The 144,179-nt window shown below is 42.6% G+C and overlaps 4 protein-coding genes and 2 pseudogenes across 7 annotated transcripts; 2 read left to right on the forward strand and 4 right to left on the reverse strand.

Annotated features, from left to right (window-relative positions):
• Positions 1 to 314: 314 nt before the first annotated feature.
• Positions 315 to 21,818, forward strand: CLUL1 (clusterin like 1; the record flags this gene model as incomplete). The annotated part of the gene is given in 8 exon segments (XM_081097741.1): positions 315 to 420; positions 2,062 to 2,210; positions 7,041 to 7,208; positions 9,057 to 9,488; position 9,490; positions 14,069 to 14,206; positions 18,160 to 18,374; positions 21,630 to 21,818. Coding segments are annotated over 8 exon segments (1,398 nt in total).
• Positions 21,819 to 24,675: 2,857 nt separating this feature from the next.
• LOC308523862 (RNA polymerase II elongation factor ELL-like) lies at positions 24,676 to 26,509 on the reverse strand (annotated as a pseudogene). The gene has a single exon. The product of its transcript is annotated as an RNA polymerase II elongation factor ELL-like (transcript).
• Positions 26,510 to 30,192: 3,683 nt separating this feature from the next.
• TYMS (thymidylate synthetase) lies at positions 30,193 to 37,815 on the forward strand. Of its 2 annotated transcripts, none has more exons than XM_081097296.1 (7): positions 30,193 to 30,493; positions 32,195 to 32,268; positions 33,024 to 33,198; positions 34,362 to 34,463; positions 35,241 to 35,416; positions 35,908 to 35,979; positions 37,050 to 37,815. In XM_081097296.1, exons 1-7 carry the CDS (start codon positions 30,292 to 30,294, stop codon positions 37,185 to 37,187), a joined length of 939 nt encoding a protein of 312 aa, XP_080953422.1. In that variant the 5' UTR covers positions 30,193 to 30,291; the 3' UTR covers positions 37,188 to 37,815. The 2 variants fall into 2 exon arrangements, with proteins under 2 accessions (XP_080953422.1, XP_080953423.1); XM_081097297.1 differs by having other exon boundaries at positions 30,215 to 30,493; positions 35,912 to 35,979.
• Positions 37,816 to 38,015: 200 nt separating this feature from the next.
• Positions 38,016 to 61,901, reverse strand: ENOSF1 (enolase superfamily member 1; the record flags this gene model as incomplete). Its single annotated transcript, XM_081096554.1, is given in 14 exon segments — positions 38,016 to 38,692; positions 39,692 to 39,773; positions 41,697 to 41,741; positions 41,743 to 41,794; positions 42,054 to 42,175; positions 42,177 to 42,181; positions 42,954 to 42,995; positions 45,395 to 45,529; positions 48,942 to 49,029; positions 49,264 to 49,271; positions 51,559 to 51,593; positions 56,248 to 56,356; positions 58,140 to 58,653; positions 61,837 to 61,901. Coding segments are annotated over 14 exon segments (1,404 nt in total). The 3' UTR covers positions 38,016 to 38,590.
• A 5,102-nt stretch (positions 61,902 to 67,003) lies between these two features.
• On the reverse strand, positions 67,004 to 119,379 carry YES1 (YES proto-oncogene 1, Src family tyrosine kinase). Its single transcript, XM_081097298.1, has 12 exons — positions 119,208 to 119,379; positions 89,329 to 89,601; positions 85,556 to 85,655; positions 82,677 to 82,775; positions 81,328 to 81,431; positions 81,080 to 81,229; positions 79,287 to 79,442; positions 78,939 to 79,118; positions 73,839 to 73,915; positions 72,422 to 72,575; positions 70,416 to 70,547; positions 67,004 to 68,538 (listed from the first exon to the last, which is right to left on the reverse strand). Exons 2-12 carry the CDS (start codon positions 89,591 to 89,593, stop codon positions 68,330 to 68,332), a joined length of 1,626 nt encoding a protein of 541 aa, XP_080953424.1. The 5' UTR covers positions 89,594 to 89,601; positions 119,208 to 119,379; the 3' UTR covers positions 67,004 to 68,329.
• A 10,186-nt stretch (positions 119,380 to 129,565) lies between these two features.
• Positions 129,566 to 130,574, reverse strand: LOC308522940 (zinc finger and SCAN domain-containing protein 4-like; annotated as a pseudogene). The gene has a single exon. The product of its transcript is annotated as a zinc finger and SCAN domain-containing protein 4-like (transcript).
• Positions 130,575 to 144,179: the final 13,605 nt, after the last annotated feature.

Below are 144,179 nucleotides of genomic sequence, written 5' to 3' on the forward strand. Positions count from 1 at the left end.
AAATGGTATTTGGATTCTATGGGGCTGTGAGCCATACTATCCGTTACCTTACATTTCAAGCACTTCAGGTGATGACCTTATTTAACTGTCATAAAGAATGTAAACAAACTGGAGACCTGGGCTGTCTCTATTTTTTATAATTTATAGTTCAGGTTTCCTATGTCTCAGGCCTATGAATTGTCTAAAGTCATAAAGAAATATTGACAGAAAAATGCTTTGCATCACCATGTGTTTTCAATGGGTGCCAACAGAAACTAACCTAATGGCAGGCATTAGATGCAGGTTTATGTTTCCTTGGCAGTGACAGCGGGAACATGAAGCTGCCACTCCTGGTGTTTATTGTGTATCTGCCATGGCTGAAAGATTGTCACTGTGCACCTACTTGGAAGGACAAAGCTGCTGTCCATGGAAGCCCGAAGGGTATGTTTAGTTTCGTTGTCTGTGCCATGTCCTGTTTGCATGTCCGGCTACACTTACAGTGATTTACAGTGGAGAGATAATCGTATTCATGACGGCCCCTGGTTTCATGGTGAGATGTTCTCTGGGCACTCAAACCAAGTAGACGTGACGCCGAACATCTGGATAAAAATAGAAAATTCCAACTGAGCATCTGAGAACATTCCTACATCCAGATGTTTGCTATCACACAGATAAAACTTGCCAACTTTTTTACTGCATTTCTTGGTATCATCCAGATGTTTGGTGTCCTCGAAGCACGGTTTTAATGAACAGTGAAATTCCTTTCTAGCATTGGAAAAATTTAAACAATTAAAGTATTCTGTGCAGTTATCCTTGAGATAGTGAGAGAATGGGTTATAATGGCATTGAATCTGGTTGGTCTGTGTTCATTAACTTCTGACCTTTGCTTGATAATATATGTTTTGGGTACTTAACACTCAGAACAATTTGTGAGTTAAAACGTTGCTTTTTGGGGGAGATCTAAATTTGGAGGCAAGAATGAGGTCTTTAGGAAGCCACGTTGGCTATTGTGGAGAGAATTATAATGAACTTTATACTCACTAAGGGATTATTAAATTGAGTAAGAGATGTCCAGTAGGTTTTTTTTTTTTTTAATTTGATCTTTAAGGAAACTTTTTATTTTATTTTATTTATTTTTTACAGACAGGAAGGGAGAGGGATAGAGAGTTAGAAACATCAATGAGAGAGAAACATCGATCAGCTGCCTCCTGCACACCCCCTACTGGGGATGTGCCTGCAACCAAGGTACATGCCCTTGACTGGAATTGAACCTGGGACCCTTCAGTCCGCAGGCCGACGCTCTATCCACTGAGCCAAACTGGTCAGGGCTGTCCAGTAGGTTATTAAAGAATCTTGCATTGCCGAAACCGGTTTGGCTCAGTGGATAGAGCGTCGGCCTGCGGACTGAAAGGTCCCAGGTTCGATTCTGGTCAAGGGCATGTGCCTGGGTTGCGGGCATATCCCCAGTAGGAGATGTGCAGGAGGCAGCTGATCGATGTTTCTCTCTCATCGATGTTTCTGACTTTCTGTCTCTCTCCCTTCCTCTCTGTAAAAAATCAATAAAATATATTTTTTTAAAAAATCTTTGGAAAAAAAAAAAAGAATCTTGCAGTAAATGAAATACTTTCTAGGTCTGATGCCTCCTGGGAAGGTAATTGAAGCTGAGAGAAAGGGAAATTGTTCACTGGGTTTGAGGTTCCCAGTTGGGTATTTAACATAAATTGTGAAGAAAATTCAAGCTTTTCTATAATACAAACACACTGGAGCTTTAAGTGAAAGAAATCAAATGGGTAAATGAAAGAAGGCCCCGAGTAAAATGGCAAAACTGAGGTTAAATGAACTCTGAGTGGTCGGGAGCTCAGCAGTGAGGAACAGAAGGTGTTATCCATGTGGCAGCTGGGTCCACGTGGCAGCTGACAGCTAATTCATTATGATCTGCTTTCAGAGTCTGATGCTATAAAAGGACAATTAAATATCTATCTAGAAGACACAGAAAAAAATGGGTAAATTCATTGTATTTTGATACAGATACATTGTAATCTAATCAGATCTCAAAGAAAAAAGCAGCAACATATCTTTTAGGTTTTTCTGAGCCTGGCGATACAGATGTTGGTGAAGAGGTGAAGAAGGCTTTGATTGGTATGAAGCAGATGAAAATCATGATGGAAGGGAGAGAGGAGGAACATACTAATCTAATGACAACCCTGAAGAAATGCAGAGTGGAAAAACAGGTACAGTGATTGAAAATAACATCTGTTCTTAATATTGCATATATATAAATATTGCACTTACAAGGGCAATTGATGACTTATTTATTTTCCCTAACAATAGAGGTTTTTTTGGAGAGCAGCTTTTATTGAAGAAATTTTAAATGTCTTCAAAGAACATATTCCTTGTAGAATAGGCCTTTGCAGGGCTCCAGACCCAGGAATTGTGGGGACTCATCTCTGTTTAGGAATGCTGCTTTCTAAAAAATGCCTTATCCTTGGTTCCTTTTGAGTTAGAATATTGAGTCAGAAGTGTTCAGCGAGTTTTTGGCTAGATCAGTGGTCCGCCAAGTTTTTTGATCTCCTATCCCTATTCCTAAAATATTTGTTAGCATTCACTCCTAAACATTATGCATATTAATTTATTTATAAATTAAAAACATGAGTTACCACCACCTACTAGTAGTTCAAGGCACAAAATACACTTAGGATGAGGTTTGTGGTTAGCTGGGGGGGGGGGGGGGGAGTAAGTTTGTATTTCAAATAATCCAGATATTTTGAAATATTTTAGCCCACGTGCCAGGTTCAATTAGATCGTCAGATTCCTATCTGTCACCGATAAAGAGTGAAGAACGAAGAAGTGTCAGCTCTGCCATTTGCTTCTTGTCTTGCTGAGCTGAGATTATTCATAACCTGCTGGGTTTTTAGCCTCCTGTCCAGTTAGTGAGGGCTAGTTTAGTTAAGACAGACAATAAAAACCATCATGTAACTGAGTCTTCTGAAGCCCAACTCATTGCAATTGGCTGCAAGTGAACAGAGAGAGGGGACGCCAATGTCAGTGCTTCTGGGATGCGAGGACCCTCCTCCCCCAGGCTCCTCACAGGCCGAGGGCCTCGTGCACTGGTCTGACACAGCACACAACAGAGCACCAGGGTATGGAATAGTACATCAGCCTGACCATTTTTTAAAATTCAAATACCTTGACCTGAAAGCTGTGGTTCAAGCCATGTACCTTGCCAACAGAGCATACACATTATATTCAAATGTCCATGGAAGATGTTAAAAATTGTCCATGTGTTACAATTATGACGCTCAATACATTTCTAAATTATAGACATTGCGTGGCTCATAGTTTAATAGCATTAACCATTAACATAAAACTCAAAACAATTAAAACATTTTTTTAAAAATTGTTTTCCAGTATTACCCTTTAAATCAAAGAGGAGATCAAAACTTTAACAAACAGAACTTAGGGAACATTTTAAATGTTAACATTAAGAGGAAATTACTTTTTAAATGTGTTTTCATTAAATAATTTTAAAACTCTGGTAAAATACACAGAATATAAAATGTACCATCTTCATTCCTTTTAAGTGTACAGCTCAGTAGCGTTAAGTACATTCACGTGGCTGGGCAGCCAATCTCCAGAATTCTTTCCATCTCACAAAACTGAAACTCTGCACTCATTAAACAACTCCCAATTTTTCCTCCCCAGAGTCAATTTTTAAATTTAAAAAATACAAATAGAAGTTCTAGTATTTCCTCCCTGCACCTGTGAAGGTGGAGGCCACCGAGTCTCAGGTGGCTGCTGGGATTCTCGCCCCCTCCCGGCACGGAGGCCTCCGGGCCAGTGAGCTATGGGAGCGGGGCTGTGCGACAAAGCTGGGGTGGCCTGTCACCACTCCTCCACCCCACATCCTGCCGGTCCCCGGCAAGGAAAGGAGATTGCCTGACCAGCAACCGAAAGCCCTCCTTCCTTTTGGCAGCAAGCAGAAGATTTTTAGGAAATGAAAATAACTCCTTCCTGAGGAAAGTGTGGAAGCAAGCCCCTGAGCTTCACTCTTCCCTGGTGGGCTTGTGAGCCTGGCCACCGGGACTAATGACACCAAATGTCACTTACAGGCCACGCGTAAAACATCATCACATATGCCGGCCGGCGTGGCTCAGCGGCGATCTATGAACCAGGAGGTCACGGTTTGATTCCTGTTCAGGGCACAGGCTCGGGTTGCAGGCTCCGTCCACAGTGTGGGAGGCAGCGAATCCATGATTCTCTCTCATCATTGATGTTTCTATCTCTCTCTCCCTCTCCCTTCCTCTATGAAATCAATAGAAATGTATTTTTTAAAATAAAATGAAATAAAACATTATCACATATACTAGTAATCCTTCCAAAACCTGGGTAAAACATTACTTTCATTTACAAATGAGGAAAGTGTGGTTCGAGATGTTAACAGGTTAACCCAACACTGTCCTGAATGGCTGGGGAGAAAGTCGGCTGGTGCTTTGCCTGTGGGCCCCAGTGGCTTTGTTTTTCCCCCTTTGCCCAGCCTCCTGGCAAGCCCAGGGGGTAGTCCTATGAAGACAATGCTCCAGTTAGGGTGGGTCAAGTAAGCAGGGGTTGGTTTCAGTTCTGGCCCTAAAGAATCCTAGGACTCATAAAATTTTAATTTTTCTTTATTGTATAAAAATTCCTTGAATCATACTCTTTAAAAAATATATATATATATTGTATTGATTTTTTACAAAGAGGAAAGGAGAACGATAGAGAGTTAGAAACATCGATGAGTGAGAAACATCGACCAGCCGCCTCCTGCACACCCCCCACTGGGGATGTGCCCGCAGCCAAGGTACATACCCTTGACCAGAATCGAACCTGGGACCCTTCAGTCCACAGGCCGATGTTCTATCCACTGAGCCAAACTGATTAGGGCTGAATCACATTCTTAAGATCTGGACACTCAATTAAAAAAGTTAATCTTTTAAAAGAAAAACTTGTTTAACCTTAAATCTCCTAAAATTACTTTAAACCTAGAATAGGGGAGACTTTAGACAAACTATGAATTGGTATACATGGGGTTGGTGCCCCCCATATCCCAGTACTGAGCACCACCCATCCTCAGTTGACCCAGCATCATATCAATCCCCCTCCTCAGTCCCTTCCTATTAATATTCAGTGAGAACATCGGAAACTTACTAAACTGGAAAACACTATTGGCTTAGTTTGCCCCCACTCCAGGTTCAGATGGGACTTTAATAAGCTGTAAATTACAGGAATTGATATAGACTGTCAGTGGGTGAGACATTTAGGGGGGAAATGGAAGGGATGGGCAGGGCATTCCTAAAGCAGAGAGCTACCTCCTCCATGGCAACATTTCACTGCCAAAACTTGGGACGTGATTCGGTATTAGTTTTTGTTATGCACTTGGGGGGCCAGTGGAAGAAAACTAGGAAATACTACAAATAACTTGCTTAATGCCTTGCTTGCTTATCTCACTTAATACAAAACCTTAAATGGCAGATCCTATTTTTAATTCCTATTTGCCCAAGGGCAGTGACTGTAGTTTGGAATTGGAAATATTGGGATTTAGATTTATGATGACAACAAGCAGAATATTTAAAACTGGGCGGATAGAGCGTCGGCCTGCGGACTGAAAGGTCCCAGGTTCCATTCCGGTCAAGGGCATGTACCTTGGTTGCGGGCACATCCCCAGTAGGGAGTGTGCAGGAGGCGGCTGATCAATGTCTCTCCCTCTCATCGATGTTTCTAACTCTCTATCTCTCTCCCTTCCTCTCTGTAAAAAATCAATAAAATATATATTAAAAATAAATAAATAATAAATAAATAAATAAATAAATAAATAAATAAATAAAACTGGGACTTGAGAAAAGCTGGTGGTATCGCTGCCTGCCAAGGTGAGGCACCCTCCCGCGGGAAGATGTAGGGTTCTAGAGCTGCTCCGCAAGGGAGATAAGAAAGCCCTGTCTGGGTCACAAGGTACATTCAGCAGGCGGGGCCCTGCCGGTTCTAATGTGGGACACGGCAAATGCCCCTGGCTCAGCCTCGCAATCCTGCCATGGGGGCAGCTGAGCATGCAGGCCCAGCAACGGAGATGCCGAAGATCGTCGGCGCCCAGGTGTTTCTTTGGGCTTCATATGCCAGAAAAGGGTGAATTCTTGTTTTTTCACTAGTTGAAGACACACACTAAATTATTTTTAATAATAATTAGTGTGTAGCTGCCTCCTCGTGTAGTTTTCACTTAAGGGAGTGGCCCTTAGCTCTGCCGCTGTCTTCTAAAGGCTGGGTCCATTGCTCCCCATAGTTCCCCTGAACTACACCTCGGGCCTGGAGGCAGCCTGCCCTCAGAAGTCCGCGCTTGAAGGGAGGCCAGGGGACGGGCGTGGGGGGCAGGGGGAGGTGGGGCAGCCTGAGAGGAGCTCAGGGGACAGGGCTGAAGTTCTTACGGACTATGTCACTTCTGCTGGGCTCCTCACCACCCAGAGCGGGACTGGCCAAGTGCAGCAAGTCGCCACAAGGGGGCGTGCTCGGGATATGGACAAGAAGAATAAAGGTGCAAAGCGTACAGCATGAGAATTATGAATAGGAAGACTTGATTTGATACACAAGACCTGCACTTTCTTGCAGCGTTAAAAACTTACAAAAATTAAAGGCGGCATAACTGAAATAGATTAACGTGTCAGTTTTCTAAGCCTTAAAACTACCTTCTACAGCCCTCAAGAACTAGATATGAAGACAGACAAGTAAACATGCTACTGTTGTTCCCCAAATTAGGGACTGCATCTAGTGATGTCTGTCCCATAGCAAGCACTCAGTAAGTATCCAGTGAGTGAATAGATGAACAGATGGGTAAGCTCTTCACAGTCTTCAGTAGGAACCCATCAGTGCCCTAATTGAAGAGAAAGCTTTCTTTGGGGTAGATCCGTCGGCTGCTAGGGGCCTGAAGAAGGAATGAAGGAGTAGTCTAGAATTGGGGTATTTTTAAAGAGTGAAATCAACTAAAGTATACATAGAGTCATGAAATGCAAATAGGATGTTTGTTTCCACTTTTTCATTAGGAGGCCCTGAAACTTATGAACGAAGTTCAAGAACATCTGGAAGAGGAAGAAAGGCTGTGCCAGGAGTCTTTGACAGATTCCTGGGACGAATGCAAGTCTTGCTTGCAAAGTGACTGTGTGAGATTTTATACAACTCACCAACCTAGTTGGTCCTCTCTGGGAAATGTGGTAAGGGAATAAAAGAGTTTACGATTTTGAAGTTCGTAAGGTATCTTCTTCAACTTACTTTTAAAATTTTAATTTATATTAATACTTAGAATAGAGATGCCTGATATGATATTGGCCTTTTGCAATCTAGAATCTAAATTCATGTTTATGTATGATTCGCCTGGCCTGCACAATTTATAAGTTAGAACAGCCATTCAGTATTTGTCCCTCCCTTTAAAGACACTGTGTGAATGAAACCCTAACGCTGTCTGCCTTGTATGTATTATTTGTGAACACATTCCCACTAGATTGTAAGCTCTATAAAGGCAGGGACCATACTCCGTTTATCTTCATTAAAGCATTATAGATATCCAATAAATGTTGCTGAATTGCATTCTCAAAATAATAGTATTATAGTCTCTGATTTCAAGCTGCTTTAATTTTTTCCCCTGGAGGCCAAACATTTGAAGACGTTCTCTGCCTCCCGAATCTCTCCTTCAATGGGCTTACCCTCCATTGGAGCTTGCACATACATGTGCACACACACACAGACGAGTGCTCCCCTTGAGCCTACCCATGCATGTCTTATAGGACTGGCGTGTTTTCTTTTTTTGTCCCCTGTGGCTGTCTTCTGGGCAGAGGGAATCGCAGAGGGAGGTGACCTGAATATGATGAGCTCTGCCCCACAAAAGTCTCCTACTCTATTGGCCTGAATTCCCTTCCCCTTCACGAAGTGAGTTGAATATGAAATGGAGTGAAATTTCCCTCTGCATATTAGAGCATGCACTAATTAGAGTGTGCTCCTGGCTTGGCAGTGCCATACCCAATTATAGAGGGAACAACCCTGAGGATGATCATATGCCACATTCATTTGCCTCCACTGTTAATTGCATCTGCTCTGCTTTTATTGCCACTCTCGAATACACCAGAATATGGTGGAATAAGAACTGGCGGGAAGTCAGGAGGTTGGGAGACCGTTCCTATCTGTGCTGGTTGTGTGGTCTTATGAACATTTCTTGGCTCTTTAAAGCTTTGCTTTTATAAATGGATTCAGGTAAACAGAAGCTGGCAGAGGGAGAGGCAGATGATCCACCCAGATTACTTTTTGAGAAAGGCATGAGTCCTCTAAGAATTTCTGAAGAATTCTTTGAACCTCAGTGAGATGCTACAGCAGTGATGTTCGGTAGTTGATAAGTTCCGTAACACGCAACGTAGCAGCCATATCACTATCATATAAAGGCAATATGTTCTGGCACAAACTTAGCTGTCCTGTAGATGCAGCAGGACATGGTGTGAGTGCTGGAAGCTCTCCTCCCAAGGAACAGGGAGTTCTATAATTAGAGCGTCATTCCTTTCACTACAGCTACGAGGGCTTTGCTCACTGCAAACGAGTCACCATCCTAAGTAACCTGTTTAGTGGTACTAGGCATCTACACTTCAGTGTGAATGTTTTGATGAGATGAGAAAGAGGAGAACATAAAGACACTAATGATAGTCCACCGAAGGGGAAAGGGGAAGAACTAAGACACTAACATAGAGGTGAGACCAGAGCCTTCTTTGTGCCCTTGGGACCACGGCATGCCAACCACCGCCAGCCTGGGGCTTGCCAACAATCTTGAAAACTTGGCCTTGTTAGGCCTTTGATAGGCAAACGTAAACCAAAAGGAATTTCAGATCCTATTTCCACCGTCAAAGTCAAAGCTCGTACCAGAGTGTTAATGAATTACCTTCCATTGAATTACCTGTTCGTAGTTTGCCCAGATTTGTTCTTGCTTTAGAACTACTGTCAGTTTACTTTAAAATTTACAATAAAAAAATAGCCCAGAAAGAAAATAAAATTCTATTCCATTTCTGTCCCCAACCCCACAGATGGGACAGTTTTTTAGGAAGATATATCAATTCCTGTTTCCTCTCCATGAAGAGAAGGAAAAAGAGCTCCCTGTCGCTGAAAAGGTCCTGGAGGAAGAGGCACAAGTGACCCAAATAGAGCACATGTTCAGCCAACTGACCGTGGACGTGAGATGTCTCTTTAACAGGAGTTTTAACGTCTTCAAACAGATGGAGCGAGAATTTGACCAGGATTTTCGGTCATATTTCATGTCAGATACAGATGTAATTGAGCCTTACGTTTTCCCAGCTTTATTCAAAGAGCCAACCAAAAAAGCTGATCTCGTGCAGAGCTGGGATGATCTCGGCCTCTTCCAGCTGTTTTGTGATTTCAGTCTCTCCATTTACCGAAGTCTCAGTACCACCGTCGCTGAGACACTGAATGCCATGGAGGACTGGCCAAAACACCAAGGCAAGTATTAAAAGATTATTTTCACTTAGATGTTCATGCTAAAGTCAAGTTTTATTTAGCTGTGGGAATGCTAGACATTTCTAAGTCCTTGTACAATGTTTCTGAGAGTGGCAATTTCTGGAGAATCGAAGTTTCAGAGCCTTAGGGAAGCTTTGAAATCTGCCAAACACCATCCCTCTCCCATCCTCCTCCAGAGCTCTGTGGGGCTGTTCTGTCATTAAAACAAAGTTTCAAAGCTGAGAAAGAAAATGGTAGAGTGAGAACTTCGCGGGGGAAGAGGTTTCCTCCTTCATTAAGACTCATGTAGACGCTCAGCTCGATTCTGCTGGAACACCCAGGAGTTACTTAAAATCAGTCTCCTCAACTCCCAGTGTGGTAAGAAGCCTAGTGTCACAGAAAACCAGGTCATATTTAGTGCCCTCCATGGCCTCCTCTGCGTCACTACTGTAATTCCTTACATCATAACATGTATACACAAAACCCCAGAAAATGCTCACAGGCAAACCCAAACGTACAGAAATAGGAATTTCTGTAAAAGATAGGAATTGCCTTTACTGCCCTGGCTGATTGGCAAAGTGGTTAGAGCCTCAGCCCATGAACTGAGGGGGTCTCGGGTTTGATTCCTGGTCAAGGGTACATACCTCAGTTGCAGGTTCCCCAGCCCCAGTAGGGGCGCGTGGGGAAGGCAACCAATCCATGTGTGTGTGTCTCTCTCCCCCTCCTTCCTCCCTTCCAGTCTCTCTCGAGATCAATGGAAAAAAATATCCTTGGGTGAGGACTTAGGAAAAAAAAAAAGAATTGCTTTCTACCAATATTGCTCATGCCCACGTCTTAATAGTTCATGTTGGAAAAACAATTCTGCTTTATGTTTCAAGGCAGAAGGGAAAAACATCTTGGGGCTTCTATAGAGCGGCTGGGACGCAGCATCTCAGCAATGAGTGGCCGCGGGGGCCAACTGTGAGATCTGTGTCTCCTTGGACTTATTTCTTACCGACCACTAGGCCAAGTAAAAGGCTGCTCCCCTCTGGCAGGAAAAATAAACTATGACAATACGAATGGACCGGGAGGACATTATGTGAAGTGAAATAAGCCAAACACAGAAGGACAAATACTGTATGCCCTCGCTTATATGCGGAATCTAAACTAGTCAAACTCTTAGAAGCAAAGAGCAGAATGGTGGTAGCCAGGTGCAGGGTGGAAGGGGAAATGTTGGTCCAAGGGAATAAAGTTTCTGTTATATACCATGAGTAAGCCCTAGAGATCTATTGCATAGCATGCTGCCCATAGTTAACAATACTCTATTGGACACTTTGAAAAATTGCTAAGAGGGTAGCTCTTATATTAAGAGTTCTTGATAATAACAACAATAATAATGATAATAAATAAGAGAGCAGGAGAAATTATTTTTGAGTTGATGGTTAATTTTATGGCATAGATTGTGAGGATGATTGCATGTGTGTATACTTATTTCCAAACTCATCAGCTTGTACATGTTAATTATATACAGATTTTTGTATGTAGGAAAAAAGGGGCTCCTTCTAGCTGACTATTTTCCAATTATATCAGCCGTCACTGGCAACATTTGAATCAAATTCTCCAAGTTGCCCCGACATTGCATAGCAGGCCTCTATGGAGGAGGGGCTTCCCTCACACTGTCAGAAGCTGCAGCCAGGAAAAACGCATTACATCCTTCCCGTCCCATTGTTCCTTGAGAGAACAGCCATCGTTACTGGAATTGTCATCAGGTTCTATTTCAGGGTCTGGTGGACTTTTCTGGTAAGTCAGGTGTTTCATCTGGTATTCCATTCTGAGATTCCAAGTTCACCAAATATTCAGGACAACATAAGGCCAACACACTAAATATATCAATGCGGGGATGATATTGGATAAGTTTTGCCTGCATTTTTATATAGCTATCAATTGTCTTGGAATAACAGTCCAACGATAAAGAACATGTTCATTGAAACAAAATTATGCCCTCCTCCTACCCTAGCTTTCACTTTGTGTAGCAATCTTACACATGAGTTGCTACATTCAAATGTGCACAAGAGTCCTAGTAACTCAGACCGTTGAAATCTAAACAATTTCCTAACCACTGCAACTCCCTCCTCCACCACCAACTCAGAATGTGTGTTTCCACCAATCTGCAAGAGGGTCCTCCCCGTTCACACACTCTGGCACCAGCCCCTACTCTTAGCTGGCTCCTGGGCCCCCTTCTCCCTGCCCCTCAAACCACCTTCACCTCAGTGGTAACTTGAAGATCCAGGGTCCCCCATAAATGCAAAAATTAAAAACAAAAGCAAAATAGCCAGTGTTATACCTTTATACTCTTCCTTCTCCATAAACCCTACCCTAACCAGATGGTATGCAGCAAGCTCAACAAAGTAAACATTCTCTTCCCAGAACACATGAGGCTATTTATTAAAAATTAGAGGTTGCCGAAACCAGTTTGGCTCAGTGGATAGAGCGTCGGCCTGCGGACTGAAAGGTCCCAGGTTCGATTCCGGTCAAGGGCATGTACCTGGGTTGCGGGCACATCCCCAGTAGGAGATGTGCAGGAGGCAGCTGATCGATGTTTCTCTCTCATCGATGTTTCTAACTCTCTATCTCTCTCCCTTCCTCTCTGTAAAAAATCAATAAAAATGTATTTAAAAAAAAAAAGAAAATTAGAGGCCTGGTGCACAGCAATCATGCACTGGGTGGGTGGGGGTCCCCTCAGCCTGCCTGCACCCTCTCATAGTCTGGGACTCCTTGGGGGATGTCCAACTGCCGGCTTAGGCCCACTCGTGGGGAGCAGGCCTAAGCTGGCAGTTGAACATCCCCTGAGGAGTCCTTAGCGTTGCTGTGGAAGTGGGAGGGGCTCCCACCACCACCACCACCACCGCTGCACTCGCCAGCCATGAGCCTGGCTTCTGGCTGAGCAGCACTCTCCTTGTGGGAGCACACTGACCACCAGGGGGCAGCTCCTGCATTGAGCGTCTGCCCCCTGGTGGTCACTGTGCATCATAGAGAGCAGTCATTCTGCTCTTCAGTCAATTTGCATATTAGGGTTTTCTTATATAGGATAGGCAGGCAGGGGCTGGAGGATATTTACATGTGGTTTCCATCACTTTTCTGGACAGGTGGTAAGTGAAAAGTAAACCTATGGCCTCTAGAAAATCCATCTAATGAGAAGACATTTTGAACTTTGCTCCTTTTTTTAAAAATATATATATATTTTCCTTTTATTGATTTCAGAGAGGAAGAGAGAGGGAGAGGGAGAGGGAGAGGGAGAGGGAGAGGGAGAGGGAGAGGGAGAGGGAGAGGGAGAGGGAGAGGGAGAGGGAGAGGGAGAGGGAGAGAAACATAAATGATGAGAGAGAATCACTGATTGACTGCCTCTTGCACACCCACTACTGGGGATTGAGCCCACAACCCAGGCATGTGCCCTGACCGGGAATTGAATCTTGTCATCCTGTTTCATAGGTCAATGCTCAACTACTGAGCCATGCCAGCTAGGCAAGAAACAGACATTTAAAATACATATATTTTAATGTGCTGGATATATATATATATATATATATATATATATATATATATATATACACAATTGATTTCATAGAGGAAGGGAGAGGAAGAGATAGAAACATCAATAATGAGAATCACTGATCAGCTGCCTCCTGCATGCCTCACACTGGGGATCTAGCCTGCAACCCGGGATCATGCCCTGACCGGGAATCAAACAATGACCTCCTGGTTCACAGGTTGATGCTCAACCACTGAGCCATGCTGACTGGACAAGAAACAGACATTTTTAATATCTTCAAAACTACAACATATTTCACAATATGGCTTTAAAAAATTAAAATAATTATTAAAATTTTAAAATACAAATCTAAAGAAAAAAGTGGCTTACAATTCCCTATATTTAAAAAAATATATCTTTATTGATTTCAGAGAGGAAGGGAGAGGGGGAGAGAGAGAGACATAAACATCAATGATGAGAGAGAATCATTGATCAGCTGCCTCCAGTACGCCTCACACTGGGTATCGAGCCCACAACCCAGGCATATGCCCTGACCCAGAATAGAACCATGACCTCATGGTTCATAGGTCAATGCTCAACCACGGAGCCACTCGGGCCAGGCACAATCCCCTATTTAGTTAACCCCACTGACATCAGAAATAATAGTGATAAAAATAAGCTAAATTTAAAAGAATTCATATATACAAAGAAACAAAACCAATGAAAGCTGTCCTCTCCTACCCCATCAAGTCTCTCTCTGAACAACAGTTACCGTTAATAATTCCTCATGATTCCTTCCAGAAAATAAAATTCTTTCTGGGGGTGGAGCAAAGGGAGTGTACTCACAATGATGAGTAATAATAATTTGTAATGAGATTGCTGAATTAGAGGATATAGACAACTTTCAATAGATATCAAATTGTCTTAGCATGTGGTTGCACCAACATGCCCTCCTCTGATTAAGTACAGGAAGACGATTTTGAAAGCACCGGTAAGAAAAAGAAATGGCATTGTGATCCACCCCCTGAAAGCACAGACTGTAATGACACTGACGTGTAAATGCTGTGTTACCTGCAGACGCTGACCCTGGAGGCCTGAGTTCAAAGACAGTGCCTGTGCGGGACAGAGGATTGTGTGGAGAACTTGGCCAGAATTCATCAGGATGTTTCCACTGTCATGCAAGATGCCAAAAATGTCAGGATTATCTATGGGAAGGTAAATAATTATTATTTTCTCAGGGTTTCAACAGTATTCTGGTCAGATGTAAAAAAACAAACAAACAAAACATAAAAACTCACTTTTACAAGCATCGTGGATTTATTTGCTTCCCTTCAAGCACTTTTTTTAGCGAGCTCATCTCCAGGTGGAGGTGCTCAGTGTAGTTTATAAACTTCTATTATTAAAAAGTAGGTAAAAATCACTCTTTCCCTTTTTTAAAATTCCCTCCCTGTTCCTGTGCAAGTTTTTATGGTTGAAGACCAAACCAACACAACTGTGTGCAAAAGAGAACTAGGAACAAATTAGGACAACTCCTTCTTTCTTGCTGCAAAAAAAAAAAGAAAAAAAAGAAAAGAAAAGAAACCCCACCGATGAAGGCAATCTTCCCCTTAAGAAAGCAAAGTTTTAGCCAAGTGACTTCTCTTTTCTTTTGGAAAGTGGCACTAACTTTTCCCATTTGGCGGGTTAATTACTAATTGGTATTTTTTTAAAATTAAATCTTTATTGTTCAGATTATTACAGTTGTTCCTCTTTTTTCCCCCCATAGCACCCCTCCACCCAGTTCCCACCCCATCCTCTGCCCTTACCCGCCCCTCGCCACTGTCCTCATCCATAGGTGTACGATTTTTTTCCAGTCTCTTCCCGCACCCCCCACACCCCTTTCCCCCGAGAATAGTCAGTCCACTCCCTTTCTATGCCTCTGATTCTATTATATTCACCAGTTTATTCTGTTCATCAGATTGTTTATTCACTTGATTTTTAGATTCACTTGTTGATAGATATGTATTTGTTGTTCATAATTTTTATCTTTACCTTTTTCTTCTTCCTCTTCTTAAAGAATACCTTTCAGCATTTCATATAATACTGGTTTGGTGGTGATGAACTCCTTTAGCTTTTTCTTATCTGTGAAGCTCTTTATCTGACCTTCAATTCTGAATGATAGCTTTGCTGGGTAAAGTAATCTTGGTTGTAGGTTCTTGGCATTCATCACTTTGAATATTTCTGCAGTGGGAGAACTTCTGTGCTGGAGACACCCCTCTGGGGCTAGACTTGCTTCAATGGGGCTTTGGTGCTCACTGAATCTTCCCCCTGAGTGTGTCTTTTATGGTTCCACAGAGCTGCAAACTGGATGGTCCCACTCTGACCTCTGGGCTTCCTGGCTCCTGGATCTCTAGGGAGGTGCTAATCTAGCCTTTGCCTGAGGCTATCCAGCAAAAGTGTCCCTGCAGGGCTTGGGCGGGGCGGGTCCCACGGGATCAACAGGGCGGGGTTAGCAATTATGGCTGCTCTCAGTCTTGCCCTCAGAGGCTCTGCTTCTCAGTGTCCCAGTAATTGCTGCAAGCCCCACGGAGAGAAAGCTGCCCTAGGGTTCTGAGCGATGCCAGACAGTCCCGCTTCTCCCGTATGAGTCTGGGTCCCTAGAGACTCGCCCGGAGCTGGAGCTCAGAGTCTGAGACTCCCTCCCGATTGAAAACAACAACCATGCCCTCAGCTGCCAGCCCGCTCCGCATGCACTCCGCACCTTAGTATTTTACTTCAGCACTGCGCCTCCTCTGAGTCTTGGTATGTTTTACTCTTTCCTCCTAGTTATAGAACTTCCACTCAGCCAGCCTTCCTGTGGTTCTGGATGATGTCCGTTCCGTCTTTTAGTTGTATTTTTGAAGTGGTTGTTCGAGGCAGCAAACTCCGGTGTTTACCTATGCCGCCATCTTGGTTTCTCTCTCCACTTTGAATATTTCTTGCCACTCCCTTCTGGCCTGCATAGTTTCTATTGAGAAATCAGCTGACAGTCGTATGGATACTCCCTTGTAGGTAACTAACTGTTTTTCTCTTGCTGCTTTTAAGATTCTCTCTTTGTCTTTTGCTTTTGGCATTTTAATTATGATGTGTCTTGGCGTGGTCCTCTTTGGATTCCTCTTGTTTAGGGTTCTCTGCGCTTCCTGGACTTGTAAGTCTATTTCTTTCACCAGGTAGGGGAAGTTTTCTGTCATTATTTCTTCAAATAGGTTTTCAATACCTTGCTCTCTCTCTTCTTCTGGCACCCCCATAATTCAGATGTTGGTACGCTTGAAGTTGTCCCAGAGGCTCCTTGCACTATCTTCATATTTTTGGATTCTTTTTTCTTTTTGTTTTTCCAGTTGGGTGTTTTTTGCTTCTTCGTATTTCAAATCTTTGACTTGATTCTTGCGATCCTCCAGTCTGCGGTTTGATCTCTGTATAATATTCTTTATTTAAGTCAGTGTATGCTTAATTTCTGGTTGGTCCTTTTTCATATCCTCAAGGGTCTCACTAGATTTATTGAGGATCTCACTAAATTTATCGGCGGTTTCTAGAAAATTCTTGAAAAACCTTATAACCATGGTTTTGAACTCTATATCCAGTAGTTTGCTTTCCTCCATTTCTGTCACTTGTGACCTGTTTCTTTGTCTCCGCATTTTGGCTGCTTCCCTTGTGTTGACAGAGTAGCTTTGTGTGCTAGGTGTCCTATAGGGCCCAGTGGCTCAGCCTCCCTAATTACCTGAGGTGGACACTCTTGGTGCATCCCTTTGTGCACAGTCTTGTTGTAGTTAAGCCTTGATTGTTGTAGGTATCACTGGGAGGAATTGACCTCCAGGCCAATTGGCTGTGAGAATCAGCTGTATCTATTGTGGGAGAACTTCTGTGCTAGAGACACCCTTATGGGGCAAGACTTGCTTCAGTGGGGCTTTGGTGCTCACTGAGTCTTCCCCCTGAATGTGTCCCTTGTGGATCTGAGGAGTTGTAATCTGGATGGTCCCACTCTGGCCACTGGGTACACTGGCTCTTGGATCTCTAAGGAGGTGCTAATTTAGCCTCTTCCTGAAGCAACCCAGCAGGAGCTACAGAGAGATCTACAGATTCCTCTTCTTTGTTTGGGGTTTGGAGGTGCCTAGATGAGGCCCAGCTGTGAAGCAATGCAAGCTGCTGTGGGGCCCTGGGCCTTCTTTTGGATGATCTTGGTCTCTCTGACCCAGCTGCAGTTTGTTAGGTAATTTTAGATTGCAAAGGCCCAGGCCATTCATATGCAAAAGCCTCTGAGCACAGCTTGGGTGGGGTGGGGTGTCAGGGAACCAACAGGGTGGAGCAAACAGCTATGGCTGATCCTCAGTCCTGCCCTAAGAGGCCCCAGGGTCTCAGTGTCCCACAGTAATCGCTGCAAGCACCTCTGAGAGGAAGCCGCCCTCAAGTTCCGACTGATGCCAGACAGTCCAGTTTCTCCCCGTATGAATCTGGGTCCCCAGAGACTTGCCCGGAACTGGAGTTCAGAGCAGTCGGGAGCTTGAGACTCCCTCCCAATTGAAAAAGACAACTACAGATAATCTTTACACAATATTAACCCACTCATCAGCACACCTATATAAGCTCCTATAACACTGTTACTATTTGGATGGGCTGTTAGGCAATAATAACAAAGAACTGGAGGATCTTAGTGGCTTGTAAACACAAAGGTTTGCTAGTATTTCTCACTCTACAGCGTGTCAGTTACAGTTTGAGCGAGGTCCTGCTCCACATCTCCTCACTAGGATGACAGAGCCTCCACCGCCGGGAACATGGTAAATCCCAAACTGTCCTCAAAGGCTTCCTCCCAAAGTGAGACACATTTCTTTGAAGAAGGTTGTGCTCGACTTCAAAGTGGCAGGAAGTGTGTTCCCCCACGTGTCCTGATTAGAATATCAGTGAGCAGCTCTAATGGCTTTCGGAGACAGCACAGAAAGAAGGAAAAGGAAGAGTAACATCTGTTAAGCCTGCATTGTACACTGCGTGATCAGGCACTTTACATTATTCATTCCCGCCCATTTTACTTCGTTGAAAACTCACTCAAGGTCATAAGGCTGGAGATGGAAAGCTAACGGGCTAGGGTTAGACTCACATCACCTAACTCCAAATGTCATGGACCTTTTCCTTTACCGCATGACTTTCTTCTTTGTTAGACTGCCCTGATGTACCTGAACTGCACACAAAAGTAGATGAGGCCCTTAAGTTGGTCAACATATCCGATCAGCAGTACGTGCAGATTCTCCAGGTGACTCAACATCATCTGGAGGACACTGCATATCTGATGGAGAAGATGAGAGAGGAATTTGGCTGGGTGACTGAACTGGAAAACCAGACTCTAGGAACTGAGAACACCTTCAGTTCCAGAAAGGTAATGGAGGACCCAAGAACAGATATGGAGATTACATGTGCATATGTTGATTTTTCTGTTGATTTGTGTATTTGAAAAAAACCTGTAGGAGGCTATTCATGTTTCCATTGTGATTATAGTCAGGCTAACCTGATATAATGTAGTGCACGTGGTCTTTAGAAAACAGAAAACTCTAGAAAGAAAACCAATTTAAAACACAAAATACTCGGTAATCTAGAGATGGCCAATTCTGCTTAGAGCTGTGGTGCTATAACTGATACAGGTAACCTTGAAGAAACTTGGCCAACATGCCCTAGCCAGTTTGGCTCAGTGGATAGAGCATTGGCCCACAGACGGGAGGGTCCCAGGTTTGATTCCAGTCAAGGGCACATACCTTGGTTGCAGGTTCCCCAGCCCTGGTTGGGGTACGTGCAGGAGACAACCAATCGATGTGTCTCTCTCACATCGATGTTTCTCTCTATCTCTCCTTCTCCCTTCCACTCTCTCTAAAAATCAATGGAAAAATATCCTCTGGTGAGGATTAATAAATAAATAAATAAATAAATAAATAAATAAATAAATAAATCTTGGTCAATATGGCTCAGATTCAGCAAGTTGAGTCCAAAAGCTAACTCAGAAACTAGCCAGCTGAGTAAATTTGGGAAAATTCCTCAACTTCTCCAGGCCTCAGTTTTTCTACCTGAAAGATGGGACTAAAAATAGCTGCTTTAAAATGTACATCTGTAAAGCGATTAGTATAGGTCCCTTATACAAAGCAAGAGCTCTGTAAATTATAGCGCTTATTAGTTTTTTACATAATAAGCTGCTAAATCACCTTGAAAATTAAACATGTACACTAACCTTTACATAAAAACATATTGCCATGGATTTATACCATGTCTCTCACATTCAATCAGTAACTCCTTTTATATGATATACTAGAGGCCTGGTGCACAAAAATTTGTGCTCTCGGGGGGGAGGGGGGTCCCTCAGCCTGGCCTGTGCCCTCTCGCAGTCTGGGACCGCTCGGGAGATAACCACCTGCTGGCTTAGGCCTGCTCCCGGGTGGCAGAGGGCAGGCCTAATCCCTAGGTGCAGCCCCTGGTCGGGCTCAGAGCAGGGCCGATTGGGGAGTTGGGGCGCCGCCCCCTGTCACACACAGAGCAGGGCGGATCAGGGGGTTGGGGCGCCGCCACTGTCACACCCAGGGCAGGGCCGATGGGGAGGTTATGGCTCTACCCCGTCACAGTGCAGGGCCCGTGGGGGGGAGGGGGGGTTGGGGCGCCACACCCTGTCACACACAGAGCCGCAGGGTGATCAGGGGGTTGGGGAGCTCCCCCCTGTCACACACAGAGCAGGGTCAATCAGGGGGTTTGGGCACTGCCCCCTGTCACACTGATCCCGGTGCCGGGAGGCCTCGCGGCTCCGCTGATCCCGGTGCTGGAAGGCATATTACCCTTTTACTATATAGAATAGAGGCCTGGTGCATGGGTGGGGGCTGGCTGGTTTGCCCGGAAGGGTGTCCTGGATCAGGGTGGGGGTCCCCACTGGGGTGCCTGGCCAGCCTGGGTGAGGGGATGATGGCTGTTTGCAGCTGGTCACACACCCTTCAGGGTGGGGGTCCCCACTGGGGTGCCTGGCCAGTCTGGGTGAGGGGCTGAGGGGTGTTTTCAGGCTGGGACTGAAGCTCCCAACTGCTCCTTTTTTTCTTTTTTTTTTTTTATTCTGGGCCAGCTTTAGCTCTGGGTCCAGCTCTGAGGCCTCAGCTGCTGAAAGTAGGTATCTGGTTTGTTTAGGTTCTATAATCGAAACTCTGTATCAACTCCAGCTCTGAGATCCCAGCTCGCTGAAAGCTGGTTTCTGGGGTTTTGTTTAGCTTCTATATTTGTTACAATGTTTCTAAAACTGCAGGCTCAGAGGCCAGCAAGGCAGGCGGGGAACGTTGGTTTCCTCCTCTGTTACTGAAGCAAGCAAGCCTCATGTTAGTTTCAAGCTGCCTGGCTGTCGGCCGCCATCTTGGCTGGCAGTTAATTTGCATATCACCCTGATTAGCCAATGGGAAGGGTAGCGATCGTACGCTAATTACCATGTTTCTCTTTTATTAGATAGAATAACAGTGACTACATTTCTTTCCTGACTACCCTTGCCCTGCCACACACATTGCGTTAATAAACAAAGGAGGCAGGTTAGCAATTCCTGGTGAGGTTAGTATTAACAGGTTCTTAAAAAGACCTGGATACAAAAATCACTGGACAGAGCCATTGAAGGTGCAATATTTTGGGCAGCATGTAATGCTGGTGACCTGTCCCGATCTCTGGGGATCCAGCTACCAGCTCCGGCAGGTGCCGCTGCTAACTGCCAGCCGGCACCTTCTCCAAAGCGTTGTCCTTGGGGCTGTTTGTGGTCCAGAGCTCCCTGCAGGGTCAGGCTGCGGCTAGAGGTCACCTGAGGCCACACCCTCGACTGGCTTCTCCCTCTTCTCAATCTCGCTTGCCTCATCCCCTTAAAAGTTTCACCTCACCAGGCTGGTGTGGCTCCATGGCTGAGCATCGACCCTTGAACCAAAAGGTCACTGTTTCAATTCCCGGGCAGGGCACATGCCCAGGTTGCTTAATATTTTGCTTTAATTTATTTATAAGGGATTTTATTTGAAAAAAAAAATGTCAAAGAGTTCTCTTAAGATTATATCAAGTTGCATATCAGAAAAATTTAAAGTTTTAAAGTCAAAGTATATGCACTTGAGAATTCATTAAGACAGCCACTATCATGCATTTCAGATTACTGGTTCTTATAAAAACCACACGCACATGTATAAAACTTGGTGCATCATGTTAATGTTTGTGGCACAGTCAGTCGCACTCACCAAATGTTCCATTTGCTCACTCACATTTCCAGCTTCTCTTACAGTTAAGTGGTGCCAGGTGGCAAGTTCTGGCCAAGGAAATGTGAACAAAATGGCAAGTGTTATTTCTAGTCTGAGATAGAGTGAAGGGTCTCTTTCTCTACTGAGGCCACAAAGAAAGCCACGTGTTCCATATGCTACAGCTAGAAGATGACATACCTCTGTCAATGAGGGTCCTGAGTGTCTAGTACAGAGCCCATAATGGACATGTTGCATGAGTGAGAAATAATTTTTGTGGTATGAAATCGCTGGAATATTGGGGCAAATTTGTTACCTCAGCACAACCTATCTTATCCTGACCAATGTGGTATTAAATTAATCCTGACTGTGCACTGGGATTTAGTGATCTTTTACTGTTTAATCCTTCTTCTCAGGTAGTTCCAGGTGTTCACCAAGGAAACGTTTCCAAACAAGATGAAACGATGATAGACTTAAGCATTCTGCCTACCCCCAATGTCACATTCAAGATCCCTCTTGAAGAAAGTTCTGAGAGTCCTAACTTTGTTAGCTATGTGCTGGAAAAAGCTGTACAGCATCTTAAGGAACATTTTAAAACTTGGTAAGCAGAGCGTCTGATTAGGAATGCTTTGTTAACAGACATAGATGATTCATAAAAGGAAAAAAACAAAACTAGTTTTAAAATAACTGGAAAATATGCTCAACCTCATTAATAACAAAGACAAAGTAGCATTTTTTTGCCTATCAAATTTGCAGATTAGAAAAAAAATATACAAAGTTCCGATAGGAATGTGATGAAATGGGAATTCTTATATGTTATTGGTGGGAATATAAATTGTTTCTGCCTTTTTAAAAAGCTGCATGACTATGCATGTCAAAAACCGTAAGGTTTCTTTTTGAAACAATAATTGCACTTCTGGAATCAATCCTAAGGAATAATCTAAATTTGATTAAAAGTCCTCCCCCTCCCCCCTACAGCCCTGGCTAGGTGGCTCCGTTGGTTGAAGCATTGTCCTGTACACCGGAAGATTGCCAGTTCAATTCCTGGTCCAGACACATGGCTAGGTCGCAGGTTCTATCCCCAGTAGGTGTGGGAGGCAACTGATTGATGTTTCTCTCTCACACATCAATGTTTTTCTCTCTTCCCCCCGCCCCTCTCTAAAATCAATTTTTAAAAAAATTCTTGGGTGAGGACTAAAAAAAAAAGTGCCCCCTACCCCAAGATCTATATTTGCAAAATCATTTAAGACTAGAGACCCAGTGCATGAAATTCATGCATGGGTTTGGTCCCTAAGCCTGGCCAGAGATCAAAGCATGAGCATCTGGCGTGGAAGGGCAGGTTCCCAGCTGACCTCTGGGCCCTGGGTAGCACCTGGGCCTCTGGGTCCCCACACGCCTCCTCTGCCTGAATCATAGCGCCCGAGTCCCCATGTGGAGATATGGTGAGCGCGGCAGGATGCCACGGGCTGGGGTGCAGTGTGGGCCTCTGGGCCACCCAGTGGCGCTGCACAGAACAGGCAGGCAGTGCGCTCTCTCCCGGCCGGCCTCACAGACTGGCTACTGCATGAACCCACGGGGAGCCCAACCAGGCCCTGCAGACGGGCACTGGTCAGGTGTGCTAGGCTGAGGCAGAGACGAAGGGCGGTGAGACGTAAGGTTGGACTAGACGGTCTGGAATCCACACAGGTGAGTCTACGTCCTGTGGAATGATACAAGCATATCCTCTCCCCCAGGTTAAAAGGGCATCAGGTCTCTTCCAGGCTCCAGTAAGCAAGTCTCTCCATTTGACGAGGGCATTAGGTTTAGGTAGATCAGGGTTCCAATGTCTGTATATCGGGAAAACTCTAAGTCTTTATGACGATGGGACAAGGAGCTTCTCTGGGTCCATCGTGGTGACGCACGTAATGCTCTGGTACCCAAATTGTCTGCACTGCTCCTTCTAGAAAGATACAAAACACAACCTCTTCCCCACATCATTACTAGATCTGGTAAAACTCTTGTCTGGTTTGTGTATCCTTCTATCAGGCTGAGTCAACAGAGGCTATTGTACAGGAGGCCTGATGCTTTTTGGCTGCTGTACAATCCTCTGCATTGTATTTTTTTTAAAAAAATTAGCATATAACATTATTCTCCCCCTTTTTTGTTTTTATAGAAAAGGTTTATATTGATGGAATTGCCAGTTTTTCTTTTTTTTTTTTTAAATATATATTTTATTGATTTTTTTACAGAGAGGAAGGGAGAGAGATAGTCAGAAACATCGATGAGAGAGAAACATCGATCAGCTGCCTCCTGCACATCTCCTACGGTGGATGTGCCCGCAACCCAGGTACATGCCCTTGACCGGAACCGAACCCGGAACCCTTCAGTCCACAGGCCAACGCTCTATCCACTGAGCCAAACCAGTTTCGGCCAGTTTTTCTTTTTGTGTCAAGAGCTAACTTTGATGTGTTAAAACTAAGTAAAATGCATTTACTCAATCCAAAGCAGGCATTAAAAAGAAAAACCCCAAATGCTCTCTTGTTTCCATTTTAAGAGTAGGATTGGCGCTTTCCGCTATTACCTGAGTCCTCATCTATCACCCCAGGGAGAGCTTGCCAATCCTGCACTTTCCCGGGGTGGAAAGGCTGCAGTGGGGTTAAGGATAAAGCTCCTTGGGCCTACCTTCTCCCATGCCTCTACATTTACCTTTCCTTCCTCAGAAAGGCATGGACATACTTCTTGTATAAAACGTTCCGTCTGACTGGGAGTAACCTTAACTCCTCTGCTAGCAAGCATATGTGTTAAAAGATCAATACGAAGTCTTTTTTCTTCTAGACTCAGTATGGCACATCTTCTCAATCTAAGTTCTGTACTATCCACCTCTTTACCCTACTTATCCTCTATAGAGGGGTCTGCAGCACCCAGGTGGAGTCCTATCTGTCCTGAGTGTGGGGGTTCTTAATGGGGGGGCGCTTACCTAAGGGAATCCTGTTCCAGGGGTTCCCAAAGGTGTGGACGGAGTCGGCAAAGACTATCCAGCCTCTTCCTACGGTGGAGTCCTATCCGTCCCGAGTGTGGGGGGGCCTTACCTAGGAGTCCCTGTTCGGGCACCACCTGTTGGGGTCCAGCCCCAGCAGGTCCAGGGCTTCCCATAGGTGTGGACGGAGTCGGCGAAGAATGAATGACACAGAGGCAGCGCTCAGGTGATCATCATAGCCAGGTTCTCTCTAGCCAGGTTCTGTAGCTATGATCTCCAGCCAGGTTCTCTCTCTCTCTCTCCTCTCTCTCCTCTCTCTCTCTCTCTCTCTCTCTCTCTCTCTCTCTCTCTCTCCCCCTCTCTCTTTTTAACGTGTCTTCGTGTTTATTTTGTTAAATAAAAATTTCCCCTTTTTTCTTTAGCTCTCCCCACCCCCAAAGCCCCAGCTCCCTTGCCATCCAGAAGGGTCGATCCAGGGAGGGCAAGCTCCTGCCTTATGGCTGGGGCTAGGGCCAAGGCTGAGCTGCCGGTGGTCATACTCAGCAATGAGCCTCTGGATGTGGGCCAGCTTGCTGTGCAGGTACACACACCGGTGCTTCTCCTGGCTGTAGTTGGTCTTTTTGATTTTGCGATATTCCTGTAAAATCTGCCCACAAGTAGTCCTGTACTCTTCGGACCTGGGAGAGCTGCTGGAGCTGGGCGTCCAGCTGCGTGAACCGCTGTGTGACCTGCTCAATGCGGGTGTGCAGGTCTTGGTACTCACTGTACTCGGTGTTGAAGTCATTCTTATAGCTCTGGCACTGCTCTGAGGAGGAGATAGTGGCATATTTTAGCAAGTAGTCTGGTGTCTCGGAAGTTGACTTGGGGACACTTGAGCTGTTGCAGGTCCCATTTAAATCCAGGTTGACTGGCGGGGCTCCAAGGGAGCCAGACACAAGTTCTGGTGGCCTGGCTCGATGCCTGTCCCCAGCTGCCCTATTCTTGTCCTTGTGCTTGTTGGACTTCTTGTACTTGCCGCGAGACGAGCCACCATGGGGCCTGCTGGGCTGGGCACAGTCCTTCAGCAGGGGAAGGCTAAGGCAGGAAGTGGGGGCTGGGGTGGCCATTTCCCCATTATCACAGTCCCCGCCACTGTGGCCCAGGTCATTGCTGACATCAGCCAGAGGGTCATGTGCCCTCGGAGGATCCAGCCGTGGGGGTAGGCGGGCATCTGTGCCCGCCAGTGAGCCAAGGGTGGGCAGTAGGGCCTCTCAGCCATGGGGCACATTCAGCTTCCCATTGGCAGCAGGCTGAGCTCTCTGGGCGAAGTGTGATATCCTTGGTTTCTTGTTGGCCAGGGGGTCAATGAAACCAGGAGGCTGAGGACGTTTCTGGGGGGAGGGAGGGTGAGACTGAGCTCCCATGCTCTCTTGGGGGGCTGGCGGCAGCAGGGTCTCCAGGGAGGCCACCTGCACTCTGTGGCTGGCACAGCTTTCTGATAAGCACGCGCTTTAGCAGCTGCAGGTCCCCCTCTGAGTAGCCAGGCCAGTCCTTTTGCACATCCTTGTACACACAGTCCTTCAGTGTGCAAGTACCATCCTTGGTATTCATGTTGGCCACCTGTTGGAGGAGGCTGTCCAGTGTGTCCTTGTCTGCCTGCGCCAGGCCATCCTTCTGTAGCTGCAGCAACAGTTCAGCCTTCCGGTAGGGCCTCAGTGCCAGAAGATGTAGCACCCGGTCACGGAAAGGCCTCTGAGATACCCCAACGCCCCCGCTAACACCACTTTTCTTGATGACATTTGCCAAGTTGATGGGGGTCGCCCACTTCCGGGAGGGCACAGTGTCCGTCGCCCGTGGGGCTGGTTTCCTAAACTGAACCTTCTTGCCCAGGTAGCGGCCTCCGGGCTTGATGATGATGGCACCCTGAATCCGTGTCTCCTCCTCAGCTTGTGCCATGCTCTGCCGTGCCTTCTGGTAGGAGTCATCGGTGGCACACACTGTGATTTTGTCCTGGATGCTACCCAACCAGTCCAGGTTTATATCCCCATGGCTGGAGAAGTACTGCTGGATGCAGTCGAAACTGTCCTGGGGGCTGTCACAGCCGATGTTGGAGAGATAGAAGGAGAAGATCCAAGCCTCTGAGGGGTAGTCCGGCTGGGGGATGGAGATGTGCCCTTGGCTTCCTTGAAATCGAATTGATGGTCTCAGTGAAACAGAATCCTGGCTGGTGCGGTAGGTCTCAAAGGCTCTCAGGGCACTGTCGGTGAGCTTCACATGAAACATGGACACCTTGCTGCTGTCGCTCACCCACCCACACGACAGCCGGTAGCTCTGATCCTTCTTCAGTGTCGCCATCTTGCAACCATTCAGGTTCTCTCTTTATTCTCTTGTTACATCTGTATTTATATCAGTTGATTTTAATCCTATCCATTCTATTCCAAAGGTTAGGGCGTTTCTTATCTCCATTCCAAGGTTACTCTATTGTTCTATTAAGCTACAAGGAAGTAACTGAAGGAGATTATTCTAAATAAAAGATTATGTAGCTTAAGCGTGATTGTTCATAGTTAAAGTGATTAATTACCCGCCTGGCACTTCGTTAAGGGGTTTTATTCCCTCCCTAACTCCAGGGAAAAATCCTCACCTGGGGAAACAACCTTTCTTGGGGAGGTGGTCCTGTTTAAAACACATAGCGTTAAGAGGGGGAGCAAACATATGCCATATACGCCAGGTCCCTTGAAACATAAGCTGTGCAGATGTTTCTTCCCTGCAGTGACTGTGTCAAGCAGCAAGGGTGGACCGGCTTCCGGCATAGGATAATAAAATATTAAAAACAATCTGCATGTCTAGGAACAAGAGAATGGTTAAGTAGGATATGGCTAAATACCTTCTAAATTAGTGTCACTAATAAAACCATATATACGGTAATACTCTCCTTTGGTAATATGACCAAACTTAAAGAATAATTAAATTTTAATTCTCAGTTATTATTCACAAGGGACCTTGTTAGGTCACCACCAATGTATAATTAAGCTAGATATTACTGGATTTGTGCCTCTGTTGTTATGGAGCTGCCCTAACTGGTCAGTAAAGATGCAAATGAAGATGTACCTGTTCAGTTCCAACTGGACAGAGCAGGTATCAGCCCACTGGTTGAAATAGGATTCCAGAAACTCCTTTATAAAGGTTGGCTCAGATTTGCAGGAAAACAGTGCAGGAGGCTTGCCCGTGGAGTCTGTGGCTTTTCCTGGATATGCAATATGACTGAGAGGTCTCTCGACTCTAGTTAGGAATTTGGGCCCAATTACCCACAGGGAGTCCTTCTTGGCAGATATATTCCTTGTTGGGGGCAATACTACTAACAAGCAACAGAAGTTTAATGAGCACATACTGTGTGTATGTAGAGTACACAGAATAAATAGTTTCACATCAGAGGCAGAGTCCATTATAGAAGTTCATCAAACCAGGGGACCTGTGAAGATCCCTTCAAATACCACAGTGTTAGTAAAAATATCCATACATTTGGGTTTTCTGTTATTTTGCTATGTGTTAATTTTTTCAAAAGCAAAGAGTGTTTATTCTATTACTCATGCTGGACTTTTATTCCAAGGAAAAATACATTCAGTCTATATGTAATTTATTAATGTTTTGATTATTGCTTTAAAAAAAAAGGTAAGAAGATCTGATGCCTCCTCTACCCAGCAAGTAGACTCACCTCTTCAGCTGAGACCTGAAAATCCTGAAATACATAGGATAGCACAACAAATGCAATTGCAGGAACGTATGTCAGTTATATATTATGAAGTACTGTTAATTTTCTCAGGTTGAATGGCAGTTTAATAGTTACTCAGATTATTACAATAAAAATTCCTTTTCAAAATATCAATGGTACATATTCTATGGTACATTAATAGTTATTTAAATATATTTATATAGTAAACATGAAATCATCGAGGTGTCTGTGTTCCATTATTTGTACTAGTATTCATATCCCACTTTCTAATTAACAAGATTTGTTTAATTTGCTTTTGATTTTTATGTATTACAATTAACTTTTTGGAAAAAATCTATAATTCATGCTTTTGTTTAGAAAAGACCTATAGCTTCCACAGAGGCTTGTGTGTGTGTGAGTGTGGTAAAACATACGTAACAAAATTTAATATTTTAACCACTTTTAAGTGTACAGTTCAGTGGCATTAAGTATATTCACAGTGCTGTACAGCCATTACCACCATCCATCTCCACTTTTTCATCTTCCCAAACTGAAACTCTATACCCATTAAAGAATAACTCCCCAGCCCTTCTCCCTTCTCCCAGCCCTTGGCAACCACCAGTCAGGTTTTCTGACTGAGCATGTCTCTTCCCAAAAGAATGCCTACCCATCTGGAGACAGCCCACTGCCACTAACCTTATCCAAACAGTACAGCCCAACACAGGAAGGCCCTCATTCCCAAAGGGGATACGGTGACTTTTTACAACTATTATGTGGGTGGGGTGAGGAATGTGCCGGGGGAGGGGTACAATGAATCCCCATTGACCTAGGAAAGGGCAGCCTAGTATTGCGATGGGTTCAATAGATGGGAAACTGCTGTCCTGTCACCCAGTGCATTTCAGTGTACGGTGGTCTGTGAGCGCTGATACAATCCAACAGCAAAACATGGGCTTTCCAACACGAGGCTTGTGAACTGTTCCCTAAAAACACGTCCTTATTCTGTACTTAGGGATTTTTGCTTGTTTGTTTGTTTGCTTCTCTCTCCCCAATGAACCTAAATGACAGGTATTTTGCAAATTGCCTTTGGGATTTGGTTTCTGTTGAACAGGTTTTGTGCCACCTAAAGGCACGCATTGTTTTTTGCTGAACAGTTTAGTCAGAGCTGCAGTTGAAAGACATTTATTTCCTCCTCCCAGAATGTTTTCCTGTTACAAAAATGTTAACCTTGAGTTTGAGAGGTGCATGTTAGCAGGAAGAATCCAGAAACTTCTAAGACAGCATAGGGGTAACACTCTCTGCACTCCATCATGACTGAAAGAACTCCATCTTAGAGGCCTATGACTGCTTGCTTTCAATAACATTTTGTAGTTAAAATTAACCTGACCACATTGTTAAAGGACGTAGCATCTTTCTTAACATCATGTTCTGCAAAATAGTTTTTTTGTCAATTAAAGGATATCCGGAATGTTTATGCAAGCATTATTTACAGGCCCTCTGGGTGTAAATATTTTTACTGGCCGTAGAAAATACCTTGTGACTGCCCCGTGACGATCATGGGACAACTTGAATGGCAAGAAATAGTGTCTAATCTTTTTCAGACAGAGACCACATCTTACTCTTCATAACCCCAGACCTAGCAACCGATTACTGAGCATCTACTATGGGCTCAATAAACACTGACTCACAAGACTGCTTGTCGTGTGTACAGTACGTGTATTAGCACGCTTTAAACTCGTTATCAAATAGTTCCCACCCACCAGTGTTTGTATTATGAACATTTCAGTAAAACTGACATTTTTGGTATTAAAAACTTGAAAACGTCTGGTTGTCATTAATCACGTTGAACAGCTGCCTCCTGCCACTTGCCCAGCCAGGCTGCCTGCCCGCAGTGAGGATGTGGAGGAAACGGCATGGAAACACCTGTTAGCATGCCCCCTCGGTTGTAAGAAAACAGCTCAAACAACAGGGTTTTATTAGTTTGTAGATTTCACCGGTAGGTGGAGACTGTTCCGAGCTCCCCTTCATCAGTGCATGACCTGGTCGACCCCGGAACTTTCCCACTCGAGAGGCCTTTCTCAGCCAATGCACCCAGGATATAAGCTTTAGGATGCTTCCTAGGCCTAAGGGTCCTACCTTTCAAAACGGGCTAAATGCGACCGCTGCGGGAGGCTCGTGCGTTCCGACCCCGCCCGGCCCGCCTGCGGCTGTGCGCGCTCCGCGGACGCCAGGAGGCGGGAGACCGCCCGGCCCCCAGGCGGCTGTGCGCGCTGCGCGGACGCCAGGAGGCGGGAGACCGCGCGGCTCGGGGTTGGCCCGGACCTCAGCCACCAGGAAGAGGCGGAGTCGACCGCGCAGAGGCAGTGGGAAAAGAGGCGCCTGCAGGAGGTCTGGCCGCCTGACCCGCCGTCCCCGAACCCACAGCTGCGCCCTCACCATGCCCGCCGCCGGCTCCGAGCTGCCCCTGCCCCCGCCGCCGCCCGCCGCGCTGGAGCCGGGCGCCAAGCCGCGGCCGCATGGGGAGCTGCAGTACCTGGGGCAGATCGAGCACATTCTCAGCTCTGGCTTCCGCAAGGACGACCGCACCGGCACCGGCACCCTGTCGGTGTTCGGCATGCAGGCGCGCTACAGCCTGAGAGGTGACTGCGGGCGCCGGGGGGCGGGCGGGCGCCGGGGGCTCGGGGCTGCGGCCGGGAGGGCGCTCGGAGGGGCGGGCCCCGCGGGGCAGTGCGGACCCCAGTCCCGGGAGACGGAGAGGTGTCCTGAGTCCCCTTGGTCAGACGCGACACTGGGGCTTGGGTTCCAGGGCAGATGTGCGTGGGGTCGCAGGACGGGCGGGACGGAGCCGGGGAGTAAAGCCCCGGAGGCCTCTGGCTCCAAGGCCGGGTGCTTGACGCCTCGCCATGTGGTCTCCCCCAAAGTGGGCCGGACCCAGGAGTTTTGCCCCGAACCGAGTGGGAGAGGGTCTGCCCGAGTTTGGCCCGCGGCTGGGCCAGGCTTCGCACGGGGCGCCACTCCCCTTCCCGTACTGACCGTTGCGCTTCGCAAAGTTTTTCAAAATTGGAGCCAAAATGTTGTGGGCGGGGCAACGGCGGCGGGAAGAGAGTGAACGTATGGCTCCTGGCAGTGTTCCCATCCGCCCCGCGCACCAGCATTCTCTGCTCTTACTAGTGACCCTTGAAACGAACTCAATGGTCCGAGTAGAAGGTCCTATTCGTCTTTGACTTTGAAAGAGGATGGTTCCTGGGGAAAAGTGTCTCTTGTTGGCTTTCGGGAGACAAAGGGTGGGGGTGGGCGCAGGACACGTCTCCCCGACACTGGTGTGGAAGGTGGTTTTAAGGGGAGACCCGCTGTGGGCCATGCAAATCCACAGTGGTCACGTGTGAAACTCTGCACTCCACACCCGTCTGCAAACTGGAAAATTCCCGTCTGCAGTGGAAAATATCTGCCCTGCCGCGGACAGCTTTGAGAGTTTGGTTGAGCGGAGGGATCCTGCAGCTCCACGAGCAGTGGACCCCAGTGAGCCGCACACCTAGTTTCTGCTCCAGCTCTTCTTACACTTGGGGCAAGTTGCTTACTTCACCTCTCAGGTCTTCCACTTCCCCATGCACTTGAAATGGAGGAAATAATGATAACAGTAGGTGCTTGAAAAATGTCTCCTTGTTACATGAATATCAACTACACAACTGAATAGCGATAAGCTTTACATTTGTATTTTCCTATTTCTTGATGCAAACTTCGATATTCCCTCCTGGGGACTGTAGAGTGGAGATCATACAGGTGCCTTAAGGAGGGTTGGAGATGAAATAGGATCATGTATATAAAGTGTTTAAACATTACCATTTTGGGTACACTTAACACCTTGAGGTTGATTTGCTTTGCAAACCTCTAAAAAAACGGCTCTTAAGTATTGGCCAGAGTGATATCTACTTTCTGTGGGTCCTGAACAAGCTTTCCTCAGCAGGTTAATCATGGAATAGTCCTGGGAGCCTTCAGCTCTGTCCTGTTGTCTTCACTAACGGTGCGGATGGTTGCCCTTTCCCTGTCCCCGCAGCATCCCGGTCTGGCCCCTGCCCCGGCTGCCCCTGCCCTGGCTCACTGTGTGGAACTGCTGTGTCTGGTGGCTGCAGGGCTCAGGAGGGTGGTCTCCGTCTGAATTGTGTGACTTGCACTGCACCCTGGGAGCTCCACCCTGATCCCGGGCGCCCACTCGGCCAGGAGTCGCAGTTTTCAAGGTCACTCCCGGGCCTGATGTCCTGGGATAGTTTTCTTCCATAGAGAAAGTTGGATGGCATGTGCTCTTTTCCCATCTTGAAATTATAAGGCAAACTGTTTTTCAGATGAGTTTCCTCTGCTGACAACCAAGCGTGTGTTCTGGAAGGGTGTCCTGGAGGAGTTGCTGTGGTTCATCAAGGTAAAGGAGGGAAGTGAGAGGGTAGGCGCAGAGCCACGGTTGTGTGGCAACGTAGCCTTGCTTGTAACATTCTGGCACATCAGGCCCGAAGACACCACAGACCAGTGGAGGTCTGTCCTTGGCCTGGACGCACACTCGGGATCCAGGCTGGGATGACGAAGGCCAAATCTAGTAAGACAAAGTATCAGAGAAATAAACATAAGGCTTGTACTTGGCAAAAACCAACCAACCACACCTTAACTGTGCGAGTATAAGTTGGGGTACACAGAACTTGAGAGTGGCACGTTTAAGATAGGTGACAGATCCACTTGCTAGAAAAGCTAGTGCTGATTAGGCCAATCAGTAGAAATATTCTGTACACCAGATCGGAGGTGCTCCTGACAGATTGCAGGTGAGGCGTTACACTCATTCGGGGTATCACACTTTGACACAGAACACGTTTGGTGAAGAAACACAAAACTGCTAGATGGGGTAGGAATATAATTAAAGGACTTGGATGTGTTCAGTCTAGGAAATTTAGTTAAGGGGAACAGGAGAAAAAAAAAATTTGAGAGGGTGGTTCCAGAGGAGGATCAGACTGACCGGCAGGCCCTTCAAAGTTTGGGCTGGGACCAGCCTGCTTAAAGGTGGGACAGGCTGTGCAGGGACTGTAGAGGGCCTGTTGCCGGCGTGGTGGGGGCTCTTAAAGGATGAGTCCCGATGGCTCTGAAGGTTCCTGAGTGAATTCACCTGCTCGGCTCTCCCCTCTCTTCCAGGGATCCACCAATGCTAAAGAACTGTCGTCCAAGGGAGTGAGAATCTGGGACGCCAATGGGTCCCGTGACTTCCTGGACAGCCTGGGATTCTCCAGCAGAAAAGAAGGAGACTTAGGCCCTGTTTATGGCTTTCAGTGGAGGCATTTTGGGGCAGACTACAAAGATATGGATTCAGGTGAGGAGACAGTGCTGCCTCGGATCCCTGAGCGCCGTCGTAGCTCCATGTAGTTTCATATGAAGTGTTGGGGATAAGCCAGGGTCTGGGGGGCTGATGCGTAACTAACCTTGTGGGAGGCTGTTTCGGGTTCAGGAGCGGCAACCACACCTCATGAAGGTCAGATCGCACTCCCAGTGATTAGCATTATTGGGTGCTTGGCACTTCCTGTACCTTGTTTCCTTAGCACATAGTGGCACAGTTGGTCACTGTGTTGGGGGGTAAGGTAGGAAACTCATCTGGGGGGCTGACCTCCCAGAGCTGGCCTTGCAGAGGCTTTGGTTTCCCTTTCTTTTCATCACATCGCAATTGGCCCTGATGGGATAGCTCATATCCCGAGTCATCTCTCCTCTCCATCCTGCTGGGTGGAGAAAGAGGAAACATCTCACTCCTGGAGTCCACCTTCCTCTGTCACATGGTGGCACTACTTATCGAATCCAGCCCTGGTCCTTTGCCCCTCTGGCCCACTTATCTTTAGGTCAGAGGTTATAAAAGCAAATGTGTCCTTCAGTGTGTGTGTGTGTATGTGTACACAGGTGTGTGTGTGCAGGAAGTAACAGTTGGCTAGCTGGGCAGAGACCTGCAATCTGGAGAGCATGAGTCTCATCTAAAGGGGGCAGTGACAGCTCATCTCCCGCCAGTTAGAGATGTGGGCCTGATATTGTCAGAATTCTTCAATAAAAACCTAAAATCTGTATTTTATGTGCAATCTTGAGATCTTTTGAATGCTGGCAACTTCATTAAGTTTTAAAGTGCTGTGTAGACCTGGAATAGGCACATTCATAGAGATAGAATGGTGGTTGCCAGGGGCTAAGGAGAGCGGGGAGTAGAGTGTTGAAATTGGGGGTGAGGGGGAGGAAGTAACATGACCAACCAAATACTTAAAGGATTTTTACATAGAAAAGAAAATAGACTTTGTTATGGCTCCAGAGGATAGACCTAGGAGCCTAGACCAGGCCTTGACCTCAACATAACCTGAGGAATTTACCAAGTGCATTTGGATTTCTTGAAACCATGAGCCAAGGCGGGGCTGCGGAAGGACAGTCTGACAGATGACCTGTGAGGCCATCTACCAGATGATGTAATTAACATGTGCACATCTTCTCTTTTCAATAATTCTACAGATTATTCCCATCAAGGAGTAGACCAACTGCAAAAGGTGATTGACACCATCAAAACCAACCCTGACGACAGAAGAATCATCCTGTGTGCTTGGAATCCAAAAGGTTGAAAGCATCTCAGTCATCCTCTCCTGTCCTAACTGTATGGTTGGCATCAGGGGAAGCAATGTCGCCTTGTTGCAGGGGCCTCCAGCAGGAGGCAGGCCCTCGGAACCCCCCGAGCCCCATGGTCACTTGGGTGACCCTCGGCAAGTCACAGTTGGCCTCATTTTCACCTTCAGAGGATGGAATTGGATCCAGATCACCTTAATATGTATATTTATATTTATTCTTACTTAAAAGTAAGGTTTTAAATGGCCTATAAAAATACATGTAAGATTTTAACATTTTAAATTGGGGCAGAAGTTTCAGTTCCCTCCTACCTTGGTATTATTAATATTTATACCAACAGTATTATAAAATTAAACTTTACCAATGTGTAATAAAGACCCAGAGCAGAATATTTACATTTGTAATAGTGACGTGGAACACGGGAGGGTGTGTCTGAGACGCTGGTCTCCTGTGGTCCCTACAAATGAACTCATTCTTTCTGTGAAGGTAGCACAAGTAATTTCAGCTTGTATGGGAGAGCATTGCTTCTCCCCTTGTAAATGGACATCACAGAAGGCCTGTTAATGGACAGGTCTCTGTCGAGTTTGTGCCATCCCTGTGATTGGATGGTCTGCTTCTGCCATGGGGGGCAGGTGTGGGTCATGGGGGTCACATGACCTCCAACTTAGGAGTTGGCTTGTGTTTCGCTCCTGTTTTACTTTACCTATAGTCGTGTTCTTTAACCCTCCCTCCCCCCTTCCCCGCTTATATTCCTCTGTGCTGGCTCCTCAGATCTTCCTTCGATGGCCCTGCCTCCATGCCATGCCCTCTGCCAGTTCTACGTGGTGAACGGTGAGCTGTCCTGCCAGCTGTACCAGAGGTCAGCAGATATGGGGCTAGGTGTGCCCTTCAACATCGCCAGCTACGCCCTGCTCACCTACATGATCGCACACATCACCGGCCTGAAGGTGGGCTGCTCTTAGGAAGGAGCAATTGTTGCTGGCCTAAAGAGCTGAACTCTTAGGTTCTTTAACATGAAAAAAACTAATTGCACAGAATTCTCAATTAAATAAGAAATGAACTGACTCAACTGTGAACTTAAAACATATATAAATAGAAAATCAACTAGAGAAAAAACTTTTTTTAAAAGAAACCAACAAAAACCGAGGAAAAAAGCAAAATGAAAAATAGGTAGGAAAAAAAAAATGAACTGGCTCATTTTGTAACTCTCCCTAGAACTTTCCCATCCTTGTGGTCTGTATGAATAAGTTTATATAGGTTGTTTATAATATAAGGTAACTTTTCTAAATTAACTTTTCTTAAAAGCAACACTGGTTATCTTTATGTTCTGAAAAGCTCTGCGATATCTGCATAGTCTTCATAATGTGTTTTTAAGGGATGTGTTGAAGAGGGATTAAAACTAAACCACTTCCTGTTTTGCTTCCTCCCATGCACTCAGCCAGGTGACTTCGTGCACACGTTGGGAGATGCACACATCTACTTGAATCATATTGAGCCGCTGAAAATGCAGGTAAGGATTCCATCTGTTGCACTTTGAAGGTTGGTCCCTCCTCTTGCTAAAAGGTTGGTTTGTAGAACATCCCTATTATAATAGGCATTCTTCCCAGTGCTGTGACAGATAAGGTGACCGGTTCTGACTGCAGAGCTTGGATGGTGGGCAGGTGGGTGGAGACAAAGAAGACACACGCCTCAGCTACCACAGGTGTGACAGGGACTGTGAGGGACTAAGCCACATGCAGACCAGAGAATTTGGGACCTTCCCGGAGGTAGCATTTCAATATTTTCCCTTAAGTTTATCCTAAATACAGTACTTAGGTCTGAACTTTCAAAAAGAGGTTCAAGTCCATAAATTATAGCAGCCAAAAGATTATTGGAAAATGGCAATAAAAAATATGAGTGTCTGCATGAGCCCCAAGAATAAAAATGTCAACCCCCAAACCTTTAGGCCCTTCCAGATTAGATCCAGGTTTTGAAAGTTTCTTCTTGGAGGAAATGTGTCTGCGTTGACTTAGAGGGTGGCTTCAAGGCTTATCCAGATGCTTCTCTAGCTCCCTACTCCTGTCATGCTGGCCAGAATAAAGTGAGGTCATGACCTTTGTCACATCCTCATCGGCGCAGTTCACCTCAGGAATCCGGCTTGCATCCCTTTCTGTTTATTGTCAACAGATGTCATCTTTCCTTGCCCTTTCTGCCAGGGGTAGTTGGAATAGGAATTGTGGGGTTCAGGTAACCATTTTTGAGTGCCTACTATGAGTTACAGATACAACAGTAAGAGACTGTGTCCAGTCATTGATAAATTTACCAGGAGCAAGCAATCATAAGAACTTACACTTGGGGAGCCACCAGGCTCCTGACACCAAATGATTCCACAAAATACCCTCTGCTTTCCATGTATGTGACAGAAATAGTTATGTTCCAACAGGATTGCATAACCAGGGAAAAGGTATCCACAGTATCACTGAGCCCCTGTAAAGTAATACTTGCTGATAAAATACTGTGTGCTTATCTCATGAAGGGATGTGGGGAGCAGAATTAAAGCAGTAGTACAGATATAGCAAAATAATGGTCTGCTGTTTGTAGCTTCAGCGAGAACCAAGGCCTTTCCCAAAGCTCAAAATCCTTCGAAAAGTTGAGACAATCGATGACTTCAAGACTGAAGACTTTCAGATTGAGGGGTACAATCCTCATCCGACTATTAAAATGGAAATGGCTGTTTAAAGTGCTTTTAAAGGAGTTGTTTGAAGAATACTGCCTTTAGGGGTTGGAATGGATGCTTAGGTGAAAATTCTTTTTTGTTCTAAAGAAAGAAGTAGGTCAAAAATCAGTTGGTAACTGCCAGTTATTACTCATTAACTTAAGACTGTTACCACTGGCAAATATAGCTGTGCCGACTCTCTTAGTAATAAAAGGCCTTAACTGAATGAGGATGTATGAAAATGCTGAGATGATGAATAAAGTGAAGACAGTAAAAACGTATATACTTTAAAAATATGTACATGCATTTCACTTCCACATTTGTATGGTTAATGATTTCAAGAATTGTAAGTTATTCCTTCACATTTGAGCAAGCTGAATAATAACAGCAGTCATGGTAATGTGTGGTTGGTGTGGTTATGAATATTTAAAGTTGTTTATTTTATATATTGTTATAATAAAGGAGAGTTCTGCATTCAACTGGGTTTTCTTCTTTCTCTATTGCCATTCTGCACAGTTCCTGTCTAACTAAACATGCTATATTCTTGTTTGGATGCTACTGAGGTTAGAATATATTTTAGAAATGCTGACTAAACTATTAAATTTTTCTATGATTTATCTAATTCTAGCTGCATTTTGTCATTAAAATTATTTAGGATAGCCCTGTCTGGTATGGCTCGGTTGAGCGTCATCCTGTGCACCAAAGGTTGCCAGTTTCTGGTCAGGGCATATACCCAGGTTGTGGGTTCAATCCCCAGTTGGGGTCAGTGCAGGAGGCAACTGATAGATGTTTCTCTCTCAAGGTTTCTCCCTCTCCCTCTCGCTAAAAAATCAGTAACATTTTTTTTTCTTCCATTGTTTAGGATAAAGGTTTTTTTTAAAAAGGGTTATTTTAAAAAAGACTGCGAAATAGCCTTTCGCTCATAGTTCAGTACAGTGTAAATTCTGTAATGTGCTTAGAATGAGCTGGAAAAGAGATGCTAAACCACTCTGGGCTAATTAGTGGAATCTTTATCTTTGTTGCATCCCAGATACCCCACGGTGCTGCAGAACTATTTTTATTCTGCTAATGTATGAAATGTTAAATAGAATAAGGAATTGTTCCAACAAGTTATGCAACATGCTGCTTATTTTCAAAGTACAGTTTAATGTCTGGGTACCAGCACTTGATAGAAATCTTATAAGAACATCTTATACTTTGAGCTAGTTACATTTAAATTTGTTTAAGGCCTAAGTAGGAGAGTATGTTTACTTGCTAAAAGAATTAAGTAGTAATAATTACTGTGCTGATTCTTGAGGATAATATAACTTTCAGCTGAATTTGTTTTCACTGGTAGATGATTTTCTTTCCCTATTTTCATAAAACCAGACCCAAGAAATTTTAAGCCTTTTCACTTAAAAAAGAAGTGGGTGTGAGGGCCGAACCTTTAATTCCCTTGAGCCGTGAGGAGTTTCTTCCAGACTTCACCATCTGGGTATTGGTGTTTCTTTATAGATTCCTCCTTCATTTCTGTGGAATAGCCAGCTTCCTGTAAGAGACAAAAAAACAAACAAACAAAAAACAACAGTGTTAACAACCACTTTTGTTTTTAGCAAAAAAAACACATTTGTTTTATGTATTTCTGCTGCTCCTAAATATGCTTTTAAAGCTAAGCTAAAGGCAACTGAATTAGTACTTTTAAAATAAATGTTCTGGTTGTTTGAAATGGAGGAGAGGGCCACTTCTAGGATTAGTGCACAAATCAAGTTTCCTCTGATAGCTCCGCTTCTGAAAATGAGGCCTGCCCTGGACCCTGTTGAGGGTGAATGGCCCAGATCACACAACTGCACTCACACCTCGTCAGCTGACTAGCCTGCTAGTTGGGGCCAGTTTATTTGTTTTGTTTGCACAAGGAAAGCACATTTTAAGGTCTCAGCTGGCGAGGAAAAGGTGGCATTAGAGGGGCCTTGTTGGGCAGTTTCACCCCCAAACCCTGACCTGTAGGCCTTGGGAATTTGGTATTGACTAACTAAAAAGCCATTGGTTTCTAGATATGAAAATAAACTCTTAAGGAGTCAAAGCTTTGTGCACTAGGGTCTAGCTCAGTGGTCGGCAAACCGCGGCTCGCGAGCCATATGTGGCTCTTTGGCCCCTTGAGTGTGGCTCTTCCACAAAATACCACATGCGGGCATGCACGTACAGTGCGATTGAAACTTCGTGGCCCATGCGCAGAAGTCGGTTTTCGACCTGGGCGAGTCTTTTGAAGAAGTGGCGTTAGAAGAAGTGTGGGGGTACGTTCACTGAGGTCAACCCCTCAGATTGAGGACGTTTTTAGCAAAGGCCAGTTTAGGAGTACCGTAATTAAATTAATAACAAAGTACCTACCTATATAGTTTAAGTTTAAAAAATTTGGCTCTCTAAAGAAATTTCAGTTGTTGTACTGTTGATATTTGGCTCTGTTGACTAATGCGTTTGCCGACCACTGGTCTAGCTCAGGAGAACCAATGCAACTGTGACTGGCTTGGGAGGCCTTCCTGCCCAAGCTCACCTTAGGAGGCAGGTAGGAAGCATTCTTGATTGTCACAGGATACTTGAAATGTTCATGCAGGTGGTCAACATATTTGCACATCCTAGGAGGAAAGAATCAGGTGGAGTATTAATGCCTTAAGTTAGCTCATTCACTTGGTGGCAACTGTTAAAGCAGAACGGGTGACACCACAGTGAAGAAAGGGTGGACGTGGTCAAGGCTCGGCTGATAACCACGCTTCCCTCAACCTCTGTGCCTCAGGTTCTTATCTATAAAATAAAGCAATGTGGAGGCTTGGATGAAATGAACCAAAGTCTCTTAACTAAAGGTTTTGTGACCCCAAAAGGATTCAATTTAGACTCCATAAGGATCTGGAATTATTTGGGTGCCTTTCGCCAAAAGTTAGATGAATAGATTAAAATCACCAAACGGGGTCCCTTCCAGCTATACACACGATTTAGAAGAGCACAGGTTTTAGGATCAGACCAATCTGTTCAAACTTGGTATCAGCCACTTTGTAGTTTTGTTATATGGAGCAAATGGCCTAACTGCTGCCTAACTTTAGTCACCAGCTAATGAACAGCTGCTGTGAGGGACAGGCATGTGCCCTGTGCAGGGGATACACAAGGAATTGGCAAGAGAGGGCCTCGTGCTTTCAGTGGACACAAATACTAAGTCATTGACTATATACTGTTTGCTCCCTCTAACCTGTAAAGAACAGATGAACCAGCCCCATGGGAGAGACAGCTGGGCCTTGAAGACTGAACAGAGAACAATGTTCACACAGAGAAATCACAACGCAGAGGCGTTGAGGTGTGACAGCAGTGTCTGTCTGTGGCTTTCTGCCAGCACAGTGCCATCCCTGAGCGGTGAGGCCTGCTTTCAGGGGAGCGGCAGGAGGCACTTTCCGTCACTCCTGGGCCGTCACAGTGCACAGCGCTCAGGGCTGACCCTCTTTCTCATCCCTCAAGGCCTGCAAGGTTGGTTGGAACCCCCCTTGGTCCTGCCTTCAGGAACTGAAATGAGGGGCAAAAGCAGAATATCCTAGGAGTGTTTATTTTTTATGGTTTAAAATACTTTAGAGAGAGAAGAGATATTAGGGAACTCTATAAACTTCTTTTTCCCTAAGAATCCTGATTAAAAGTCAATACACAGAACACTGTCCAGCAGTTCCAGTGTATTTCCAGTACTGTATATGGAATGCTTTCGGGACAGTTATTAGAAGAAGGTAATGTAAAAACGTACAATATTAATACTTCCTAAATGTCCCTTAACAAAAGAAATACAAGTCTCTGGAAAAAACAAATACTGTAGACATATTAAAAGGCAGCATGTGCCTACTCAACACCCAGCTTAAGAAAGGATTCAGTACTTTATAACTGAAGCCCCTATATGCCCTTCCAGGTCCATTTCTCTCACAATCCTGAGTCTGGTATTTACCTTTCCCATGCATGTTTTTATGCTTTCACTATATTTTCTAGTGAGCTTTCTGCATACCACATTTACTTCCAGGAGGCACGAAAGCATAATGAATCTGCATGTGTGCAGGCGACTGGAAGGAGACTGTCTTAGTTTAAAGCTCACGTGGGTCATGTTGAGAAATCAGAGGGAACTACATGGCAATGGTGTGACCAGGTCAGGGAGGAGTCCAGTGCTAGGAAGAGGAGTTGGGCAGGGCAGAGAATACACCGATGATGGAAGTGGGGCTTTAGAAAGTCAGAAACAGGTGCTGGTTGAAGGAGTTCTGGTTTCCATCAGGTTGAAAAAATCACCTTCTCCCCTACCTCCGTGTACTTACAAAACAAGGTGATTCAGCTACCAAGAACCCACTCCACTAAGTGAAAAATAACTACTTACTATAGGGTCTTCCTTGTTGCTGTCCCATGTGAAGTGGGAGCAAAACCAACCTGGCCTTTGAGTCGCAGGATGTCCCCAAGGACAGGGTTCTTAGAGCCTCTGGTCACCAGAGCAGGAATAAAAGATCTGGGCTGAGGGACACAGTGGAAGTTAACGCCACATTACTCACCTGTTTGTGAGGCTTGCAGAGACTGATATGAAGTCAAATAGAATCATGCTGAACCAATTCACAGAGGCCAACTCCACCAGCATGGGGGCAAACAGGAACTAAAATGAAGGCAGATTTCTATGGAATGCCAGGCGTAGGGCAGAGAGAGGGAAGGGGTGAGAACCTGCAGTTGTTACTGCCGGCAAGGAGTTAAATCATCCATTAATGTTTAGGGATGAAATTCCAGGATGAAAATCATCAAAGATCCCCTGATTACGCCTAAGAGAAAAAAAAATTAAATGGAAAACTACAGAGGGAACCACAGGTGTCTGTGGGCAGGGAAAGGGAGGTTCGGTCTGCAGGCTGCCACACCCTTACTTTCAAATTTCTTGGCCATCAGCAACACTGAGAGGTTCTCATTGACACTTCCCAGCCTGCAGCTGTCAATCTGGAGAAACTGCAGGGCTTTCGCCTGTAGGAGCTGCTTAAACGTCACTCTGGTGGCACTGGGAACAGAATGTCAGGAAGATCGGCAGAAGCATCGGCCTTGGCCTTCGGGGTCTGCGAACCTGGCAACACGCCAATTCCAAGACCTTCCGGAAGCCTGGACTGTATTTATTCTGTTCTCACTTGGCATGAGTCAAGCCCTGATCGTCCAGGCGGGGGCCGTCCGATCGCCTCTTTACAAACCTGCAGGGGGAACTGTGTGAGTCATGGAAAACCACACCGCGCGCCGCCTCTTACGGAGTAACTGTCACAGCAAAGCGAAGCCGCAGATGCCACACGGCGACGGGGACGAGCAGATGGCACAGAGGACAAAACAGAGCGGTGGCGAAGCAGCCCTGCCCCTTTTGCGGGGGAACCAGAGTCTGTTCCCTCTCCCTGCGCTGCCCGTGGGCTGGCTGCCGCAGGTTTTGGCAGGCGGGCGTGCTCCGTTTGTAAGCACAGCGCGTGAACGCGGTCATGTTTACTCAAATTGGAAGCTGGCTTTCTTAGACCCACACAGTGTATTTTATGCCTTGGCAAGTAGCAAGTTTAAATGGCTGCCTTCTACATTTCCATTAGACACTTTGGAAAGAATAAAAGACCTTAGTCATATGAATTATAGAACAATCCAGAAACTTTTGACTATAGCTGACTCTTGACCCTAATGAAGTGCTGTAAGATGACCCAGTTTCTAAGATTATGAACATTTTCCAACTCAAAATACTAGGGATGTACCCGGACATCAGACGATGTCCTCCCTAGGCGGACCGACCCCGAGGAGACGTCACATACCTGCTCTCCCGTGGCAACGCCAATGCCTAATGGAATCAATGCCTATAAAATATAAGGCAGCCTACTGTTATTTTTCTAAGTTATCGAACTGAGAATTTAGTGTTTAAAAGTTTAGAGCTATCTAACTAATGTTTGACGATTCAGACCTGATTGCTGCGGAGTGGGATGAGGCGCTCAGGGGCAATGTGTGCACAGGGGAGGGGCTGTGTGTGTCTGCAGAGGAAGGACAGCGCTCGTCCACCTGCTGCCATTAGATCCTTTCCTGGCCATGGCTCTGCAGATGCTGGAGCCGGAGCCGGGGCAGAGGTGAGGAACTGGGAGGAGACAGCCACGCCACAGTGGCTCCTCAGAGACTTGAGGCGCTCAGCCTCTGACTCCTTCCTAGAGGCCACCACTCCTTTCTTCCCATCTTGTCTCCCTGATGAGCCCCCTTGGTGGTTACTCGAGAGCCCTGTCGCCTCCAGCTCAGTGGGTGCCCACAGATGCCACTCTACAGGTTGGGTCAGCTGGCGAGGTGCTGGAATCTTCTGGCGATGCTGCTCTTTCTGTCCCCCCTGAAGCTACTTCACACCCCACCACCTGGGCTCTAGGCCTGCCACTCCCCACTCCCTGCCCCAATGGCACTGCAGAGCCACGCTCCCCCTCCCCTCCCCCCCACCCAGGTGTCTTCATTTTCTCCCTGGCTTGGCCTTCCCATTGTTTAGGAAACTGAATCAATGAGGCCAATGGCTACACTTTCTGGGCTATGGGTAGGGAGGGCAGTGGTAGAGGAGGAAAGCCACTTGACTTATAGTCATTCTACCATCTTTAAAGCATATATATTTCTGACTCTGAAGAAGTACCAAATTTTATTTCCACCCTTAAATATTTCCTGAATCTGCCCTGTTCAAGCTGCCCTCTACCCCCATTCATGCAAAAGCCTCCCAGCCTCCACTTTTTTTCTGCCCACTCCTCACCCCTCCTGTACCCGTGTCACCCACCACCCTACATGTTGCTACCAGGCAAATCATCTTTATTCCCATTCTCTCATTCAAGAGCCTACAGTGCCTCACTGTGTTCAGCTGCATCTTCTGAGCAGGTGGACCCCACAACTTGGCCCTACGCGCCTGCCTTCCCCACAACCCCAACTCAGCACCCCCATCCATCGGGTCCCTCCACAGCCCCACTGTCCTGGCTCAGCTTCCCCTCCCCACCCCCCCGCCTTGGCTCCCCTGCCCCTTCTTCAGATGCCTCCTGAGAAGATGACCTCCAGACATAAACAAAACCTGGGAGGGTTGAAGCCCAGAAGAGCTTCCGAGGAGGCTTTCCAGGTGGCAGTGGTTCTGGTCCCTGATTGGACAAGTCGGCAGCCACTGGGACACGGCTATGCCACTGGAACCCCAAGGCAGAAAGTCCTGTTTACCCATGAGCCCTCACCAGACTCTCATTCTGAGGCAATTCCTGGGAAGATTTCCGCTGTGTTTAAATTAAAGGCGACGGTCACTCCACGGCTCCTGCTCGGTGTCCCTCACCTGCAGCGCAGCTTTCCTTACAGATCAGCTCTGCCGTAGCTCCAGGAGGGGCTCCTGCCGTTCAGCCCACACCCGGCTCCCTCCGTGACCTTCTTTCTATGCCCTCAGCACGCAGGGCCCGTCCCACGTCCCACCTGTCTGTTTCATGGATCTTAGTTTTTCTCCCCGGCCAGGCTGTGAAGTGGGAAAGTGGCGGGCGTTCCTCAAGCACAGGTTTTTGTAAGCATCTGATTCCTTACTCACCCAGCAGCCTATCGTTGAATATGGCTGCTCATGGAGCTTGCTCCTGTCAGAGGAATCCAAAAGCTAGAGCTCCCAGAAGTTACAGTTTTCCTTCTAAAGTTCACCAGCTGGTTGGTTTATATATCAGTGCTGTAAGCTGGGCTAATGGGAAACCCTCCCTGAGATGGGATGTTTCTCACCTGTTCTGATAAATCAGGGAGAGAGGCCAGCCCCCAGTTAGGGTGGATTTGAGGAAGAGGGGTCCTGGTTCGAAGGACACAGACAGGCAGCCTTCTCTTGGGGAGGCCTGACGTTGACAGAGCTAAGCAAGCCTTTTCTTCTGAGTCATCTGGAGGGATCTACATTTTTTTGTTTTGTTCTGGATGAACAAAATATTTTACTATCAGTCAGATTTCTCTATTTACAAAGCATGACAACCATGTCTATTTACATTAACAGGATGACTGGTAGCCTTTCAGCTTTTAGCCATTTTCTTTCTCTACAATAAACAGAAATAAAGGGCAGTAGATAAACTGAAGTGAACAAAAGCATGACAGGTCTGCAAGCCAGTGCCAGTAACAAGTTACAATTATTTCAGCTGCTTATCAGGAAAAGGAAAAGGAATTGTAGGATCTGTTGCAGCCACTCTGGAAAACCAAACAGAAATCCATGGCAGTGACAGGACACCAGCAGCTGCAGTTTCTCTACCTTGGAGATGGTGGCGTGGCCCAGAATGTCATCAGGAGAGGTGGGCTCCTCAATCCACAGAGGCTTGAACTCGGCCAGCTTTGCCATCCACTCCACTGCCTCGGGCACATCCCAGCGCTGGTTGGCATCCATCATCTGTAAGGGAGATCCTTCGTGGTGAGGTCTGCCAGTGCTGACCTTGCAGGGCTGTGGCTCCGGGGCAGCAAATGTCACTCGGTGCCACCTGCCAACAGAGCGAGGGAGCCTGACATTTCTTCTTTTGGAGGATCAGCAAGCAGCTGTAATAAAGGAAGCCAAAGAGCAGCCACAGAGACCAGGATTTTGGCTACAGATACTGCAAGTCCTCAAATAACATCACTACATTATAATGTTGAGATGCTGTAGGAATTTAACTCTTGTTTATATCAGTTAGACTACGGTAAAATTGATTCTGTGATAGATCGTTTCACTCAGAGTCACAGACCCTATCAACAACATTGAGGACTTACTGTATCTTCGAAGGAGATGTCCAGAAGGGCCCATGACAGGTGCTCACAGGCCCTGGAGCTCTGACCCAATCTGCATGTAGATGCCACCCGAAAACATTTGTGTTGCAGTGTTCATTGTTTGTAGGAACCGCTTTATCACATTCTGAATCATACGCAGCCAATACTAAGTTTGTTCAATGGTCATTTATAGGTGGCTGGCACGATAACAAATAATCCAAACTCCACCATTAATTTAGCACCTATGCCACTAGGCATTTTATGCATTTTGTCTAATTTAATGTTTATAATAACTCTATGAGGCAGTTCATATTAACCCATTTTACAGATAAGAAAACTGATATGCAGAGAAGTAATTTTCCCATGAATAAGTCAAGTAAATGGTGAGCTCAAGTCTAGGCCTCTCACTCCAAGGCCCTAGCTCTCTGTGTGCAGAGATCCTGCTTGGAAGCCAGGTGCTGGGTATGCAGAAACTAACAAAGGACTCTTCCATCCCCGACATTATCACGCTTTGAGAAGAGCACAGAAACAGCTATCTCTAGTACAGCAATTTTCAACCTTTTCACCTCTTGGCACACATAAACTAATTACTAAAGTACTGTGGCACATAAAAAATACAGTTTTTGTTGACCTGACCAAAAAAAAGGGTATAATTTTGATTTACAAATACACACACACACACCCGAAACAGTAATTATCTACCCTTTTTGCTCTAAAGTGACTTTAAAAAATCAGATGCTTATGTCCTTGCAGGTGTGGTCCCATCACCAAAAGGTTGCCAATTCAATTTCCAGTCACGGTACATGCCCAGGTTATGAGCTCGATCCCTGGTAGGGGGCGTGCAGGAAGCAGCCGATCAATGTTTCGCTCTCACTTCCATGTTTCTCCCCCTCTCTCTCTCTACAAAAAAAAGACAACAACAACAAAAAATCAGGTGCCTATACTTTGTATATAAGGATTTCTGGCACCAGGAATTAACCAATCAGATGCTACCTTATGTGACCTGGTGTGGGGGGCTGTTTCTCTCTTTTCCATGTCCCGCATGGAAAAGGAAACAGTCCATTTGCTGAGTGGAGGAGCTGGGGATTAAGAAATTAAAGAAAGACCAAGACGCAGAAATAGATTTTAAGCTGGGGCCAGGTGGGCGCCATCCTCTCTGATGGAGAGGCGGCAAAAGGCAGGCTGAGCCACACAGCAGGTTTATTTTAAAGGCCTAGATTTACATATCTAGTTCCGCCTCTGCCTGATTAACATGTCCAGCCTTATTGAGGAAGCATGTTCCCAGGCAGTGGCTCTGCCTATGCTCTGAGTTCAGCTGACAATAATTATAAGAAAATGCCTAGGTGCCTCCCAGGCGGCCCTCTACAACGTGGGGCAACTCTATATATGACCTATATATTTATGGTTCAAAACAGGGCACTTACACCCAACAGCTACTGTTCGGTTGGCTGTTGTCATATTTTTACTTGACAGTCCAAGGGAAGAGAGGTCAGTGCCCCTGACTAAATACTCAGGTATTGAAAGTTTTAACAATTCTTGCAGCACACAGGTTGAAAACTGTTGTGCCATGTGGTAAGAGTGCCCTCATGAAACATTATGAGACCCAGAAGACAGTACACACAGAATCAATCCTATATAATAAAAGGCTAATATGCAAATAGACTGAATGATGAAACCACTGGTGGCTATGATGCGCACTGACCATCAGGGGGCAGACGCTCAATGCAGGAGATGTCCCTGGTGGTCAGTGCGCTCCCACAGGGGGAGAGCTGCTCAGCCAGAAGCTGGGCTCATGGCTGGGAAGTGCAGTGGCGGTGGCGGCAGCACTAAAGATGTCTGACTGCCGGCTTAGGCCTGCTCAGGGCCTAAGCCGGCAGTCAGACATCCCCCGAGGGCTCCTGGACTGCAAGAGGGCACAGGCCGGGCTGAGGGACCCCCTGCCCTGAGTGTACGAATTTCATGCACTGGGCCTCTAGTTATTATAAATAATTTTGATGAGGATGACCTCATAAGACAAAAGTAGCATTAATTCATGTATAAATAATGGGACATCTGATCCTAGACCAAGGACTCCAAACTTCTATTTTAACTTAAGAAATAAGTCTCTAAAACTTCATAAAAACATCTTATTGTGACTTCTTTTTATAAAAGTACTAAAGGCCCAGTGCACAAATTCATGCACCTTGAAACGAACTGTGGGTTGCGAGGCTGTGGTGGACACAGGGGCAGGTCTCGGCCCATCCTCCACACCCCCACCAGGCACCTCCCATCATGGCCCCCATCCCCTGTCTGCCAGCAGCCCCATTCCCGCCGCCTCTCCCACACGCTGATGGTGCAAAGCAATTGGGGCCAGCACCCTCAGCGGGTGCAAGTGGCGGTTGCTGCCCCGATCACCCCTGAGGGCTTCTCCACCACTGACAGCACCAAGCGATCAGCACCAGTGCAGCAGTGGGTGCGAGCAGGGCCAGCGCCGGCAGCAGGTGTGAGTGACACGTGGGAGCAAAAAATGTTCAGTAACCACCAGAGGCTCACCCTGATGACAGCGACCAGCACCCCGCCTTTTATGACTTCCTTTTATAAAAATATTTTACACATAATAATAAATGTTTTTAAAACTACACAGTTAGGAATACTGGTCCTTTCATTTATCTCAGTAAAAGTTCCAGCATTTCTTCAACAATAGCTCCCTGAGACGCACTTATCTAATGAGCTAGGAGTTGGTTGGACTTGTTAAGACGAGAGATCAAATGTTTGACACACTGGGGCACCAATGGGAGACCTGTATCTCAGCTGCATTCATTTTAGCAAGAAACCTTAATCTTGATCGGAACTAGTTCTGCAGAATAAGAAAATTTTAAACTATCAGCCCCCTCCATTGTGTGGGTTTTTTTTTTAAAGGGTTCATCTACTATAACAAGACCACAAAGCTGTACTTCCTCTGGCATTCAGTTGTAAAGCTCCCAATGTTTTTTAATCTTTACTTGAAATGAATTGTAGTTTGGCCCTGGACAAAGGCTTCCCATAAGACGGCTTGTTTCTCAGTGGGAGGAGAGGATATTTACCAAAGTCTTCTCAGGTCCAGTCATGTTTCTGATGAGTCGGCATCTGCAGATGTCATCCTGGAGATCGGCACCAACTTCCACCTTAAACCTGTAAGATCAATTCGGTTTGATAGTTCACGTCCCCTGACTTAGGAAAGAGAGCTGGATTTCCTGCGGAAGTGACCGTCTCTGTCAATAATTCACAGATCACATTCTCTAGTAACTTCTTGCTCTTTCCTCATCAATCTTCAGACAAATCACTTGAAAAACACACACACACCTGTTTTTCCAAGTAAAGAACGGTATCTCTTTACTCACCATCACGTCAATGACCGTCAATTACCTGCTGACCTAAAGTGGGAAGGAACTTGAGAGAGCAGTTAGATCTTTACCAACACTAACTGGGTGTTTGCTACCCCATGAAAAAGAATTAAGAACGCAAAAGCCACAGACTTGAAGAGGAGAGGAGGGGCCTGGGAAGGAGTGCTGAGTAAGCCATCCTGTTAGCTCCCGAATGAAGAGTACTCGTGATAAAACACCCTTCTCTACATGGTCCTTTATAAGAGGGCTTCCTCCTCCATCAACTCAGTGAGAGGCGGACCCCGCAGTTCAGGGGCCTGAGATGTGGGGGTTGAAGTGATTTGGGCACATAATCACTTGCAGCAGCAGAGATCTCCTTGACATCACAGCTGGCCACATTAGGAGCTTCCTTCATCTGTTTGGACACTCATCTTGAGACCTGGGCCCCCACACTGTTCCCCATGACTCTGCTGAAGCTGTTGTCTTGCTTTGCCAGGGGAGGCACGGGTCGGCCGGAGTGTGACACTGCCATGCGGAAGAGGTGCCACCACCACGGTGAGGCTGGCATCCTCTCCCTGGCTCTCCAGGCTCTCTGCCCTGCATACTCAATATCCAGGCTGCTGCTCCAGAAGAACCTCTCCTTTCCACGACGCCTACCCTCTGTGCCAACAAAGCCCCCGTGCAGAACAACACGCACACGCAGGCGTCTGCTGCCATTCTCTCCCCTCCGCTCGGGACTAGACACATTTCCATCCCAGGTGGGAGCGTCAGCTTCTGGATGCAGCTTCCTGGGGTGGGGGTCTCTGCAAGTTCTCCTCAGCCTTCCCTGGCTCACCAGCTACGACTGCTCCAGGCTCTCCTGGTTACGTGCAGAGAGGGAATGGGGCAGCATTTGCTGAGCACCTGCTAGGAATCCTAACTGTACTGGTCTTTTTTAGATACAGCAACTCTGAGGGAACCATGAATTAATATTATTCCTGCCCTAGCCGGTTTATCTCAGTGGATAGGGCGTTGGCCTGCGGACTGAAGGGTCCCAGGTTCGATTCCGGTCAAGGGCATGTACCTTGGCTGCGGGCACATCCCTAGTAGGGAGTATGCAGGAGGCAGCTGATCGATATTTCTCTCTCATCGATATTTCTAACTCTCTATCCCTCTCCCTTCCTCTCTGTAAAAAATAAATAAAATATATTTTAAAAATTTAAAAATATATATTATTCCTTATTTATAGGCGGAGAGAATATGAGGTTCAGAGAAGTTGAGCAACTTGCCCATGATCACACAGCAAGTACTTGCAGACGATGAGGGAAAAAGGTAAGATTTGATTCAGAATTCATCACATTTCTAAGCCTCTTCCCACTGCATCATGCTGCCTCCTTCAAGTCCTCACTCCCCCATCCTGTATTTAGCTGAGCAGTTCACAAGAATTCAGCCCTCTCAAACACACACACCACCCAGGGGTCTTGTTAAAAGGAAGATTCCGACCCAGCGGGTCTGGGGGGAGGCCTGGGAGTCTGCATTTCTGACCACCCAGGGGAGGCTGATGTACTTGTCCCACAGACCACACCCTGAGCAGCAAGCGGCCAGGCAGCCAGACTGAGAGCCATGGAAAACCTGGGGACTTATCCCAGCAAACGAGCCTCCTAGAGCTGCACTGATGCTCACAGTGACTAGGTTAAGAGATGATGGTCTGTCTTCTGCACTGCGTCAGGATCCAGAGCCACTGACAGCCAGGTTATCCAGAGGAAGATCCTAGGCCGCCAGGGCTCCACAACCACGCAGGAGGGAGACAGGAGAGAAAAGGAAAGGGTGATTCTGGAGAGGACACAGCCCAGGGGAAGAGAAGGGCTATCTCAGGAACCAGACTCCTGGGAACTCTGAAGATCTGGGACCAGCGACTGGAAGTTACATGGAAACAAAGAGCTCACGACACTGAAGCTCTTACTAACACGCGAAGCCCTCCAATCACGCAAAAGTGCCTCATAAAGTTACGCTTGCTGCTTCTGAAGGTTTTCAAGTAAAAGCTGAATCAGCGCTTGTTACTGATAGTGAAGCGTGGATTTCTCGGAATCTGCTTACACCGATTGGTGCTTGAAACCAGCGATCCCCAAGGTCTCTTTCAACTCCGATGTTCTAAGATTCCAATTAGGACTTTATGTCTCATCTTTGAAAAAAGAGCCTGGCTTAGGCTGAAACATCTCTTAGGTGTCCCTGCACGCCAGACTGCTCCTGGGAGAACCCTAGCCTTCTTAGTGCCCTCTCATCCTGGCTCTTCTCCATTGCTGAGCCTCTCGTGCTGCCAAGTGGAAAGGTCAAGTTCATTACCACACAAATAAGTTACCTGGTCCAGCCGCCCTTCAGTGCCTCGGTGCAGAGCTGCGGGGAGAAGAGCACAGCCATCACCAGACACTGAAAAGCTCTCTTGGTCTAACGAGCACCTCAGTCATTTCTGATCTGGTCCCACAAATGCTGTGGCTGCAGCAGGAACCAGAAGGACAGCCGTGTGTTGTTTAAATTCAGAGCAGAAACAGCTTAGCCAACAGCGTAACTCTTGGTATTTGCAGGGTGACTTTCCTTCCTCGTGTCTATGGGAACCATTTCTTTCATCGTCACAACACTCCTGCAGGAGGAATGGAGCACTCATATCCCTCTTTTTAAAGCTCTAATATTCTGTAGCATCCACAGAACTAGTGGGTGTAAGAGCAAGAAACGGAATCTAGTCTCCCTCGCTTTCCCTCAGCTGTGGGTGAGTATAGTATGAGGGGAAAGAGTGGTAAGTCAGCCCTACGATGATTGCATGCCATGTGCCAGGCACTGTGCTGCGAGCACTACACAACTTACAGCATTTTTCTGAATCCTCAAATCCCCCTTGAGGTAAAAGACTGTTTCCCCACCTCACAGTGAGGAAGCTGAGGCTCAGCTAGATTGCAGGTACCATTGCATACAGTTACGCTGCTGCCTCTGCTTGGGAATCAAATCCTAGGCTGTCGCCTTTCAGAACCCGAGGTGGGAGTCACAGGGAGTCCCAGCCTGTGTCCCCATCCTCTGTCAGAGCCCCATGTCCCCAATGTGAATGGCGTTGCTTTTGCTCAAGTATAAGTACTTCCAGAATGAGGCCTTGGAGTCGTAAGGATTTAGAAAGGCTAACAAGAAAATATTAAAACCCTTCCAGAACGCCTTTTCATTATTGTCAAGTATAGAAAATATCTTGAATTCACAACATAACACACTATTAAAGATGAAATAAAATGAATTTTCAGTTAGTCTAATACATGCAAAATGTTAAAGTACATGAAAACACTAGTCATAAACATTAAGTTGCTTACTATTATTGACTTACTTATAATATAATACATTTTTCATAAGTAATTTGAAGGTTAAAGTTAATTTGGGTCAGCATAATCATCCATTACTTACTTTTGGTGTTTTATTGAAAAGGCTTTATTTTGTTATTTCAGATGAAAAATAAGTGAAGTAACAAATTGAATGGGAATTTCTTTCTATCCTTTGCTTAGCCTATAAAATACTTCATCTATGTGTAAATGAGAAAGAAATTTTCTGTAAGCTTACTGCGTTACAGGGAACGTAACCAAAATAATCAAATCATCAACTTATGCCCAAAGCAATTAATTTATTAGAAAAAATTGTTATAAGCTTGTTGGGTGTTACCATTGCTACAATATTAAAATTCTCGGTTCATTTACTAGGATGATTGTTGAGGTACTGTTTTACTATGAATCATATCCTGGGAGAAAGACCTTTGAAAGTATTTGAAACATGCTCTTAGGACATACATGGCCTCTGGGTGAAAAAGCTCTCAGATGATACTTGTTCTCATATGGAGCATCAGGGCTGAACCAACCATCCGGTGTTTCCTAGGGCTTCTGTTAATGGGATACGGAATCATTATAGTGCAGATATTCATACCCTACTGTTGCGAGAAGACAGAATCCTTCAGCCCTTGATGGTTGGTGCTCTTGCATTAAAGCCATTTGAAGAGAGAGTGTCTCAGAGAGAGGTGTACCATTATCTACATCAAACCTTCGTCTCACCGATGAGATGGTTGCTAGACATCACTGACGGAAGCACAGCTCTGGTTTGTGTCACAAAGACAAGAGCATTTAACTAAAGCGAAGGATGATCTCATCTTACAGCTCTAAGAGACGCACAAGCAACACCGATATATTCACCTATAGCAGTGATTTTCAACCGTTTTCATCTGATGGCACACATAAACTAAATACTAAAATTATACGGCACACCAAGAAGTATACTATATGTTTTGCTGATCTGACCAAAAAGAAATAGGCAAAATGTTGATTCATTCATACTGTTGTGTTGGCTGCTGTCATTTTTTTATTTGACAGTCTAAGAGAAAAGAGGTCAGTGCCCCTGAATAGTCAGGTATTGCATGTTTTAAAAATTCTTGCAGCACACCAATGTGCCTGCCATGGAACTCCAGCTGAAAATCGGTGGATGTTACTTGCTCAAACTGAGGCCACTGCAAGAAGTTAACTAAGTTTGATGCATTCGATAAAAATTTGGGTTGTGGTAGTCTGATTCCAGTGTGGAGAAAAAGTCCACTTCAGGTTTGAATGTCTGATGCAATAGCTGAGAAATTCATCAGGGAAAAAAAATGGCCCTTGAAGGCAGCTTCTTGCTGACTAAACTCAGGGGTCCTCTGCTGTACTACATCACTCAGGACTCAACTCATGGACCTTCCACCATGGGAAGGACAACCATGGCTTCTGAGCCTGAGTGCTGATGGGAACCCTTAAGGCTGCTTTTGGTCTCTAAAAATTCCTTCTCTTTTCCTTTTCTTACTTAAAAACAACTGTATTGGTCTATTTAATACATTAAAAAAAAAAAAGTAATCCACCCTCCCCCCGACTCCATACACACACACACACACACACACACACAAGCACTCTCTTCCTGGTAATGAGGAAAGGCTATTTTCTTTCTCTTTTTTTGGATCATAAAAGAATGATTAGGTAAGTAATCTGATAAAGGATGCAGGAGAAATGTGATGAGCTCATGGGGTTTTTTTCATCTTTAATGTGAATACCCTGTAACACATTCCGTGAAACTACAGTGAGTCGCCTGATTTATGTAGCAAGGCTAAAGTTAAAATGGATTCTGTCATGTTGTGGTCTGAAAAAGGCAGAAGCCAACAACATCACCACAAAAGAGCCACTTAGTAAAGTCGTAAGGAGATGGAAATCGACTTACCCCTGCCTGAGAAGTCTATCAGGACAGCCGGGTGGGGTGGGCTCGGAGGAGGGGAGAGACTGTGCAGGCCCTAAAGCGCTGAACTCAGCAACTAGCCCAGAAGAGCCTCGCCTCGCGTCTGTGCTAGGAGCATGCACTGTGCACAGAGTCCCTCCTCTGTGAGCGAGTCAGCAGAGTCAAAGTCTTGGCTGTTAACAGAGAGTGGGTACAATGGCTTGCCCCAGAACGTATTTTGTAACCTTGCTGAGTTTTATGCAACCCTTGGGGTCGCCCTGTATGGTCTGAAGCATGGAGAAAGCAGGTTCATAAAATGCTCAACTTAAATCAGAGACAAGTCACAGGAGAAGCTGGAAACACAGCTCACAAATGCATCAAGGTCAGTGGTCACTGCCTTGGGGCTTAACGAAGAGGACAGGGAATTATGCTGAGTTTCCTCCCTTCTGTCTGGCAAATTCTTGGTTACCCTTCAAGACTCATCTCAAAGCTCCACCACCGCTCTGAAGCCATCTCTGACCCGCCTGGACAAGAAATCAAGCCTCTCTCCACGTGACTTTTTAAAAATAGCTCTTCTAAAAATACAGTTCTCACACTGCGCTATTATTTCCTTTGCATGTCACCCGAGGAGTTTGTGCATTTCTTCTCCTTAAATGTAGAACTGTCTCCTTTCTCTCTTTTTACTTTTATTTTTTAAATATATTTTTATCGATTTCAGAGAGGAAGGGAGAAGGAGAGAGAGATAGAAACACCAAGGAGGAGAGAGAATCATTGATTGGCTGCCTTCTGCACATCCCCGCACTGGGGATCGAGCCCACAACCTGGGCATGTGCCTTGACCGAGAATTGAACGTGACCTCCTGGTTCATAGGTCAATGCTCAACCACTGAGCCATGCCAGCCAGGCTCCTTTCTCTCTTTTAAACATTCTTATCTCCAGCACCTAACAAAGTTCTTGATACACGTGAGCACCGAAGAGGAGTTTGTAGAAGGACTGGCTGATGGCGTGATGGAATGCCATCTCTGTAGAAAGCTGGAACAGCGGCCACCTTGGTAGTATCCACTTACAGTTCAAGAAAGTTTCCCTTGGTGCTCTCTCTCTGTCTCTCTTTCTCCCTCCCTTCTTCTCTCCCTCTCCTTTTATCTGCTCAACAATATTAAAATCTTTCAGTGGGGCAAGACTTTGATTCTACAGCTAAGAGTGTTGATGGTGCAAATATCCACAGAGAATCACCACCACAGTTAGTGGCTAGTTGAGCAGCTGTCTGGATCTCAATTTCCTTATTCTGAAAACTGAGGGACTCAAGACCACCTCTGAGCTCTGGTCCAGCTCTGAGAGAAGGACAGCTAACTCATGGCTTAATGTGCATCCTACACAATCTGCTCTTCCCAGATGGGAGCTCTGACATTGGGCAGGGCCAAAGGCCTTTTCTGCATGAAGAGCAATGAACTTGAAACCAACTCAGTGTGAAGTATTTTGAAAAATTAGTAGACTCACTGTGTACATCACGGTAAGCCTTGCTATGTGAGTGCACATCAGTCCCTCCCATGTCCCTGAGTCACTCGCCTAGTTCAGGTCCTCAAAGCTCTGCAGAGAAATGGACTGAGATACAAGGAGTGTCCCGTAGTCTGTCCATGAGTACAAGGGGAGGGCCAAATTCTGCCACTTTTCATTTCTCCCAATGAAATGAAGAAAGCATGAAAGATTGTTTTCACTCACTTCGAGCAGCAAATACAGAGAAAGGCCAAACTGGAATCTCAGTGAAATTTAAGCATTCTGGAACCTTATGAGAATGTTCAACTCACCAACTTCAGTGCCTCTTCCCAGAGTGAAAGTAATTCCATGCCCCCTGAGTCCATCTTCCGCATCAGTCTCTAAGACGACACAGGCAGCCGAGTAGTCAGGGTCCGTGTGCTGCAGGGAAAATGTCCCCCACCCACATGACACACACATGAGAAATCTGAAACCTGACCGTGACATCACTAAGAGTAGAAAACACAACGGGAGATATGCTAGAAAAGCTCCAATCTGATGGAACCCTGGATAGACCTCAAGGAAAACGCAGGCACTCTCGTTGGACAACAGTGATGTTCTCCTGAAGGAGTCAAGTAATCTTAACAAGTGCACTGCGGACACTTTCCATGCCAGTGTGCAGGTGTGTCTCCTTTGACGGTCAGCTCAATTTTAAACCCACGAGTTTCATCCACAGCTATATTCACAATCAGCTTCAAACTGCACAAGCCAAGGTTTTAGAAGTTCCCACATAAAATTGGATTTCTCTTCATTGCAACCATTGAGAGCAGGATGTTTTTAAGGTGGGTGTTTTTAAAGTCATGTACCATAATATAAGAAAAGAGACATAAAGATTTTAAAAGGCAGTAAGAACTTAATCTCAGAAGAAAGGACATTCTTTTAAATGTAATAACTTTGTTTAGGTAGTATTTTTAAATGAGAGGCCTATTTTTATAAAATATTTCAGGTACACAAAGAGCACAGGTAAGGTAATGAACATCAGTGTGCCCCCCACCCACTTAAGAAGCACAATGTTAACAGTGTGAACTGGAGTCCTTAGGGACCCATTCTCTTCCCCCACTCAGGTGACAAATCACCATTGTTGTCACATGAATGTTTCTTTTTTTTTTTTAATATATTTTTATTGATTTTCTACAGAGAGGAAGGGAGAGGAATAGAGAGAAGCATTGATGAAAGAGAAACATCGATCAGCTGCCTCCTGCACACCTCCCACTGGGGATGTGCCTGCAACCAAGGTACATGCCCCTGACCGGAATCGAACCCGGGACCCTTCAGTCTGCAGGCTGACGCTCTATCCACTGAACCAAACCAGCCAGGGCACATGAATGTTTCTTACTTCCCAGCATGTGTTCACACATTCATACCCATCCTACCTTGTTTTTCTAGTGTAGTCAACTCATCAATGGACCAAGTGGGGGCAGTGAGGATCCAGTGGGTGACAGGCCTCCAAGAGACCCCGGGCCGAACTCATATATTTGGGAACCATTGCACTGAGATGGTGGTGGTGGTGATGCTCTGTCACTTTGGTAAGCAAAGCGCCCTTCAGTATTTAGGTAGGAGTCAACGTCGGTGCCTTTACTGCATCTCCAAAGATTGGTATTTGCTAAACTCTTTACAGTGACAAGTCCTTCCTAACCACATTTTCAGTCCTTTCACGAGAACCCCCTCTCACATGACTCAGTTACTAGGAGCTTGTTTGTCTGGCTTCCCAGCCAGACTGTGACTCCCTCATTTCATAGAAGGGCCCAAGAGGTCCAGAGGGATTAGGGACTTAGCCAGGTCACACAGCAGGCTGTGGCATAGGCAGGATCGCCACCAAAACGCCCAGCACCGGCTTCCTGGTCCCCAACACCAAGTTCTCAGTGCAGAAGCAGCCAGGGTTGTATGCTAGGGTTTTGTTGCTTATTACGCCTTTCTACCCTTTCCAGCAAGATGTGGAGTGTAAATGCAAAAACAGAAATATCCTACGCCAGCAAAAATGAAAGAAAAGAAAAAAACCGGGAGGGTGGAACGTTTCTGTTTGCTTTCGCTCCTTTTCCCAGCCGCCCCTTTACAAAACTCTTGCAAAGTTGGGAGCCTCCCAGGGCTGGCGGGGCTCCCCGCGCCTAAGCGGGCCCTGGCGTGGGCAAGGCGGGAGGGCACCCAGAGGTCGGTCAGCGCTCACCATGGCGTCCGAGCCGTGGCCCCCGAGTGACATGGGGAAGCGCACGTAGCGAGCCCGGAGATGCTGCCACCCACCATGGCGCCGCGCACCCGCAGCTGCCCGGCCACACCGACGGGTGTCGGGCGCGATCCCTGGTGCGCAGCGGGAGAGCGGCGGGAGCGGGCAGAGCCGGGCGCTGATTGGCTGCACGAGCCGCGGCACACAAGGGGGCGGGGCAGTGCGCGTGAATTTGGCTGGACCGGAGCTGCCCGTCTGGTTTCTGGTTCCCGAGGACCTACCGGCATTCCTGCAGCGTTTGCGCCCCGCGCTGGCCACTGCTTCCCTGCGCTGATCGGTCAGGGTCGCTGCAGACCCTGAGGCCAGGAGGCGCCCCCGAACCCCCCAGCCCCCCGCTCCTTTCGGCCTGCCAACTCGGGAGGTGACCTTCCGAAAGCGGCGCCCGAAGAAAGACGCCGGGTCTGACCACGGGCTCCGCTTCTGAGCCCGCAGGTTGTGGGCCCGCAGCCAAGGGGAACTGCGGGCGAGAAAATTCGACGAGTCTTTAAGTGACTTAAGCCTCAGTTTGCCACCTGATAAATTAAGAGGCGGGTCATCATCTATTACACCCCTGCTAATGTAAAACTGAAACTCACGAACACAAACAGCAGTGTGGTGGTTGCCAGAGAGAAAGGGGTGAGGAGGGAGGGGGTTCCTAATATAAGGTGACAGGAGAAGATTTCACTTTGGGTGGTGGGCACATGGTGCAATATACAGATCTTGTGACATAGAAACACACACCTGAACCGTTATGTTCATGTTAACCAATGTCACCCCAATCAATTTAATAAAAAATCTACACTAATAAAAGAGAAAGATGGTAATTGGCGTACGGCGATACTGTTTTCATTGGCTAATCAGGGCTATATGCAAATTAACTGCCAACTAAGATTGGCAGTTAACTGCCAACAAGATGGCGGCTAATTTGCATATGTAGGCACAATGCAGGGAGGCGAAAGGGAAAGCAGGAAGAAGCCCCCTGCCGCTGACAGTGATCGGAAACCCAGGGGGGAGCTAAGAGCTGGGGGGCAGGGCAAAGGCGGCCCTGGGGCCGCCTTTGCCCTGCCCCCCAGCCATGATCAGAGAATCAGGCACCTTTGTCGCCCTGGCCAGTGATAGCAGGAAGTAGGGGTGGAGCCAGCGATGGGAGCTGGGCAGGGTCGAAGCTGGCAGTCCCAGGAGCTAGGGGTCCCTTGCCTGGGCCTAAAGCGAAGCCCACAATCGCGGCGCCCCCCGCTGCCGCTGAAGGTCCCTGCTGCCCGGGCCAGATGCCTAGGCCAGAGGCGTTAGGCCTGGGCAGGGGCGGAGCCTGCAACTGCAGGGAGCTGGGGGTCCCCTGCCCAGGCCTGACACCTCTGCCAGAGGCCTCAGGCCTGGTCAAGGGGCCGATCCGGTGATTGGTGATCGGAGGGTGATGAGGGTCAACTCCTCTGGCCGAGGCATCAGGCCTGGGTGGGGGGCGGAGCCGGGGGTTGGGGGGATATGATGGTCCCCTTGCCCAGGCCTGAAGCCTGGGTCAGAGGCGTCAGGCTTGGGCGGGGGGTGGAGCAAGCGATCAGAGGGAGATGGGGGTCCCCTGCCCAGGCATGATTCCTGGGCCAGAGGCCTCAGGCCTGGGCGGGGGCCAGAGCCAGTGATCGGGGGGAGATGGGAGTCCCCTGTCCAAGCCTGACACCTCTGGCGGAGGCATCAGGCCTGGGCAAGGGGCCGATCAGGCGATCAGAGGGTGATGGGGGTCAACGCCTGAGGGCTCCCAGTATGTGAGAGGGGGCAGGCTGGGCTGAGGGACACTCCCCCCCCCCCACACACACACACACCCAGTGCATGAATTTCGTGCACCGGGCCCCTAGTAAATAAATAAAAAGCACTGTGCTTTAAAAAGGCACCAGACATAAGTGGCTATGTACTGTAAGATTCCATTTATATGAAATTCTAGAAATGTAAAATTATAGTGAGAAAACACTCAGGGTTTTCCAGGCTTAGGAATGAATGGAGGGGACTAACTGTAAAGAGGCATGAGGGAACTTTTTGGAAAGATGAAAAAGTTCTGTGGTACAAAAACCTTCGAGACCAAAAGTTGTCCTGAAAGAAAGGGTTTATTAAGCCACATGGTAGCCAGAGAAAGGACCAGGTTCTGGAGCATGCAGTCTAAAACAGCAGCAGGGCTAGATGAAGACAAACATGTCCACCATCCTGGCTCTTCATACATAAATTTTGGAGGCGAGGTAGGGAGCGAATTAAGTTGTTTGGAAAGAATTTACATCGGCTATAGATAAGGGTGGGGGCGGGAGGAGATTGGGGGAAATTCTGGGATGTCGAGTCTGTAAGGAAGAAGTACTTGCTGCTAGAGTGGTTGTGGGCAAGTCTGGAAAGTTTATGCATAAGAATGCAGTGGCATCTGACGGTCAGCTGTTCTTGCTAGATTATTGCTGAAATAGCTGCCCAAAAATTAATTCAAAGTTTCAACATACATTCAGGAATGTGGGCAATCAATCTTTTGTTGGATTTAGCCCGTGGCTACTCACTGATTAACTTCCCTTGTCTCTTCCTCCCAACCTCCCGCCTACTGGAATTTAATTTAGGACATCTCAGAATTTGTTCTCGCCAGTTGTATATCATGATTTTGGCAGTGGTTTCATGACTGTACAAATCTGTCAAAACTCATCTAATTGTTCACTTGATGGTGAATTTCATTGTATGTAAATAATAAACAAAAATGTGACTTCCCTCCTCCTCTTTGTACTTACTGAGTTTGAATTCTCTGAAATAGCACTAAAAACTTTCCAAGAATTCTCTTCTGTATTTGCTTTGGACTGGGTTTTGTCTAGGAATTTCTGTTAAACTGATGCCACCCTTTCTAATTTTCCAGCGATAATACGGATTACAAAACTAAACAGACAAACCAACAACCCAGATCTTTTGATCCTTTCAGGGGTATTAGAATAGGAGACATAAAAACATGCATTTAGTTTGCTAATCCCACAGTTATCTTTTCTCGATGTTTTAGGAGACCAAGGCTTTCCTTGAAAACAGTGCAATTATAAGTGAGTAGGAATGTGACAACCTTGAAGGTGTTGTAGCTTGTAGGAACGGTAGCAGGTGCTAGACCAGTGGGGTCAGACTGGACAAACTCCATACATGGGTTCCGGCTAGGAAATAATTCAGAGCCAAGACCCAAACTATAAGAGAACATTTATTTGGTAAATCACAGAAGTAGAAGTAATTCCTAGAAGAAACGGGCTTAGGAAACAAGTTACAGAGTTAAAGGAAGGGCCCTTGGAGCTTGGGAGTGAGGAAGCTAATGGTAAGGCACATGGTGGGGGTGGGGGTGGGGAAATGGGAAGGAAAGGGAAAGGCAAAAGCTGGGCATACTCTCAGGAGGGAGAGTGTGCTGGGTAGGCCTAATGGTTTTAAGGGTGGAGATTTCAGGGGAGGTCCCAGGGGAAGATCTCTATAGAATATTCAGCAGTTTTCCAGGAATGTCCTTTCAGGGTCATGGTCTCTGATTGGTCAGTGCCAGAGTAGCTGATCCTGAGGTCAGCCACATGGGGTCACTTGTCTGGTTTTGCTGCTTTTCTGGACTTTGAGCTGGAAATATAACTGAGACCTAAATGTTATCTCTAGGGAGGAAAGGTCACCCTGGGGTGAGGTCCTACCCTACCATTGTTCATTGCAAGACACCTGGGGCTTTCCACCCTGGTGACCTTCTTCTGTACTTGTCCCCATAGTCCTTGCTCATGTCTAACTGCCTCCCACAAAAGGACAAACCACTTTAAATAATTCAGTTTTCTATTAGGATCACTGTCAATCCTTTTGGTCAACTGCAAAGCTTTGCTTTTTATGTCACTGATCCCTATTACCACTTAGAATGGAGGCAGTTTTTTTGTTTGTTTTACTTGGGATTCTCAAAGTCCTTCAGCTTGCTTGTGTTAATTTGACCTTTAAGATGGCAGTGAAGCTGGACTGAATTCCTTCCTCTTGTAGGTGGGAATTCTGGTGTCCCTCCCAGTATCTCTGGAAGTGGTAGACTTTTTTTTTTCTCTTCCACTTACCCAAATCAGTTTCTGTATTCATTTCCTCATTGCATTTAAACTGTTCAGTGTGAAACCCAATGTTCTTTTTGTATCTTGTCAACCCTTCTGGACATTACCCTAATCCCTTTAGTGCCCTAAATGCCACAGACCCAAGCCTGTTGTGTAGCAGATTTGAAGGTTGATGATGGTAAGAGAGCTGAGCAACTACCTTACAGTTGAGTATCAGACATGTTTTTTAAAGGTTGGGGCCATTCCTTGCTAGTAGGGAATTTTCACAAATTGTCTATTTAACTTAACTGTCATTGTTTTACTAATTTTCTGGATATTTCCTTTTCTTCCATTTCCTTTTTTATTTAACTCAGCACTCTCACCACCTCATTCCTATCCTTTTAAAAAAAATCCAATTGATGAATTGAGTGATTCATTAAATTTTTGAATGGGGTGTTATAATCACTTTAAAAAAATATTTTGACTTCAGAGAGGAAGATACAGAAACATCTATGAGAGAGAACCATTGATCTGGCACCGATTTGCAACCGGGGCATATGCCCTGATGGGGAATTGAACTGACCTCCTGATTCATAGGTTGATGCTCAACCATCAAGCCACACCGGCTGGGCACAAATAATCATTCTGTTTGAAGTTTTACCACATGTGGTTAACCAATTCTTGAAAAATAGAAATTGAAAAAGTCTTTAAAGTTCCAGTTTTGAAATTGGAAGTTCTGACTATTCTTAAAATTTGCTGTTCTCTCCACAATAAGCTCTTATAGTAATTTTACATTTAATACAATATTGTATGTATTATACCAAAATTTTTACTGTATTGTATAAACTGTCACCTTGATATAATGATGTTGAGAGTCCTATTTTCTACTGATACAGCTATTGGTAGGTAGTATGACAAATATTTATCAGGGTCCCAACTGGAAAGAGATGACACAAGCCAATTAAGATAAATCAAAGATATTTATTTACAAAGAGGCTGTAGGAGAGGAAGCCACAAGAATTAATGCAGTAACCAGTTAGTAGAAGCGTTCCTAAGGCAGAAAGATAAGGGATGACAGCTGTTATCAGTCCTCCAAGTGAGAGAGGAAGCCATATTGAGTGGAACCTTTGGGTAAAGGACACAGCCCAACCTCACAGGGAGCGGGCCTGGGGGAGAAATACGTTGATCTCTTGTACAGATTCCTCTGTTTTTCTGCTAGGGCTCCTCGCTGGCTTAAGCCAACAGAAATCCAGAGAGCAAGGGGAACTTACAGACAAGTATAGGTCTGCCTTTCAGCAGAGTGTGGATATGGAGGGGCAAAATGATAAAAGGATGTGCTGCTTATTTTCATCAGTATTCCCTTCAGTATTGACAAGTTGTTAATGAGGACTCTGGTTGTGGTGAAACTCAACTTGATGCCATTTAAACAACAAAAAAAGCGAAAACTGGAGGAACAGTAACAGGGGAGGAGCTGATTTTAAGGAAATAAATGCTATTTATTGGGGTACACACTCTTCCTCATCTCCGCATGTCATGTTGGTTTCTTTTGTAACAAAGTGGGGGCTTGGTCTCCAGCAGCACTGAGATGGAATCTTTAGAGTGGTATTATTACCATTGTAACTAGCTAGTTATTAATATTAGTAATAGAAGACAGCAAAGGCCAGGCATTATAAGCATGGTCATCTGGGCAGCTTCACCAGGAAGTTGTAGGCTTCATACTCTTCAGGGAACTACCAGTCCATTCCCTGCAAATCACTGGAGTAAGGGGTCCAAGGAGGAAGAGGGATGCATGCAGTGATGCTGGGATGATGTAGCAAAGGTGCCCATCAGTCTAATCCGGGAACAAGGATAACTGGCTAGGGGGTGAAGCCACCCACTACAAGCACACAAAATCTTGGAAGGGTAAAATCCCCCAATGAAGTCTCTCTCTTGCTGCTCGTGCTCCTGCTTTTCACTTGCTCTGTGACCTGTGCTAGCTCACCATGTGGCCCTAGCAGTTGCCTGGCTCATGCCATGTGGACCTCACATGCAACAGACTGCAGCTGGTAACACAGCTAACCTAGTCAGATGCTGGACTGGATTGGACCTTAATATGGTGTAGAAACACTGGGCAATGGCTTTGATTCTAGCTCTGAAGATAAACATGGGACATTTTCCATGGCAAGATGGAGGGAAATGGGACTTGAAGGGGAACTCCCTTAGTGTTACCTCAGCAACAAAGCTTTCTACAATACCTCATCCTCCACGGGGACCTTAGTATATTCTTATTCCTGCGGCATCCCAAGAGCTCCATATCCACCAGCAATAGGTGGGGACAGATAGCACCTCACCAATAACAGTATCATCAGACAAGAGATGAGGCTCATTTTCCAACTCCATAGAGAAAAGTATTGGAGATCTTTATTAAGACATGTAAATGAAGATTTGCATAAATTAGATGGGGAGACTGATCTGAAAAATGTTACCAAATTAATTTATAAGCATGATGCAATCCTAACCCAAATCTCACTTGAAATTTTTGGAAATATGAAAAAAATCTAAACTTCATCAAGAATTTGTGGGACTACCAAGATTTTTAAAAGAAATTATCAAAGGCAACTTGCTTAATTAATAAAATGCATTATCAAGTGATTAAAATTACTATCAATATAATTAATATGTAGTTAAAAGTGTTATGTTGTTGGAAGAATGGCAAATTAATTGGGCAAAATAGTTGTGTGGAGATAGAGGCAAAAGGAAAGAACCAAAAACTATGGATGGGAATGAATTAACCAATAAGTGGTGTTGGGAAAATTATATGGGGGAGGGAATTATACTAGATCCTTAAGTCACATTTTATACCCAAATAACTTCCAAATGAATTAAAGAGAAATAGAAAGAAGAAAAGCATAAAATTTAATGAGATGAATATTTAATCTTGGAATGCAAAGGACTTTTTAACATAAAAAAGGCTTGACAACATACAAATGTACAACTAAAATGTCAAAAATATTACATGCAAAATTAAAAGACAACTAGCAAAATAGGAAAATATTGAGGCACTATTACTATATTGTAAAAAATATTTAATATATGTTTACTAAATGATGTGTTTGACTAAACGTTACTCATCTGAAATCACCAGGGAAAAACAAAACCAACAATTTTAGATATATATAGTAAAAGGTAATACTAATACCTTACTGAAAATAAATGGTTTTGATTGTCCATTCATAATTTAGTATAATTTTATTTTCATTATACTTAAAGAAGTTAAAATACACAGAAATAGGCTCATGTATTTTTTCATTTCTAGAAAATTAAATTCCTTATGATCAGAAGTGGTTATTCTATTTTATATTCTTCAGCACAGGTTCTCTGTGAATAGCCAGTAGTTGCTGATATTACTTAAAAAAAAAAAAAAAAAGCAACTTGTAAAAATAATGTCATTCACCTGACGTGGAAAACAAACCACCATAGAATAAACTTGATATAACTGAAGATGTTTTTTTCTAAATACTTTGCTTTAAATACCAATTAAAAAATCTGGTGAGAAAGTATGAATAGTGGCGTGCATTCAATGAGAATTTTTATTTCAATTATCCACAAAACAATATAATACTTTATAAAAATATTAAGTTTTAGGCTACTATTATTTATTTTAAAAAGTGTTTGTGCTATAAGTTGTTTTTGCCAACTTTTTTTTTTTTTGGGGGGGGGGGGAGGGAAGGGTTAAAAGTTCCACAATAAGATATTAAAGGTGAAAAGGTGTTGGGAGAAAACCCTCAAATATACAGAGCTGGGTATTTTTCTTGGCAAGTTAAAAATACATAACCATTTAAACTGAATACATAGTGAGTTAGTGTTATTTCCTTACTATACAACTGATATTAGAAGGAACAGCTCCATTTAGTCAAAACCAAAGGAATACCATCATCTTTTCCTGACTTATTTTTCTGAACAGAATTAGTACATAAACATATAATTTTATTACCCTTTTTTAAATGCTAGAAAAATTATACCATAGTTCACATGAGCCCTTTAAAAATCTGATGTCACAGGTTGCAGATATTAAGAGTAAAGGTGACTTGATGGCAGTCTTCACAGGAAGATCCTCTTGGAAGAGGGATTCAATGCTAAGCAGGTTACGTAAACATAAGAAACCACCACAATTTTTAGTACCAGAACTGTTGCCAACTTGCATGAAGGTCATCTGTCACATTTTAAAATGGTTTGAATTTCCACATAGATACCATGGCACAGAATGTTACATTTAATGATAAGGTAAGTGATGGTAGTTAAAAACTGTATTCCTAAAATATGGGACCTGCTATATTGCTTTATTTAGAGTGTGACTATAAAAGAGTATTTTAGAACATAAATACCAGATTTTTACTTTGTCAGATTCAGTTCCTTTGCTAGATCCTTAGGCCAATAATGCTGCTATTCAAATTCATATTTTGGAATTTCTAAGTTAGTTATAAAAATCAGTCTTATTTTGTATATTTTACTTCTGTACTTTAAATGAGCAAAAACTGTCCCCCCTTCTCACCACTATTATTCTAAATAAGTTTTCCACTTTAAATCAACTAAATTCTAAAAGGGGGAAAATTCATCACTATTAAGTATATTTAAAAAGTGAATATAGCCCTAGCTGGCTTGGGATGGACTGAAGGGTCCTGTGGACTGAAGGGTCCCAGGTTCGATTCCAGCCAAGGGCACATGCCTGGGTTGCGGGCTCGTTCCCCAGTGGGGGGTGTGCAGGAGGCGGCCAATCAATGATTCTCTCTCATCATTGATGTTTCTATCTCTCTCTCCTTCTCTCTTCCTCTCTGAAATCAATAAAGAAATATATTAAAAAAAAAAAAGTGAATATAGATTCAAACACGAATTTGAAAACTGGAGTTTTAAAAATGTTTTGCATAAAAGCTGTATCATTGGAATTAGTGGGAAGCCTTAACTTATTTTGAGGCTATAACAGTTATTTAGTGTTTATGGTTAGATTAGTCTTACAGTCATTATCTTACAACTCTTTTAATATCTCAAAAAATAGATGAGAAGCTTTGAGTGCCAGCAAAGCCATTTTGTCATTCCATAAATCAACATTAAACATAACATTCCATCCCTCTATCTGTAAAACTTTCACATTTTTCTTTTCTCATATTTCTTTTAAATACAATTCTTCTCTGTTAGTCTATATGCAATAAGGGCAAAAGTGCATTCAAATCCCTGATCTAGTGATATTTTTACATTTCTGGCACCCATCATACCATAAGTACATATTTAGTAATATCTCATACCTATTTAAATTCTGGGATTTATTTTTTCATGCTATTCTAAAGATTGGATATCTTGGATTGGATAGTACAATTTCAATTAAATATTGTCATTAAAAAAATTAATGCAAACTTATAAAAGATTAACTTACTTTGTAGTTCCCTTCATTATTCCAAACTGAGCTTTTCAGAAAATGATTTAAAGTGAAAAAGTTCTACTTTCCACAAGTTTGAATTTTAACAGGTGCACTATACTTTCAAATCCCACTGCTGTCGTCTAACACTTAACCAAGTTAGATGTTGCTTATATTCCTTTTTGCTTCTAAAAAACCTTGCTCATTTCCATGCAAGGAAGGCATACATTAAAACTGCATATTAACTTCAACTTATAGAAAAAAACGTTTGAGAATAATGAATGTGGGCAAATTTAAAAAATGGAATGGAATCATTTGGTCCCATGAAGTTCCTTGATTTTTAGAACTTATGGCATAACTGTTCATATCTCCCAAGTTTTATCTATAATGATAAATAATTTTCTCTTAAAAATTCTGAATTTGGGGAATAAGAAAGGAAGTGACTTATGAACAGTAGCCTTGTTGCTTTTCATTGCCGTGCTATCACTCACACTGTCATCAATATCTTAGCTATACTTTCTTTGGACCCTGAATTAAGTTGAAAAATTCATCACTGGTACTTTAGAGTTTAACATTTGGAACACAAAAAAGTGGTTTTGCGTAACCATAGCTGGAATTCCAGTTTACCATTAAAAACATGCGGAGTGAAGAAGATTTTCTTCTTTTGATTCCTGTATATGAGGAAGTCTACGTAAATTTTTTACATTCTGGCAGGTTTGTGCATATAAAATAGGCTACTTGGATTATAAATTTTCTCCTGGCTGGTACTGTGGCTCGGTAGCAGTGAAGTAGTCCTCCAAGAAGGATTGGATATATTCAAATGTTGGCCTTTCATCAGGGTCCTTCTTCCAACAAAGATTCATTAAATCATGTAGAGATTCTGGACAGCCCTGAGGGCAAGGCATCCTATATCCTCGTTCCACCTGTTCCAGCACTTCACGGTTTACCATACCTAACACACAAGATTCAAACATTAAAAACCAATGATGCCTTATAAGCATGAACAGACTGTTGAACCTAAGAGGGAAGGCAGGGGAGGGTGAGTGGGAAGAGATCAACCACTGAACATTTATGCATATATGCATAACCTGTGGACACAGACAATGGGATGGTGAGGGCCTGGGGGGATGGGAGGAGGACAGAAGCAGGCTGGAAGAGGTTAATGGGGGGAAAGGACAACCTATGTAATACTTTCAATGATAAAGATTTTTTAAAAAAAGAAAAAAGACACAGACAATAGTGTGGTAAACGTGAGGCTAAGAAAGGGTTTATAAGGGAAAGAAAGGGACATCTCTAATACTTTCAACAATAAAGATAAATTAGAAAAATAAAAACACCTCTGGCCAGTTTGCTCAGTGGATAGAGCGTCGGCCTGCAGACTGAAGGGTCCTGGGTTCCATTCCAGTCAAGAACACATGCCCAGGTTTTAGGCTTGATCCCCAGTAGGGGGTGTGCAGGAGGCAGCCAATCGATGATTCTCTCTCATCATTAATGTTTCTATTTCTCCATTCCTCTCTGAAATCAATAAAAATATATTGGGGAAAAAAACAACAGAAAAAAAAACAAACCAATGATGCCAACCACCACTAACATATAATGAACTTATTGTGGTAATCATTTCATAATATATATGTAGATCAAACCATTATGCTGTATGTCTTAAATTTATATAGTGATGTATGTTAGTCATTTCTCAATAAAACTGGGGGGGAGGGGGAGAGAATAAAATAAATCCCCTAGCCACAAAATGATTCAAAGTATAGTAAGTTTACTTAGTGAAATTATTATTTTATTATTTTTTTAATATATTTTTATTGATTTCAGAGAGGAAGAGAGAGAGTGAGTGAGCGAGAAACATCAACAATGAGAATCATTGATCAGCTGCCTCCTGCACGCCACCCACTGGGGGGTCGAGCCCACAACACGGGCATGTGCCCTTAACTGGAATTGAACCCATGACCACTCAGTCTGCAGGCCGACGCTCCATCCACTGAGCCAAACCAGCTAGGGCTGAAATTATTTTAACAAAGAAATAAATTTTCAATGTCAAAGTATATCAAAAAGACCTTAGAAAATGCGAGACTGTTTCAGAAGATCTAGTTTTTTTCATTCCACAATAAACCTTACTTTCAACACTAAAGCCTTCAAAAGCCAATCCCAATTGATTAATGAAAATTTAGGGTGGTACTTTGAGGTTCTGATATTAACAGTTATTAATTACCAGACGTGGGCTAATAGGAAACAGTAAGCAGTAAGATAGTGTCTAAAGGAACTTTCAGACAGAATTCAGAAGAAGCGTTTTAGTCCTGGTTTTGCCAAGTACACTTACTACGTAACTTTATATCAAGTCACTTTCCTGTAACACTTTCTTTATCTAACATCACCTGTTTAACCTTCTTCAAGTTATTACCCAGTTCCTTTCTTGTATTCCTTTGTACAAGGAATCCACAGCTCACCGTGTTACCTATCACAACTTGTAAGAGAGGGGCTTGGAGAGGGAGGTTGGGGAGGGCAAGATGAGTCAGGATATTTAAGATATGTTTATTATCTGAGAGAACAGTAGAGATAAATAGCCCTTTTGGAAAATGCCCTAAGAGAGAAAGCTGAAGTCAAAGGGGGCAAACCTCATGTGCTTGCCCTATATCAAGGATTGTGACTCTCACAGGTTGCTGTCCATCCAATGCCAAAATAAAGAGAGAGAGGGAGAGAGAGAGAGAGAAAGAGACAATGTAAGAAGAAAAAAAGGCCTTCACCCTTACATTCTGCTCCTAATAATCTCCAATTAAAGTCACTAATGGGATAAACAAGAGCTAGTAAATGCAAGCTTACCTGGATATGGCACTCTGCCCTTTGTTACCAGTTCTGTCTGTAGAATTCCAAATGACCACACATCAGACTTTATTGTAAATCGACCATATAGTGCAGCCTCAGGAGCTGTCCATTTGATTGGAAATTTTGCACCTAAAACAATATGACATCTTGCTTAAGTAAATTGTTTTAAAAATCTGTTTGTGTAAATAATGGCATAAGGAGGGCTAACTTTCTTTCTGTCACTATCTTTATTGTATATGTCATCAGATTTAAATTCTTCAAAAGTGCAAGATACACGGGAAACATTTTTTTAAATATTTAAAATGTGGAATCTAATGAACAAAAATAAACTGATGAACAAAATAGATCCAGAGACATTGAAGCATACAAAAGACTGATGAATTTCGGGGGTGGGGCTGGGGGAAAGATAAACCAAAGAACTTGTATGCAATAACCCGTGGACAGACAATAGTGTGGGGAAGGCCTGGGGAGAGGATAGGGTGAGGTGGAAAGGGTCAATAGAGGAAAAAATACTTTCAACAATGAAGACAAATTAAAAAAACAACAACAATAAAACGTATATTATAGCCCTGGTCATTGTGGCTCAGTTGGTTGGAGCATCATCCCATACACTGAAAGGTCATGTGTTTGATTCGCAGTCAAGGCACATATCCAGGTTTCTGGTTCAATCCCCTGTCAGGGTGCATATGGGAGGCAGCCGACTGATGTTTCTTTCTCTTTCTCTCTCTCTGGAATCAATGGAAACATATCCTTGGGTGAAGATGAAAAACAAAAAATTAAAAAAAACTGTGTATTATAGGACCAGTAACTTTTAAGTAGTCTATCACCTAACAGCCATAGCTCATCATTGGTTGAAGAAGGCATATTCTGTTGGGTTCTAATGTCTACTGGTTTTTGACCATAATCTCCTTTTCATTTTATGAATTCTCTCCGGAAAATTTTATTGTACTATAATTTTTAAAGTCTGTATTAATTAATTCAAATATGTATTGTATGCTTTTTATGCATAAGACATTATGGTAATTGTTATGGGAGAGAAAAGCATAGCCTTCATGTAGCTTATATACATGTAATTCGTGCATGGGTGGAGTCCCTAGCCTGGCTGGCAATCAGGGCTGATCAAGGCCTGTAGGCTGGGGGAAAGAACGTGGAGGGGGGAACATGGGAGGTTGGCCACCAGCCACTGGGGCCCGACGGCTGGGGGAGGGACAACAGGAGGTTGGCAGCCAGGGGAGGTTGGCTGTGGGAGTGCATTGACCACCATGCGGCAGCTCCTGCATTGAGTGTCTGTCCCCTGGTGGTCAGTGCACGTCATAGCGACCGGTCGTTCCAGTCACTTAGGCTTTTATATAGATAGATAGGGCGACAATAGGTGTTTTACATACTTCAGGTTATTTCTATATATATGTATATAGTGTTATAAAATAGTTCTTTAGGTGTTCAAACAGAAGATCAATTTTCACTAGCACAATCACAAAAGGTTTCATTAGAAAGGGGGCAACTGCCCTGGCAAGTAGCTAAATGGTTAGAGCCATGGTTGGCAAACCGCGGCTCTGGAGCCACATGTGGCTCTTTGGCCCCTTGAGTGTGGCTCTTCCACAAAATACCACGTGCGAGCACACACGTACAGTGCAATTGAAACTTCGTGGCCCATGTGCAGAAGTTGGTATTTTGTGGAAGAGCCACACTCAAGGGGCCAAAGAGCCGGATGTGGCTGGTGAGCCACGGTTTGCCAACCACTGGGTTAGAGCATCAGCCCACACACTGAAGGGTCTCTGGCTCAATTCCTGTCAAAGGCACATACCTGCATTGCAGGTTCAATTCCCAATTCCTGGTCGGGTATCATGTGGGAGGCAACCAATCAATGTGTCTTTCTCATATCAACGTTTCTCTCTTTCTCTCTCTCTCTTTCTCCCGTCACTCCCCCCATCCACTCTCTCTAATATACATCAATGAAAAAAAAATCCTCAGGTGAGGATTAACAAACAAAATAATAATTTTACCTTGTCTTGCTGTATATTCATTGTCTTCGATTAACCTTGCTAAACCAAAATCTGCTATTTTGCACACAAGATTTTCTCCTACAAGAATATTAGCAGCCCGAAGATCTCGGTGAATATAGTTCATTCTTTCAATATATGCCATACCATCAGCAATCTTGGAAAGAGAAAAATAAAAAGACACATGATACAAAGGAAAGGAGGGATAAAACAATTTTGGTTAGTATTAAGTTAGATCACTGAAAAATCATATATCTAGAAAGGAGATAACAGGGCATAATTTTGCAGATAATAAGAAAAATAGAAAACACTATAATTGAGAAGAAGGATGACAGGGAAGGAGAATGGGAGGCTGGGGAGGAAAGGAGGGAAAGGGAAGGAGGACAGGAGAGGAGGAGGAAGGGAAGGAGAAACTACAGGGATGTATGTGGCCCACAAAGCCTAAAACATTTATCTGGCTCTTTTCAAAAACAGTTTGCCAACCTCTACTGTAGAAAGTCCAAGAGCCTTGAACTCAGGAGTGTGAACTAGGTGTGGCATACGCTAATGTTTCACAAGACAGTTTCTTAGTATAAAGTTTCCCTAAACTTCATCAGATATTTGAGATTTCCAAAAGTACTATTTCCTTAGGAATAGCTATCATTCACTGTCTAAAAATTTATCTGTTAAAATATAAATACATATAGCCCTGGCCAAGTGGTTCATTTGGTTGAAGCATCATCCCTTACACCAAAAGGTTGTGTGTTCGACTCCTTGTCAGGGCACATTCCCAGGTTATATGTTCAATCCCTGGTTGGGGCGTGTATGGGAGGCAACCGATAGATGTATCTCTCTCACAACGATATTTCCTTCTCCCCATTTCTCTAAAATCATTAAAAAAACAAACAAAAAAACCCACAAAAACACATCCTTGGGTGAGGATTAAAATAATATATACAGATTTTATATTTGTGGATGCAGTATGTTTCTGAAAGGCCATATGATTCAGGACAGAAGTGTTATGGTAGGTACATACCTCGTTCTAATACTAATACTACCTGAATTTTAAATAGTTCTGCTCTTCAGATACAACATTATCTATAATTAAATTACCTATAGCTAGGAGATCAGACTGGATTATCTCTAACTAGAGGCCTGGTGCACGAATTCATGCACGAGTGGGGTCCAGCCAACCTGCCCCGATCGGGCCAATCGGGCTGGGTCAGCTGTGGGGAGGAGCCACAGCCAGCCCTGCCCCCTGGTTGAACTCCTAGTGGAGGGAACAATTTGCATATTAGCCTTTTATTATACAGGATATCTCTTCCAGCTCTTAAATTTCATGATTTCATTATACAAACAATAGCATTCCATTAAAATTATTTTACATGTTTAGTGCACACTTTCGATTCAAATGGATGATACAGGTATAATATACAAGTACCTGAGCAGCCATATCAACCAATTGTGGGAGCTTCAAATATTTTCCATCTCCTTCCTTCAGAAAATCTAATAAGCTCCCTATAAGAGACAGCAAGATATTCATGGAAAATAAGCAAATAAATCACATCACAATACAAAAACTTCAGCTTTTCATTCTTTAACATTTTTTTGTAGCTTGAAATTACTGAATAACTATCTTTAAGACTCTAGAGGCCCTAAACTGAAATTTTATAAAATTTTCTTGTTAACGTAAGAAAAAAGGAAAATGAGATAATCTCAACAGATTATAGGCATTCCTTCCTTGCTTTGATCAAGAGCAACAGTTCCAATTTTGATTTAAAAAGCAGTATCCTTACATATTTTTAAGTCAGTCAGAATTAAGAACTAAAGACAACTGGGAATATCTTGGGGTACTTAAAAGTAAATCTAGGTGGCTCAGTTGATGTGGAAGTGTTAGTCCAACTGACTTCTCTCAATTTCAGCAGAAGATATGGAACAGCAAAGTATTACGAATAACAGCAGAGAGAAAGGCTAGAAATGAAAAGTCTAGCTGCTATTCCTCTATTACTGGTTTCAAATATACCATTAGCTCAATTTAATCAGGAGAAAATATCAGATAAACCTAAATTAAGACACATTTTATAAAACAATGGTACCATTCTCTTAAAAAAAAAAATGTTATGAAAGACAGGATGAGGTATTCTCCAGATTAAAGATCAAAGAAAAATTACAAGTAAAAGAAATTGGTGACGCCCTAACCGGTTTGGCTCAGTGGATAGAGCATCGGCCTGCAGACTGAAAGGTCCCAGGTTCGATACCTTGGTTGCGGGCACATCCCCAGTGGGGAGTGTGCAGAAGGCAGCTGGTCGATGTTTCTCTCTCATCAATGTTTCTAACTCGCTATCCCTGTCCCTTACTGTCTGTAAAAAAATCAGTAAAATATATTTTAAAAAAAGAAAAAAAAGAAAAGAAATTGGTGACTATGGATTAGACCAATGGTCGGCAAACTGCGGCTCGCGAGCCACATGCGGCTCTTTGGCCCCTTGAGTGTGGCTCTTCCTAAGCCTTAGGAGTACCCTAATTAAGTTAATAACAACGTACCTAACTATATAGTTTATAACAACGTACCTAACTATATAGTTTAAGTTTAAAAAAGTTGGCTCTCAAAAGAAATTTCAATCGTTGTGCTGTTGATGTTTGGCTCTATTGACTAATGAGTTTGCCGACCATTGGATTAGACAATGGATCAGGGAAAAATTGCTGTAATTAAGGATATCACTAGGATGACTGGTGAAATCTTAATATAGACTAGTATTAAATAATAGAATTGTATCCATGTTATAGTTCCTGAACTTTATCATTATACTGTTGTTTATAAGACAATGTTCTTGTCTGTAGGAGAAAAACACTGACATACTTCGAAGGAAACATAATATCTGCAATGTACTCTTAAATAGTTCAGAGGAAAACCCTTTATTTTATATATTAGTGATATATCTAGTTAACAATTGACAAATCTGGCCGAAATATATACAGGAATTCTTTGTATTATTTTTGCAACTTTTCTGTAAGTTTAAAAGTATTTCAAAAGGAAAGTAAAATAAAACAAGACAAAGAATGCCCCTTCTATGTGACATGATTATAAAAGAAGGAAAATCATGACTTAGTCTCATGTATAAAGTATCAAAGTCAAAGAATATCTACATTTCTTCTGGTCTATCAACTTACTAAGGGGAACATGTTACTGTGTTTGTCCATTTATCTGCCCATTCAAATTATTTACCAAGGGCCTACTACATATGAGGCACTGCAAAAAAGTATAGAGGATATAAAGATAAGTCATGGTCTCTGCCCTTGAAAAGATACTGATCTAATATGAAAGTCCTAGAGGCCAGGTGCACGAAATTCGTGCGGGGGGGGGGGGGGGGGCGGGCTGTCCCTCAGCCCAGCCTGCACACTCTCCAATCTGGGACCCCTTGGGGGATGTCCTACTGCCATTTCAGGCCCAATCCCGGCAGTCGGACATCCCTCTCACAATCCGGGACTGCTGGCTCCCAACTGCTCGCCTGCCTGCCTGATTGCCCCTAACCACTTCTGCCTGCCAGCCTGATCACCCCGTAACCACTCCCCTGCCAGCCTGATTGACGCCTAACTGCTCCCCTGCCGGCCTGATCACTCCCAACTGCCCTCCCCTGCTGGCCTGATCGCCCACCACTGCCCTCCCATGCTGGCCATCTTGTGCCCACATGTGGGTGGCCATTTGTGCGAGGGTGTGATGGGTCAATTTGCATATTATGTCTTTATTATATAGGAGGATAGTATATATATCTATAAAATATATGCAAACAAATATTGTACGGTAGGAGTTATTAAAGTGTATAGAAAGAAGATAGTTCTTTGATCAATACTCTAAGTAGAACATCATTCAGTGTAACAAAAGTGCTAAAATATTTTGTGCAAAAGCTGCAGAGTATAGAAATCTGGGATTGGAATTTGCATCATTGTGACAATTCTTGTTCTCTGATCTTTAACTAATCATAAAAATACCCAATCCCCTTAAAATGTTTCTTATATTCATTTATCATAGAATGTTTTGGATCTTACTAGTGGTCCATAACTTTTCTGCCCCATAAGTTATTTTGAGAATCTGATGAAAACTATGAACTCTTTCCAGAAAACATACATTACATAAGTTATGCAAAAATTGACATATAATAACTTCAGAAAAAGTTCATAGACCCGAAAACTCATTCACAACTCTGACAGTAAGTACTGAATAAATAATAGTGAAATCAATTGAAAGCAATTCTTAAGCTTGTCTCATATACCCCTCTCTAGGCTTATTTCCAACTAGTTTCTTCTACTACTTCTGTACTTTTCACTAGCTATGGTTCTGTTTCTCATTTCCTCAATCCTCTTAGCTCTGCCCTTTACACATCCATATCCTTCATAACCATAAAGGGCAAGTCGGGACTTTTCTTTTCTACTAATTTTTCTCAATTTATTCCAGCCTATGTAATCTCTTCCTCAATTTCTATTATACTTACTGAAATTTATTATGTGTTGGCCTGTAGCTTCACCTGTTTATAGTAAACTGTTATTTACTTTTATGCTAAAAATTAACTCTTCAGAAGTCTAGGTCTTTTCTCTCCAAATTTAATCTACCGTATAATAAATAGCAGAGTACCTTATATACTAGAAGCATTCAATACATTCTGGTTGTTAATAACTTCTAGAGTAGTTTGATTGAAAAGATTGCAGAGGATATAATGATCATGACACATTGAACTATCAGTGGAAGGCTCCTAAACCTGACTTAAGTACAGTCTGAATAAAGTACAGTTGATGGACTGGTCAAGAGATAAGGAGCCAAAACCAGTTTGGCTCAGTGGATAGAGCGTTGGCCTGTGGATTGAAAGGTCCCAAGTTCGATTCCAGTCAAGGGCATGTACCTGGGCAGCTGATCAATGTTTCTCTCTCATTGATGTTTCTAACTCTCTATCTCTCTCCCTTCCTCTGTAAAAAATCAATAAAATATATTTAAAAAAAAAAGAGATAAGGAAACCAAATTCCAGGTGAATGAAATAACATGAACAAACTCATGGAAACAAGAAGCAACAAGAAGACCCTTCTGGCCAGAAAAGTGGATTTATGTGAAAGCACTTGAGGCAATGAGTTTGGATGGATTATAGATGGCCAACTGCAAGATGGGGAATTACAGAATTTTAAAAAATAGAAAGGATATTTGTGACCTTACATTCTAAATCTCCCATCTAGAAATAATCCTAACCCAGCAACCTGACAAGACTTTTACCATGCTTCCCCCAATAAAATAATTCTTGAAATCAATATACAAAGCTAATGGGCCATTAGCTTTACCAATATTCTTATACTATCAATATCTTGATTTAAACCTCCTCTTTGTTGTCTCTTTTCTTCCCTTTCTAGTTCATCTAATGCACTCTGAAATGGAATATTTGGCAGTGGTTTGCAGGAGAGCTTCCTTCCAAAAAGTACCATGTGCTTTGAGGCTTTAGGTATGTCTTGGCTATCAATTAGAAGGCTATGGAGTTATTTTAACCTTTTGGTTCTTCTATCCCTTTTAGGGGGGGAAACATTTCCTATAGCAAATGTATAGCTTGTAGTTGACCCTGTCACCACTAGATGGAACTACACTGTGGTGGACTACTGGAGAGGGATGTCGTAATAATCAGTGTTAATGCGGATGAGTGACTCATTCAAGAGTTTAAAATGTAGATAAAATTCAAGAAGGTAACTGGTTTTTCTTCTAAAGCACATTAGACAAAGGGAAAAAGAGGGAAGAGCAACAACTTCCCCTTGTTTTTTTTTTTTTTAGAACTTTTTTTTTTTAAAATATATTTTATTGATTTTTTTTTTTTACAGAGAAGAAGGAAGAGGGATATAGAGTTAGAAACATCGATGAGAGAGAAACATCGATCAGCTGCCTCCTGCACATCTCCCACTGGGGATGTGCCCGCAACCCAGGCACATGCCCTTGACCGGAATCGAACCTGGGACCCTTGAGTCCGCAGGCCTACGCTCTATCCACTGAGCCAAACCGGTTTCGGCAACTTCCCCCTGTTTTTAATCCTGGCCCTAACCAACCCTGGAACTAAAGATCCCAACTTGGGGTTTGGGAAAATGGAGACACTTCAGCTGACAGTACTGAAAAAAGAATGTTTCTAGATGCCTGAGTATGAAGGTTATGCTTATATTAAAATGAAATAAAATTAATTTCTTTGATTTAGTATCAAAGATATAAATATCTTTCGGATTAAATTATTTTAATTCAATTTTTACGAATACTTTCTTTTTCACTTTCCTAGCTATTCCATTTCCTTTGGTCACATGAAATTAAGGACTATTTACTTGCAAAATAAATTCAGCCTGCTTATTTTCCTTTTAAACTTTGTACTATCCTTTGGAATAACACAATGTCAGATTTTTTTCTTTTAAATGTTTACATAAAAATCTCAAAGTAGAAAATACTACACAATAAAAATTTGTACGCATAAAAAACTGAAGACTTGTTTTTAAAAAATGTATTAACATGGATAATAAGAGACTTATATACACATACCTTTTGACATAAATTCAGTGACAATATAAATTGGCTCTTCAGAAACAACAGCATATAGTGGAACAAGTTTATCATGTCTTAATTTTTTCATTATCTGAGCCTCTTGAAGAAAAGCTTCTGGCATCATTGTACCTGGTTTTAGTGTTTTGATTGCTACTTTTGTGGTTCCATTCCATGTTCCTAGAGAAACAACACTTACTATTTTGATCTACATTTGAAAGAAATTCTTAGCAAACTTCAATGAGCAACAGTGACTTAAAATATTTCAACATATCTTACCATAAATTGTGTATTTTTATCTATGGCAAAACAATTACAAAAACACACACAAAAGTTCAGGCTTCTTACCCATCCATACTTCACCAAAACATCCTTGTCCTAGTTTAACTTCTAGTCGCAAAGATTCTCGAGGGATTTCCCAAGCATCTTTTGCTAGACCTTGAGTCTGGGGTTTCACAGTTGGACATACAGTTGTTAACTTATGGCATAAGCCATCAGCATGTTCTAGGTAAATGAATAAACTATACTGTAAAATTAATTACTTACAAAAAATAAGTTACATGTAGTGTATCAACGTTTTAAAAAGTTGAAACTATAGAAAACAAAAAATGTGTTCTATTAGTTTTTTTAAATAAAAACAGAAAAAAATTGTATGTAAACAGCAAAACACACAAGAAATGAAACATTTTATTAATTACATTTAAAAAGTTATGCATTGAATACTTATGTCCCAGCTATTGAGCTAATTCAGCAACTTACAGATATCTCATATAAATGAGTCTTGGAAAATTCATCGACACTCTCAAGGTCACCCAATTAGTAAATGTTGGAGATAGGATTCAAACCCAGGGTCTGGCTGCCTCCAAAGTTCTACTTTTGACCACTCTACTTTATTTCTTTCTAAAAAGAACACTACCATTAACTGTTATTTCTAAAAATCACTAATATAAAAAGCACACCAAAAATCAAGGGAAAACTTCTTTTAAAATACTAATTTTTAAATAAGGGAGATACAAAAACAGGGAGTCCCAAATTCATAATGGCTTGACTTGTGAATTCTGCTTATACAATCTTTCTTATTGTAAATAAGACATGCTCCCTCCCATTCTCAACAAGTAACCATGCAAACTGGCATTCTAACAATTGCAATTACAACTGATGCCACTGTTTGGCAATATGTTTGACCAATGTCAACATTGGAGGATCACTTGATAAACTCAGTTTGCAGCTAACTGTTACTGAAGAAGAAATTGCCATAGGAACTTCCCCTCCCCTAGCATTAATCATTTAAAGACTTTCAGATGCATTCAAGTATCAAAATGATAATGAAAATTTTTTGAGATAGACTAATATTAAATACCTTTCAAAGATCCTTGAAAAACTGAAGAATGATATAGCTTAATTTTTTAGGAAAAGAAAAATGCATCTTCACTAGATTTATTTTATTTAATAAATAAATCTCACTATGTTTATACTTTCAGGAAGTCTTATGTAGTCCATCTCATGCAGAAGAAGGTAAACCAAAAGGACAGCTGATACAACTTTTTATTTTAAATTTTTAGCTTACCTTCTTTTTTTAAAAAAATATGATCTTATTGGTTTTAGAGAAAGGAAGGGAGAGGGAGAAAAATGGAGAAGATGGATCCATCAACTGCCTCCTGCATGCCCCCTACTGGGGACCAAGCCCACAACCCAGGCATGTGCTCTGACCAGGAATCGAACCAGCGACCTCTCTGTGCATGAGACAACACTCAACCAACTGAGCCACAGTGGCCAGGGCTGCTTTACCTCCTTAATAAAATATTTGTCCCTAAATAAAATATTTGTTTTGCCTTTTTATTTATTGTCACAATCTATCTTCGTATTTAGCTGTCATGAAATGGAACTCCAATGTAAACACTATACCAGTAAAATATAAAGACTCAAATGATGACAATCTGATTTTAGCACATCATCCAAGAATCCAATTCAGGTAATAAGTATTACCTGTTCCTCATTTTAAAATGAGAAAACAAAAGACATCCAGTGAACACATATTATGTGTAAAGGAACACGCTAAACCTAAAGGACATGAAGATATGGATTCTGTCCTCATAAAATACAATTGAAGAAATAATTTTCACCTTTGAAATATTACATACCTGTGTAGTGTTTAACCAACTTCTGCAGAGTTTCAAATTGTGCTCTAGTTGTGATATAGTATCCACCATTGTCAAGTTTCCTAATTTTGTAGTGTTTCACATTGTCACCCCTTACTTCATCCCAATCACGAATAGAAAGGGAATAAGCACCTGGTGGAGCAGGAAGGAATGAAACCTTTTGTTATATCTTTCTCAAAATACAGCCTAAGAAGATTTTTATACTTATATCAACATAACAATATTCATACCTTTAGTAGTTTCACTTTCTCTTACTAAGAAAATACCTCGTTGATTCCCAGGATTCAGAAGTAATCTTTCAGCATCTTTTCTCCCCATTTTGCCAAAATACCATCTGGAAAAAAATAGTGTTCTGAGTTAGAAAGGTGTAAGGGTAAGAAAAATTATACGTAAGTATTAGTAGTATTAATAAGAATGGAATAAGATAGGGTGGATGACAAAAACAGCTACAGAACACAGCTTGAAAATATAGTAAAATACAATAAAAACATTTATTAGGTAGGACTACTACAAATATTACTGTTAGAATATAATCTGTCATAGTATTTCCATGTATTGACTATTTAATATGTCTTAAACTCTACATGAGTCACAGAAACAGTAAATGAAGAAGGAAAGACCATAATGGCAGACAGAGCCTTTCAATCAGTGGCAGATGGAAATACTAAGACCATAGTAGGAAGAATTAAAAGTAGTTCTCTGGCAATAATGTGATCATCTATATTCAGTAACGTGCAAGTAAACCATATCGAAATTAGAAACTCTAAATTAGTGTAGACATTACAGTCTGCCATGAATGATTTCAGAATAGTGGAGAAAAAGACAAAAGAACAAAACAATGTAACAACTGCCAAAGCAGGACAGTTATGGAGACAAATTACATATCATTAATAAAAGCAAACCAACACTGGCAGAATACCTACTATGTGCAGTATCTACTGTGTTAAGTGTTGTGATATAAAAATGAAGTAGCATTTATGGATGCAAGATAAACCTGGTTTGACCTGAAAGTGATGTCATTGAAGGTGAACTTTTTAAAAGTAGTAGACAGAACTCCCAGATATCCTCTACCAGGCTTCCCAAATTTAACATTTTGCCTTGTACATTCTCTTTCCCTGTGTGTGCATTTTTTCCCCCTGAACTTATTGAGAGTAAGTGGCAAACATGCTGAATCATTACCCTAAATCCTTCAGGGCATACTTTCTAAAAGACAAGGATTCTCTCCTACATAGGAGCAAGCACCTAAGTCAATAAATTAACACTGATATAATACTACAAACTGAGGTAAATGTTTGAAGTGAGAGAACGCTCAAAATACAAAAAAGGTTAATATAATTTTTACGTGAAAAGATAAAGGCATAACAATACAGTATTAATGCAGATTCATTTATAATCCTACTCTAAGCAAGTACTATGCATTAATTATTAATTTTTAAGTAACATTTCCTATTAATATGTTACATTAGCTGTATTAAGACTGATATGTAATTGTGTGTGTGTAAAGTTGTGGCTAAGTAGAATGTGCATTAAAACATTTTTAAAATCAAAACAATTAATAAAATATGAAGTAGTGCCATACTCTTCTGCCTGAATGGAATCTGCAGGAGCTACATAATTGCTAGGAATATAGCCATTCTTTCCTGTAGCAATTGATCTTGCTTCCCACCAGTCTCCTTCCCTGCAACACAGAAAACAACAGTTACCACAAGGTAGACTACCACTTAAGATAGATGGACTGCAGTGTTGTCTTGTAGCTGAAGGATACATTTTTAAATTATGCATTCATGTGATCAAGAATCAACTCAAAGGATAATATTTAAAAATAGGTTATATGAATTAAAGGAATAAAGCTAAGCAAAAGCACAATTACATTTCTGCTTCAAAGCAAAACAAAAAAAAATTACACTTTTAGGTACATTACTCTTTCAACCTAAGGACAATAAACTATACTGAATAAGACAATTTGGAAGGTAAATCTTTCAAATTATTCATTTTTGATTAAATGTTCTATAAAATTCCCCCATTTGAGATGTACAATTTAGTGGGTTTTAATATATTCACAGAGTTGCACAACCATCCCACAATCAATCTTAGAATGCTTTCATTACCCCAAAAAGAAACCTCATATCCATTAAGAGTCATCCTCCCATCCCTCTTCTGTCCCACCCCCACCAATGCCAACCACTAATCCACTTTCTGTTTTTATGGATATACCTATTGTGGGCATTTCATATATATGCAATCATATAATATATGATCTTTTTGACTGGCTTCTTTTACATAGCATAATCTTTACAAGGTTCACCTATGTTATGGCATGTATCAGCAGCTCATTCTTTTTTATTTTTAACAATGTATAAAATTATGATCTTCCTTTTTAGTCATTTTAGGGGGAAAAATCAGAACGCTCTAGAACTCCTGTAGCCAAAATCTTAATGGGCAATAACAACAAAAAATTTAATTCTTAGAATATATACAAAAATACTATCCGTAAATATGCAAGTAAGACTATAAGCAATTCACAACACAAGAACTATATGTAATTTGGAAAACATAAGCCTTGACTTTTCCAAAATTAATGTGGAAGAAGCAAATATCAGTCTCTAATGAGCAAGATACAAAAATGGGTTCCACTACTAAAAATTAAATGCATGTTTTGCTGTAACAGTGAGAAATGCTGAAAATATTTTACTGAAATTGAAATTTTATAAATACTTGAGGTACATTTACTTTCTAGAAAATGAAGTGGAAAATCCTTTGGTAATTCAAATACTTATAAATTCATATTACCTGGTTTGTAGTTTCCTGCTAACCATTCACTGATTCATTCAAACATTTATTGAATACCTTCTTAAGTGACAGACTTTATGAAAGGGTATGCTGAAAACAGGAGTAAAAAGATAGTCCTTACCCTTAAGAAACACAGTCTAGAGTAGGATTTCTCAACCTCAGCACTACTGACTTTTTAGACTAGATCACTCTTTGTTGTGGGCGCATGTCCTATGCATTGTAGGATCCTAGGATGCTGAGCAATATCCCTGGCCTCTACTCACTAGATGACAGTAGTAACAAACTGACTGTAACAACCAAAAATGTCTCCAGACATTGCCAAATGTGCCCTGGATGATTGTGCCACATGTTGACAACCACTGGTCTAAAAGAATAATAAGTAAGTGATAAGTTATAATTTGAAACTGCAATGGCAGCTATGATTTAGGTTTGCATAGGATGCTATGTAAACATTTAAAAAAACAACACTTGATCCAGCAAGAGGTGGGTATTGGGCCAGGCAGAAGAGGAAGAATGTCAGGAAAGGCTTCCTTGAGAAAGAACATAGGAATAAACATTTTGAAAGATGAGTTGGGTTGGCCATATAAAGAAGCGGGGGAGGGAAAGGAGAGATCACATTCCAGGAAAAAAAATATATGTGAAGGCCTGGAGAAGGTGAAAAGCCACAGAATATTCAGATAATTGCAAGTAATTCAACATGGCTAGGCAGTGGAGTGAGAAAGGGGAAGAAGCTCAATGAATAATGCCTAATAGTCTTGTTATTTTTCTTTATCCTGATGGCAACTGGTATCAAAAGATTTTAAAGCAGAGAGACATGAACGTATTTTATGTTCTGGAATAATAACTGGTAGCAAATGAGAATAGGATGGAAGAAAACATGACTGGAAGCAAAAAGACCATAAATAAATATTTTAAGAAGTTACAAAGTAGCTGCTATGCTTGCTAATGAAATTATGGAATCGATTTTCTATGGTGGGCCACTAAATGACAAAAAGTCTAAGAGTCACATACAGAAAAAGCCACTTAATTTGGTCAGTTTGGGATTGCAGCGGTTCCTTACCTGGCCTTTCTCCCTTTTTTTTTTTTTGGTAAGGAGAAACAGATAAGATATTTAAATCATCTAGTACTTAGATAAATAGGAATATAGAATTCTCTTTATAAAGATTTTTTAAAATATATATATTTTATTGATTTTTCAGAGAGAGGAAGGGAGAGAGATAGAGTTAGAAACATCGATGAGAAACATCAATCAGCCGCCTCCTGCACATCTCCTACTGGGGATATGCCCACAACCAAGGTACATGCCCTTGACTGGAATCGAACCTGGGACCCTTCAGTCCGCAGGCCGACGCTCTATCTACTGAGCCAAATCGGTCACGGCTATAAAGATTTTTTAAAGTAATGTACTTACTTACATATACTTCCTCACTCTTCATTCTTAAATCTCTACTGTTTATGGCAGAACCACAGCAACACAATTTATAGAAGTAATAACTTCTGGCTACATCAGTAGTATTCTGCCATATGTCTAAAGAAAACAAATGCATTGTCCAACCGAATGGGCAGAGGTCCACACCCCACTATTCTCATCTCTGAATCATTAACTAGCTCAGTGGTTTCAATGCAAAGACCAGGTGACTGTCAGTATTTCTCATTCGTAACACTTACGTATTGTTAATTATTTGAAATCTTTCACCCTTCTTAAATGAAAGGTCTTCTGTAGTTCTAGCTTCATAATCATATAAGGCCACAAATATAGTAACACCACCTATTGGAAGAAAAGAAGACCAAGGTAAATTATATAGATAAATTAACAGAAGAGAAATTAAAAATCACTGCCAGCAAAAAGGCTTAAGCATAGTTTTTTTTTCCTGGTCTCCAGAATCTATTTTCGAAAGTTGGATATTGGGAGATACTCTTTATTTTTTTAAAAAAAATGTTTTATTGATTTTTTTACAGAGAGGAAGGGAGAGAGGTAGTTAGTTAGAAATATCGATCAGAGAGAAACATCGATCAGCTGCCTCCTGCACACCTCCTACTGGGGATGTATGTGCCTGTAACCAAGGTACACGCCCTTGACCGGAATCGAACCTGGGACCTTTCAGTCCGCAGGCCGACGCTCTATCCACTAAGCCAAACTGGTTAGGGCAATAAGATACTCTCTTAAGGCCTTCTATGGAAGTATTATACTCTACAAATTTTAAAAGTTAGACCCAGAGACACAAATTTAATTTTGATTCTCTGGCTTGAAAGACAAAGTTCAAATCACTTCTTTGGCAGAAAAAGCAACAAATTATAGGCATTGTTTCTCTAAATTTCTTATAAACAATGAGTGAACATTTCAATCCTTAAAACTAATCATTAACAGTAATAACTAAGGTTTTAGTAAGATACTTTATTATGTTTAACATTCAAATATAAAAATGGCATGTTTTTCTTAGCAAATAAATTGTATGGCTGATATGACTTATAAATTTCAAAAATAACTATCTTATATAGCATTGTGTGCAGATGCTTAAGAGATCAGCACACTTACACAGCCAAACTATTATCTGCAAACAAAACAAAGAATAAAACAGATTATTTCATTTATCTGGCTTCCAGCAATATAATACTACCTTTTTACATGTCTACCTAATGTCTAACAAGCATTTAAAACTTATTAGTTACAAAAACAAAGGTGGTGATTTTTCTCCTCTAACCTTTTACCTGAGTCTTTCCTACCTAAGCAAATGGCATTACTAACCAACCAGGTCCTCAAGACAAGTGGTTCTACCTCTAAAATATCTACTTCCTTTTCCATTTCTACTGCTGCCACCCTAATCCAAGCTCTTGTTCCTTCTCACTGGGACTTCTGGGACTATTGAGAGTAGTAGCCTCCTTAACTCATTGTATATCAGCTTCCCTACATCTGCCAGAATGAGTTTCTTTTAAAAGGCAATTCAATCATCAAAATCCTTAACTGAAATGTCTTCAATAGCTTCTTTCTGGCTCTGAATAAAACCCAAACTTCTTACCAGTCTACAAAGTCCTGAGTAATCCTGACTCTTTAATTCCAAATCATACAATTCTACCCTCTGTTCATATGGGCCTCCTTACTACTCTTCAAAAACTGCCAAGTCCATGTGTACCTCCTAAACTTTGCAGAAAGCTCTTTTCCCAGTTCTGCATAGGTTTAGATCATTCTCAATAATAAAACAGCTCAAATAACTTCTTGTCAAGATGCCATTTCTTGATCATCTAAAAGGCCTTCACCAATGTTCTGGTTAGTTCTTTCATAGCATTTGAGAACTGTTAATCACACTGAATAGTTGTTTATATAATTACTGTCCAACCCTTTAGGGCAGAAACCTTGTTTCTCTCATAACTCTCTATAACTGGCATACAGACACTCCATATTTATTAATAAATTAATATCCACGAACAAACTATTTCACATATATAAACTGCTTTAGGTCACTAAATTCTGTCTTAAAGTTATCAATATTTACTTTAATCATTCTGGATTACTATCTTTCCCAAACATATAATCCTGAAGATAATTAAAATTTTTGCTGATGACTGATAAATACCATCATGGCCATCTGTTACTGAAGTATTTAGAGTTAGGGGGCTGGAATTAGATTGTAATTGACTTTTTGAGGTCCATAACTCCCCACAGGAACAGTCTAATAGAATTAGTGTATGGCATCCCTCTGGTCACTATTATTGGTTCAGAAGCAAGCAGACCGAAGGGACAAATTTATAGTCCATGCTTGTATGCTTGTAGAAGAGAGTCCTCTTTTGTCCCCATTGGTTGTTAGTAAGGACACATGTTGCTCAATTTGATGCTGGCAACTGTTTTGTCCTAAGTCTGTAGATAAGGTGGAAAATCCAAGGACTGCAGGAGAGAGATCAAAGAAACTTGAGTTGTTGATGACATGAAGGAATCCTGGAGTTCATCCTACCTTTTAAGCCAGGTATGCTTTGTTACTCAAGGGAAAAACATCCTAATATGGGATCCTTCATAAAATAACTCTTTAAAGTTTATGTCTACTTTTTTTTAGGGCATTTCTGGCTCCATTAAAGGTTGTCAGCTCTCACTTCTTGCTGTTCTTGAAAGGATATTATGATATAAATAATAAATGGAGTTCTAGAATAGGACATTAAATCTGGGCTCTCTCTGCTTATTATCTTTGACTCTAAAACAAAAATCATTTAAACTCTGAGCCTCAGAATTTTTCTCTTTTAAATCACTAGTACCTAATAGAAAAACTGTATTATCATCACCATTTTGCCATTTAATTAACATTTAAGTATAGTGGAACATCGGTTCTCGAACTTAATTTGCATACATGTTTGACAAGCGATTTGTTCGAAAACCGAATCATTTTTTCCCATTAGAAATAATGAAAACTGAATTAATCCGTTCCAGACCCCCAAATAATTCCGTTTTATCGAACCTTTCTTATATATAATACAATGTCTAATGTACTGTTTAATCTATAAACACTTCTTAAATTTATCGAACCATCTCTACTAGCCTTAAATGAATTTTTAATATATCACTGCCTCCAAAATGCTACCACTGGCTGTTTTTCACTTATCCAATCAACAACAGTTTTTCTATCTATTCAGTTGCCTGTGGTCGTTTTTTTTGTGAGCACTTTCACAACCTTAGCAACATAAATACTCTTGATGGTCTTTATGTTTTAAAATTGTGTTAATCATTGATTTCTCCAACAACAAAAGCATTCTCTTCTTTGTTGCCTGAGAGATAGATGCTTTTTGTCATGCTGAGGTATGAGCATAAAAGGGTTATCATGTTGAAAACTGAAGTTTTGGTCAACAACTGAGACATTTCTTCTGTGAACAAGTTGGTGGAGAATCGCACTGTTTGAGATGGGAGATGTTCTAGAAACGAGGTTTGACTATAATTACTATTGGAGGACAGCACTTTACAATCCTGAGAAATTGCAACATTCTTGAGGGAGAAGTATGTTTAAAATTTATTTTTCAATTACAGTTGATATAGTTTTAGGTATACAGCATAGTGATTAGATATTTATATCTCATGAAGTGATCACCCCGGTTAAGTTCAGTATGCATCTGATACCATACATAATTATGACTATATTCCCTATGCTGTATTTTTTAAATCTTTATATCCTCAGTGCCAGCCACACAGTAGGCACCTAATAATTACTTGAAAAATGAGTTAATGAAATTCTTAATGGTGTAACACAGTACATAATCACTATCAGTTTATTACCAGATTTCTCAAAAAGATATCCACGCATACAATAACACTTTAATTTTTATGTTAAGAGACTTTAATTTTAACAAACTTATTTAAAAAGTCAACCAGTAAGTTATTTTTCTTACAGCAGGCAAACCTTATGCATGTATTGCCCAAGGTCATATTCTCAAATTTACAACAGAATTGTCCATTTAAATCTCACCTGTTAAACCAGCAGGATATGAACTTGGCACCACTGAGAATGAGGAAGATGCTCCTCCAAAAGGTGTCACCCCTGAGGATCCTCCAAATGGTGTCATGGAAAGACTGTTAAAATTAACAGATGTTCCCTTTGCTGAAGATGATGGTGTTGCTGGAGTGTGTTCTGTCCCATAATGGCTTGCACTTGTATTGACAGGTTCTGGAGTGTTTTCTGTTCTATATTTAATTGCTGGACTTTTATTCTCTTTACTTTTAATGCAGCCCATTATAAAATCTACAATAGAAATAAGGTAAATACTTTGAGAAGCAGTTAACATAAAGGATATATCAAAAAGATGCAATTCAAAAGTTAACTTTAAACAAAGCATTTTTCTCTTGCAAAAAGTAACATTAAAAACAAAACAAAACAAAACAAAAATAAAAACCAGACAGCTAAAGATGAAATCTCTTCCCCTCATTATCTGCTAAGGCATCATTCCAATTATGTCATTCTCCAATGCAACCACTTTTATTTTTTTAAAAATATATTTTATTGATTTTTTACAGAGAGGAAAGGAGAGAGATATAGAAACATCGATCAGCTGTCTCATGCACACCCCCTACTGGGGATGTGCCCACAACCAAGGTACATGCCCTTGACCGGAATCGAACCTGGGACCCTTCAGTCCGTAGGCCAACACTCTGTCCACCAAGCCAAACCGGCTAAGCAGGGGTGGGCAAACTTTTTGACTCAAGGGCCACAGTAGGTTCTTAAACTGGACTCAGAAGAAGGAGCTGCGGCCATGTTTCCCGACGTTGCCATGTTAACACTGCTGCTGGTCAAGGAACGGAGGGGAGAGCAAGAGAACCCTCCGCTCTTTCGGCTCCGCGGGCCGGATAGAACAGCCAGCCCGTGGGCCATAGTTTGCCCAGGGCTGGGCTAGGGCAACACAACCACTTTTAATGGTCCAATGAAAACATGCCACAATGAATAGGGAAAAATCATGGGTTCTGAACCAGAGAGACCCAAGTTTGAATCCTGGCTTTCTTACTTACTAGTGGAGTCATTTAGATATGTTGCTTAACCTCTCTGGACCTCAGTTACTTGAAAAAGAAGGATAATAATATCACCTACTTCATAAGGTTTTCTGAGGAGTAACTCATTTATTACAAGTTCTAGATAACATCTGGCACATAGTAGGTACTAGCAAATACTGGTTATACTCCAACCTATACCAGCAGTATGTAACAGAAATGTAATCTGAGCCACAATATAAAGTTTCTAGGAGCCACATTAAAAATAATAAAAAGAAACAGGTAGAATTTTAGTAAATTTTACTTAACCCAATGCATTTAAAATATAATTATTTCAACATATCAATATACAAGTTTTTAATGAGATATTTCATGGGTTTTGTGTGTGTGTGCGCGCTAAATCTTAGAATCTGGTATCTATTTTAAACTTACAGTACATCTCAATTTGGGCCAGGTACAATAACTGTATGTAGCTACTGGCTACCATATAGGACAGTGCAGCTCCACATCTTTCACATCTTTCCCCTTCTTTATCCATAGACACTGCCCCAATGCTTACCCAATTTGACCCCAATCTATCCTTCCAATTTCATCTATTTTTTATTCAAAAAAATATTTTTATTGATTTCAGAGAAGGGAGGGGAAGGGGGAGGGGGAAGGAAGGGAGAGAGGAACATCAACTGGCTGCCTCCTGTACTCACCCAGATGGGGGATGAACCTGAACCCTGGTATGTGCCCTGATGGGAAATCAAATCCACCACCCTTCGGTGTATGGTACAATGCTCCAATCAACAGCTATATTGGCCAAGGCTTGGGAAGATTTTTCTATAGAGCCACGTTGGCCAGGGCTTGGGAAAATTTCTATATGAGCTCTTGACTTACTCCTTTTTTTTGGGGGTGGGGGTGGGGGTAAGGGGGTTTACTGGCCTAATTCCCACTCTACCTCCAAATTACTGGCAATACATTTCTTAAAAGCAAGAATTACTCATTTCTTATACACTATACAACCTATCAATGTGACATGCATACAGTAGGTTTACTAATATTACAAAATCTGCATTTTTTTTCACTTCCTGAAGAAGCAGTAACTGAGATTTCATTAATTCACTAACTTTTTAAAAAATCTTTATTGTTCAGATTATTACAGATGTTCCTCCCTCCCCCCCCCACTAGCTCCCCTCCACCCAGTTCCCACCTGCCTCCCCAGGGCCTCACCCCTCCATGGTCCTCGTCAATAGGTGTAAGATCTTTGCCCAATCTCTTCCTGCACCTCCCACACCCCTTCCCCCCCAAAATTGTCAGTCTGCTCCCTTTCCATGCCCCTGATTCTATTACTTTCACCAGTTTATTCTGTTCATCAGATTTTTTATTCATTTGATTTTTAGATTCACTTGTTGATATGTACTTGTCACTTTGTTGTTCACAAACTTTTATCTTTACCTTTTTCTTCTTCCTCTTCTTAAAGAATACCCTTCAGCATTTCATATAATAACTGGTTTGGTGGTGATGAACTCCTTTAGCTTTTTCTTATCTGTGAAGCTCTTTATCTGACCTTCATAGCTTTGCTGGATAGAGTAATCTTGGTTGTAGGTTCTTGCTATTCATCACTTTGAATATTTCTTGCCACTCCCTCTGGCCTGCATAGTTTCTGTTGAGAAATCAGCTGACAGTCACATGGGTACTCCCTTGTAGGTAACTGTTTTTCTCTTGCTGCTTTTAAGATTCTCTCTTTGTTGCTGAAACCGGTTTGGCTCAGTGGATAGAGCGTCGGCCTGCGGACTGAAGGGTCCCAGGTTCGATTCCGGTCAAGGGCACGTATCTTGGTTGCGGGCACATCCCCAGTGGGAGATGTGCGGGAGGCAGCAGATCAATGTTTCTCTCTCATCGATGTTTCTAACTATCTCTCTTCCTTCCTCTCTGTAAAAAAATCAATAAAATATATTTTTAAAAATAAATAAATAAATAAATAAATAATAAAAGATTCTCTCTTTGTCTTTTGCCCTTGGCATTTTAATTATGATGTGTCTTGTTGTGGTCCTCTTTGGATTCCTCTTGTTTGGGTTTCTCTGCGCTTCCTGGACTTGTAAGTCTATTTCTTTCACCAGGTAGGGGAAGTCTTCTGTCATTATTTCTTCAAATAGGTTTTCAATATCTTGCTCTCTTTCTTCTTCTAGCAGCCCCATAATTCAGATGTTGGTACGCTTGAAGTTGTCCCAGAGGCTCCTTACACTATCTTCATATTTTTGGATTCTTTTTGCTTTTCTGGTTGGGTGTTTTTTGCTTCCTCATATTTCAAATCTTTGACTTGATTCTTGGGATCCTCTAGTCAAGGGGCCGGCAAACTGCGGCTCGCGAGCCACATGCAGCTCTTTGGCCCCTTGAATGTGGCTCTTCCACAAAATACCGGCTCTTCCACAAAATACTGACTTCTACGCATGGGCACAAAATACTGACTTCTACGCATGGGCCATGAAGTTTCAATTACACTGTACATGCACGCCCGCACGTGGTATTTTGTGGAAGAGCCACACTCAAGGGGCCAAAGAGCCGCATGTGGCTCGCGAACCATGGTTTGCCGACCATGGCTCTAGTCTACTGTTGAATCTCTGTATATTTTTCTTTATTTCAGTCAGTATATGCTTAATATCTGACTGGTCCTTTTCCATTTTTTTGGCATTCTCACTAAGATCCTTGAAGGTCTCACTAAATTCCTCACAGGTTTCTAGAAGATTCTTGCGTAACCTTATAACTGTGGTTTTGAACTCTATATCCAGCATTTTGCTTTCTTCCATTTTTTTTTCATTTGTGACATGTTTCTTTGTCTCCGCATTTTGGCTGCTTCCCTGTGTTTGTTTTATATGTATCGAGTAGCTGCTAAGTCTCCTTGAGTTGACAGAGTGGCCTTGTGTGGTAGAGATGTCCTTAGGGCCCAGTGGCTCAGCCTCCCCAATCACCTGAGGTGGACACTCTTGGTGCAACCCTTTGTGGGCTGTGTGCACAGTCCTGTAGTAAAGCCTTGACTGCTGTTGGTGTCACTGGGAGGAATTGACCTCCAGGCCAATTGGCTGTGAGAACACCAGCTATGTCTACAATGGAAGAGCTGCTGTGCAGGAGACACCCTTATGGAGCAGGACTTGCTTCAGTGGGGCTTTGGTGCTCACTGAGTGTGCCCCTTGAGTGTGTCACTTACGGATGTGAAGAGTTGTAATCTGGTATGATCTCACACTGACCACTGGATACACTGGCTCTTGGATCTCCAAGAAGGTGCAAAGTCAGCCACTGCCTGGGGCCACCCAGCAAGAGCTACAGAGAGGTCTCCAGATTCCTCCTCTTTGTATTGGGTTTGGAAGTGCCCAGAGAGGTCCAGCTGTGAAGCAAGGTGCTGGTTCTTGGGCCTTCTTTTGATAGTTTTGGGGCCGCCTGACCCAGCTGCTGCCTGTTTATGACAGGTTTTAGGCTGAGAAAGCACAGGCCATTCATATGCAATAGCTGCTGAGCATAGCTTGGGTGGGGTGGGGTCTCAGGGAATCCCCAGGGCGGAGCAAACAGCAATGGCTGCCAGTCAGCCCTGCACCAGAGAGGTCCCAGCGCAGGAACAATGACCGCTGCGAGCACCTCCGTCTGGAAAGCCGCCCTCGTGCTCCTGCCCCGATGCCAGACAGTTCAGTTTCTCCCCGTATATGTCTGGGTCCCCCAGAGTCTCCCTCGGAACTGGAGTTCAGAGCAAGCGGGAGCTTGTATCTCCCTCCGGATTAAAAAAAGCAGCTCACCCTGGTGCCAGCCCATTCCACGCCTCCGTACCTTCTACCAGTCTCAATGTGCTTTCTTCACCTCTTTGTAGTACTTCCACTTAGCCAGCTTTCCAGCAGTTCTTGATGATAGTTGTTCTGTCTTTTAGTTGTAATTTTGATGTGGTTGTGAGAGGCAGCAAATACAGGTGTTTACCTCTGCCGCCATCTTGGTTCTCTCTAATTCACTTACTTTTAAAAGTCATTCTTATTTTACAGATTTTCCCTTCTTATATGGCATTCAAAGGGGAAGTGAGTGATAAGATGTGTGCCTCCTAAATTCTGAAAAAAAACCTAGGCCAGTGGTTGGCAAACTGCGGCTCGCAAGCCACATGCGCCTCTTTGGCCCCTTGAGTGTGGCCACGAAGTTTCAATCGCACTGTACGTGCGCGCCCGCACATGGTATTTTGTGGAAGAGCCACACTCAAGGGGCCGCAGTTTGCTGACCACTCACCTAGGCTATACAACATTAATTAAAAATCTGTAATAATAAAAGCATAATATGCGAATTAGACCAGACATCCTGCCGGACGTCCTTCCAGGGCTGCCATTGCAAGGGCTGGGGCAGCAGCCTAGGAGTCCCTTGCACAAATTTCATGCATTGGGCCTTTAGTGTAGCTATAAATGTTAAAATAGAAACAGAATCTCAGAGTTAGAAGGTTTTTGAAGCTCAGTATATTCTGAGGATGTGACAGCACTGAAACATGATTGGGATTAGAAATCTAAATACCTACTGAAGACACCATGAGAATTATAGCTAAACAGATGAAAGGCAATTGCTTCTAAAAGTGTTATTAGAAATTAAAGGTAAGTCATTTAATAATCTAGTGTTGGAAAATTCTATTAAAGCATAATGTAAAAGCAGAAACCTTAAAAAATATGAATAAACATGATTATTTAACTTTCATGTGGGAAGCAGAAGTGGTACACTCTTAAGTGAAGCTAAAGATATGAGAAATAATTATCTTTGTACTTTCTCATTGCTCTTACTTGCTCTCTCAGCACACACATGAATGTGTATATATGAAAACTGGTTGACCTTAACATAGACAACTCTTACAAATGAAAAAAAAAAAAGGATAACCCCTCAGAAAAATAGGAAAGCTTTCAAAAGGCAATTCACAAATGAAATACAAAAGGCCAATTAGCATCTCAAGATATGTCCAACCTTCTAAGTCTTCTAATAAACGCAAACTTTTAAAGGTACCAGATTGACAACTTCTGACTCAACACTCAAAGTTGAAGGATGAATTTTAACCAACAATCACTATATATCTGCAAAATATGTTAAATGTAAAAATATTTTAAAAATCCATACAAAGTACTTTCAAGATTACCTATATCCAAGGTCTAAAAATTAATAGAACATTGTTAACAATTACATAAAGTTAGCCTTTGAAAGAATAGCAGCTGTACGGAGGAAAAAATATGAAAACCAGTATTTTTAATTTGATAGCAGGCCAACTGAAATACATCAATTTATAACAGAGGTTACTATAATTATCCACTCAACCCACATTTCTATTCCTAACTTCCATAACCCCTCTTTTTCACTTTTTTTGTCCATTCAAGACCCTTGTTTAGGCCTTTCTCTCTGCAAGACATTCCTCCTAACTTCTTTTCCTTCAAAAGTCAGTATTTTTCTTCACCCTATCAGTTTTTCATTACTTCCCTTAACCTGTCCTCCAGCTTCTTTTTCTTTCTTTCTTTCTTTTTTTAAAAATTGATTTCAGAGAGGGAGAGAGAGAGAGAGAGAGAGAGAAACATCAATGGTGAGGAAGAATCATTGATTGGCTTCCTCCTGCACACCCCAACTGGGGATCGAGCCAGCAATCCAGACCTATGCTCTGATCGGGAATCCAACCATGATCCCTTGGATCATAGGTCAATGCTCAACTACCGAGCCACACTAGCTGGGCTATTTAATTTTTGCTGAAAGACTAAATCACTGGATTGTAACCTAATCTAATTCTTTCCAATAACCTGCCTAATATTTATTTTTCCCCAAAGAGACAAGTATATAGCAAGAGTTCTAGAAATACTTGCAGATTTTCTATTTCCTAAGTTATCAATTCTGTAAGTCAAATAAAAGTTTTTCAACTTTCTATCACGTGACATTATTAGAATTTCCTATACTGTTACCAGTATAGGATACTTTGTAACAGTATATTTAGTAGTGCTAAGACAAATTTGAAGTATTTTTTTAAATGCATCTGCCTTAATCATTAGCTGATAACATTTTACACTGTACTGGGTGTTAAAGGTATTTTGTTTTAAAAATATTTTACACTTTGACAGTGCTTTGTTTCCAAAGTACTTTAATATTTAATTTGACCCCATAATAATCTTAATTTGTCAGAAGGAAAAGAATAGAGGTATTCTCTACATGTTATATTTAATAAAGAACCTAAGACTGGGGAGGGTTTAGTCACTTGCTCAAGGAGATGAGGCTAAAAAGTAAGCACAACTAGGGAGCTGGGTTTTCTGAGTTCTATGCTGCATTATTCCCAGAAAGCCTTTAGGGAAGCCCTGCATATAAAATTTTCTGTTCTTTAATAAGTTATTAAATATTAGCCCTTCAGAAAATGTTACAACATGATTAACATTATTGGCAATGGACTTCACTGCTCCACCTACAACACAAATCTAACTGAAAGCATCATCCTGTCCCTCTCCACCCTGACCATGTTGCCTTATCAGTATTAACAGTGATTAAAAATTCTCAGATGATTTAATATACTTCTGAACTCTTAAAAAACATTTAAATGTACTTTATTTCTATAAACTAACTCTAGCAAGCTAAATAATTGTGACTTTATATGCTGTATCCAGCAGGGAAGAAAAGGCTAGTTTGGCATTTTGCCCAGATGGCTCCAATTTAAATCTTTAGGAAATTCTAGAGAAATAAATTTATAGACTTAATTTCTTAAGATACAAAATGATCACTCTCCATAGGTCACGGTACTCTATAGGCGATAAACACAGCCAATGATTTTTCTCTTTCATTTTTAAATCCCCTCCTTTTAGCATAAAGCACAAAGGACAGGCAGAACTATGAAACAGAAAACAGAGCAGAGAGGAGGAAACAGCAGACTACTAAAGGGCGTGCGCTTTGTCTAGTAAAAGCAAACAAAGAACTTAATTTTCCAAGGATAGAAAGAACAGCAAATGTGAGCAATGGAAAACTGAGCTTGCAGGGCTCACTGATAGTAATTTAGTAATTTGCTACCATCTTTTTCCTTCCTTTTTTAAAATAGTACTTTTATATATACAAACAACTGACCCCAAAGAAAAAGTAAGCCAACTCATTCTAAATTCCTGGTGGTTCCTCATAGTTTCTTCAATGAGATCTGGTATAGGATCAGTCATATGAAGGACCTAATATAAATATGTGAAAAATTCTAAAGAAAACTTAAAATTCATAGTTAAAAAAATCACTTACAAATTACATAAAGCCCAAGATTTTATTTATTTTATTAAGCATACTTTCCTCTACAGTCAACTCTTGACAAAACTGATTTTATACCTATCTTAAAATTTTTTATCCTCTCAGATTTTCATACTTTACCTACTTTCCTTTATCAAGACCTGACCTGCAAATTACAGTAAACAATTTACTATATTACTTTCAAGTCCTTATGTCAATTACATACTCTTGACATTGTATGGGTTCTTCTTTAGGTAGAGTTTTAAACCTTAAAAACATACCAAGCAACTATTTCTATAATAATGAATATATCCCTTCTGTTTTTATAAAATCTCTTTAAGACTAAAGAGCATAAGAAATAAGATAGACACATTTGTTAAAATATCAATTTATAAAATTGACCCAACACTCTTTGATTTTTCCCAAATTCCTGTGGTGTTTACTTTATTTCCATCATACTTTTACTCATTATCTTGAGTTTCAATGTATGTTTTAGTCAATAGATTTAAAACTTAATTTAACAGTTATATAAATCAAATACGCAATTCTAAACAAGAAACTAAATGCAGAATATTTGGGGAGAAGGAGCTTTTGGCAATAGCAACAAGCAAGGAACAATCAGGTGTGTTTTAAAAACCAAAATAAGTCACATGATGAGGAGCATGGCTGGAGATAAAAAAAAAGGAGACATATGTAATACTCTTTGTAATACTTTAAGCAATAAAACAATTAAAAAAAGAGAAAAGATTAAAAAAAAAGTAAATTAGGGAAGCAAGGCATGAAGTAAATCAGTTTAATCTATTACAGCTTTCAGACACTAGGAACCTTTCTGATTTTTGATACCTTTTGATACAGGTATTGTATACTGTTAAATCATTAGCCTTTTCTCAGGAATTAGCAGAAGCTGTATCCTCATCTCTCATTCTTAAGCTAATATTTCTAATAACAGTAATAAGAAAAAAAAATTTTAAGTTTTGATTGGTACCCAAGAACTTAATTGTAACATATATATTATGTATGTTTAAAACCACTATCTTTTTTCCAGTTATAAAAAATTTAATTTTGAAAAAATTTTAGATGTACAGAAGTTATAAACATTTTCTTTTAAAACACTGTCCTTTTAAGCTTATTTTGCTATCTAATATCCTTTCTCAAATAAGATGTTATATTACTACATGAAGTAAATAGTTTATTGTGGTTTTGTTAAAGTTTAATACAAAGTCTTAAAATGTTTGCTTCAAAAATGTAATTGCCAAATATGTTAAAAGATATCTTTATTTGCCGTAACCGGTTTGGCTCAGTGGATAGAGCGTCAGCCTGCGGACTGAAAGGTCCCGGGTTCGATTCCGGTCAAGGGCATGTACCTTGGTTGCGGGCACATCTCCAGTAGGGAGTGTGCAGGAGGCAGCTGATCGATGTTTCTCTCTCATCGATGTTTCTAACTCTCTCTCTCTCTCCCTTCCTCTCTGTAAAAAATCAATAAAATATATATTTTAAAAAAAGATATCTTTATTTTAATTTACATTAAAAAAATTCTGTCCTGTCATTAATAATTTTTAAGGCTTTGGTTTTGATATACAGTAGGTACTTGAATGTTTATTAATTTTCTTAGTTTTTGTTTCATTTAAAATCAATGCTAATATAACTCTCTGGATATCTACTATGTAAAAAGATATATGAGATACCAACTTTGCCTTTAAGTAAGCCTGTTTTTCTTCTAAAAATAAAAGGCTACAGAATAACGGTAATTACACAACAGAATGGCAAAGACAAGCAATACTTTCTAGCAATTTGTTGGACGAGAGCATGATTTTACTTTTCAATTTGATGAGAAGTCTCTCAGACCTTTTAAAATATCGTATTACATATCTACAGATATTCTCTTCTAGAAACATAAAGATTGAAGATGATTCTTGTTTTGTCAAAATACCCACTCACTAGAAGAGGCTCTTTTAGCTGGTACAGCTATCCATTGGTTAACCACTGGAACATCTTCAAGGAACCTCAAATTTACCATGTCCAAAAGGGGTCATGTTATCTTTCCCATCAAAATCCACTCTTCCTTCTCTGTCACCCATGTCTCAATGAATGGTAAGGACAGTGTTCCCATCCACCTTGCTGCCTTAGTCTGAAACCTGAGAGTCATTCTGAATTCATACCCTCTCCCATGTCCCATATATCTAGCCAGTCACCAAGACCAGATTATACCATCCTGTAATTCCAAAATTCTTCTACTTCTCTCAACTCATCATTACTTCCCTTGACTACTAATCATTTTTGTCTGGATTACTGAAAAGGCTTTTTTACCTAATCTCTATGACTCTAGGGGCACAATTTCTCCAGTCTTTTCTAAAGGCTATGGTGTGAAGAGTGTTTGTGTTTTTAAAAAGAAAATCTGATTAGGAGCCTTCAATGTCCCAGTCTCCTCTAGCTTCCAATATAAAGTCTAAACTCTTTAATATGAATCAGAAGGCCCTGCATGATTTACTTATTTTCCTCTCTTGGCTCCTCTCTTTCCATTCATCTTCTTGTATACTCTGCTCCTTGCATACTAAATTTCTTTGAGATCTTCATATGTACTACTAGTGGCCCAGTGCACAGATTTGTGCACATTGAAAGGAATCAGGCGCCCTCCTCTCTGGTTCCAGGGTGTGTCACCCAAGAACGGCTGCTATTAAGTCACCACAGCTTGGCAGCTTCTATGTTGAGCGTCTGCCCCCTGGTGGTCAGTGCATGTCATATTATGCGCCAGTTGGCTGGTCACTTAGCTATATATATATATATATACATATATATATATAGAGAGAGAGAGAGAGAGAGGGAGGGAGGGAGAAAGAGAGAGAGAGAGAGAGAGAGAGAGAGAGAGACAGACACTAGAGGCCCGGTGGATGAAATTCTTGCGGGGGGGGGGGGGGGATTAGGGGGAAATCCCTCAGTCCATCCTGCACCCTCTCACAGTCCAGGAGTCCTTGGGGGATGTCCAACTGACAGCTTAGCTTCTTCCCCATGGGGAGCGGACCTAAGCCGTCAGTTGGACATCCTTAGCGCTGCCGCACAGGCGGGAGAGGCTCCCGCCACCACCACTGCATTCACCAGCATGAGCCCGGCTCAGAGCTTCTGGCTGGGTGGTGCTCCCCCTGTGAGAGCGCACTGATCACCAGGAGGCAGCTCCTGCGTTGAGCGTCTGCCCCCGGGGATCAGTGCACATCACAGCGACCAGTCGTTCAGCCGTTTGGTCAATTTGCATATTAGCCTTTTATTATATAGGACTAGAGGCCTGTTGCACAAAAATTTGTGCACTCGGGAGGGGGGTCCCTCAGCCTGGCCTGTGCCCTCTCACAGTCTGGGACCTCTTGGGGGATGACCACCTGCTGGCTTAGGCCTACACCCCGGGGGATCGGGCCTAAGATGGCAGTCAGACATCCCTCTGGCAGCCCGGGAGCCCTTGGGGGATGTCCACTTGCCAGCGGGGAGCAAGCCTAAGCTGCAGTCGGACATCCTTAGTGCTGCTGAGGAGACGGGAGAGGCTCCCCCCACTACCGCTGTGCTGGCAGCCATCAGCCTAGCTTGTGGCTGAGCAGAGCTCCCCCTGTGGGAGCGCACTGATCACCAGGGGGCAGCTCCTGCATTGAGCATCTGCCCCCTGGTGGTCAGTGTGTGTCATAGTGACCAGTCATTCCCAGTGGTTCTGCTGTTAGGGTCAATTTGCATATTACACCTTTATTATATAGGATAGAGGCCTGGTGCACAGGTGGGGGCAGGCTGGTTTGCCCTGAAGGGTGTCCTGGATCAGGGTGGAGGTTCCCACTGGGGTGCCGGGCAAACCTGGGTGAGGGGCTGATAGCTGTTTGCAGGCTGGTCAAGCCCCCCAGTGAGGACCCTCACCCCATGGGGGTTTGGCCAGCCTGGGTGAAGGGCTGATGGCCATTTTCAGGCTAGCCAGGGCAGCGGGCTGGAAGCAGGTATCTGGGATTTATTTATCTTCTATAGTTGAAACTTTGTAGCCTTGAGTAGAGCTCAGGGCCAGCAGGGCAGGTGGAAAGCTTGGCTTCCTCTATCGCCAGGGGCAACCCAAGCCTCCTGCTCGCTCCAGCTCCGTGGCCGCCGCCATCTTAGTTGGGTTAATTTGCATATTCGCTCCTGATTGATTTGTGGGCGTGGCTTGTGGGTGTAGCGGAGGTACGGTCTATTTCCATGTTTCTCTTTTATTAGATTAGATGTTCTTTTTAAGTTAGCCCAGAAGACATTCTGCATCATTCATTATATAAGAATAACATTAATAAATCTTCATTATCATGATTTCATATTTGCAAATTAGCCCACTTACTAAAATTTACTTGTAACACACCCACTCCCACCACCCACAAAGCAATGGTCATGGCACTTTTATGGTCATTTGCATAAAGCTATGAAAAATTTGAGTTGCTAGATCAGCCGTGGGCAAACTACGACCCGTTTGAAATGAATAAAACTAAAAAAAAAAAAAAAAAAAGACCGTACCCTTTTATGTAATGATGTTTACTTTGAATTTATATTAGTTCACACAAACACTCCATCCATGCTTCTGTTCCGGCCCTCCGGTCCAGTTTAAGGACCCACTGTGGCCCTCGAGTCAAAAAGTTTGCCCACCCCTGTGCTAGATCCACACATCCCCAGCTCATGTCAAACAAGGCTCTTATACTCTAAACAAGTGTCCTTCCCACAATCTATCTAGTACTTTTTTTTCTTTTGCATTTTTGTGCTTTTTGTTGGTGATGTCACTGTTTAAAATGGTCCCCAAGTGTTAGTGCTGAAATGCTGTCTTTAGTGTTCCCAAATCAAGAATGCTGTGGTGTGCCTTACAGAGGATATATGTTACACTAGAGGCCTGATGCACAAAAATTCATGCAAGAGTAGCCTTCCTTCCCCCAGCTGCCGGCACTGACTTCCCTCTGGGACCTGGGCTTCCCTCCTCTGGCTGCTGGCAGGCACCCAGGCCCCAGGATGCTTCCTTCCTCCAGCTTATGGAAGGCACCCAGGACCCGGGCTGGCTTCCCTCCAGCCCCGGCTTCATCAGGGAGGATGTCCAGAATGATGTCCGGTCTAATTAGCATATTACCCTTTTATTATTATAGATAAGCTTCATTCAGACATGAGTTATAGTGCCCTTGTGAGTTCACTGTTAATGAATCAACAATATGTATTAAATCAGATGTCTTTAAATAGAAGCACAAATAAAACAAGATTATGTATTGGTCAACTGATGAAAATGTTGTGAACAGAGGCTTGCAGGTACCTGACCTTGTATTTTCTCTAGGAGTAATGGTTCAGTATTCACTAATTTAGTGTTCATAGTGATCTGCTAACATAACTATGGCAAACAATGAGAATTGATTATATATGAATACTTTTATATAAAAGATTTCTATAAGTGAAGTCAAAGTTTACTTTTTGAATATTGTGATTTACACTGTCAAATTTCCCTCTAATAAATTTTTAAAAAGTCTAAAATGTACTTTTTAAATGTTTCCAAAAGTATAGCATTTTGTTCTATTTTAAAATTATACCTTTAATAAATTAATAAAGCCTCTGACAATTTCTATACCATTTTTGCATTTTACATGAATTAAAATGAATTATTATATATTGTTTTGTCCCAAATAGAAACTATCAAATTTGCTAACCATATATTTAGTTACCAATTACTAAAACAAAAATCAAGTGAGCAATTAGAGGACAAGAAGTTATGATATTCATGTTTCATATACCTAATATTATGCACATTCACTACATTTCAAAACTTTTAATGAATAAATGAGTAAAAGAACTAAAACTCTGTTGGTCAATGGTTGGAGCATCACCCCTCGCACCAAAGGGTCAAGAGTTTGATTCTCAGTCAAGGGCACACACTTAGGTAGCAGGTTTGATTCCTGGCCCTGGTTGGTGCATGTGTGGGGAGGCAACCCATCAATGTGTCTCTCTCACACCTATGTTTATCTCTTTCTCTCTCTCTCAATCCCTCCCAGTGGGAGAAAGATAAATATCACATGACCTCACTCATTTGTGGAATATAATGAACAACATAAACTGATGAACAAAAATAGATCCAGAGACATAGAAGCATCTAACAGTCCGTCAAACATCAGAAGGAAGGCAGGGGAGGGTGTATGTGTGTTGGAGGGGGATGGGGGGGAGAGTAAGAGATCAACCAAAGGACTTGTATCTATGCATATGAGCATTACCAATGGACACAGACAATAGGGGGTTGGGGGGCATGTGCTGGGGGGCGGGGAGAGGTAAATGGTGGGGGGGAGGGAAGAAGATATATGTAAAACTTTCAATAATAAAGAATTTTAAAACAAAGGAGAAATATCCTCAGGTGAGGATTAAAAGTAACTAAATACAAGGTAATACACCAAGAATTAATCTGAATAAGCATGTAGGGTAAAATAACTAACTTAATTATAATCTAGTAAAATACATTTCTTCTAATTAGATGACAATAACTACAAAAATAGCGAGCATTGAACAGTTAAATGGGATAGCCACTGTTAAGCACTTAAAATGGATAATTTCAACCTGGCTGGTTTGGCTCAGTGGATAGAGCATCAGCCTGTGGACTGAAGGGTCCCAGGTTCGATTCTGGTCAAGGGCCCATGCCTGGGTTGTGGGCTTGATCCCCAGTGTGGGGCATGCAGGAGGCAGCCGATCAGTGATTCTCTCTCATTGATGTTTCTATCTCTCTCCCTCTCCCTTCCTCTCTGAAATCAATAAAAATATTTTTAATGGAGAATTTCATTAAATTCTCAAAATACTCTGAAAAGCAATTATTTTTCCCTCATCTACAGAAGCAAGACCTGATACACAGAGGGTTAACTTGTCCAAGGTGAGGCAGTTAAAACTTCAGAGCTCCAGTGGGTTTACCACTGTGTCAAACTGAACATCTTTAAACCTTCAAGTTATAGAAATATGTCTCTACAATAGCCTGAGATATTTATTAAAAAATGAAAATACCTGGCTTTCAGTCCAAGTACACTGAATTAGAATTTCTGGAGGTAGAACTTAAGAGGGTATATTTTAACAGACATCCCAGGTGATGAGCAGCCACAATGAAGTCCTATGCTCAATGCACACCTATTAACTACACCAGAAAACATCTTGCCTTCTCCATCTTTTCTTTGTCTTTATTCACATTATCAGCTACTCTGGAATGCCCATTTTATTTATTCTTCAAAACCCACCCCTACCAAGCTTTTCCTAAATGTGCATTTCTCTCTTCTCTTGATCTGCCACTGAACTTTAAACCTCCAATACAGTATTTCTTCAGGTTATCTAAGGAAGCAGTATACTTAACTGATAAGCAGAATAGGACAGAGTTTCCTTTTTATCTTCTAAAAAGCTTAATTAACATGGTGCCTTGACTTAAGTAGATACAATTTTTTAAAGGTTGAATTCAAGAATTGAATTATGAATCCTTTTATCCATCAATATTTAGGATTTGACCCAAAAGATAAATATTAGTCAAATTAACATATGAATCTGGCTTCTTTAATACAATATATAAATGACGTATTGCAGAATTGTACCCTTGAAAAACTATATATTTTTATTAACCAATATCACCCCAATAAATTCAGTAGGAAACTCTCTCTCTCTCTCTCTCTCTGTCTCTGTCTCTGTCTCTGTCTCTGTCTCTCTCTCCAGGTTATAACCCTTCCAACCATCCGGAAGGAAGGTTGACACCTCAATACTTGGAAGGAAAAAAGGGAAAAGATCAGAAAAAATATAACTACTTTATACATGTTAATACTGACAATGGTTATCAGAATTGGTGGTATTGTGGGTGATTCTATTTTCTTCTACAAAACTTTCCTATGTATTCCAAGTTTCCTAAAATGAATATGTAGTTCTTCCAAAATCAGGAAAATAATCTCAATAAATATCTTCATTTAAAAAAAGACTAAGTAGACCTGGCTGGTATGGCTCAGTTGGTTGGAGTAGTCCCGTACACCAGAAGGTCGGGGGTACAACTCCCGGTCAGGGCACATACCCAGGTTATGGGTCAATCTGGTCGGGGCACATGTGGGAGGCAACCAACTGATGTTTGTTTCTCACATCAATGTTTCTCTCTCCCTCCCTTCCGCTCTCTAAAATCAATTTTTTAAAATTTAAAAAAGAGTAGGTAAAATAAATTTTATCCATAGTAAATTAACATCAGATTAATTTCCTAGTTATCTATAACTTCTTAAGCTGTAAATACTTGATAATGCTTGATTTCAACATCTGATCTAGCCTTAAAATGTCCATATAAGGTGAGTAACAAGAAAACAGCAGCTATATAATAAAGGCAAAATGCATGTTAACCATTTCTGACATCATCTTATCAATTCTGAAATCATCTTATCAATTTAGAGTGGCAACAATTGATGCTATTAGTTTTATGCATTATTTATTACTTATTAACTGCTATATTTTCATATAGAAATAGGTGGGAAAGTTATAGACCAGGGGTAGAGGAACCTTTTATCTGCCAAGGGTCACATGAATATTTATAACATCACTCTCAGGTCATACAAAATTATCAACTTAAAAATTAGCCTGCTGCCCTAGTTTGACTCCGTGGATAGAGCGTTGGCCCATGAACTGAAGGGCTCTGGGTTTGATTGCAGTCAAGGGCACATAATTTGGTTGCAGGCTCAATCCCGGCCCTGTTCAGGTATGTGGAAGGCAACCAATCAATGCGTCTCTCATATCAAGGTTTCTCTCTCTCTGTCTCTCCCCCTCCCTTCCACTCTCTAAAAACCAATGGAAAAAGATCCTTGGGTGAAGATTAACAATAAATAAAAATGAAAATAAAAAATAGCCTGCTATATTTGATCAAACATTTAATTAACTCACCCCTAATGCCTTGTGGCAGGGCCAAACCAAATGATTTCATGGGCCTTATACAATGCAAGGGTCAGATGTTTCCCACCAATCATAGGCACTCAAATAAATAAAAATCTATGAAAAAATAGGTTTTGGTACGTAGCAAATTTTTGTATAGTTGCATTCCCAGGACTATATCTATATCATAAAATCAAGTATGTTCTACATGATCTATGTTCTGAAGGATTTTTCATTCCATTTATAATGTGACTCCCCTTAAAATATGAGTTTGCCTATTTTGGATTAAAAATTAAAGTGACAATAGTGTAAATTTTTAGTGAATTCCTCTCTTTCATGCCCATGGTAGGCAAATACTGCCAACAGACTGTTGCACCCGCCTATATTTTAAAATATTTTAAAAGTGCCTACTATGTGTTATTCTAGATACTTGGAATAACTTTCATAACCAAAACAAAGATCCCTGTCCTCAAGGAACTTACATTCAAGCAGTAGATGTGGTCCCATCATTTAGACTTGGCACCACAGTTTTAAAGGTATTTGCCAACCCTTTTGCAGACTCAATAAACACAGTCAATGGCAGAACTGTTAGAGTGATGTGTGAAGGAGTTGTACTGTAGATATTCTATGTGGGATAATAATGCTACAAAATAAGCTAGTATGCCCACTAGAAAACAATGCTCCAGCTTATTAGAGAAGACAAAGGGTACATTCTTAGATATAACTGAAAAAAATAAATAAAAGCAAAAAAAAAAAAAAGCTTCTAAGATGGTGAAGGAAATCACTGTCAATAGAATGTGACACAGTGACAATAACAGCAAACAAAATTTCCATTCAGAGCTTTAGATGAGGCTCTTCATCCAGAGAGTACAAATTTCATGTAACAATAAGATTTATAGGAACACGCCATTATGGAAGAATCCTACTGTTTCCTCCAGAAGGAAGTGAAGGCTGGTGAGTCTGTACCAAGGTGTAAGAAATTCCATCCTACTGACAGGGCAAATTAGAAAGTGTGCTCTCTTCCTGCCGCATGGGTCTGAAATGTGATGGAGGACCATTAGCCAATGCAGACCTTCCATTTATTTTTACTAACTCATCTAGGAATAAGTGATGTAATTAGTAGAAGTGAAAACAATATTGTACAAAAGTTTGAGCCAGAAAACTCAGATTTGAGCATGGGGGTTGGGGAGCTGACTATATACAAACAGACTGTATACGTATACATCTTACAAACCCAAACTTATGAAAGGACAGCATTTGCTACAGTTTAGTGTAATAATCCATCTTTTGCATGCTCATCTGTTTATTTGTTTTTGATGAATTAAATGTGGACCAAAAAAAAGAAAACTGATTGATAAAACATCTGAACACTGTCTCTGTCAATCTATAACTTATTTTATAAAAAGATAAATAATGCTTTGGAATTAGTATATCAATTTTCCATTATAGACCCAAACCTACAAAAGGAAAGAAAGCATTTGCTATAGTTAGTATAATAATCCATCCTTTTCAGTTCATATAATACCTGACTTTGACACCTATTAAGAAATACGCATCAGAAAGCTACTTCCACTAAAAGAAGTGTAAGTGGTTGACAATTCTCAGCTCCAATACAAATGTACAGTTTAAGGGAGAAGGAAAAAGATAAGAAATGCCCCTTTCCATCATTGCTCCTTATTCCTAAGGAAGTTGTCTTATAGGGAACAGGCTTATTATCAATTAGCCTTAGATTCAAATTCAGTTCTACCCAATTATTTAGTCATATGACAATGGCAAATTACATATACTTTCTGATCCTGTCTCTTCATGTATAATTAAATACCTACCTCATCCACAATTTTTCTGTGTATTTTGGAAAGGCATTTCAAAGATTTAAATTAACTTGATAATGCACATGAATGCATACCATAACACCTGTCACAGAATAGGCTTTTTTCCTTAACCAATGCCTAAGAGAAGTGACTTGGGTAAAAAATAGAAAGGACACAAAAGGGAAAATTACAAACTCCACATTAAGTCCTTCCCTCTTTTTCCCAAGCCCTTCTCTACTTTGCTCATTTTTGTTTCTCATTCCTAATCTTTTGAAGCTTTCCCATTCTTCACACTGTCCTATAGGGTTAGAGTAGGAAGCAGGTAGGATAAACTAGGGAAGCTCTGTACTTCAGCTTAACAGTAAGGCCTCATTGGGAGAGTCCTAGTATCCCAAAGTGGAACTCATAACAGTGATTTCTAGAGTAAGGAGCTAGGAAGGTGAGAAGGTGCCGGGAGCCGGTCAATGCTTGCTGTTTCAAGGGACCTGGCATATACGGCATACTGTTCTTAATATGTTTGCTCACCTTCTTGGCACTATGTGTTTTAACCAAGGTCACCTCTCCGAGAAAGGTTGTTTCCCCAGGTAGGGATTTTCCCCTGAAGTTAGGGAGGGAATAAAACCCCTTAACTAAGTGCCAGGCGGGTAATTAATCACTTTAACTACGAACAATCATGCTTAAGCTACATAATCTTTACTCCCTGGAATGGAGATAAGAAACGCCCTAACCTTTGGAATAGAGACTGATAGGATTGGAATCAACTGGTATAAATACAGATGTAACAAGACAACAGGACACAGAACCTAGACACAGAACCTGACACAGAACCTAGAGACAGAAGAATTTCGCTGGAGAGAACATGGCAAAAGATCCTGGACAGGACCTGGCTACAGAACTTGGTTGGAGAACCTAGCCAGAACCTGGCTGAAGAACCTGGCTACAGAATCTGGTGACCGAACCTGGCTGGGGAACCTGGCCGGAGATCCAGACCAGAACTTGGCTGGAGATCCTGGCTAGAGATCCTGGCTAGGCTGCTGATCAACTGAACGTTGTCTCCGTGTCATTCCTTCTTCGCCGACTCCGTCCACACCTTTGGGGACCCCTGGACCTGCTGGGGTTGGACCCCAGTATATGGCGCCCGAACAGGGACCCCTTAGGTAAGCCCCCCTGCACTCGGGACGGACAGGACTCCACCGTAGGAAGAGGGTGCGTAGTCTTTGCCGACTCCACCCACACCTTTGGGAACCCCTGGAACAGGATTCCCCTAGGTAAGCCCCCCCCCCCATTGAGAACCCCACACTCGGGACGGATAGGACTCCACCAGGGTACTGCAGACCCCCCTATAGAGGATAAGTAGGGTAAGAAGGTGGATAGTACAGAACTTAGATTGAGAAGATGTGCCATACTGAGTCCAAAGAAGACTCTGTATTGATTCTTAGATTGAGAAGATGTGCCATACTGAGTCCAAAGAAAGAAGACTCTGTATTGATCTTTAGATTAAGATGTCCCATACTGAGTCTAAAGAAATAAGACTCTGTATTGATCTTTTAACACATATGCTTGCTAGCAGAGGAATTAAGGTTACTCCCAGTCAGACAGAACGTTTTATACAAGAAGTATGTCCATGCTTTTCTGAGGAAGGAAAGGTAAATGTAAAGGCATGGGAGGAGGTAGGCCCAAGGAGCCTTATCCTTAACCCCACTGCAGCCTTTCCACCCCGGGAAAGTGCAGAATTGGCAAGCTCTCCCTGGGGTGATAGATCAGGACTCAGGTAATAGCAGAAAGCGCCAATCCTACTCTTAAAATGGATACAAGAGAACATTTGGGGTTTTTCTTTCAATGCCTGCTTTTAAAATATAAAAAAGGGGGAATTTGCCAGGAGCCGGTCCATCCTTGCTGTTTCATGGGACCTGGCATATATGGCATACTGTTCTTAATATGTTTGCTCACCTTCTTGGCACTATGTGTTTTAACCAAGGTCACCTCTCTGAGAAAGGTTGTTTCCCCAGGTAGGGATTTTCCCCTGAAGTTAGGGAGGGAATAAAACCCCTTAACTAAGTGCCAAGCGGGTAATCAATCACTTTAACTACGAACAATCATGCTTAAGCTACATAATCTTTACTCCCTGGAATGGAGATAAGAAATGCCCTAACCTTTGGAATAGAGATTGATAGGATTGGAATCAACTGGTATAAATACAGATGTAACAAGACAGAACTTAGAAGACAGAACCTACACAGAACCTAGAGACAGAACCTAGCAAGAGAATACGGCAAAAGACCCTGGACAGAAATGGGCTACAGAACCTGGATAGAACCTGGCAAGAGAACCTGACTAGAACCTTGTGACTGAACCTGGCTGGAGAACCTAGCGAGGGAACATGGCTACAGAACCTGGCTGGAGAACCTAGCAAGAGAACATGGACACAGAACCTGGCTGGAGATCCTAACCAGAACTTCGCCGGAGATCCTGACCAGAACTTCACTGGAGATCCAGATCAGAACTTGGCTGGAGATCCTGGCTAGGCTGCTGATCAACTGAACGCTGTCTCTGTGTCATTCCTTCTTCGCCGACTCCGTCCACACCTTTGGGGACCCCTGGACCTGCTGGGGTTGGACGCCAGCAAGAAGGTATGGTGATTAGATAGGCTATGGATTCACCCACTGTATAGTCATAGCATCTATTTAGTAGGTCAAATATTTCATCTGTTCAAGAACTCAGCAGGTTAAAAAAAAAAATGAAACCTGAAAATCAGTTCGAACACATTTACCACTGAAACTGTTATACCTGTTAGTTTTTTTTTAATGTTTTTATTGATTTGAGAGAGACAGAAACATCAATGATGAGAGAGAACCATTGATCAGCTGCCTCCTGCACGCCCCCTACTGGGTATTGAGCCCACAAGCCCAGCATATGCCCTGACCAGGAATTGAACTGTGATCTGGTTCATGGGTCGACAACGCTCAACCACTGAGCCAGACCATTAGGTTTTTATAGGTAAACTCTAATGAGCTGCCTGGAAATCTAACCTAAAAGGCTAACCTTACAGAAAAGACTTTTTCTGAGAAAAGATTTTGATTTTCAAGTAAATGCCTGACAAACTGGGAACACAATCTGTTTGTTTTTACAAAATTATTTTGCAAACTTTAAAAAAAGCTAACCATTTTGAAGTGCCCCATGCCTATTTTGTTCTAAATATTAACTACACGTTAAAGAAAAATATCCAGAACACTTTCTTTTGTCAATTAAAGAAAATTAAATGTGGCTATTTTCCTGATAAATTGTGGCAAAGCTGCCATCCAAATAATCATGATTACTGTTAAGTGACATCACAACTACCTGTGTTAATGAGTAATTAAGTCCTTACTTTTCTAATATTACTGCAAAATTAATTGGAAATGGTTTTTAAAAGCCTTTCTTTCAAATGTGTCTTCTTATAGTAAAACTTCTAAATGGGGCTGAAACCGGTTTGGCTCAGTGGATAGAGCGTCGGCCTGCGGACTGAAGGGTCCCAGGTTCGGTTCCGGTCAAGGGCATGTACCTGGGTTGTGGGCACATCCCCAGTGGGGGGTGTGCAGGAGGCAGCTGATCGATGTTTCTCTCTCATCGATGTTTCTAACTATCTCTCTCCCTTCCTCTCTGTAAAAAATCAATAAAATATATTTTAAAAAACAAACAAAAACTTCTAAATGGGTGTTGTGGAGCTTGTGTATGTGAGCCACAAATACCTGCAGGGAACTATAAAATCTAGAAAAACAACAAATAAAGTCTTTCTGCCCTGGCCAGGTAGCTCGGATGGCGTGTCATCCCAATACACCAAGGTTGCAGGTTCACTCCCTAGTCAGGGCATATAGAAGAAACAACCAACGAATGCATAAATAGGGGATCAACAAATTCATGTTTCTCTCCCTTCATCTCTTCTCTCTAAAAAATCAATTTAAAAAAATCAAGTCTTTCTGCCTAGAGAATTAAATCAGTTTACTTGAGGCTACACCTATATAGTGCAAAGGGATTTATTAAGATTTCAGAGGTATCGCCAACTAATATGAAAAACGAGAGAAGTATTGCAAGGGACTGTCATACTAAAAAGATCTCCAATCTACAAAATTTATAACAGCCTCATAACCATAGCCAGTTCTGTCCAACTGTGAATTTTAAAAGGCAACAGTCATCTGCAATCATTTTCATAACATCAAAACTAGCATAGTGTTTGTCACACCACATCTACACTAATAAAAGAGAAAAATGGTAATTGGCATACAGCGATACCTTTTTCATTGGCTAATCAGGGCTATATGCAAATTAACTGCCAACTAAGATTGGCAGTTAACTGCCAACAAGATGGCGGCTAATTTGCATATGTAGGCACAATGCAGGGAGGCGAAAGGGAAAGCAGGAAGAAGCCCCCTGCCACTGACAGTGATCGGAAACCCAGGGGGGAGCTAAGAGCTGGGGGGCAGGGCAAAGGTGGCCCTGGGGCCGCCTTTGCCCTGCCCCCCAGCCATGATCAGAGAATCAGGCGCCTTTGCTGCCCTGGCCAGTGATAGCAGGAAGTAGGGGTGGAGCCAGTGATGGGAGCTGGGCACGGTCGAAGCTGGCAGTCCCAGGAGCTAGGGGTCCCTTGCCTGGGCCTAAAGCGAAGCCCACGATCGCGGCGCCCCCCGCTGCCACTGCAGGTCCCCGCTGCCCGGGCCAGAAGCCTAGGCCAGAGGCGTTAGGCCTGGGCAGGGGCGGAGCCTGCAACCGCGGGGAGCTGGGGGTCCCCTGCCCAGGCCTGACACCTCTGCCGGAGGCCTCAGGCCTGGTCAAGGGGCCAATCCGGTGATTGGTGATTGGAGGGTGATGAGGGTCAACTCCTCTGGCTGAGGCATCAGGCCTGGGTGGGGGGCGGAGCCGGGGGTTGGGGGGATATGATGGTCCCCTTGCCCAGGCCTGAAGCCTGGGTCAGAGGCGTCAGGCTTGGGCGGGGGGTGGAGCAAGCGATCAGAGGGAGATGGGGGTCCCCTGCCCAGGCATGATTCCTGGGCCAGAGGCCTCAGGCCTGGGCGGGGGCCAGAGCCAGTGATCGGGGGGTGATGGGGGTCAATGCCTGAGGGCTCCCAGTATGTGAGAGGGGGCAGGCTGGGCTGAGGGACACTCTCCACACACACACACACACACACACACACACACACACACACAGTGCACGAATTTCGTGCACCGGGCCCCTAGTGTTTAATAAATGTCCATTTAATGAATGATGTAATACTACATTTGCCTGAGAAAGTCCAATGCCAATTCTACATGTCAGGTTTTCACTATAATCTTTACTTACCTGTTATCTAATTTTATTTTAAATTCTAGATTCTAAAACATTTCCTTAAAATTTTTATCAATACAAAAACTTCCACTGTAGCAGAACCACACAAATCATAAGGTTGAAAAGATACTAGAAACCATCTGACCTAACTACCTCCTGTTTCAAATGGTAAAACTGAAACCTATGGAATATACTGAAGGCCACACAGCTCTTCATTGTCAGAAGTGGAATTAAAATACAGATGGTCTTCTACCTTTTAGTCTTTTTCTTATTACACTACAGTTGCCTTCTCTGCTCCTTTTCAAATGCCTACTACTTTTAAAGTATCCTTATCCATAAAGTGCAAACTGCATCAGAATAAAATTTAAAAATCTATAAATTTCCCATGGAACAATTATAAGTATTAACTTATGCAGCAAAAGTCACCAACTAGTCCTGGCCAGGTAGCTTGGTTGGTTAGAGCATTGTCCCAATCCCTGGTCAGAATAATACCCTGCCATGAACACACACATACAATAATCAACCAATGCATGCATAAATAAGTGGAATAACAAATCAATGATTCCCTCTCTCTCCCTCCCTCTCTGAAATCAATAAAAATATATTTAATAAATACATAAATCTTATTAAAATGACCCTTAAATTCACACTTGCAAGTGTTTAAACAGTTCTATAAAATCTTTCTAGAACAAAATTTTGAGGGTAAAAAAACATATATTATCAAAAGAATTTGTTTTAACATTAGCTTATAAAAAAGCACAAACCTAGTTTTAGAAAATTTTAGTAGAGGTGTTGTGTGTGGAAGAAGTCATATAGCAGAATCAGATCCCTGTATACAATTAAAAAATTAAGTATTTATTCTACTAGGAACTCTTCTCAAAGACTCATATAAAAGAATTGCCCTGACTGGTTTGGCTCAGTGGATAGAGCGTCCGCCTGCAGACTGAAGGGTCCCAGGTTCGGTTCCGGTCAAAGGCATGTACTTTGGTTGTGGGCACATCCCTAGTGGGGGGTGTGCAGGAGGCAGCTGATCGATGTTTCTCTCTCATCAATGTTTCTAACTCTCAATTCCTCTTCCTTCCTCTCTGTAAAAAATCAATAAAATATATTTTAAAAAAAAAAGAATTCCTTGCTACAATTAGCTCTAGATAAAATATATCAGTCATAGAAAGAAAAAAAATGATAATGCAAGGAGAAATGCGCTTTTACATCGGAGTTTTGTAGGAGCACAAAGAAGGGGGTCAATACACCAATGTCTTGGTAAGTATGTGCCATAATGACAATGCATACCTGTTAATGTTCAACTGTGTATTCTTCTATACCTCTTCCTTCCTTTTGGTTATACAAGTTTGAGTGCTGTTTTCTCCCAATACTCTCTATCCCCCATCCAAAATTAGCCAAAACCCTGAACCACCAAGTTTCAAAGCCAGGATTAATATAAGAAATTGTCGTTGTAGATTTTCCAACAGTAGTGGTGAAAGAGAAGACAAGACACTACGGCTCTTTCTTGGCATGTTTATAAACTTAGCAACATTTCAGAAGCAGCAAACGTTGCCTATGGCACATTCCAGTCAGTGGCTTGCCATATTTAGATGATATTTTACCTGCATTTATTGATGTCCATCTTCTCATATCCCATAAGTAAAAGAAGAATAACAGGAAATAGAATCTAGGGTTCCCACTTGCAAAATTCAGACTGCAGGGGATATGTAGGTCTAGATCTCTTTAAGGTTTTCTACTTGGGGGCGGGGGGGGGGGAGGGGGGGAGAATGGGAATCTAAAGAACCTGCTTTATAAACTCTCCTGCCACCCCCAAACAACAGTAACAGTTGCAGCATTTCTGAGAGACACAGCTTAAAGCAGCATGGAGTAAGTACATGATATATGCCTCATATATACACTCAAATAAGGGAAACTGAAGGGCAATGCTATCCCAGGCATAGAGGCTTAAACTCAGTCCTACCGTACCTCACTGGTACATCATCCTGTACTCTGAAATTACTCTCTTTCCTGGAGTGAGCTTCAAGATCTTAAAAGGAACACCAGGTAAACCCAATCCAGACCAGGATATGTTGCCATCAAGTCGGCTAGTTCCAAAACAGTAGTGCTACTGCAACCAATGATTCCTTGGAATACAGACATGTTAAAATTACCTTGGCAGCAGCACTGGCTCTTCTCTCACCCTCTGCTGTTACTATACCTCCTTTTGCTAAATCTGCCTCTGAGTTTAGACAGGAGCTGGATGGTTCATAATCACCCAGCAGCTGCAGCTGAGCAATACTCAGGCTAATTGTGGCGCTGAAGCAGCTGAGAGGAAGAAAAGCCGTAATACATACCCCACCATAGACACACACAAACTGCCGTACACACTACCAATAAGATAACAAAATACTTTAATAGGAACAGATTATTTCCTGTGAAGAAAGGCAGTCATACCTTGCTAGAGGAACTTGTATTTGTATTATAGATCTATTTAAATGTGAACTGAAGATGACCTAAGCCATGTAGGGTTAACAATGGAAGATCTTAACTAAAACTTCCTTTAAATATTCATGTAACAAAGCCAGCACCACAAACATCACCTTCATAACATGACTGAAAGTTCCTGTGATAGGAGAATTTGGCACAGATGTGCTCCCTTCCTTCACTCTACATTACAAAATGCCAACAACTAAAAACTATCAACAACTAAAACAGCAAGCCTTACATAAAACAAGAAAAGTAGCATAATGCAATGATTCTCAGCATTTTTGAAACTCCAATGCCATATTGTATTTTGCTTTCTTTTGAAACAAAACATACTCCTTTAGGTGTTGTAAGACACATCTTCATTTAACTTAAGTCAAAACATATTTTATGCTCAGAATTTCATGACATCCTTAAGAGTATCAAAACTAAGAATATCAAAACTGATCTGAAGTATTACTATTCCAGAAAACTGAATATGGATGAAAGTCAAGACTTTACCTTGATGCCATAGTTAATTCTGAGTTTTAACTGTTATGTTACATAATTTTTTGTAAAATAAAGTGTATTTAATACTTAATGACCCAACAGTATCCATTAGTTTAATAAACATATTTGATACCTACTAATTGTGACATATAAAAGCTGAAGAGGATTTAAAGTTTTTACTAACCTGGTGTCTTCTCTCAAAATATTAACATGTTTTTTATATGTCAAACAAGTTGCATGCACTAGCTGGATATAATAATTATTATTTAATAAGTCTAAACCTGTTTGCAAAGGACAATTTAACAGTATTCTAAAGTCAGTTACCAAATGTTAAGTCATTTATTTAAATACCATATATAAAATAGATTACACACAGGCTTCTTTAAAAAAGAAAAAAAGTTTTATGTAAACTACAACACAGATACAGAAAAGCACACAGAACAAATGTATGGCTTAATGATTTATACTAAGGTCAACACCCTTGCAAACACCACCAGGTTAAAAGAACTTTGCCACCACTTAAGAAGCTGGGTCTCCAATCACAACTTCCTCCCTCCTCCCATACCTTTACTTCTGTAGAAATCACTTCCTTGCAGGTTTTAAACCATACATATAGATTTATCACCCAAGTTTGTATTCGTAGGCAAAGTTCAGTATTGCTCTTTTAAATTTTTTATAGTAGTATAGTAGTATAATTAAGCTTCTTTTTAGCATAATGCTAGTAAAAACTAATGATGTCTACACTGAACATGAGATTGAGTTACATTTATAAAGAAAAGTTATTCACATTAATAAAATACTATCTAAAAAGACACAGCGTTAAACTTTGTATAAACAAGTCTTGTACCATGTGCTAGTAACGTTTCTCTTATACTGGGTCATTGCTAGTCATTTAGAATATTTATTCTTCTAACACTACATACCACAGAGGAAATTTATTTGCATAGACACTGACTTTTGTTTGTTTGTTCTTTTGTTTTTGGTGATGAAACCAGGGAACAAACCAGGGATGCACAGACATTGATTTTGTAGCTTGAGAATTTCCGGAATTTTTAAAAAAAAAACACACAAAAAAACTGAAACCATGTATTAACATTATACTTCAGTCATAAGACAAATTCCACCTATCCCAGGAAGATAGGTCAAAGCTGTAATTTCACTTTCGGTTGAACAGAAAGGATTCAATTTTGTGGTTTATGAAGTCAGCAAGAACATACTGCAAAATTAAAGCTAATATAACATTATGGTGGCTATAGCAGACTCCATACTTTAAGAGCCCTTTCACCTTTATTATTCTGAAAACATAGATACGAACTGTCTTGTATTCAGATTCAGATAAAAGGCAATTGGTTTGTTTTGTCTGTCTGTTTCAAATTCAGGAGCCTAGGAATTGTCAACCAGCATTCAAAAATCTCCACTGAGGTTTAGCTAATGTCCAAAAGTTCTTTCTTACGGAACAATATATGAAAACCACCTATGATGTACACAAGACCCTTGGCTTCTAATCTCAGGCGCTCCTTCATTACCTGTCCATTCAAAATGCTTCCTGTCCGCTGTGTGCCAAGTACTGCAGCCAGTTCAGACGTTCAATTTACCGTGCTCGCCTTAAGGGCACAGTCAAGCGTACACACTTCGTGATATTTTCCTCCGTGTGTAATTTAACATTAGAAACTTAACTAGATGGTTTAAATACCCTTAGGATTATCAAGACACCGTCAGTACTGCAATCCTCCAGTTACACACATGCTATAATCACATATATGCACAGGCGAAAGCACCTATGGGAACACACACAGCGGTGGGACATACACACATCATAAACCGCATGAACATAAAGCTGTGATCCCACTAGACGAGAGGCTTTTCATTTCTTTAATGTATAAACGGCTAGTGTATTATTCCAAGCCTGTTTCGATTAATCACGCAGAAAATAACTCTACCAAATGCAAACGCTGCTGTCTCTCACTCGCTACACAACAAAATTAAAGCAGTCCCTACGTCGGGCTCGATTCTTCCAACGGCGCTGCCCTGCCCCAAGGCAGCCAACGCTGGAAGCAACTGTCAGGAAGGAAAACACACTTTAGAACAAAACTCTCTGCACCCTGTGGACGGAGGAGACGGAGCGGCACAAGACCGTACAAGTGGATGCTCTGAATGGCATATTTCCCAGCCCCCAACACATAACAAAGGAAAACTTTAACATGTTGTGGTTTTCAATCAAACCCAGGGGAGCGCGAGGCTCACCCCCCCGCCCCCCTACACACCCTCGTCGGCTCGGTTCTCCCGGCGCAGCTGCCGCCGGCGCAGGTCCGCACTCAGACCCCGACCTCCGGCCGCCTCCCCCGCCGCTCGCTCCGGGGTTCGAGCCCAGAGACACCGCGCCTCACCTCGCCGGGCGGCCCGCACCACCGTCAGGACGCGGGGGGTCGGGGGTCCCAGCGTTCCCAGCACCGTAAGTCGGACTCGGGTGGGAACGGGACAGACGGGACGGGGCGGGGCGGAGACCGAGGCTGGGGGCGAGCAGGTAGCGTCGGGAAGGAGACACGCCCGCCGGGCAGGCCGGGTCGGGGGAGGGGAGAAGTTTCTCCTCAACTTCCCGACTCGGAGCCGGCGGGGGCGGGGAGCGGCGGCGCCTCCGGGCGCGGGCGGGCGGGCGCCGGGGCCTACACTGCCCGGCCGGGGTCGGCCGCCTCCGCCCGCGGGGCCTCGTCCGGTCCTTACCTGCCCTCCGGTCGTGCTCGCATGGGTCGCGGCTCCTGGGGCTCCGGGGGTGGGGAGGCGGCGGCGGGCGGAGGCGAGGCCCACGGGCCCTCTCCCTCCTTCCACCTCCTGGTCCCGGCGCCCGGCGGCAGCGACGACAGCGCGGTCGACCCCAGACTTGCTACTCCGGGAGGAGGGAATTCCCGGGCTCCCGCCCCTCGCCCTCCCGCCCCATCGCCGCTCCGCGCGGCGCCCGCCCCGCTCCTGGCGCCGCCCCCCGGCGGGGGCGGGGCGGGGGCTGCAGCCACCTGCGCGCGGCCGCCCGCGACCGGAACTCGCGCCGCGCCCCCCGGGCTCCCGCGGCTCCGACCTTCCGGCGCCGACGCGGAGTCCGGCGAGCCGCCGACCTGCCCCGCCGCGGGCCTCCCGGGTGGCGAGTCGGAGTCACGGATCCCGACCCAACATGGCGGCGGGGTCCGAGGCGGATTCCCGCGGCGGCGCGGGGGGCGTGAAGGGGCGGCTCGGTGCCCGCGGAGAGCCGGCCGCCCCGGAGATGGAGCCGGGGGCGCAGAGCCCGTCCCCCCCGCCGCTCTCCTGGCCCTCGCCCGGGCGTCTGAGGTGCCGAGGGCTCCGGGACTTTGTTTTGGGGGGCGGGCCGGGCCGAGGGTTTGGGGGGACGGTGAGCTCTCGGCGCCAGGCCCCGCACTCACTGGTCGGTGCTGGAGTCCCGCTCCGCAGGGCGCCGGGCGCGGCGGGTGCTCCTGACGCCTCCTCTCCGGCGGGGCGCCGTCCAGCCACACGCGCCGGGCCTCCCGCGCCGTCCCAGCCCCGAGCTTCCTGTTGCCTGTGTTTGAACCGCGGCGGAGTTTTGTTGGCGACTCTCCCAGCGATGAGATCTGTGGCTTCGCTTGGGGCAGCTTGTGTGTGCGGGATCCTGGCGACATCGCCGGGAGGGGCCGGGGCGGGTCTGACCCTGCCGGAGAGCGGGGGAAACTGAGGCTGCCGCCCTGGAGTCCCGCGCATCGGCATCCAAGAACTTTTTTTTTTTTTTTTTTTTTGCCTTGTATCCAGTCGCTGGGGAAGGGAGAGGATCCAAAAGGAAATGGGATAAAGAGGAGGGTTAGTCAAGATCGGAATGGGCAGAAGATCCAGGCTTTTCTGATGAAATCACTTCTGCCCCGTCACACCCGGAGATTAGTTCCTCTTTGTATTTCTTTGCGGTGGCTATCGAAACTGTTAACGTGGGATTGTTGGTTTCCTGTGTGGTTTTTGGCGAAATTCAATATCATCTTCAACAGATAAGAAATAGTACAATCAAGTGTCAGTATGTACTCTGGTTTTCTAGGAGCCCCGAAAGGCACACAAGGGTTTGGAAAATGTTTCTTCCGCTCCCTGTGCCGGCGGTAGGCATAGGCTCTCGCGTTCATAAGACGGCACGCAGAACGTGGAAAGGGGCTTTATTGGGTGTAACTACTAAAACTTCATTTGCCACCGACTGTCGCAGGCATGAAAATTTCCACGTAGGTTATATTCAGGGTTTGCTTGGTTTTTTTAAACTGGAAAATAAATTCCTTGAGCTGTTTTTTTTCTAAACTAATAGAGATAATATTTTTGTTGTTCTAAACTTTCAGCCTCAAAAAATCACCTCTAAAATGCTCGTTAACCCTAGTCTATCCCAGATTAAGGGATAAAGTGGCTTTGAAGATGTCCTCTATGTAGTTTTACAGGTGAGAGAGAGTCAAAATCTCTCCTACCTGTTATTGGTTATATTAAGTCGCCATGTACTTTTCTTCTCTCCACCCTCATTTTGATTATTTTTATTACCTTATTCCCTGTTTTCTTTTTCTTTTCTTTTTTTTTTTTTTGAATATTCATCATGCAATCCCAGGCTTCAGTCTGTAAATCTTCGACTCAATGGCTCAACAAGGAACAAAACACAAAAACTAGAGAAAGAATCTTAAAATCTCACTGAGTTTGGTAGAACAGAAATTGTTTTTAAGTGAAAATCTGTTCATTCATGAAATGGACAAAAGAAGCAAATTTGTGTATGTCCCACATATCCTAGAGGTCTGGGAGGTATGTGTTAAAGCGTGATAAGGACCCAAGTCTTGGAACTCTGATTCTGGAAGAATCAGCTGGATGAAAAACGCAGGAGAAAAATTGAAACAAAATGAATGAAATATGTTGTTCCTACAAAAGTGAAATGCATTATTTTAATGCTTTCAATTTTTTGAAAGTTTAAAAAATGTGCAGTTTAGTTGGGGCATGCTTGCTCTAATCCTGGAACATGTGATTTTGCCAGGAAATGTTTGTGTTTAGGATAAACCTCTCCTGCCAGCTGTCAGTAATCTGCTGCTTTCATCACTGAGGCTGTGACGATTTTCTCTTCCTGGTAACTAGAAAGTCTGCAGTCCTACACAGGGTGCATGCACTGGTCTTTGCTCCTTAATGACTGTCTGACCCCAAACATGCCTTCCACCCCACTGTGCTAACCACTCAAAGCCTGGATCTCCTCGCTCCATTCAGTACCTGAAGTGATTTACACCACTGTAGCCTTGCCTCCACCTGGCCAAAACTGCTGGTAATCCAGTTTGGAGGAATATGAGGACCCCTCTAAGCGAAGATTTGGAGGATCAGGCAAAAGGAAAGTGTTCTTCCTAGAATGTTAGATTCTGTAGGGCACGGCTGTAGGGTTAAGCCTCAGACTGACCTATTGGCAAAGCCACAAACAAGTCCCAGCTTAGAGGGCACATGACCTAATGAGCTCCCTAGATCCTCCCTAGGTAGCTAATGGGCTGTGGGAGGTGCAGCAAGTGCTGCCAAAACAAGTGAAACTCACAAGAACATTGTAACTATGGTGACCACTACCTTGTTTACCTCTGGCTATAAAATAAAGGCTCAGCTTGCCTCTGGATCTCTCTCTGTGGCCTCAGCCAGGCACAGGAAAATCCACCTAGATCAGCCGTGGGCAAACTACGGCCCGCGGGCCGGATCCGGCCTGTTCCGCTGTTCTATTCGGCCCGCGGAGCCAAAAGAGCGAAGGGTTCTCTTGCTCTCCCCTCCGCTCCTTCACCAGCAGCAGTGTTAACATGTATTAGTTCACACAAACACTCCATCCATGCTTTTGTTCCGGCCCTCCGGTCCAGTTTAAGAACCCATTGTGGCCCTTGAGTCAAAAAGTTTGCTCACCCCTGACCTAGACCCAGCTTATTCTCTCTGTCATTTCTTCATCCTTTACCACCCTCACTCAGGCTTGTGGAACCCTTGGCTGAGCTGCCTTGACACAAGGTTCATTGTATCAAGCTTAGTGGAGAGGTACAGTAAACCATTAATTTCTGAATGTTCCTGATGCCTTCGTTGCCTTAAGGGCTGGTGCTTGTGTATTACAGTTTACTTCCCCCTCGACTGGGCTGTCTAACAACCAATTCATTGGATGTATAAGTGTTGGGGTCCAACCCCAGCAGGTCCAGGGGTTCCCAAAGTTGTGGACGGAGTCGGCGAAGAAGGAATGACACAGAGGCAGCATTCAGGTGATCAGCAGCCTAGCCAGGATCTCTAGCCAGGATCGCCAGCCAAGTTCTGTCTTTTATTGTCTTGTTACATCTGTATTTATACCAGTTGATTTTAATCCTGTCAATTTCTATTCCAAAGGTTAGGGCGTTTCTTATCTCCATTCCAGGGAGTAAAGATTATGTAGCTTAAGGGTCATTGTTCGTAATTAAAGTGATTAACTACCCTACTGGCACTTAGTTAAGGGGTTTTATTCCCTCCCTAACTTCAGGGAAAAATCCCTACCTGGGGAAACAACCTTTCTGATGGTGCCTGTGTCTCAGCAGACCATTCCTGTGGCAGAACCTGAACTCCGCCTTCCCTTCCTTGGTTCCTACCTGAGCCTGCTCCACCAATCTTCCTGTCAATTCTCTGAACTCCCTCTTTTTCAGTTTGAATTTAGTAGAGACCATATCTTTTCTTTACAGATGAGAACCACTACTTAGTTTCTGCTTCTTACTTGTACTCCTGACAGTAAACACAGGTGATGCGAGGGCAGCATCTCCTGCACAGAGTAAGGGTAAATATGGGGTGGGGGAGGCAGTTTTCACAGAGAGAATGAAGCAGATGCACAGCAAGAAGCAAGGATGTGAGATGGTAGGACCCCAATGCTGAGACTCCAGTTGCCTTGAGCCACATGTAAGACCCCCAAACTAAAACAGAGCTGGCAAGTCATTCCCTCTGTTACTAAACTCAAGGGGTTTGTTGCTTGGGGTGTTCTATTCAGGAATGAGACATGGGAGAGACAAGGGTCCGAGTAACAGAGCCCAGAGCCGGCAGGTCCAGGAGGGCCTGGTCCAGGTTCCTCCCTCGGCCAGGGCGGCTTCCATGGCGTCCTGAGTTCTGCCCACTCATCTTGGGAGGCTCCTGCGCATCCTGGAGAGGACTGCTTTTGCCTCTTTAAGAGACGCCCAGCGCCCTCACCACCAACTTGAGGAAGAGGTGGCCCCCGCCCTAGAGAGCCGCATTGTCGGTGAGAATTGAGGCCCAGAGAGAGGAGAACCAAGATGGCGGCGTAAGGTACAGACCTGTGCGTGGTGCCTCCCACAACAACATCGAGACTACCAACTATAAAACAAACAGTTGTCATTCAGAACCATGGGAAAGCTGGCTCAGTGGAAGCTCTACAACTGGAAGAAAAGAAAGAAGAGCATAGAGACTGAGTAGGTTGTGCAGAGGCTCCAAGAATGGAGGTACGGAGTCACACGCCAGGCTGGCTGCAACTGGATGTGTGGTTTTTTTCAATCAGAAGGGGATGCAGACTCTCAAATCCACTGAGCGTGTTTGCGGTGGAATCCTGAGGTCCCAGACCCCTACGGGGGAGAGGCGGGACGGCCTTGCAACGGGCCGAAGAGTGAGAGTGGCTGTCTTGCGGAGCTGCTTGCCAGCACTCGGGGATGCGAGACAAGGAGTTGTGGAGACACCATTGCCCCTTGCTCTGCCCTGGTGATTCCCAGGGACCCCGCCCTACTCAATTTACATCCCCACCCAAGCTGTGCTAGTGGCACAAAGAGAACCACTGGCACTTCTGCAGCCCAGCCCAGCAGAATGCAGATTTCAACTCCTCGCATACATAAGGGACACACTCAAGAAGCAGAATCAGGTTCGGAGGAAGCCGGAGCCAGACACAGCTGGGCCGGCAACGTGGAACCGCTGTACCAGCAAACGCACAGACAGGTCCACCAGATCCAGTCTCACATGGGACGCTGGGAGACGGCAAACAGGCAGTCTGTGCACTTGGTAGAAAATGAAATCCAAGCAAGCATACCAGATATTCAGCCACCAGGAACACCTGGAGATTTTGTCCAGCAAGGAGCCGCCCAACAAAGGACAGAATGCCAAACTTCGTGTTGCTGAGATGGCCCTTGTGAGGCCGAGACAGCCCCCGTAGGGCCGAGGCGGCCCCCGTGGGGCTGGGACAGCTCCGGTGAGGTCAAGATAGCCCTGGTGAGGCTGAAACAGCCGCGGTGAGGCTGAGACGGCCCCGGTGAAGTCGAGACAGCCCTGGTGAGGCTGAATCGGACCTGGTGAGGCTGAAACGGCCCCGGTGAGGTTGAAACGGCCCCTGTGAGGTTGAGACGGCCCCTGGGAAGCTGAGAAAAATACCACATGAACTCACTCATTTATGGATAATAAGGACCATTATAGACTGATGAACAAAAATGGATACAGAGGCAGAGCAGCATTGAGCAGAATGTCAAACTACAGTGGGAACCCTGGGGAGGGTTGGGGGGGTAGGAGATCAACCGAAGGACTTACATGCATGCATATGAGAATAACTAATGGACACAAGACCCTGGCGGGTGGGGGAAGCCGGGGGAATGTCAAGGGGGGGCGGGGAGGAGACATGTGTAATACTCTTTGTAATACTTTAAGAAATAAAAAAAAAAAAGAAGAAGAAAGAATGAGACATGGTTGTCACAAGGTAGTTTTGTTTATTTGCAACTAGTAAAGGAAACGAGATTCATATCCAAAACTCTGTCCCTTAGAATGGAGGTTTAGCCATTCCTTATACATACTATTTGGCTAATTACCCTTTGATTTCTTCTTTGCAATTGACTACCCATACTCTGTTTATTTTCTCTAGAGCTTATCCTGTTTACATCCACCTCTGCAAAATACTGTGCAACATTTTTAACATTTAGCAAAAACAGCATTTAGTAAGAATTGACCACACTTGGAGACATTTGTCTTATGTAGCACCTCTGCCTCCCTATGGTAGTCATTGCATTTAGATCACAGCATAGTACACACTCTTTCTCCCAGAGCAACTGACTTAAATCCTCAAAATTCTCGGTACAACAATTCAGCCAGCAAACATCTAATATTGGTTTTATAGTGCCCATCAGTAGATGAGTGGCTAAAAAAACTGTGGTACATTTATACCATGAACTATTATGCAGCAGTAAAAAAGAAGGATCGCTTGTCCTTTGAGACAGCATGGAGGGACCTGGAGAGTATTATGCTAAGCAAATAAGCCAGTCAGAGAAAGACAAGTATCACATGATCTCACTCATATGTGAAATTTAATGAACAAAATAAACTGGTGAACAAAATAGATCCAGAGACGTAGAAGCATGGAACAGACTGCGGAATCTCAGGGAAGGCAAGGGCAGGTGGGTGGGTGGGAAATGATCAACCAAAGAACTTGCATACTAGAGGCCCGGTACACGAATTACTATACAGGTGGGGTCCCTCAGCCTGGCTGGTGATTGGGACCGGCCGGCTGGGTGGAGGGACTGCGGGAGGTTGGCCAGCCAGGGGAGTTGGCTGGGGGAGTGCACTGACCACCAGGGGGCAGCTCCTGCATTGAGAGCCTGCCCCCCTGGTGGTCAGTGTGCATCATAGTGACTGGTCGTTCGGTTGCTTAAGCTTTTGTTTATATAGATATGCATAATCCATGGACACAGACAATAGAGTGGTGAAGGACTGGGACAGGCAGGAGGGGCAGATTAGAAAAGGTCAATGGGGTGGAAATAGAGGACATATATAATACTTTCAACAATAAAGATTTTTAAAAAATAAGTTGCCTTTAAACAGAAACACACATAAAACAGGGTTATGCATAGGTTTGTGTCAAAACTGTGATTAGAGGCTCCCAGGAACCTAACCCTGTGTTTTCTCCAGGACCAGTGGCTCAGTATTTGCTAATTCTGTGTTTGTAGTGAATTTATAGAACATAATTTCTGTGAATAAGAAGAATCAGTTGTATGTCATTTTTTTAAAAAAAAATGCACTAACATTATCTGTCATTTAATAACTGGAAAACAGTTTGTTGCACTAAGTACAGACAGCCAAATGCATTTTTGACATAACTTTCAGTTAATTGTAATAAACATTTACTAACTATAATGGTCAGATAACGTACAAATACAATGAAATGCATCCCTGCTTTAAACAGCTTTATACCAAAAATATAAGTAAATAAATGCAAACATAATCACAAAAGTTATTACAAAGAGAAAAACTTTAGGTAGAGGGAGAAAGGCTTCATAAAGAGCAATCAGCCCTAGCCGGTTTGGCTCAGTGAATAGAGCATCATCCTGCAGACAGAAGGGTCCTGGGTTTGATTGCTGTCCAGGGCACAAGACTGGGTTGTGGGCTTAATCCCCAGTAGGGGTGCAGGAGGCAGCCAATCAATGATTGTCTCTCATCATTGATGTTTCTATCTCTCTCCAAAATCAATAAAAATATATATGTTTTATAAAAGAGCAATCAGCCATCTAATTTCTTTGTCTGGATTACTAATATATCTAATTTGATCAGTACAGTCAATGAATTGTAACCAGGATTCTATGCAAGACTCTTTACTCATATTACCTTATTATCACAACTCTATAAGATTAAAAAATAAATAAAATAAAATTGGTCTTATATATTGAGACCCATTTGATATCTCTGCCCTATAGCTTTGTAATTTCTGCCCAAGACACTATTTGCAATTCCAGTGGCCATTGCCAAGTGTTTGGCCTTCACTTTTCTGATATATGGTCATAATACGTCAGTGTCTCTGACAATGAGTTTACCAATAAAATTGCTATCAGGTTGCTACTTCCTGGAAATCTTTACAACTGGGTTATGAAAAGTAGAACATAACTGTGCTTGAAGGCAAGAAGTTAAAGTTAGAATGTTTACCTACATCAAAGGTTTAGAAAAGAAACTATAAATTAGTCATGCTCTTATCTTTTAAGGTAACTGATGCCAGATCATGAAATATAAACGGTTGGTGTTAAATAACTTTTTTATTATATTCTGTAGACTAACATTGTAGGTGGGGTTTAAAGAAACGTGTTTAGAATAAATATATGCTTTTGAAAACCCATTCTCCTTTTTCAAGCTAAACCTATTTGTATTTTCAGTGGCATGGATAATTATTTTTATGTAGATCATTATTTTATTATTAATATTCAATGGTATAGATCACATTTGTGTTTAAGCAAACTAAAATCTGACCAGATTTTATTATGTGGTATAAGCCATAATGCACTTAATTCTTTTGCAGTATGTATTTATGTTTCTTTGACTGTATAAGAACAGCTCTTTTGAATACTTGAAATTAGCTACCTGATTTTTCTTCATTCTAAGGGAATAATATAGCAAAATTAACATAAGATTCATGCTTTGATGAAACATTTTAGGTCATCTGAACAAATTAATAAGATTGGCAATACAGAACTAGGATTGACAGCAATGGCTATCATTTCTTGAGCCCTCACATTCCAGGTGCTTTACCTACATCATTTAGTGAATCCTCATAATAATCCTGGGGTTGGTAGTACTATCCCCATTTACAGACTGGATTCCTCAAGGCTTGGATAGGTTAACTACTGAAAGTCATTGTGACTACAGGAAAGACACTATTTTGAAAAGTTATTTCTTTTTTTTTTAATTAAATCTTTATTGTTCAGATTATTACATTTGTTCCTCTTTTTTCCCCCCATAACTCCCCTCCTCCCAGTTCCCACCCCACCCTCTGCCCTCACTCCCCACCCACTGTCCTCATCCATAGGTGCACGATTTTTGTCCAGTCTCTTCCCGCATCTCCCACACCCCTTCCCCCCGCCCCCCCCCAAGAATAGTCAGTCCATTCCCTTTCTATGTCCCTGATTCTATTATGATCACCAGATTATTTATTCACTCGATTCTTAGATTCACTTGTTGATAGATGCATGTTTGTTGTTCATAATTTGTATCTTTACCTTTTTCTTCTTCTTCCTCTTCTTAAAGGATACCTTTCAGCATTTCATATAATGCTGGTTTGGTGGTGATGAACTCCTTTAGCTTTTCCTTATCTGTGAAGCTCTTTATCTGACCTTCAGTTCTGAATGATAACTTTGCTGGATAAAGTAATCTTGGTTGTAGGTTCTTGGTATTCATCACTTTGAATATTTATTGCCATTCCCTTCTGGCCTGCAAAGTTTCTGTTGAGAAATCAGCTGACAGTCGTATGGGTATTCCCTTGTAGGTAACTGAGTTTCTTTCTCTTGCTGCTTTTAAGATTCTCTCTTTGTCTTTTGCTCTTGGCATTTTAATGATGATGTGTCTTGGTGTGGTCCTCTTTGGGTTCCTTTTGTTTGGGGTTCTCTGCGCTTCCTGGACCTGTAAGTCTATTTCTTTCACCAGGTGGGGGAAGTTTTCTGTCATTATTTCTTCAAATAGGTTTTTAATATCTTGCTCTCTCTCATCTTCTGGCACCCCTATAATTCTGATGTTGGTACGCTTGAAGCTGTCCCAGAGGCTCCTTACACTATCCTCGCATTTTTGGATTCTTTTTTCATTTTGCTTTTCTGGTTGGGTATTTTTTGCTTCTTCGCATTTCAAATCTTTGCCTGGATTCTTGCGCTCCTCTGGTCTGCTGTTGGGAGTCTGTATAGTATTCGTTATTTCAGTCCGTGTATGCTTATTTTCTAGTTGGTTCTTTAACATAACATCGAGGGTCTCATTAGATTTCTTGAGGATCTCACTACATTTATCGGCAGCTTCTAGACAGTTCTTAAGAGACCTTAAAAGTGTGGTTCTGAACTCAATATCCTCCAATGACAGTTTTGTCCTGTTTCTTTGTCTCCGCATTTTTTATGCTTTCTTGGTGCACCCCCTAGTGGTCTTTGTGCGCAGTCTTGTTGTAGTTAAGCCTTGATTGTTGTAGTTGATACTGGGGGGATTTGACCTCCAGGCTAACTGGCTATGAGAGTCTGAAAAGTTATTTCTTTCTTTTTTTTTTTTTCTATGTGGGATGGTTGATCTTGAGCCTGCAGGGAGTTCTCCAAGTCCACATTGCTTTGCCTCCAGTTCTTACGTGTCCAAAGACAGGGAACCACAGAAAAGTTATTTCAATGGCCATGTGGAACAGCATTTATTTGTACAAATTCTGGAATCATTAAAATTAATAAATTGCCTTTATAATCAGGAATACATAAATAAAAAATGTGAATTTCTAAAAAACCCAAACTGAAGATCTTGGGATACTCCTCACATTGGAATGGCTTTTGGGCTCTGTGGAATCTTTCTTGGTGTCGCCCACATGTGGAGTTTCCCTCATTGTTCTGGTGGGTAAGAGCAGGCTCAAGGGTGATCTGGTCTGACCTGGAGCGAAACACTGGTCCCACCTCCATAAGGAGATCTTGATTAGAGGGTCCTTTTGGGTCCTTCCTGAGACCTGGAGGTGCCTAGACGTGCTCTTCTGGAGCTGAGTGGATTCTCCAAAGAAACATCTCCCTCTTCAGGCCTCTCCCTAAATGATGAATAGGGAAGGTGTTTGACTGCCTTGACTAGTAATACTGTCATTTACTTCAGTAGTTTTCAAAGAAATGTTGCCACCATTTTCTTTATCTTCATCTCCTTGTCCTTCATACTTTGCAGAGAGGTATCTTGGGGAGTCCAGAAGGGTGTCCTCACATTTGCCTCTGTTGGGATCCAATTGGCAACTGTTTTGTTAGATGAACAATGATTTCTCTTAAGGGCACATCCTCAGAAGAGGACTTCCTGTCCCTGCATGCGCAGGTGAACCACGCCAGGGGGCTGCACGCAGTCACCACTCATGTCCTCCATGAATGTCTCCAGGTTTCTGCCACATGATTCCCATTCTTCCTTCAGTGTGGAGCTGTCACTGCAGTACCTGCTGATCATAAACTGTTCTAAGAAACTTGAAAAATCACTTCATTCTTGCTGTTTTTCTGGCTGTAGCCATGAGTGACATGACTTATAGAGCCTTTGCAGTGTCTGCCTTGCACATGAGTTATTGCTGTTTTGAAATAAGCTGAGCTGAGTGATCTGAAACCCAGATACACCTCTGGCCCCCACCTTTTGGAGAGCAGGTCTTTGGCTAGGTTTAAAGTCCATATTTTCTAACTTATAGTCATCCCTGCATGATTCAGATAGAAATGAGGTTCTGAGGTCTAAATCCATTCTAAACAATATTTCTCACAGACTCAATTTCCAAGATTCAATTCTTTAACTCCTTTGTTGATCGTGGTGGACGCTTAGAAGACCGTGAGCTCCTCGAGAAGAATGAACTTCAAACTGGGTAATCCTGGAACAAAGGCTGAGCTGCTGTATGACTGGCTGTCTGCACTGGGTTCATCTGATGGTTTAATATTTTAAAAATCAGCTTATTTATTCATTCATAAAACATGTATAGACTATCTCCTAATAAATTCTGTATATTTTAGTTTATATTGTATTAAAAGAGATATGATGACTTTTTTTTAAGTAAAGAATTGGCACTCGTGTTCATTCTAGTAATATTAATTCCAACAAGTTAAAATCAAAACAGAGCTAGAAACCAAGGAATGGATGTTTGAAAACCACGGACTGGGAAATTTGTTTTATGCTATGGTGATGGACTTTTAAAATTTATTTGAACTCTTGTTCAGGAAAATATTTAGGTTCTCCTTAGATGGCTTAAGGACCAATTGTCTAGCTGTGGATTTTATTTGAAAACCATGAAATTGAAAAAAAAAAGTTTCCTTTTATAAAAGTCTCCAGAATAAATAACTTCTTTAAACTTTTCTCTAAAGTCTCACATATTCTCTGTAAAAATTACCGGTGTTATTTCTTTTGAGATGATGAACTATACATCCAAAGAACAAAATATTCCCTGAATCTGTTTAGAGTACATAAGATCTGTTCCTAAATGTTTGCCATGTACCCTCAGGAATCTGGTAGAGTCTTAGCTGGTTTTGCTCAGTGGTAGAGCTTTGGCTGTGGACTTGGGCCTTGGCTTTGATTCCGGTCAAGGGCACGCACCTCGGTTGCAGGCAAGGGCACCTATGGGAGGCAACCAATAGTTGTGTCTATCTCACATCAAAAAGAGATGTTTCTCTCTTTTTGACCCTCCTTTCTATTCTCTAAAAATATCAATGTAGCCCTAACCAGTTTGGCTCAGTGGATAGAGCGTTGGCCTGCGGACTGAAAGGTCCCAGGTTCGATTCTGGTCAAGGGCATGTACCTTGGTTGTGGGCACATCCCCAGTAGGGGGTGTGCAGGAGGCAGCTGATCGATGTTTCTCTCTCTTCGATGTTTCTAACTCTCTATCCCTCTCCCTTCCTCTCTGTAAAAATCAATAAAATATATTTAAAAAAATCAATGTAAAAATATCCTTGGGTGAGGAGTAACAACGAATAATAATCTGGTAGACATTAAAAAACAAAAAATACAGCCCTAGCTGGTATGGCTAAGTGGATAGAGTGTCGGTCTGTGGACTGAAGGGTCCCAGGTTGGATTCCAGTCAAGGGCACATGCCTGGGTTGCAGGCTCGATCCCCAGTGGAGGGTGTGCAGGAGGCAGCCAATCAATGATTCTCTCTCATCATTGATGTTTCTATCTCTCCCTCTCTCTTCCTCTCTGAAATCAATAAAAAATATTAAAAATAAAAAACAAAAAATACAGAAATTTGTATATAATCTTGAGATGGTTAATAGCACAGAATTATGCAAAGTCCTAGCAAGTATATCATAAATTTGATCATTTGGACATATAAACACTTAGTAAACTTACCTTAATATAATCAGACTGAAAATCCACATAAAACTGGGAAGTGGAAAGATCTTTGGCTTGGGAGTAAATATTAGTTCTGATTCTACTGCTAGTAGGTATTGGATTTCTTTTTAGGGGGCAAAATGATTCTGTAATTAGTGGTATAGTTGCACGACTTTGTGAATATACTAACAACCACTAAATTGTACACGTTAAAGAATTAACTTTCTGGTATGTAAATTATATCTCGATTAACATAAAATTCTGGTCCCACAATTTTTGCCTTTATGTAGCTATGCAATCATTTTCTTTCTAGCTTCATCGAGATATAATTGACATATAACATTGTTTAAGTTAAAGGTGATGATTTATGTTTATATTGTGAAATGATTAACACAATAAGGTTAGTTAGCATACCCATCACCTCACATAATTGTAATTTTTTGTGTGTGTGCAATGAGAACATTTAAGATCCACTCTTGGCTACTTCCAAGTATATGATACAGTATCACTAATCACACTGAATATAGATCCTCAGAACATATTCATCTTATGACTGGAGCTTTGTACCCTTCAATTAGCATCTCCTCACTTTTCCCACCCTCCAGCCCCTGGCAATCACCATTGTAGTCTCTATTTCTGAGTTTGCCTTTTTTTTTTTTTTTTAGATGTCACATAAGTGAGGTCATACAGTATTTGCTTTCTCTGACTGACTTTTTTCACTTAGCACAATGCCCTCAAAGTCCATTCATATTGTCCCAAATGACAGGATTTCCTTGTTAAGGCTGAAAATTTTATATATATACTTGCACATCACATTTTCTTTATCCATTCATCTGTCAGTGGACACTTAGGTTATTTCAATATTTTGACTATAATGATGCAATAAATATGAAGGTACAGATGTCCTTCAAGAGAGTGATTTCATTTCCTTCAGACAGATAACCAGTGAGATTGCTGGATCATTTTGCTGTCCAAGGGGAACTCCGTTGCTTGTGGGGTTCTTGGGGTGCCACTGAAATAAGCATTTTCAGAAGCCACCAGGGGAGGATGAGAGGTGGTAGAAGATTTTTTTGGTGTGGAGTTACATTCCTCTGTTTCTAATGTCCCATTTCCCCAACCAGTCAGGAAAGAGGGGCAGCAGGGAGTTCAGCAAAGCCAGAAACAGGGCCACTGTCCAGAGTTTCTGTTCCATGTTGCAGCCAGGTGTGGTTTAGCATTCAAGCCAGAATAAAGCCCATTAGTCCACGTGTGGATCCAACGTGGCCGTGGGCCATGGGGGCACAGTGAGGCGCAGCTCCCTGCAGCAGGAGTCACAGGAGCCAAGAGAGGATGGTTCCTTTGTCTAGAAGTTTATATATTCAGGTTTCTCTGGCTTGCGGTGGCCACTCCCATCCTGGTCACTGACTTGATTTCAAGTGAGATTGAAGGGCAATCACTCTCTCTCACTTCACTTGGAGGCTTAGACCTTACTGGGCTTGTGTCTGAACTGCCTCTTACAGTCCCTTCCACCTTCAGTCAGTGGGGAACAGACTTAGAGAGTGTTAAATGCAGTTTTTTGCAAAGCTATATGAATGTCATGCCTACATTATTTGGTCTCCCCTTTCACTCCTATCCTGTTAAATAATAACCAGTTTATTACAACAGCATTATTCCTCCCCGAGAAAAATAGAACCTCTTTATAATCCTACTAGAGGCCCGGTGCACGAGATTTGTGCATTGGGGCGGGGGTGGTTAGGGGTTGGTCCCTCAGCCTGGCCTGCGCCCTCTCGCAGTCCTGGTTCTCCCAGTCCAGGACCCCTTGCTTTTTACCTTCCGCCTGCAGCTGGGGTGGGAGAGGCTCCCGCCACCACTGCTGTGCTCGCCAGCCATGAGACCGGCTTCTGGCTGAGTGGCGGTCCCCCTGTGGGAGCGCACTGACCACCAGGGGGCAGCTCCTGCATTGAGCGTCTGCCCCCTGGTGGTCAGTGTGCGTCATTGGGACCGGTCCTTCCTCCGTTCGGTCAACTTGCATATTATGCTTTTATTGTATAGGATAGTGTTTCGGTGTGCACTATAGGTTCTTTTGCGGCAACATGAGGAAAGAATCCCAAATGCACACATGTGGAGAAGTCTAAATGTGATGGTAAGATTTTATTATGAATTAAGGGGAAATAATACACCCTAGGGGACCTAGGGGGTGGACAGACTCTAGAAGCACTGCCCCGAGGCTTTTGTTAATCCTCCATATATCTTCTTGGTTTAGGACCTAAACTTTAGGTAAAGGACAAAGAACCATTGAAATTATCCAACTCAAATACCTAACTTTTCGAGGGCTTGGATTGGGCTCTCTTCCCAGTAAATTATATTGGGGTTTCATGCCCTCTATCCAACCCAATTACCTTTCCAATGGTCCCCACCCTAGGCCCTACCTCTATTTCATCACCCTGACTCCCACTGCCCATGTGCCCCAGCAGAGGAATTCCTCCCCCACCTCCAGTACAGGGCTTTTAGCATTTCTAAGGTTTCCCGTCCCATTCTGGATGGAGGCAGCCCCCCTAGAGTGTATTAATGGGTCTGTTTATAAGTAAGCTAGATGGAAATTCTGTTCTATTACTTGTTCCTTCTTCTCAGTTTATGAAAATTACTTCATTCCCTTTTGCTTTCTTCCTTATAATGACTCTAACTGCCTATGCTGACAATATGATAGCTCTATTTTTAATTTTTGAGGAACTTCCATGCTGTTTACCAATTTACATTCCCACTAACAGTGCACAAGAGTTCCCTGTTCTCCACATCCTTGCCAACATTGTTATCTTGTCTTCTTGCTGATAGTTATTCTAACAGGTGTGAAGTACTATCTCACTGGGGTTCTGATTTTCATTTCTCTGATGATTAGTGATGTTGAACAACTTTTCACTAGGGCAGGGGGTCATAATTCAATACAGCTGGTCCTGAGGTCAGTCATGGGGTCACTGGTCTGGTTTTGCTGCTTTTCTGGACCTGGAGCTGAAATACAACTGAGGCCTAAATGTTATCTCTAGGGAGGAAAGGTCAAGGGGTCAAAACCGCATGACCAGCGATATGCTAGGGGAGGAAAAGTCACCCTGGGGGCGAGGTCCCACCCTACAATTGTCCATTGCAAGGCGCCTGGGGCTTTCCACCCTCATGACCTCCTGTACCTGGCCCATCATCCTTGCTCTGCCTACCACATATGAGCAGAAAATATTTTTTCATTTATTTGTATCCTCTTCAATTTCTTTCATCAATGCCTTATTGTTCTCAATGTATAGATGTTTCACCTCCTTGATTAAATCTATTCCTAAATGTTTTATTGTTTTTATGCTATTGTAAAATGAGATTGTTTTCTTTATTTCTCCTTCAGCTATTTTGTTGTGCAACTAAATTTCATGTTGATTTTGTGTCCTGGGATTGGATAAAGAGTAAAATGGAGAGACACATACTTCTTTTACATTGGTGGGTACAGGATAGTTAATAACTAACATTGACAGCACACAGAGATGTTATTCAGGGCAAGAAAACAATGAGGGGTTCTGTGGTCTCTTGCTCTGTTGTGGTGGCTGTGCCCTAAGGGCCCTTGAAAAGGTGAATACTCTGATATTTCATAGGTCTGTTTTCTTAGATGCAAAAAGACAATAGACTTTCTCACTTACGGTGAAGATTGACCTTTGTCAAGGAAGCTACACCTTAGGATGTGACTATCCTCCCTGACTCATTTATAATTAGGAATATTTATATTTATTTTTTAAAATATATTTTCATTGATTTCTGAGAGGAAGGGAGAGGGAGAGAGAGGTAGAAACTTCAATGATGAAAGAAAAATCATTGATTGGCTTACTCCCACTGGGGACTGAGTCTGCAACCTGGGCATGTGCCCTGACCGGGAATCAAACCGTGACCTCCTGGTTCATAGGTTGATGCTCAACCACTGAGTCACACCGGCCAGACAGGATTTTTGTCCAGATCACCCTATGTGGTTGCTGTCAGTCTCTGAGTTTGGAAGGCACATCATGCAGGCCTCCTCTGAGCTTGTCAGGCTTAGGATTTGGCCCCTTTTTCATCTGCATTACATGATGAAGTACTTTTGCATACTTGTCACGAACAGAAAATATTTAATCTCAGATGTTGATTAATTTCTTTATAATTATAAACAAATAATGTCAGTCATTCTCATAATAACATTATAAGTGGCTTATTTGGAACTTATTGGGCTAAGTTTACCACTTGGAAACTGAAAATATTTTACACAAAATTTCCATTATGAGGTATGTACTTCATTGTGTCATTTATGAAAAATCAGAACAATGAAACTGAGGAGAGAATGAAGAAACAAAATGGAGGTGCCATAGCTGAGCTAACAAAATTACTTAAATCAGAATGGGTTGAAACATGAATAGGTTTTATTTTACCTTACCTAGCCTGAGGACTTAAGCTTTTGAACTTTTCAGTTGTGTATCAGTGCCTGAGACATGTATAAATCCTACAGATAACACACTGAAGACCTCGGGAAGGAATGTGCGTGTGTACAGAACCCCTGACATCTGGAAGATCTCCCTCTCAGCCATTCCAGAAGCTGAGGTGCAGGATGGATCCTTCCCAGGAATGTACATTTTGCTATAAGTGTTGCCAGTGCGAGGAGGAGACCCCAGTTCTTGTCTTCTGGAAGGAAAGATTTCAATCAAGAGACAAAGTGCAGCAGAGTAAGTAAGAATTTGTTGGCCACAGCAAAAATAGGCTTAGGACAGTGAAACAAGGAAGCAACAGGAGAGCCTAGCTGGGCTGAAGTAAGAGTGCTAGTCGATGCCAGAAGTAGAGGGTTTGTGCTGGGGTAGAGTAGGAGATAAAGGTGTCTGATAATTCAACATTTACAACTCTTGAGAACAAGAATTTTTCTATGAAATGCCTCTAACTCTCATTCTACTGAATTTTTAAGGGTGGGGCCTTTTTCTTACCTACTCTGATATTTTCAGTGTCTCATACAGTGCTGAGATAGGGTATGTGGCCAAACAGCTGTAACCAATGAGGGCTACATGAGGGCTCTATGCCTTAGAACTCGCAGAAGATCAGCTCCATCCAACACGGTGACTAATTTTACCTATGGTAACCCCTAGTGTCATTGTAATACATTAGCGTAGTAAACAATACAACCCACAGCTGCCATGATCAGAAAGGGAAAGCCTATCTAAGAACATAACTTGGCCAACAGATCTCTTCGGAGAAGTCTCCACCCTTGTCCTGGAAAAATCCTGAATAGTCCTCCCCCTTATCGAATACCCTACCCCTCAATTAAATCAGTCTGAATAAAAAGTAAATCCCACCAGGGAGGGGCTGCTCTGTGTGTGCAGTAGCCCCTCTGTCTCACTGCTTCACTAGTAAACTCCCTTTGACTTTAAGCTCTATGCTGGCTGGTATTTGAATTATTTCCTGTGCAAAGTTAAGAACCCACAGTGGGTTGCAAATTTTCTGATCCCCAGACCTCCAAAATGCCTACATCAGTAATTTCTGGGCCTGGCACAGAAAAGGCATTCTGTATTTGTAGAATGAATGAATGAATGAATGAATGAATGAATGAGATTCATTCATTAAGTGAATTACTCAAGATTAAACAACTACTAAGTGTTAGAGTTATGACTGGAACAAATCATTGTTTTTACCCTATTCAGACATGAACTATAAAATATTATAGAATCATAATTTCTCCATCCTCCTTAGCTTTTGGGTGGGCCTTAAGAAATTGGTATTAAGGCTCTCTAGAGAAATAGAATCAATAGGATGTGTGTGTGTGTGTGTGTGTGTGTGTGTGTGTGTAGGAGAGAGAGAGAGAGAGAGAGAGAGAGAGAGAGAGAGAGAGAGAGAGAGAGAAAGAGAGAGAGAGAGAGAGAGATTGAGATTGTACGTAATGTAATTACGGAGGCTGACAAGTCCCAAGTCCCAAGATCTGCAGTGTGAGTCTGAGTCAGTGAACTGGGGACTTAGAGGAGCCAATTGCGCAGTTCCAGTCTGAGTCCAAAAGGCTGAAAACCAGGAAGAGATGATGTTTCAGTTCCTGTTCAAAGACAGAAGGAAGCCGGTGTCCCAGTCTGAAGGTAGTCAGGCCAAAGGAATTCTCCTTTACTTGGGAAGGGTTAACTTTTGTGTTCTATTCAGGCCTTCAGCTGATTGAATGGGATCCACCCCACCCACATTAGGGAGGGCAATCTGCTTCACTCAGTCTACTCATTTAAATGTTAATCTTATCCAGAAATGCCCTCATGGACTCCTGGTCTATATACCAGTTCTGAACATGTACCTGTCCACGTTCCTTTTGTTGAGCTCGTGCAGCATGGGGACGAAGAACGCCTTTGGGGGTTCAAATTCCAGTTACCAGATGTATGAACCTGGCAAGTTACTTCTCTTAGTGCCAGTTTCTTTCTCTATGAACTGGGAATAAAATTGGCTACTATTTGTAAAAAATAATATAAATGGAGCCACTTTAAAATGGAGCCAGAGCTGCCATGCCTCAACCCTTTGGAATGTTAAGATGGGGCAAAATGAACTTTGGTCTGGGCCGAAAGCAACCCTGTGTCCAAAAGAACTGTTTGAAAGGATAACAGGAAAGTAGACATTATAACTTAAGAACTAATGACTATGGTACTAAAAATTAAAAACAACAAGCTCCCCTTTGACCAGCATCGAACTTCAGTCTGCAGGTGAACACCACCCACTGAGCCAAGCCCTAGAGGCCACTCTTCTCTTTCTTACAAATACCCCTTGCCTTTGACTCCTAATCAGAACCCTTGGGTTTCTGCCTGAATCAGTGCTTCTCCAATAGCGTTTTTGTTTTTTGTTTTTTTTTATCTCAAAGAATGCCTGTTGCCTCTTACTTTGGGTTATGTTTAGGTTATATCTAATAAGAAATATTAATACAATTTAATAAATGTGGCATACCAATACTATTTCTTTGATTCTATAGTCATTTAAAATATCAAATTATGTTTTTAATTTTAAACACTCAAGTAAAATAATAATACTCTTCTATGCCAGGTACCTTTCATTTTATTTCTATTTCTAGCTTTTATTTTCTAGTTTAATGCCTGCTACATAGGAAGCACATGATAAAAATTTTAAGAATACTTAATATTATTGTGTCAGGAAAAATATGACAGGGAATTTGAATTCTGTAATCCTAAAAATATATACATTTTGAGAATAAATAATTTTTCTTATGCACAAATATTAGCTTGATTTGAAATGAAGCATTTGGAGAAGTTATAATAGCAGAGGCAGATCATTTAATTTACTTAATATTATATTGCTATGTAAGCCTGTAAGTCTAAAACAGTTTCCATAGCCCTAGCTGGTTTGGCTCAGTGGATAGAGCGTCGGCCTGCGGACTCAAGGGTCCCAGGTTCGATTCCGGTCAAGGGCATGTGCCTGGGTTGCGGGCACATCCCCAGTGGGGGGCGTGCAAGAGGCAGCTGAATCGATGTTTCTCTCTCATCGATGTTTCTGGCTCGCTATCCCTCTCCCTTCCTCTCTGTAAAAAATCAATAAAATATATTTTAAAAAAAAATAAAAAAAAAATAAAAGTTTCCATAAACAACTAAAGATGACATGAACTTTTAGTTGATCCAGACAATAAAGTATATAATTTGTTTGCACCACAACATCTTTAATCTCAGTGGCATAACTATAATGACAATATTGCCTTACTTTGAAAAATACTTCATACTTGTCAAATTATTTGAGTATACTATCACATCTGATTCTTACAACAATCTTTTTTTTTCTTTCTTTCATTAGATTCTTACTACAATCTTAAAGAGTGGGTAAGTAGATGTCACTATCCCCACTTTACAGGTGAGGAAACTGAGGAATGAGAGATTCAAACTAGTACGCCAAGCACCAAGCACCAAATTAATGACTGACTTAGGAACTGTTAACTTAGTCTGCTTTCTAATACACCAAATCTAATTAGACTAAATTCTAAACTCTTATGTAAAAAATATCATCCAGGTCTTCAGTTAAGAAGTGATTTTTCGCCCTGACTGGTTTGGCTCAGTGGATAGAGCGTTGGCCTGTGGACTCAAGGGTCCCAGGTTCAATTCCGGTCAAGGGCATGTACCTTGGCTGCGGGCACATCCCCAGTAGGAGGCGTGCAGGAGGCAGCTGGTCGATGTTTCTAACTCTCTATCCCTCTCCCTTCCTCTCTGTAAAAAATCAATAAAATACATTTAAAAAAAAAAAAAGAAGTGATTTTCTTGCCCTAGCCAGTTTGGCTCAGTGGATAGAGCATCAGCCTGCAGACTGAAGGGTCCCAGGTTTGATTGCAATCAAGGGCACATGCCTGGGTTGCAGGATCTATCCCCAGTAGGGGGTGTGCAGGAGGCAGCTGATCAATTATTCTCTCTCTCAATATTGATGTTCTATCTCTCTCCCTCTCCCTTCCTCTCTGAAATTAATAATAAAAAAAGAAATGATGTTCTTTCAATACAGGGGTCCTCAAACTTTTTAAACAGGGGGCCAGTTCACTGTCCCTTAGACCGTTGGAGGGCCGGACTATAGTTTTAAAAAAACACACAAAACTATGAACAAATTCCTATGCACACTGCACATATCTTATTTTGAAGTAAAAAAACAAAATGGGAACAAATACAATATTTGTATTTGCATGTGGCCTGCAGGCTGTAGTTTGAGGACCCTTGTTTCAATACATGTGATTATTAGGCATTTTAAAATCTCAAAATTTTACATTAATAGGAATGCAAAATGGACTTTGTATATATCACATCAATAACAGTAGGTCATAACCAAAGTAACTAATTTTATACTCCAGTTTGGTTCACTAAATAATATCATATACTTTAGATGATAACTTTTCTCATATTAAAGTTAGAGTCTTGGGTTTGACTCAGCTGCCTTTTTCTAAGGTGCTATAATAAAATTTCTCTGTTGATATGATACTGATATGATATTGTCTTAAACTCACTCAAAAATATTTTTAAAGGAGTGTGATATGTAGTGGAAATAATAGTTTTTGTAAGTTGGTGCAGGATTTATATCCTTAACACCAATTTAAGACTCAAATCTTTTTTTATTGAAGTTATAATCTTGATAAGATGATAAAATAATTAGAATTACCCCAAATCTGCCATTCTGATGGTGTAGTTGTTTGATATTGAATAATTTTCTCCTATTTCTTCAGTCTCTAAAGAAGAATAAATTCCAGTTGGTCTCCCAAAGGCCCAAGTTGAATGGCTTCCTGGTAACTTTGAGTTTAAGGACCATGCCTTTTACTTCTTTCATACTCTGCCTTAGAGGACCCAGGACAATGCCATGCCTGTAGAAGGTGCTTAATAAGTTCTAGAGCAGGGGTCCTCAAACTACAGCCCGCGGGCCACATGCAAATACAAATATTGTATTTGTTCCCATTTTGTTTTTTTACTTCAAAATAAGATATGTGCAGTGTGCATAGGAATTTGTTCATAGTTTTTTTTTTAAACTATAGTCCGGCCCTCCAACGGTCTGAGGGACAGTGAACTGGCCCCCTGTTTAAAAAGTTGAGGCCCTGCAGGAACCGGTTTGGCTCAGTGGATAGAGCGTCGGCCTACGGACTTGAAAGGTCCCGGGTTCGATTCCGGTCAAGGGCATGTACCTTGGTTGTGGGCACATCCCCAGTGGGGAGTGTGCAGGAGGCAGCTTATCGATGTTTCTCTCTCGTTGATGTTTCTAACTCTCTATCCCTCTCCCTTCTTCTCTGTAAAAAATCAATAAAATATATTAAAAAAAAAAAAGTTTGAGGACCCCTGTTCTAGAGCATGAATATGTACCTGAAGTTGGTTTGGAAGAGACCTGGGAAAGTCTGGGATAAAGACACAGGAATACTCTCTTTGTTCAAAGTACAGATAAATAAGATACCGCAACTCTGAGACATCAAAAATAACAATCCTGGGTAGCAGTTGGTGAGAAGAAGCAGGTATAAGAAGAAAATGACATAGAGGAAGGCACAGCCACAGTCCAAGGAAATGAAGGCAAACTTTGATCATGAGACAAGGGTGAGCTAGGGAAGGGGATGATGTCATCAGAACAACAACAGAGGAAGACAGTTTTGGCAGCAGCTTTTGAATAGACTTTGAAGAAAAAAAAATGGGAGAGAGGGGAAAAAGGAAACAGGAAAAGGAAGTCTGCTCAAAACTCAGCATGACATTTGCAATGGGTGGGGAGCTTCCTGTCACAACTTGATGTTTGGAACATCTGGTCACCTTTTATAATGAGACCTGAAAAACCTCAGCTTTCTCAAGTGATCCGGTTAGAATATTTATGGATTGCGTGGCCTAACAGGCACTGCCAGTAGATAAGCCTATTTGAAGAAAGAAAAAAAAAAATACAGATGGAAAACAAACTCTTCGCTTACACTGAGAACACTCTACTAGTTTTATGATGTAAATATTCATGTTTGTAAATGTATACACATGCTTTACGTGTTTTTGGAATTTATTGGTGTTGTGTCAAAATGAAAGTATTGTGAATTCTTTTTTATTTTAATGATCTCAAATGGCGAAATGTAGCTAACAGATTTACTAAAATTCCTCACCTTGCTTCATTTACAATATAGGCCAAGGTTTTCCATAGCACAATTGTGCCCTCTAGCGTTCTTAGAATTTAATGAAGGCTACTAATAATTCCTACTTTATCGTCACTCTATGTCAGTAAAAGTGTGTGGCTGTGTGATGGTATTAATAAACCCTCACATCTCAGTGGCTTAAGAAACAAAATTTTATTTATCAGAAAGTCCAGAGCAGGCTGGCAGGGTCTGTGTCCAAGCAACCTCTTGGGGATCTAGACTTCCTGTATCTTGTGATCTCTATCACCTTCTCACCTGCCAGTCACCAGGACAGGGATATAGAGAGGACGAGGCTCACAGGCTTTTAACTGCTTCAGCCAGGAAGTGGCACCTGGCAGCCTGCTACTGGCCAGAACTCGTCACGTGGCCCCAGCCCCAATCCCCAGGGAGCCTGGAGGAGGTGGAGAAGCACATGGATGTTTTGGGAACACTAACTGCTTCTCTAAAGCCTCTTCAGGAGCGGCTGGGGAAGAACATATCGGACATGCTAACTTTATTATTTTGGGAAATATTTTTGATTTGATGTTTTCCAGTAAAAAGGTATTCAATCAAAAAAGAGAATACAATGCAATTTTAATATTCATAGTTCTTCATTTTTCCATAACACTTAAAATTAAATATTCCATTTGTATAATGGCAGAGGTGTAGGGACAGGTTTATATTAGAATTTCTGTTCTAATTGACTTTTGTATTAAAATAAAGTACCCCTTATTTCCCTGTTGTTCTCTTTTTAAAAGGACCACCCTCCTCCTCCTGCAGCTATTTCTTAGATGCAAGTTATACTTTTATTTTTTTAAAATATATTTTATTGATTTTTCACAGAGAGGAAGGGAGAGAGATAGAGAGTTAGAAACATCGATGAGAGAGAAACATCGATCAGCTGCCTCCTGCACATCTCCCACTGGGGATGTGCCCGCAACCCAGGTACATGCCCTTGACCGGAATCGAACCTGGGACCTTTTAGTCCGCAGGCCGACGCTCTATCCACTGAGCCAAACCGGTTTCGGCTATACTTTTATTTTTAATTATTTCTTTCCAATTTTAATTTCAATATACTTGAAAGTTGCTTCCCAAACTGTTCTCCTTACTGATATTTCAACCTTGAGAAGTATATTATATATATATATATATATATATATATATATATATATATATATATATGTGTATATATATATATATATATGAAAGTTTATAAATTATACCTATTAGTAGGGAAATATATAATAAATAATAATATAAGGATAAACTCTGTGTTTTGCAACTGTAAAATGACTTTTGCCCCACCCTATGAATACCTAAGGAAACTTTATGGTTGTCTATTAACTAATGAGCTTAATGGGTCTTATTTTCATTTTTTTGAATTGTGG

The sequence above is a fragment of the Myotis nattereri genome, assembly GCF_964212035.1.
Source record: "Myotis nattereri genome assembly, chromosome: 8".
NCBI lineage: Eukaryota > Metazoa > Chordata > Mammalia > Chiroptera > Vespertilionidae > Myotis > Myotis nattereri.

Bases quoted from the DNA above. Each gene is read 5' to 3' on its own strand.
- TYMS (XM_081097296.1), top strand. From the start codon at position 30,292: ATGCCCGCCGCCGGCTCCGAGCTGCCCCTGCCCCCGCCGCCGCCCGCC. The intron at 35,417-35,907 runs GTGGGCTGCTCT...CCATGCACTCAG, and splicing joins CACACATCACCGGCCTGAAG to CCAGGTGACTTCGTGCACAC. The intron at 35,980-37,049 runs GTAAGGATTCCA...TGCTGTTTGTAG, and splicing joins TTGAGCCGCTGAAAATGCAG to CTTCAGCGAGAACCAAGGCC.
- YES1 (XM_081097298.1), bottom strand. From the start codon at position 89,593: ATGGGCTGCATTAAAAGTAAAGAGAATAAAAGTCCAGCAATTAAATAT. The intron at 82,776-85,555 runs GTAAGTGTTACG...TCTGTGTTGCAG, and splicing joins TTTCAAATAATTAACAATAC to GGAAGGAGACTGGTGGGAAG. The intron at 72,576-73,838 runs GTACTTGTATAT...TCTCTTTCCAAG, and splicing joins TGGTTGATATGGCTGCTCAG to ATTGCTGATGGTATGGCATA.